Here is a 144,179-nt window from a genome sequence, read left to right as displayed (position 1 = left end):
GGCAGTCGCTTGAAATTCCCAAAGCACTGCTGTTCGAGCGGGAAGCTATGAACTACGGCACTGCTCTGCACCGCACCGCTCCTACACGCCCGTGTCAGGACACTGCCTGACCGCAGTACCCCTACTGAAACGCTCCGTATGAAATATTACGGAAAATATATGGACTCCGTAACATTTCCTTATGCTACATACGGAAAAAGTATGGAGTTTTATGGAAACATACGGAAGTTGTATGGCATTTACGGAACGTTTCTTATGGAGTATAAGGAAGGATAAGGAAATTGTATGGCGTATACGGAAAGCTTTTTATGGAGTATACGGAAAGATAAGGAAAATGTATGGCATATATGGAATGCTTTTTATGGAGTATATGGAAGGATATGGAAAGATAAGGAAACTTATGGAGCATACGGAGAGTTCATGATGGAAGATATGGAAGGATAAGGAAAGTGTATGGAGTGTACAGAAGCTTTCATAAGGAAAATGCAGAATGTAAGGTCTTACGGAAATATACAGATTTTGTAAGGTGCATACGAAAATGTGCAATAGCGTATGAAAGGCATGTGGATTTTTGCAAAAATGTGGAAACTCTACAGTTGTTTTCACAATTTAAGCAGGAAATCCGACCTCTATAAAGTTATAAATGATTGCACAGTGACATATATAGTACAAAAGAATAACACAGGCTAGTCTGTGTTGTCAGTCACCACTGTTCGCCCTTTTCCAGAATGAATACAACTTCTGCAGATGACCAGGTGCTAAAGTCTGTCACACGGAAAATGTGTCATTCACAAGGAATGACAATAACTGTCATTTTACTTGCATGCTGTCACACGAAAACAAATCAAGCAAAAAAAGCATAACTTGAAGGGCTCGTTTTTTGGTAGAAACAATAATAATAAGAACTAAATTCAATGTGAATCAACATGTCAATATTAATAAAACTGTTCTCATTAACATTGCCAAAGAGAAATGTCATTTTAAAATATCGACCATGAGCTTAGCTCTCCTGAGCACCGACAAAAGAAATGAAAATCTATGAAAACTAATTGCATGTAGCCTAAAAATAATTTTTTATTGATAGTATGTGCTCCTACAATATAAATACAGCTATACACAACTTGCCACATTTTCACGACAGAAACGAGGTAGGGGAAGAGGGAGTGGTCAGAAAAATACTTAAGTATGAGAGCACAACTGATATGTACAAACACATAATGGTGCTTATCACTGATGCACGGATGGTCGTGTATAGAGCTGGGTCGTTTTGAGATTTTCAAAAGCATTGTTTCAGACCACCATGCAGATTACGCTTCAATTGTAGTGCTACATAAGACACAACTTATGGGCCAGCTTTAATAAATAAGAAGATTATAGGTTAAACAAATGCTTTAAAATATATCATATCATGGCTGCATGGACGCATACAAGCTATGTAAAGCGCAATAAAGTGAGGACGCATGAGCTTCTCTTGATGCTTCAGTTCTGCATAGATGCTTCAACTGTGCTGCAAATAAATTTAACCAATGTCTGTGTCTGCAACATTGTCCATTTTAAACTAACTATATGTATATATAAAATTCCTACTGCGAGTTAAGCTACGTAGCACTCCATAACTCTTCCTTTTATTTAGGGCAATTTTTCAAACAATCAACATTATTCATTTTCTGTCTGATGACTTCGTGCCCGCAATTCTTGGTTTGGCTCGATCACAATTGTGCAGCCCTTATTTTGGAGGAATCAAAAACACCAACCAAAATATATTTTGGAACTGCTTCTTGGTGATATTGCCTTCCCTCAACTGCCACAGCTTGAGATGAGTCATATAGCAAGTCTCGCGCATACCTAGGGCCTACCCTTGAAGAAACTGGTCCGGCTGTGAAATGCTCAGTTTTTTCTCAAATAAATTTTTTGGTTTGAGTTTTCTCACTTCTCGAGTCCCTTCACAATCAAGCAGACCCATTGTTTCCCTTAGTCCTTAATTTTGTTATATTATGAAATAAATAAAAAAATTAATATTGAAAATAAAAATACTAATAACTGTTGCGCAAAAAACACAGTCCCACATACGTACTTGAACGCAATATTGCTTTTATTTTGTTTTAGAACCTAAGGCATTAGAAAAGATAGCAGTACAATAAAAACGTTAAAAAAACAAAAAAAAATAAACTTGGCGGGACTCCAACCTGCGCCACTTAGTTGTGCACGCGTACGTGAACTGAGTGCGTTAGCTTGCTAAGCTATTAGCGCTGAAGGTAGCACGTGAGCTTAAGTTATATATATAAATTCGCTTTTTACACGCTATGTGTTGGCATATTTATGTACGATATGCGATCATATCTATTGTTGTGTGCATATGTTTTGGGATTGTATATACGTCACATGCTTTTCGCGTGTCTTCCAACTATAGATTGCTGCCCCGCCGCGGATGAAAACAAGTATTTTTACACCCACACACAAGCTTGAGCAGTTGAAGGTTGTTTCCCGGGGCTCTCTTGCGATTGAGTCGGCCACCACTGGGAATTAGAGTGATAGGCCATTAATCCCTGCATCTAGCTGTATTCCACTTAGTAGCTCTATCGCTTGATGACAAATCGAGCGCGGGGCGCGACGCTATTGCGCACGACCATGCCTCGCGTAGCGGCGACATCAGCTGATTGCGCCGGCTGGCTTGCTTCGATTTGCTTCAGAGCAAAGAAATGTCATACCTTGAAAGATTGCGTACTGCACTATGTCAAAATGTTACTGCTTTGTAGCCATACTATGATTCATTGAGAATTGATAACTCTGATATCACTACTGTAGAGCTTTGCGTCGGCGACACGCACCGAACGTGAAACCGCACTACGTCTGTCGTAGAAGCAGTAGGAGGCTGTCGTCTGCTAGAACAAAAACAAAACAAAGACCTGCGAAAATATTCATAAGTTGTAACTTGTTTTTTGAATAACCGTTTATCACTTTGAAAGTTATTTTGCCAGATAACATACATTTTTTTATAGCAGCGACAGATGTTTTTTTTTATTTTTCTCACACAGATATCCAAGTCAAATCCATCCACAGTTAAAGCCACATGTTGTTTGTCTTCTTTGTTTCTGTGGGCATGCCGTTTCGGTGCGTGTCTCATGTGTTCGCGCTGCTACTTACGAGAGCACGAAATGTTAAATTTACGCAAGGAAGCGCCGTTCCTCGTTCGTGTGATGTGCTAAGATTGCACCCTATTCCCGCGGTTGTCCGAGTGCGGATGAAGTGCGAGTCGTCCAAGGAATAGGCGGGTTGGGCGGGCGCTCGAAGGACTCCGAGGTGACGGCTGACGCCTGTGGTCGCTTCCCTCAGGACAATGTGAAAGAAACTAAAGGTAAGGGGGACACTTTTTTATGTACACCAAGTATGCCACTCAGTGCAAGTGTGTGTTGCTGCACTCGAACGAGGCGTCGTGAAACGGCAACCTTACGCGACAACGCTAAGGCCAGCAGAGCCATGGCGCATCGGCGCGGCCTTACTGGAGCTAATTCCAGACAACTGCGGCAACATGCATGTGTATGGTGATCGATTTTTTCATATGTGCAATGTAGTGAGGAAGACGCACACGGCGCTTGCTACGTTGTTGATTAAACGAAGCCTGCAGTGCCATTTGATGCAAAACAGCATTTTGTTTACGTTCGCGGGCGATACAATTTGTAACTTGGCTCGATTCACCTAGCCAACCGCCTAAGTGGGTTGATTAGCATACGTTCACGGTAGAGCGTTATTATGCCCCTAAACAGTGGCTTGAGCTTGTTGAAAGATATAATGTGTGTGCCTAGTGTAGAGAGAGAGAGAGAGAGGTGTTCGTGCAAAATGCATGTGTACCTGCAAGACGCCTTTGCTTGTAACTAATAATGTACCGGCCAGCACTTACATTGTACGCCTGACTTTGAAGAAAACTTGCATGCACAATGTGAGATTTTGTAATGTGCCAGAGTTGCTTTTTATAAAATAATACACTGCCAGCATGTTCTAAATATGTTTCGCTGCTGTGTAGCAGGGGTGCGGTTATCACGCTGTTGAGTAGTTGCTAATGCAAGCACCTATAGTTTTGATGCGTTAATATTTCTCATCTAACTCATCAGGTGTTTGGCTGTTTCAGCACAAACAAGGCAAAGAGAGAAGGAAGACGGGTAATGACAGAACCAGTGCCGACTTTTGTTTGCAGGAGAATACCCATGTTGGTGTATTTATTGTGACAGCCTTTCCGTGTTGCTTTTTGGCCCAATTTATGCAACAACACAGTTGTCAGCAATATGAGAGAGAACACTGCAATTAGCTTTTAAAGATCTTGGTGACTAAATGCCTAGTAACTCACAGCACATATAACAACAAACGACATCAGTAAGATCATTGTGGATGAGTACAGTCTTGCATCTAAAAATATATTGTGCAAAATGTTGCCTAAGAAAGAAACCTCTCTATGATTGCAAATAGTGTGACGTCACTTCGAGCACCGTGCCAGCCATTCCCTCCCTCTGTGCAAGGGCTGGTTGGCAAGGAAGTTGTTTGTGACGTTCCTGATAGACCATTGAGATGTATGCGATTCTAAACCTGTAGCCTAATATATACGTAATCTTTTGTGCAGTTACATCGCTGCATCTGACACCTACAACTTATTTGCATATTTACATTGCTCCCTTAGGACCTAACACACAAACTTGTTGTTTGCATTGTCACTTCATGAATATCGAGCGGTAAAGGTACTGAGTATATGTGAAACAAGAATCTCTGCTTATTACATGAAGAAATATGAGGCCTTCGATAAAACGAGTTATACCTTTATTGAGCTTGCGTACTCGTCGGGGCGATTCATACATGCAGCTTCAGCAAATGGTATCTTCCAGCCCGGTGACATTGCAATTTCTTTCTGCACACAGCGCAAACACCGAGATGTACCCACTCACAGAGGGTCATGTCAAGTGCATATTTACCTTGACTAAAATGTCGAATCAAGTTTTTTCATCGACTGGTCCCTGCCATGAGTGCTAGTCTTCGCAAACAAGACACAATGTTATTAACACTGCACACACCACACTCAGTATTCTCAGTTGAACCGATATTCTCCATACCTTTCAATGCACACTACATGCCGCAATCAACAGTGCACATTTTTGAAGACTATGCCGCTGTTGCTCGCACAGGCCATCACGTGTGTTCACTTCTTCAAGATAAACAGACAGCGTGGCAAATATTTTACCACACAGTTTACCACACAGCTGGATGTGTGCTGACACATACTACAGCTAATGTCGACATTGTAACGTGAAGTGTAAGCTTTGAAAAATTAAAACTTGCCCCAAACACCGCACGACTGTACCGGGCTGAGCCACCAGCGGAGTTTTTTTCCAGCCACACCTTTTACATGTGCCAGTGACATCATGCTGTGACGTACCTCGGTGGGGGCCTATCGCTGCATACTTTATGTGAATGAGGGTCCTGTTAGTGAAAGCAGGCATTTTTGATTTCGTAACTTGTTCATGCCCAACTGGACCTTCATTTGCACAAGTTGTCTGACTGATATTCAGGCGAACTTTTGTGTAATAAATTATACAGTTGGCAGTCTGTGCTTGCCCCATACTGTTGTTACTGGTGTTTCTTGTTGTTACTTTGCACTGCTCATTACTACTCACCTACACAAACTAGCCTATCTTGCCGCTGTTTTGGACAAGATGCGGCAGGCAAGTGCGATAGTGTTCATAACTAAATTCTCGAGCAAAATTTATCGTTTCATAATCAGTTAGTTGCATTCATATCAATACAGTATAAGAAATCATTGATTAAACATGAATCCGTGTTCCTTTTGCATAATGCTCACAACTTTTATATCAAATTTAATGGTGTTTATAAAAAACATGGGTTTTAGCTAAACTTCATGCTCTTTTCTCGAAGAGCTGAGAAAACGCTATTGCATGCTTACTTGCCATGAATTGGACTGTGTTCTAAATACATTGCAATTCTTCACCGGACTGCCAGTACACTTCACATTGGGGGAACATTTATTAACCATGGATTGATTAATTAAGAACGGAAAGAAAGAAGCGGCAGGCCGGGATACTTGATATTGGCATCCGTTTTGCTACCCAGCGCATTATCATGCAAACTTCCTATAGAGTGGTTATGTGTCTTGCATGTGTGTCTGTAAACCAAGAACTTTGGGTAGAACTATATTTATCTTACAAATGGTTGCAGGACTGTGGAGGCTGTAAGGCTGCTTAGGAATGGTGGAATCCCTGGACATGTGTTCAACCTTGCTGCATCATCTCCTTGGTGTTTTCACGGCATCTTTACAGATGTGTTGGGTGAGTAAAGCAAGCAGGTTTCAACACTAGGAAAATTATAATATGGCAGCACCTCTTGTGCGTGCCTTACATCCCAAGTATATCAAATATTTATCTTGCCTTGTGGCCTGTAATTATTAAAGAGACACTTCTTTTTGCTTTATATTTGAGTCATGATGCTTCGACAGCAATGTATTTGTGTTTGACAGCAAGTGTTCTTGAACAAATAACTGATCTCAATAATGACAAAACACCCTTCATACTTGGTCCTTAGCATAAGCTAGCACTTATCTGTAGCAGATTCAATTATTCATTTTTTGCTGGCATGATAATGGGCAAGTAGCAAAGGCAAGTTCAGATTAGAGTGGTCGGTGACGTCTGTTTAGGCTCTGCCATATTGCTTTGCAACCAGAGTTACTTGTGGCCACATATACATTGAAGCCACATGACGTGCATTCTAAATGAGATTATCATATCACATTTCACTGCATCTTAGTATGTGCCAATCAAATGCAGGTATCATTAGCTTGCCACTATAAAGGGATCCTAAACCAACACAAGGTTGAAATTTAGTCGTGGTGTTGCAGCTGTGTATGACACTACAATGGATACATAGCCGTGATAATTTGTCTATATGTTGTCGCAATAGTAATGTTACATACATTGTACGATACAAAAGAGGTCCTCGCTTATTTCGCTTTTTTTCGCTATGCTTCTGTCTTGTCTCTTCTTGCCATGTGCTCCTCCTCATTGTACAAGGAGCAAGAGCAGTGGGCATACAAACACGTATTTAAAAGAAATGTTGTAAGGTGAGCACTGAGAAGCTGAGTACTTCCAAAAGGCTCAAAGAGGTAAAGGTATTGTTTCTAGCTACTTTTTGGGCACCGATAGCTAGTGGTGCTGCTGCATTTAAAAAATAAGTTAAATGTTAAAAATTAATTGGAGATGGTTTGGCACCCATAATTGCAGTTACATACAGAACTAGGTTTCAATGCGTAAGCAAAATCTGTTTACTCTAAATCAATCCTAATGATATCTGAAATTCAAGAAATATTCACAGAAAAGCTCAGGAAAAGGCTAAGTGGTTGCCCCTTAAATGTGAAGGAGATACCCTTCTTCTAAAAGGTCAATAGACAGTCTAGTAGACTCGATATTACATGCACTATAAAATATTCTGGTGTGTTGCTTTTAATGCATGTTATATTGAGAGGGCTTTTTAATAGAACTGTTGTCACTTTGCCCTGCATTGCTGAAATTGTTCACATAGTTATAATACATGAATCACTTTATGCCTTTTGATTTTATGCAAATGGTTTGCTTACCCAGTCGGTTTAACTTGATTTGTATAAAATCATAAATGCCCTAAATTTTTTTTACTATACAGCAGGTTTATTTTTAAAATACGCGACCATTGATGTGAACGCAGTTGGTGGCGTGCTTGATTAATCCTTCACTATCATTACTCTAACTACGCCTGCTACAGTGCATAGTGTGACAAAAGTAATGGTACTTAACATTACTGGCAGCATACACTTTATTTCTCAAAATAGGTTAAAAAGCCTGGTAAAAATGTGTGTGCGTTTTTTTTCGCTCCAACTAATTATTCTGGTCTATTCAAAGTAGCTTCCACTCTTTTTAGTTCCTCAAACTTTTAGGTGTTCAAAAGAAGTATCAATGCCATATACTTTCTTTGTCAGCCTACTCACCACTCTAATAATGATAATTGCCCGACAACATTACCCAGTAAAATAAAGGAATGTTATAAAAAGTAATGTCAATTCAATTGTCAAAAAACGTTGCCAAGTTACGTTTTTGTTCACTTTTGTTTTCACAATTTTGTTAAAGTTACTTTTGATAACATCCCCTATAGTTTGTTTGGCATCATTTTCTGCTAGTTCTCATTATAATGTGTTCAACAAAGACAACAAACCCTTAAATTTATAGTTCTTTCCTTTACTCATGAGTCTTAAGCAGTGAATCTCGGTAATCTTAGCCGTGTGTGACTTGTTTTTTTTTTATCAGTGGTGCATGTGTTCAAGTACATGCATTTAGGTGGGAGGGCGAACTATTCCCTCCTCCTGTGACTGGCAGATTTTCTGAGAAAGGACAGATGCATAATGCTGCCAAAAAAGTATAGGGATATTGGAAGTAATCGTAACATAATTGCAATCGTAATGTAATTGCCAGTAGGCAAAAAAAAAGGTGTCCCACACTCGCCATAATGGTAACAGGCAGCGCTGACTGACTCTTCCATGTAGAAATGCACATATATACCGTACAAAATGGAAGAGGGATAGCCGCCATGGTAGCTCAGTTGATAGAGCATCGGACATGTTATTCAAAGTTCGCAGGCTCGGTCCCTGTACAGGGCAGGTTATCTTTTTTTTCCTGCCCCGCCACGGTGGTCTAGTGGCTAGGGTACTCGGCTGCTGACCCGCAGGTCGTGGGTTCAAATCCCGGTTGTGGCGGCTGCATTTCCGATGGAGGCGAAAATGTTGTAGGCCTGTGTACTCAGATTTGGGTGCACGTTAAAGAACCCCAGTAGTCAAAATTTCCGGAGCCCTCCACTACGGCGTCTCTCATAATCATATGGTGGTTTTGCGACGTTAAACCCCACAAATCAATCAATATCTTTTTTTCCTTCTACTTTTCTTTCTTCACAATTACAACACTTCTATTCTTTTTGAAGATTTTCTGGTGTAAAAAAAGGTACCTTATAATCTGAAGAGGCAAACAGAATGTGCCAGTGTACGAGTTAGCTCTTGTAGTGGTTACAAGTAAGATATGTTTTGAAGAATAAATAATTCTGCCACTTGCCTAAAGAATAGCTACAGGACATAGTACTGGATGCACTTTGTTATTTTTGAATCAAGCTATCTTGTATTCTATTTTTATAAATTACATGGGATACACATGACGGTATCACACACTTTAACGCCACAAAGATTATGCAGCAAACAATGTTATAAATGCGAAATTGCATAAGGATAAGGTGAAAACTGCACCCTCAACGAGAACGTACAGAAAGCACAGGGTTCAGGCGTCATTCCTTCTGCCCGTGCTTTTCAAGTGCGAGCTGTTTTCACCTCGTTCTGACCAACTAACTAGATTGAGATGTGTTGTTATAGTGCAAGAGGATGCTCCACGGGAAAATAGGTTTGTCTCAAAGTCTGTGTGTGTCTTTCAACTTTTATGGTGCCCGGTTCAAGAGTTCATGCAGACCAGATCGTGTAAAACAGGACCGTGTAAAATGGACCGTGTAAATAAAATAAAATGGACCATGTAAATAAACAGGATCGTGTAAAATGTCGTTTTCATGTGCAACTGTAGTTGTGGTTGTGCTGAACGACCTTTCTTTATATACACTACATAACAAACTTGCTTCTTTAGAGTCGAGTGCATCTTCGGATCGATTGTAAATGTTTGCATATGCGAGGCCTTAAGTTTTATAAGAAATTCCTCAGTGTGTCACGAGGAAATGTGTGTTCAGCGAAAATTTGTATATCATTATATACAACTCGTAAAGCCTCGTCTACAACTTTATGCAGGTTGACCTTGAGCAGAAAACGAGGAGCGGCAGCAGCCCCCGAAAAGAGCAAGCACCCTCCAAGCTCCCGAAGCTCTCTTCGACAGGAACAGCAAGGTCACTGTGTGGCATTGAAAACCATTGCAAGGAGTGCCTTATCAGCACACTGTGCTGCTCTTTCATCGCAGAAGACGAAGTTGACCACTCCAGAGGAACTTCATGCTGTGTATTGTGAGTGCTTCAGTGGTTTTGTTTTTGTCCAGCCAGCAGGTAAGAAATTATGTGTCAGACTCAGCCAGGACGGCTAGAGGGAGTTGGGCAGGCACGTTTGGACATTTGTCTAGCCAAGTAGTGCCAATTTTCGCACTGGTCCTGTTGGAGTTACTGCCAAAATCACAGAAGCTACGTCACCTCTCTAAATGTACAGATGTGTCGGGGAAGATTAGCTGCATTAGGTTTTCTTTAAGTGATAGCTGCCAACATTCTTCATTATACAGGAGTTTTGTTCCTCACTTATGGGTCTAAAGCCCTCTACAGAAAATTGCAACACGTCTACTTCCAGAAGACTCCAAGGCCCTACTTGTAGGTTTTTTCGGCTTGTATCATAAGCACCTCGTTTGGGGTACATGAACATTTTATAAACATGTACAGCGAAAATTTTGGGTGGCTGGTCGTTTTGTCGTTATCTTGTTCCTCGCAGTATACTTAAGCATGTTGTGCATTACATTGTCAATCTGGTTCATATGCATAGAAGACATTACGAAGTTTCAGGCTACAGTATAAAAAGCCTGGAAGCAAGCTATCGATAATTTTTTAACAGAGTTTCTTAATCTGATACTTGATACATCACTAAACTTTCGTGCGTATTCATCATTGTAAGCTCGTCTTAGTGTTATCCAAAATGAAGATGTGAGTCGACAGATGGAAACATCTAGTGGGGTAATCAGGGTGGACAGTAGAAGTGCTTCAGACAGACTGGCCGATGTTGCGATAGGAGGACCTATTTTTTAGAAGTCACCTTGTCATCCTTGGCGTGTTAGTTTAAATGGGGTCAGTAATGACATCATCTTTTGGTATAGGCGTGTGTGCTTGTTGGAAATCTTTGTCTGAAAAAAAAAAAACCTAAAACTCAGAAGAGTACAGCCCTTGCTTCTTTTCAAGTTAGGTTGCGCTGATACAAAGTGTTCTCCTGTCGGAGGTTGGGGGTTAGGGAAGCAAAAAAAAAACAAGATAAATGATAGAAAAGAAGAAAAAAGAAGAAAGAAAAGGGGAATGCAAAGTAAAAGTAGTGCTACACTGCTCCTACTTTGCATACCCCCTTTTTTTCCCTTGTTTTTTTTTCACCTTTTTTGTTACATTTGCATTGTCCCATCTAGTGCATGAATCAATGACAAATGGCTTTGCTATAGCAAAGATGCCTATGTAGTGTTGGATTGAACAGTGCATTGTACTTCATTTAGTTAATTACAGACTGATAAGTCTTGCAATAAGTGCTTCCTGTCTATCACCACACATGTTGAATTGAAAAGTTTGTGCTTGGCTCTTAGTATGCTGGTATATAGCTTGTGTCTTGGACTACTCAAAATGAATGTTATTTTGCTGCTGTTTATGGTAATGAATTTATCCAACATGAAAATATCTTGCCTTGTGAACTTTGTCGGACCTGCCTTTCTTTTTCTTTCCTATGCATGCATTGTATGTGAGGGAGGCAGTAACAGAGAGGTGATAGCTTGAGCTTCGGAAGAATAAATGCTGGCAGTGAGGCAATTACGCATCAAACATCCCAGCCATTTTGCCAACCCTCCTAAATGTGCTTTGAAAAAAATTATTGTGCTCGTTTACTGTATTTTTCTGAAAACAGCAAAATGCTAAAGTATATCGCAGAGAACAAAATATTAGGCCACGTTGGTGCCTTCTGGACTTCCCAGGATGTCGTCTGGGTGTTGTTTGTAAAAAGTAAAGTGTTTCAAAAATACTGCCTCTTCTACACCAAATTCGGTCTTGGTATCAAGTAAAGGTGATTGTGTGTAGTGCATGAAGCTCAGTAATATTAGTGCAATTTTTTCGCCACATCAAAAGCAAGGAAGCAGTTGTCTTTATATGGCAAGTTAAATGATTACACTTTGTCTTAAAGTAGAAATGAATTTTTGAAGTTTTCTTATGATGGCTGTTTTCTGCATTTGATGTACGACAGCTTCCGTTCCGAAGTTCCCCATGGCCCTCAATAGGAGACTTCAAAAATCATTTTCCTCATTTAAACAAAAATTGTAATGATAACACTTGCCATGTAACAAGAACTGTTTATTTGCTTTCAACTTACATATAAAAGTAATTTTCATTTAGACAAACACACAGCTCAAATTGCATTTCAATGTGGACAAAAACGATTATATAGTGATATTTGTAATCTGGACCTAACATTATTTTTTTTCGTAAAATATAACTTCTGTGCAGTGAGTATTTGTGGCTCAAATATTCATACAAAATGCAGTATTGCCATACAAGAAATGCAAACGAAAAAGAGTTCGGCTGAATTTTTCAAAGCCTATGTAGCAGAAAAATTGCACTAATGTTACTTGACTTCAAATACTTTAAGAAGCATCTTAACTTAATGTGTAGATCAAATTTGATATGGCAAGAAAAAGCGGTACTTTAAAATTTTTCTCACAAATAACACCCGCACGACATACTGCGAAATTCTGAAGGTACCCACGTGACCACTACTCTTTTCTCTTTAAAACATTTCTGCAAATATCTATTTTCAGAAGAGTAAATTACCATCATTTTTTAAACTATGCATCTGTGATGGTCGCCAGGCAGTATGGTTTGTATGTTTGGTGTAGAATAGCCCAGTGCAAAAAACAACAAATGGCTGAGCATCCTTTGCCGCTCGGGCAATTTCGAAAGCATTTGTTTGTTAGCAGCAATTCAGTTAAGCCCTTGTCTTTATGCTCAGGCCCAGAAACAAAACACAAGTAACTAAAGTAGTCCTAAAAGTCAAGTAGTCACTATTCCAAGGCTTGTGGAGCCTAATTTAGTGCAAGCTTCACCATTTTTTAAAAATGCAGATTCAACCAACAGGTTTTGGAGGCACAGTGCATTTTCAGCTAACTTGTTTCACACCAGTTACTTAGATAAAAAGCGGAAAGTAGAGGTAAAAATACCATTTTAAAGACATTGTGGGTAATAACGAAAAGGACTGCTTTCTTTTTTTGTGTGGTGCTTTGCCTGAACGCTGTGCTTTTTGTGGTATAGTTCAATGTCTAGTGTACATAGGCCTTAAAAACTAACATTAGCCATGTTAAGGTCGATTTCTTGGTTATAGTCATAGTAGCCATATAAATAATTATGACTTCAAACTTGATTGTTCTTTTGAAGATTTTTTCCTTGCATAGTGATATTTGAGAGTCTTAGTCGATTTTGTTATAAGAAAACGTAATGTCATAATAGGGTCACTTTTTGTAGAGTCGTTCAGTTCTACCTTACGTTTTACATTCCTAATAGAGCAGTTATTTTCAATATCGGTATTTAAAATGGAATGAGCATGCTGTATGTAGTAAGGTGTAAGCACTTACAGATAGCCCAAGCACCCAACTTTTCTGTTGGCAGTTTATTTCTGTTATTCTTGATTTATATGTGGTGTTTCACGTCCGAAAACCACTATAGGATTATGAGAGACGCCGTAGTGGAGGGCACTGGAAACTTCGACCAATTGGGGTTCTTTAACGTACACCCGAATCTGAGCACACGTGCCTACAGCATTTCTGCCTCCATCGGAAATGGAGCCGGGGATTGATACCGCGACATGCGGGTCAGCAGCCGAATTTCTGTTACTCTTGCTCCCCTATATGTGTGCAGTTCGGTTATAGTTATCTGGCTTGCACAGATTTTTAATGGTACCTGCCTGGTCCTGCTTGCTTTCATGGTCATTTTAACCTTCATAAGTTGCATAGGTTTAACTCTCAAAATTGTTCAAGATGCCAATTTTGTGCACAAACTGTATAGTATAAAGGCAGCAGATGTACATGCACACACTATTAAATGAACATTGAGAGCTTTCACTTGCAGTTCCTAAAGTTTTACTGTGCAAGAAGCGTTTAAATCATAATTTCATAAGGACATACTAATCGATTATTTCTACCATTGAAATCGTGACAACCTAGTTATTTTCACTGTGATAAGCATGCTGTTTTTTTGATGTGGCAGAACTAATTTATACACTCATTCCTTCTATTATTCACATATGCATAACATGAAGGATTGTGGGCCATAAATTTTCAGTTTCATTCTGTGTGTTATATTTCTTGTGCATGTAAACTATTGTGCTAACATGTGTCTCTGACATTATTTGTGCCAATTATTTTCATTTCCAGGTGCCTATGAAGGACACATAAGTTCTATCGCAGTGACCTTCGAAATTTACAGTGGTGCCGGAGCCTCAAGCAGCATTTCGCCGATCTCCACAAGGCATTCATGAGATAAACACAGCGCCACACTTTCATAGTGCTATGATTATTATTTATGTTTAAACATTTCATTCTAAAATTGCTGTTACATTGTGCCACCATCCTGTGGCTTAGGTGGAGCTCGTGAAATTGCGGTGCAGTCACCTCATTTGTGTACGATCAAAACTGCAATGTCACTATTCACATTTGGACCATACAGACAAATAAAAAAACATATTGATTGTAGCAGGGCTGATGTGTATATTATTGCTTCTCTATTGATAATAATAACTTTATAAGTTCTTTAAGTCTTGCATAGAACACTGCATTATAGTGTTGCAATGTAACCACCATTTATAATCGCTAGCATGTTAATTTAGTAGTTTTGTAATGTATTTTATTTAAAAGGTAATTTTGCTTCCGCATAACGACAATTAGTAAGATGCCGATGATTCAATCCCTCATCATGCACATTTAAGAAATATTGTGATTTGTACACAGTATTGCATTTACTCAAGATGTGGACGTCTATTCAATTTACATATTATATTGCTTTGCACTAGATTCAGACGTAACATGCACACATTTCAGTAATTTCCGCATGATACGTCTTTCCATAAGATGCGGAGTCCGCATCATACGTCTTATGCGGAGTCTGCATCATACGTCTTATGCGGAGTCCGCATCATACGTCTTCCATATTACAATAATTCCGTATGTGAGGTCTCCGCATCTTACGGAACGTTTCAGTAGGGACTACCACCAGACACCACCGCAGCTACTACTGACTGCTGACGTGTACCCTCTTTCACGTGTAGACGACGCACTGGACCACCTCTACAACGCGTGTGCCTAGTGTAGAGAGAGAGAGGTGTTCGTGCAAAATGCATGTGTACCTGCAAGACGCCTTTGCTTGTAACTAATAATGTACCGGCCAGCACTTACATTGTACGCCTGACTTTGAAGAAAACTTGCATGCACAATGTGAGATTTTGTAATGTGCCAGAGTTGCTTTTTATAAAATAATACACTGCCAGCATGTTCTAAATATGTTTCGCTGCTGTGTAGCAGGGGTGCGGTTATCACGCTGTTGAGTAGTTGCTAATGCAAGCACCTATAGTTTTGATGCGTTAATATTTCTCATCTAACTCATCAGGTGTTTGGCTGTTTCAGCACAAACAAGGCAAAGAGAGAAGGAAGACGGGTAATGACAGAACCAGTGCCGACTTTTGTTTGCAGGAGAATACCCATGTTGGTGTATTTATTGTGACAGCCTTTCCGTGTTGCTTTTTGGCCCAATTTATGCAACAACACAGTTGTCAGCAATATGAGAGAGAACACTGCAATTAGCTTTTAAAGATCTTGGTGACTAAATGCCTAGTAACTCACAGCACATATAACAACAAACGACATCAGAAAGATCATTGTGGATGAGTACAGTCTTGCATCTAAAAATATATTGTGCAAAATGTTGCCTAAGAAAGAAACCTCTCTATGTTTGCAAATAGTGTGACGTCACTTCGAGCACCGTGCCAGCCATTCCCTCCCTCTGTGCAAGGGCTGGTTGGCAAGGAAGTTGTTTGTGACGTTCCTGATAGACCACTGAGATGTATGCGATTCTAAACCTGTAGCCTAATATATACGTAATCATTTGTGCAGTTACATCGCTGCATCTGACACCTACAACTTATTTGCATATTTACATTGCTCCCTTAGGACCTAACACACAAACTTGTTGTTTGCATTGTCACTTCATGAATATCGAGCGGTAAAGGTACTGAGTATATGTGAAACAAGAATCTCTGCTTATTACATGAAGAAATATGAGGCCTTCGATAAAACGAGTTATACCTTTATTGAGCTTGCGTACTCGTCGGGGCGATTCATACATGCAGCTTCAGCAAATGGTATCTTCCAGCCCGGTGACCTTGCAATTTCTTTCTGCACACAGCGCAAACACCGAGATGTACCCACTCGCAGAGGGTCACGTCAAGTGCATATTTACCTTGACTAAAATGTCGAATCAAGTTTTTTCATCGACTGGTCCCTGCCATGAGTGCTAGTCTTCGCAAACAAGACACAATGTTATTGACACTGCACACACCACACTCAGTATTCTCAGTTGAACCGATATTCTCCATACCTTTCAATGCACACTACATGCCGCAATCAACAGTGCACATTTTTGAAGACTATGCCGCTGTTGCTCGCACAGGCCATCACGTGTGTTCACTTCTTCAAGATAAACAGACAGCGTGGCAAATATTTTACCACACAGTGTACCACACAGCTGGATGTTTGCTGACACATACTACAGCAAATGTCGACATTGCAACGTGAAGTGTAAGCTTTGAAAAATTAAAACTTGCCCCAAACACCGCACGACTGTACCGGGCTGAGCCACCAGCGGAGTTTTTTTCCAGCCACACCTTTTACATGTGCCAGTGACATCATGCTGTGACGTACCTCGGTGGGGGCCTATCGCTGCATACTTTATGTGAATGAGGGTCCTGTTAGTGAAAGCAGGCATTTTTGATTTCGTAACTTGTTCATGCCCAACTGGACCTTCATTTGCACAAGTTGTCTGACTGATATTCAGGCAAACTTTTGTGTAATAAATTATACAGTTGGCAGTCTGTGCTTGCCCCATACTGTTGTTACTGGTGTTTCTTGTTGTTACTTTGCACTGCTCATTACTACTCACCTACACAAACTAGCCTATCTTGCCGCTGTTTTGGACAAGATGCGGCAGGCAAGTGCGATAGTGTTCATTACTAAATTCTCGAGCAAAATTTATCGTTTCATATTCAGTTAGTTGCATTCATATCAGTACAGTATAAGAAATCATTGATTAAACATGAATCCGTGTTCCTTTTGCATAATGCTCACAACTTTTATATCAAATTTAATGGTGTTTATAAAAAACATGGGTTTTAGCTAAACTTCATGCTCTTTTCTTGAAGAGCTGACAAAACGCTATTGCATGCTTACTTGCCATGAATTGGACTGTGTTCTAAATACATTGCAATTCTTCACCGGACTGCCAGTACACTTCACATTGGGGGAACATTTATTAACCATGGATTGATTAATTAAGAACGGAAAGAAAGAAGCGGCAGGCCGGGATACTTGATATTGGCATCCGTTTTGCTACCCAGCGCATTATCATGCAAACTTCCTATAGAGTGGTTTTGTGTCTTGCATGTGTGTCTGTAAACCAAGAACTTTGGGTAGAACTATATTTATCTTACAAATGGTTGCAGGACTGTGGAGGCTGTAGGGCTGCTTAGGAATGGTGGAATCCCTGGACATGTGTTCAACCTTGCTGCATCAGCTCCTTGGTGTTTTCACGGCATCTTTACAGATGTGTTGGGTGAGTAAAGCAAGCAGGTTTCAACACTAGGAAAAGTATAATATGGCAGCACCTCTTGTGCGTGCCTTACATCCCAAGTATATCAAATATTTATCTTGCCTTGTGTCCTGTAATTATTAAAGAGACACTTCTTTTTGCTTTATATTTGAGTCATGATGCTTCGACAGCAATGTATTTGTGTTTGACAGCAAGTGTTCTTGAACAAATAACTGATCTCAATAATGACAAAACACCCTTCGTACTTGGTCCTTAGCATAAGCTAGCACTTATCTGTAGCAGATTCAATTATTCATTTTTTCCTGGCATGATAATGGGCAAGTAGCAAAGCCAAGTTCAGATTAGAGTGGTCAGTGACGTCTGTTTAGGCTCTGCCATATTGCTTTGCAACCAGAGTTACTTGTGGCCACATATACATTGAAGCCACATGACGTCATTCTAAATGAGATTATCATATCACATTTCACTGCATCTTAGTATGTGCCAATCAAATGCAGGTATCATTAGCTTGCCACTATAAAGGGATCCTAAACCAACACAAGGTTGAAATTTAGTCGTGGTGTTGCAGCTGTGTATGACACTACAATGGATACATAGCCGTGATAATTTGTCTATATGTTGTCGCAATAGTAATGTTACATACATTGTACGATACAAAAGAGGTCCTCGCTTATTTCGCTTTTTTCGCTATGCTTCTTTCTTGTCTCTTCTTGCCATGTGCTCCTCCTCACTGTACAAGGAGCAAGAGCAGTGGGCATACAAACACGTATTTAAAAGAAATGTTGTAAGGTGAGCACTGAGAAGCTGAGCACTTCCAAAAGGCTCAAAGAGGTAAAGGTATTGTTTCTAGCTACTTTTTGGGCACCCATAGCTAGTTGTGCTGCTGCATTTAAAAAATAAGTTAAATGTTAAAAATTAATTGGAGATGGTTTGGCACCCATAATTGCAGTTACATACAGAACTAGGTTTCAATGCGTAAGCAAAAGCTGTTTACTCTAAATCAATCCTAATGATATCTGAAATTCAGGAAATATTCACAGAAAAGCTCAGGAAAAGGCTAAGTGGTTGCCCCTTAAATGTGAAGGAGATACCCTTCTTCTAAAAGGTGATTGTGTGTAGTGCATGAAGCTCAGTAATATTAGTGCAATTTTTTCGCCACATCAAAAGCAAGGAAGCAGTTGTCTTTATATGGCAAGTTAAATGATTACACTTTGTCTTAAAGTAGAAATGAATTTTTGAAGTTTTCTTATGATGGCTGTTTTCTGCATTTGATGTACGACAGCTTCCGTTCTGAAGTTCCCCATGGCCCTCAATAGGAGACTTCAAAAGTCATTTTCCTCATTTAAACAAAAATTGTAATGATAACACTTGCCATGTAACAAGAACTGTTTATTTGCTTTCAACTTACATATAAAAGTAATTTTCATTTAGACAAACACACAGCTCAAATTGCATCTCAATGTGGACAAAAACGATTATATAGAAATATTTGTAATCTGGACCTAACATTATTTTTTTTTCGTAAAATGTAACTTCTGTGCAGTGAGTATTTGTGGCTCAAATATTCATACAAAATGCAGTATTGTCATACAAGAAATGCAAACGAAAAAGAGTTCGGCTGAATTCTTCAAAGCCTATGTAGCAGAAAAATTGCACTAATGTTACTTGACTTCAAATACTTTAAGAAGCATCTTAACTTAATATGTAGATCAAATTTGATATGGCAAGAAAAAGCGGTACTTTAAAATTTTTCTCACAAATAACACCCGCACGACATACTGCGAAATTCTGAAGGTACCCACGTGACCACTACTCTTTTCTCTTTAAAACATTTCTGCAAATATCTATTTTTAGAAGAGTAAATTACCATCATTTTTTAAACTATGCATCTGTGATGGTCGCCAGGCAGTATGGTTTGTATGTTTGGTGTAGAATAGCCCAGTGCAAAAAACAACAAATGGCTGAGCATCCTTTGCCGCTCGGGCAATTTCGAAAGCATTTGTTTGTTAGCAGCAATTCAGTTAAGCCCTTGTCTTTATGCTCAGGCCCAGAAACAAAACACAAGTAACTAAAGTAGTCCTAAAAGTCAAGTAGTCACTATTCCAAGGCTTGTGGAGCCTAATTTAGTGCAAGCTTCACCATTTTTTAAAAATGCAGATTCAACCAACAGGTTTTGGAGGCACAGTGCATTTTCAGCTAACTTGTTTCACACCAGTTACTTAGATAAAAAGCGGAAAGTAGAGGTAAAAATACCATTTTAAAGACATTGTAGGTAATAACGAAAAGGACTGCTTTCTTTTTTTGTGTGGTGCTTTGCCTGAACGCTGTGCTTTTTGTGGTATAGTTCATTGTCTAGTGAACATAGGCCTTAAAAACTAACATAAGCCATGTTAAGGTCGATTTCTTGGTTATAGTCATAGTAGCCATATAAATAAGTATGACTTCAAACTTGATTGTTCTTTTGAAGATTTTTTCCTTGCATAGTGATATTTGAGAGTCTTAGTCGATTTTGTTATAAGAAAACGTAATGTCATATTAGGGTCACTTTTTGTAGAGTCGTTCAGTTCTACCTTACGTTTTACATTCCTAATAGAGCAGTTATTTTCAATATCGGTATTTAAAATGGAATGAGCAGGCTGTATGTAGTAAGGTGTAAGCACTTACAGATAGCCCAAGCACCCAACTTTTCTGTTGGCAGTTTATTTCTGTTATTCTTGATTTATATGTGGGGTTTCACGTCCGAAAACCACTATAGGATTATGAGAGACGCCGTAGTGGAGGGCACTGGAAACTTCGACCAATTGGGGTTCTTTAACGTACACCCAAATCTGAGCACACGTGCCTACAGCATTTCTGCCTCCATCGGAAATGGAGCCGGGGATTGATACCGCGACATGCGGGTCAGCAGCCGAATTTCTGTTACTCTTGCTCCCCTATATGTGTGCAGTTCGGTTATAGTTATCTGGCTTGCACAGATTTTTAATGGTACCTGCCTGGTCCTGCTTGCTTTCATGGTCATTTTAACCTTCATAAGTTGCATAGGTTTAACTCTCAAAATTGTTCAAAATGTCAATTTTGTGCACAAACTGTATAGTATAAAGGCAGCAGATGTACATGCACACACTATTAAATGAACATTGAGAGCTTTCACTTGCAGTTTCTAAAGTTTTACTGTGCAAGAAGCGTTTAAATCATAATTTCATAAGGACATACTTATCGATAATTTCTACCATTGAAAATCGTGACAACCTAGTTATTTTCACTGTGATAAGCATGCTGTTTTTTTTGATGTGGCAGAACTAATTTATACACTCATTCCTTCTATTATTCACATATGCATAACATGAAGGATTGTGGGCCATAAGTTTTCAGTTTCATTCTGTGTGTTATATTTCTTGTGCATGTAAACTATTGTGCTAACATGTGTCTCTGACATTATTTGTGCCAATTATTTTCATTTCCAGGTGCCTATGAAGGACACATAAGTTCTATCGCAGTGACCTTCGAAATTTACAGTGGTGCCGGAGCCTCAAGCAGCATTTCGCCGATCTCCACAAGGCATTCAAGAGATAAACACAGCGCCACACTTTCATAGTGCTATGATTATTATTTATGTTTAAACATTTCATTCTAAAATTGCTGTTACATTGTGCCACCATCCTGTGGCTTAGGTGGAGCTCGTGAAATTGCGGTGCAGTCACCTCATTTGTGTACGATCAAAACTGCAATGTCACTATTCACAGTTGGAGCATACAGACAAATAAAAAAACATATTGATTGTAGCAGGGCTGATGTGTATATTAATGCTTCTCTATTGATAATAATAACTTTATAAGTTCTTTAAGTCTTGCATAGAACACTGCATTAATGTGTTGCAATGTAACCACCATTTATAATCGCTAGCATGTTAATTTAGTAGTTTTGTAATGTATTTTATTTAAAAGGTAATTTTGCTTCCGCATAACGACAATTAGTAAGATGCCGATGATTCAATCCCTCATCATGCACATTTAAGAAATATTGTGATTTGTACACAGTATTGCATTTACTCAAGATGTGGACGTCTATTCAATTTACATATTATATTGCTTTGTACTAGATTCAGACGTAACATGCACACATTTCAGTAATTTCCGCATGATACGTCTTTCCATTGGATGCGGAGTCCGCATCATACGTCTTATGCGGAGTCTGCATCATACGTCTTATGCGGAGTCCGCATCATACGTCTTCCATATTACAATAATTCCGTATGTGAGGTCTCCGCATCTTACGGAACGTTTCAGTGGGGACTACCACCAGACACCACCGCAGCTACTACTGACTGCTGACGTGTACCCTCTTTCACGTGTAGACGACGCACGGACCACCTCTACAACGCGAAGTCCTTTTTTTCGATGGACCTCAATACGGGCTATTGGCGAATTGAGGTTGACGAGAGATTCGAGAGAAGGCAGTCTTTATCACACCAGAAGGCCTCTTCGAGATCAAGGTCATGTCATTCGAACTTTGCTCGGCGCCTACGATGTTCATTCCCATTATAGACACCATGCTGGCTGAATATAACTGGCAGACTTGTCTCGTGTACTTGGATGGCGTCGTCGTGTTTTCCTCCAGCTTTGACAAGCATCACCGGTGCCTTGAAGCAGTACTTCAAGCTATCAACACCTCTGGAAGAACCCTGAAGTCAGCAAGGTGCCACTTCGCGTAGAAGGAGATGTTTTCTTTCTGGGACACGTGATTAGCAAATATGAAGTGCTTCCCGACCCACGGGAAACATCTGCCATCGCTGATTTTCCGTGGTTCACCTGCAAGAAAGCTGTACACCAGTTGATCGAATTGTGCGCCTATTGCAGGCATTTTGTCAAACGTTTTTCGCAGACCGTCCAACTGCAAACTCCTCATGAAAAGGAACGTCAAATTGAGGTGGGAAGCAGCACATGATGACCCATTTCAGGCACTTCAACGACACCTCCAAACACCACCGATACTTTCACATTTTGACGAATACGCCGAAACAGAAGTACACACCGACGCAAGCAGCCTAGGATTCGGCGCCATCCTTGTGCAAAGGGCCTGCGGCGTAGGAAAGGTCCGCAGTTGTGCTATCCGGTCGCCATCCATGGCGGAGCCCAACTATTTCACAACAGAAAAAGACTGCCTTGCCATCATCTGGGCAGTACCAAAGTTTTGCCCCTACCTCTACGGCAGGCCTTACAAAGCTCGGAGCGACCACCATGCCTTGTGTTAGCTAGCAAGCTTGAAAGATCCTTCGGGTTGCCTCGCAATATGGAGCCTCAGACTTCAAGAATTTGACGTAACCGTCGTTTACAAGTCCGCAAAAACACACTCTGACGCCGACTGCTTGTCTCCAGCCCCCGCCAAATCACCGCTTCTCGACGGCCTAGATAAGGACAGCTTCTTAGAAAAAATATGTGCCGATGACTTCATCGAGCAACAGCCAGCTCACTTGGAACACAGAAGCTTTGTTGAATACCTTCACGGTAGCAGCACGATTCTTCCAAATGTTTTCAAGAGAGCACTGGAGCCATTCTTTTTGCGAAACAAAGTTACCTTGAATAATAACAACTCGCACCTTCAAGCTGACTACCTTCTCATGGTTGCTTCACCAGTGAGACCAGTAGAACTTGAGGCCCTACACGACGACCGACGGCTGGACACCTCGGTGTTTCCCGTATGCTCGCAAGAATACAAGTACTACTGGCCACGGCTACCACCCGATGTCACTCACGACGTTAGGACCTGCCACGACTGTGAACGATGAAAGACACTGCCGACTAGGCCAGCCGGACTTCTCCAGCCCACCGAGCTACCTCGCTTGCCGTTCCTGGAAATTGGCATGGACACACTGGGGCCGATCTCGGCGTCCCATTCCAGGAACAAATGTATCGTATATATAATAGCGACTGACTAACTCACATGCTATGCCGAAACAAAGGGCCTCCCCAAGGGCAGTGCCTACGAGGTAGCAAAGTTCTTCGTCGACAACATTTTTCTGTGTCACGGAGCTCCACAGGTCCTTATTACTGATAGAGGTACAGCCTTTACGGTGTACCTAGCTCAGGTGATTTTCAGGTACAGCCAGACAAGTCACCGCCACACCAACCCCGACCATCCACAGACCAACGGCCTCTCCGAACGTCTCAATCGGACCGTCGCTAATATGCTGGCTATGTACGTCGACGTCAAGCACAACACGAGGGATGAAATACTTCTGTTCGTGACCTTCGCGTACAATACAGCCGTCCTAGAAATGACACACACGACACTGTACAATTTGGTCTATGGTTTTCAGGGCACTGAAGAAGCTCGTCAGTTCGACCGCCTGCGCGTTAAGAATCAGCAGGCGACCGACAGCCGCCGTTACAATTTTCTACGAAGATTTTTTTGAGTACCAGCCTGGGGACCGTGTCTGGGTGAGGACGCCGCTACCCCGACGTAGGCTCAGTGAAATACTTCTGCGACAGCATTTTGGGCCGTACAGAATAGTTCAACGTCTCGGCCCACTCGACTACGTTATTGTTCACGCCGGCATTACGAACTCACAACAGCACCGTGCTCGACCCGATGTCGTCTATGTGGTGCGCGTCAGGCCATTTCATGCGCGAATCATGTGGACAGCATTTTGTTGTTTTTCTATACTTGTTATTTATTGCCTTTATATTGAAGCTTTGCCTTGTGTAAAGCATTGGGACGATGCTTTTTTCAGAAAGAAGGGGGGAGAGACGACGCTCGGTGGCCAAACGAAGCAAACGTGCTTCGCATGAGTGCTCGCCTCGACGCCTCACCTCACCCAGAAAACCTCATCGCCGCCATCTATCAAGTACTTGACCATCTTCTACTGCATTTGGCGGATAACCAGTTTTTAACCTTAAGTCTATATTTTCTGAAAGTGTGCTTGTTTGAAAATTCATGGCGAAGAACGCTGCTCTGAGCCTAAGCGTCGCTGGGCTGTTGGCCCGACGAAACGCTGCTCGCGTTTTCGCGCAATGCACGAGAATGGCTGACGACGACGCGGCTGCGTCACCCGGAGCCACGACATTGATCGAAGAGAAAACTCAAGGCGAAGAAAATGCAACCAGCGTCTAGCAAAAAAGAAGCCTTTTGACAACAGGGGATGGTTCGCTGCAACGTACCACCACTCATTGCTGATCACCGTTCCGGAGACCGGGGCCGAAGCGGTAGACAAATCATCGTCGAGCCAACCTAAACAGAAAGGGAATCCTCTTCGGAAAGAGAAACTGCAACTACTGACAAAAACCGACTTCAAGGTCATTATGAGACGGAGGGATCGGCTCAACATCAGTCAACTAAGCACGCATCAGATGGCACGCGCTATAACTAAGCCATGTGGTAAGCCAGACATCGGCAACGAAGGCAACCTGCTATACGTCTGCGCAGTGGATCTAATATCGCCATAATCAGCACACCAAGTATGGAGACCACCAACATTGTGCAGAACCTTCGATGTCCACGTTTTAGTGGCTTACGTGATGGCTTACATAGCCGCGCCGGAGAACTCTAGCAAGGGTGTTATTCACGGACTGGAGGCCGCGACTACGCCAACCAAAATACTAGCCCATATTCGGTTGCGTATCCAAGAAGTGTAAATACCTTATGTGAGAATGCTTGGAAAACCCTAAGTTTCGTCATTACCTTCGAGGGCAAGATCGTCCCGCGCTATGTTTACTACTATGGTGGTGAGACACGTTGCTACCTCTATCGATCATCGCGGCAAGTTTGCTATATATGCTTCAAGCCTGGGCATAGCGCAGACGTATACCCGACACCAGACGCCGTTGTCTACTCAAATGGCATGAAACCAGTCATAAAGGACGGGCACACCTGTCAGCCCCGGTGTGCGCCATGCAAGGAAGCACACCCTACGCGGGAAAAGGAGTGCAAGGAACATTTCAGGAGACCGAGAAGCCCAAGACCAAGAACAAAAGAGCAGAAGGCCGCCGGAGCACTAGGCGCCGATGGACGTGGGCGGGTCTGAAAACGCTGGTTCAGCAGGAATGACAGCTCATCATCCAGATCCAGATCAGCATCAAAACCACGGTCATGGTGGAGATTGGCGTCCAGGACCCGCCAGGCTGCAGAAACCAAGAAAAACAGACAGAAGAAGCCCGTCATCAGGAAGGAAGATGACGGTACGGTGAGCAGGAAAGCGCCTTTTTTCTCTGCCTCTCCCACTGCTTCAAAGAACACGAATACGCAGACACTATTGGTTGGTAAGAATGGCAGTGCGCCAACTAACGACGAAGTAAATGAATTATTTATTTATTTATTTTCAGATTTACTGCCAGCCTTTGAAAAAGGCCTTCGGCAGGAGCGGGCAGAACAAATAAAAGAATGCGAGAACATACGCAAATACGTCCACAAAGCAACCGCAACAATGAGCGGGAACAAAATAAAAATAAAAATATACAATTACGCAATCAACAAAGTGACAGCAGGTACTATCAACAACTTGTTTAGTACCAAGCCAGACCTACGCTGATAGAAACAATTAATAATATACAAGACATCGCTGGAAAGAGCAGGAGAAATCTGGATTGTACAAGAGGACACTGTAATTAGTAACACCACCGAGGTGCACCGCTAAAACAAAGCAGAGTTACAATGCGACACACTCAAAAAAAAACATCAGAACGACATTATTGTTTCACAATCACATATCAGTTGCAGATGTCGCAATACTAGGAAAGCGGAGTGACGACAAAGATACCGAAAAAATTACAGATAATCTGACAATGCTTTAGCAAAAGAATTTAGTGTATTGCAATCAATTACATTGGATGGAAGTCGAGTCCATTCACGCGTTGTTCTCGGAAAAAAAGAGTTTTTGAATGTGTCTGTTTTACAGCTAAAATCCTTTATCTTTTTCGTGTGGTGTGATCACGTCGAGCGCTTACCAACCCGGTCGATAAAATTACACTTGTCCATTGCCAGCTTATCATAGTAAAGGGAGTACAAAAACTTGAGCCGTTCACGCTGACGTCTCTTTTGCAATGTATCCAGCTCTGATTCTGCCAAGATTGAAGTTACAGATACTTGCCAGCGATAGCAATTATGAACAAACCTGATGCCCTTCCTTTGAACGAGTTCTAGTTTATCAATGTTGTTTTTTGTGTACGGATTCCATATAACTGATGCATAATCGAGGGAGGGCCTAATGAAAGTTTTGTAAGCCAGTAACTTCATTTTTTTGATTGATTTTCGCAATGACCTTCGAATGTATCCAAGTTTACGCATGGCTTTATTTGTAATATACGAAATGTGTTCATTCCATCTAAGGTCCAAGGTAATAATTACGCCTAAATATTTGTACCTTTCTACAACGGAAAGAGTGTGATTATCTATGGAATAAGGAAAGCTTAGGGGATGCTGTTTACGCGTTATTGACATGGCTACCGTTTTAGTCTTGTTAACACTCATTTGCCACGTTGAACACCAAGTTTGTATTTTCGCTAAAGAAGAATTCAAAAGAACTTGGTCACAGCGGCTTTGAACTTCACGATAGAGAATGCAGTCATCTGCGAATAGTCTAATTTTAACTGGTATATTCTGTACTACGTCATTAATGAACACAAGAAAAAAAAGTGGCCCAAGCACCGAACCTTGAGGTATACCGGATATAACTGTCTCTGCTGGAGAGCACGTATCATCAATTGTTACACATTGTCGTCTTAAATTTAAGTAATATTTTATCCATGACAGAAGTGTATCGTTTTTCAGTATGGGTTGAAGTTTTAAGAGCAGCTTTTGGTGCGACACGCGATCGTACGCTTTCTCAAAATCTAGGAAAATAATATCAGTTTGACCTTGCCTGTCGAAGGTTTTGGCGAGTTCATGTACTTTTTCTAATAGTTGTGTTACGGTAGATAGACCTTTTCGGAAGCCATGTTGCCTGGGGTCAATAAGTTTTTTTTTCATCTAGAAATGTTGATAAGTGCTTAAACATAATATGTTCCAATATTTTTGCGCATGTACACAAGAGGGTGATAGGTCTATATGAAGTAACCAAATGTGGAGTGTTCGATTTAGGTATAGGCGTTATTTTACCGTATTTCCAGTCCTCTGTGATTTTAGATTGGGATAAGGATTTGTTAAATATAAGATGCAGATAATGTGAGCTCCATTCAGCGTACCTCACCAAGAAGTGGTTATCAATACAGTCTATTCCGGGTGTTTTCTTATGATTAATTTGAAGCAAAAGAGAAGACACCTTCCTGGGATATAGAAATGTTGCTTATTGGGGGAATGTTCTCGAACTGATTGACTGAAGGTGCAATAGTGTCATCTTTCGTGAATACTGAACAGAAGAAGTCGTTAAAAGACGTTTCAATGGTGAGTCGGTCAGTGACGGTTTCCCCGTTAACTACAATGTTAGAAATTGACTTCTTATTTGAGAAAAAATAGCGCCAAAATTTTTCAGGAGACGAGAGAAGAAAATTTTTCATAGTTACTTTGTGGTAAAATTCTTTAGCCTTTTAAATGCTTTCTTGAAGGCGTTTGCGCCTTGACACAAGTTTTTCACTGTTAGCTGGTGATGGAGACTCGCGATGCTGTTTTCTTAATTTTTTGTCTTTCGTCCCATGCGCACTATTTCCCTTTTAATCCATGAATTAACCCTATGGCTGAAAATTTCTCTGAAGGGCACAAATCGTTCAATGCACGACAAAACAAGTGATTTAAAAAAGTGCCACAAGTCTTCGACAAAGCAATCATTTGACTCGGAAAGAGAACAGAATGTTGGAAACGACATGTCTAGAGCGTCAATAATGTCCACATCTTGAGCACGTGAAAAAACTGGAACCCACCGTCGGTATTTCCCTGTTTTAGTGATACAATTTTCAGGGATCGACAAGAAAACCATTTTATGATCTGAAATTCCTTCCATTACTTGTACATCAACGTTTCGACTTGCAATACTCTGGCTAACAATAAAGAGATCCAAGAGTGAGCTCTTGTCTTTCTGAATGCGCGTGGGTTGTTTGACTAATTGCGTTAAATTATGAAAGAGCGTAAGGTCTACAATGGGTTCCGCCGCACAGACGAGTGGGTGCGGAAAATCACCGGACCATTCGATGGAAGGAACATTAAAGTCTCCAGCTAACAACACATTGCTTGTGTCACATCTGCTAAAACACAGGAACTCATTCAGTTTTTCGAAGAATGAGTGATCACAATTTGGGGGGCGATAGAATGCGCCTACAGACAAATTTAGGTCGTGTAAATAGAGTTTGATAATAACACATTCAACGCCCGGTATATCGGTTCGCCTTATAACTTGCAATGATTGTTTTACCATAATAGCAACGCCACCACCACGCGTGTCTCTATCTTTTCGATAAATCTTGTAGCCGAGTGGTGTAACTTCTTCATCGCTTATATCATAATTTAACCACGTTTCGGTGATTATCAGGATGTGGGGGCGATGTGTCATTACAATACTCTGCAAGTGTTCAAGTTTATTCATGACGCTACGAGCATTTTGGTTCAGGCATACAAGGGGTTTGCCATCTTCAATTTTATTTCATTTTTTGCGTACTTGGCTACCCCCACCCTTTTTTAGGGGAATTCTTTTGTTTTCTTGGCTACCCTGGCCCTTCTTTACGGGAATTTTTTTGTTTTCAGTGTTATTCCATTCGAACAGCTCGTCATCAATTTTAATTTTGTCGTATTTCATTGTAACCTTTCCGCCTGCCTTTCTAATTTCAGAAGTGCTTTCCCACACCTTTTTTCGTTTTTCTCTTGTGACCAGGGAAAAATCTTCGGAAACTGATATATCAGTACCTTTAAGCTTAAAGCAGTTAGCCAGCACTTCTTCTTTTTCGCGGTAATCAAACAATTTTAATATGAGCGGTCGGTTTTTGTTTGTTTGCTTGCGCCCAAGTCTGTGCATTCGTTCTATTGATCTCAGCTGTACGCCAAGCACACCCTTAAACACACCTTTAACAACAGCATTAGCAAGGGCACCCGCGGTTTCCTTTTCATCCTCAGGTATACCGAACGCAATAATATTATTGCGCCTACTTCGGTCTTCTAAGTTGATCACTTTATGTTCCAAATATTGGACAGTTTTTTCTAGGCTTGACAATTTCACATTTACTTCTTTAATGTCCGAGGCCACAGCTTCTACCTGCTTTAATTTTGCTTCTATCGCCTCAAGTCTTGTTTGAATGTTCTTCTGGCCGGTGAGGAGCTCATCAAGAAGTTCCTCAACCGTAGGGCCTTGGTTCGACTCGATGTCCCCACATAGCATCAGTTAGGGCACTACAAACTTCCGAATGACCAAACAAGCCGTCAGCTGGGCACGTCAGCTGAATCAAACAACGATTACTGGTTTTGACAGAATAATGCTTGTTACTGACCTGTACAAAAAAGGGAAACGGATTTGGCATGTTCCTCACAGGCCAGTCGACATGCCCACTGAAGCGGTAGGATGGGGACGGTCTTCTTATATGCTGCTCCGTTAATGTCAATTGCCCAGGAGGCGGTGTCCACCAGTGGTTGTCGGCGAAAGTCGGTCCATGTGCGCATGCGTCTTCAGTCTTCACTGCCGCGATGACTAAACGTAGTGCATCTTGCTGTGCGCCGGCCTCTGATGATATGCCGAGCAGCAGGAACTGTACAAAAAAGAGAAACGGATTTGGCATGTTGCTCACAGGCCAGGCGACCTGCTTACTGAAGCGGTAGGATGGAGACGGTCTTCTTATATGCTGCTCCGTTGATGTCGATCGCCCAGGAGGCGGTGTCCACCAGCGGTTATCGGCGAAAGTCGGTCCATGTGCGCATGCGTCTTCAGTCTTCGCTGCCGCGATGACTAAACGTAGTGCATCTTGCTGTGCGCCGGCCTCCGATGATATGCCGAGCAGCAGGAACTGTACAAAAAAGAGAAACGGATTTGGTATGTTGCTCACAGGCCAGCCGACGTGCCCACACAGGCAGATTATTCAGACACTCAGGTCAGAAAACGCCGATCTCCTGCAGAAACTAAATAATCTCATAGATGACCTGAAGGCCCTGAGAATAGGACAGACCAAAGCTAACTTCCAAAACAGACTTAACTCTGACAGCGACCGTACGGCACCAAGAATTTACAACTACGAGGGCTGCCATGGAAAGGGCCTAGGAAATATCAGCAACCTTATCTCTAATATGCAAAGTGAAGCGCGCAAGGATAGAAAACATCTGGTGCAACTCACGGCCATGAAATTCAGAGGCAAACACTATGCTCGGCCATCACCTGAGTATGGCGAGCAGCCATAAATGCTCGGTCAAGTCAGAAACCTTTAAATTATGGCAGTGGAACTGTTCGTGGAATCCGTCGAAAGCAGGGTCTTCTGAATCAACACATCAATAAATTCGCAACTCCATCAGACATCATCTTCCTCCAGGAAACTGAATGCTCACCAAAAGTCACTGGCTTTTCGATTTATAAGGGTCTTGGTCAAAGTAAGGTCGCTACTCTGCTTGCCAAAGTGGTCACTGCAATCAGACATGGAATCAATACAACAGACATTGACCACGTTCTCTTTGAAGTAATAACGAAAAAAAGAACCGACGAAAGCTTATTTCTCTTCAATATCTACAACTCTCCCAGCCAGTGGAAAACCAACTTCAGCTCCCTTCTGCGCAAGGCAGAACAAGCAGCAGGCAAAACAGTTCATGTCATGCTTGAAGACTTTGATGCGTGGCACAAGAGCTGGGGATACGTCAAGAAAACTCAGAAAGGCAGTGATTTGGCCACAAAAGCTGATCGCAGAAGGCTATACCTCATTACAGACAACACTGAACTAACGCGAGTGGTGAGTAGTATCAACCGAGATACATGCCCGGACTTGGCGTTCGTTAAAGTGGTCAGGGAGGCCCGATGAGAAAACGGTGGGGAAACGTTTGGCAGTGACCACTGCATTTCGCGCATACAGATGGAAACCTTCTCGTATAAGAAATGACATGATCTGGCTTGACTTACAGACTGGGAAGTTTTTAGAAAAACTAGGGAAGAATTTCAGGACAAAGAAATCGCTGACATTGAGAGTTGGGTCCCAGGAATCAAGGCAGACTAAAAACGATTAACCCGAGAAGTTACCCTATCTACAAACACGCTCGAGGTGGACAAGATCTCCTACTCCTCTGGGACGCCCGCCGGGGCCTATTAAGAAGATAGAAGTGGCAGAAACACTACCGAAAACTGAGACTTAGGATCGCCGCAGTCACCAGGAAATCCGAAGAGTATGCAACGAAGCTGTCAAAACACAACTGGGACCAAAAATGCAACGAGCTACAAAGTACACTAGGTTTAAAAAGGACATGGGCCTTGCTGAGGGCCCTCATAGACCCAACCACGACCAAGACTGAAACTTCTAAGACGACCCAAAAGATTGCACACCGATTCGAAGGAACAGACAGAGAACTGCAGCGCTATATAGCAGCGCTATATTGGCAATACAACGAATACTGACTGCAGCCTGGCATAAACTGGTGAAGGTAATCCCACTCTAGACGACACCAATACCACAGAAGTTCGACATGCTAAGCTGTCGGCCACAAAGAGCACTACGCCGGAAAAGATGGCATCAGCAACGCTATGATACGGAACCTCGATGACAAATCTCTCACAATGTTTACAGAATTCATCAACAAACATTGGGAACAGGTTACCGTCCCAAACGACGATCAACCCGAGAAGTTACCCTATCTACAAACACGCCCGAGGTGGACAAGCATCTCCTACTCCTCTGGGACGTTCGCCGGGGCCTAATAAGAAGTTGTAAGCGGCAGAAACACAACCGCAAACTGAGATATAGGATCGCCAAAGTTTAAAACGCAATTTTTACCCATTTCGTTGACCTCCTGTCTGGGAAAAGCATACAAGAGAATCGTGCTTCAGAGGCTGTAGACCTGCCTGCAAGACAACGAACTCATGCCGCACACCATGCTTGGCATCCGAAAATGCCTCTCAACCCAGAACATCCTCCTATAAATCAAGGAGGAGGTGCTCACCGATGTCCCAATATATGATAAAAATGTATAACTTGCACTGGATCTTAAAGCTGCTTTCGACAATGTGAGTCATAGGGTTGTTCTAGGGGGGCTTAGCAAATTAGGTTGTGGAAAGAGAATACACAACTACCTCAAAGCTTATCTCAGTAATAGAACCGTCACAATTGATATGTGAGGCATCCGCACTGTTGCATTTAATACGCCCAGAAAAGGAACACTCAAAGGTTCTGTGATATCACCGATGCTGTACAACATCGTTATGATCGGCTTAGCTCGGAACCTCGAGGACATAGAAGGACTCAGACATGCCATCTACGCAGACGATGTTACAATCTGGGTGACAAGAGGATCTCTAGGATAAAAACAAGATCTTCTGCAGTGTGCAGCCGATACAGTTCTTGACTACGTACGTCAATGTGGCCTTGTCTGCTCTCCGGAAAAATCAGAAGTCCTGAGAGTCTACAGACGAGGATGCGATCTGCAAAACTCCATAGACGTCTATATAGGGGAAAAGAACATTCCAGAAGTGTCCCAAATTAAGATTCTCGGCATGTGGATACGAATCAACTGTCGTGAAAACCACACCATCAGACAGCTGTTAAACACTTCAGCGCAGATCACGAGGATGATCACCAGAATCTCTAACCTAAGACGGGGTAATAAGTAGAAGGACACTTGTAGGCTTGTCCCGGCCCTCGTGGTCATTAAAAATGTATACAGTGTCCATTGCCAAACACCATTCCCTCAGAAAAAAAGAAGAATTAGAGGCAATCCTTACAGAAGCCTATGAATGCGCCCTTGGTCTACCGTCAGCACCTTGACAGTGGAATTTCTTAAAATTGGGATAAACAACACAGTGCAAAAAAACATTGAGTCGCAACTTCTCGCGCAGAAAATGGGACTACTGCTGACTGCTATGGGCCGGTACACACTGCATTTATTGGGCATGAGGGATGCTTGCATTGAAATCAATAACACGGTGAGCATACCAAAGGACATTCGTCAGATCATTGAAGTCAGTCCAATACCTCGAAACATGAATCCAAAAATCTACAAGGCTCGAAGAAAATCTATATCAGAAGCACAAGAAACAAATTTCAAGGCGAGAACTGACGTATTTTACGTTGACGTGACCACATACAGAGAGCGATCCGGGACAATTGTAAGCGTTGTTGGTCAATAACTTAGGAAAATCAACAGCGCTTCGATCAGAAGCAACAACATCCTCGAGGCTGAGGAAGTAGCGATCGCACTCGCCAACACACACCAGAGCGAAGAGTCTACTACAAAAATAGTAACTGACTTGCAAGAAGCGTGTCGACGGTACAACAGTGGACGCATATCCAGTTCTGCCATCCGCATACTCAAGGGAAGAAAAATCAACTTCTCGAGCTGCTCCATTACGTGGACACCAGGCCATGAAACTGTGACACGGAACCAACGTGCCGACGCCATTGCCCGGGAATACGCCGACTGGGGGGCACAAAAGGACGAGGAATCAGCCACAGATACTAGACGATATGGAGCAATTTGAGAACACCAAAGAGCCCTGCGGAGGATATACCCCCCTCCCCACAAATACCTCAGCCGAGAGCAGTCGGTTGCCTGGAGACATCTGCAGACTAATACGTACACCAATCTCAGTTTTCTGAGTAAATACTATGCGGGAGTTTACGCCAACAAGTTCCCGCTATGCAGAGAATACCCCGCACTTCAGCACGTGACATGGGCCTGCCAACACACACAGGTAGTGCCAAGAAACTGTACACCAACACCGGAGCAGTGGGAGGCTGCACTGTCCTGCTCTGAGCCTGAAAAACAGCTGAAGCTGATCGACAGAGCTTGCAAGATGGCAACGGCCACAAGAGCCCTGGACTGAGGGCTTCACCTTCACCGGAAAAAATATTTGTAATAAAGTTTTGCATTCATTCATTCATTCAGAGGGGGCAATGTCACGTCACTTTCCTTAAGTTTTGTTATCACCCCGTTACACTGCATTCAGCGCTAACCACACCTATGATGCTCGAGAAGCTTCATGACTTTAGTATATAGTTTTTTTCAGGTTACGGCCCCTTTTAGAACGTCACAGATTATACGGGAGCCAACGTCACCGCTAGCAATAACACTATAATATTCGATGTCAAGGGTATAAATGCCGATACGCTTCGCCACTTGTCAGTTGATTGACGGCCTATGCTCCATTCGCCACTATCAGTGCGTGACTGCTACTGTTAACCTACTTCCTGTTCACTGGGCACAGGTTCGCCCAAATAAGCAGATTATTATTCGACTCGCAGTGTGTTCCATTCGTCCACGTCACACCCCTGTGACAACATCGGTAATTTGAGGCGTCACATCACGCATATCAATGCAGCAGCTCATTAACAAGTAGCAGCAGCTCATTAACAAGAATTGCATATTAAGCACTTAGACGCTCTTTGTATTTCAACCTTGGCGAAAATGGCTGTCTTGGCAGAGAAGCAGTGCGTAGAAACATAGCAGTCTGGCCAACATTTCGTATGACTTTTTTTTTCTTGGCTGAGTGTACTGACGACACAAAATTCAAATTACTTGTGCGCTTGAGAACAGCTTGAGTGACATAAAGTGTGTGGTGATTTATACATGTTCACGCCATGCACACCCTGTACAACATTGATTTTCATCCACACCAAAACCACCAACAAGCTTTGAGAGCCACAGTAAATGCAATGCGCCCACATCTATTAGCAGGATCTGCTAGTAACAGATCTCAAATATGTTCCAAAACCCCCAATACTCTGTTAAGACCAAGGTAGTTCGGGAGTGTGTACAATTACTTTTTCTGTAAGTCTTCCTAAACGCAGATAATATTTATATATGTTGTTCAATTACAGTGTCGTTCGTTTCCTTTTTATGCAGTGTCTAATAGAATGAAATGGTGTAATTGTTCCCGTGAATTTTATTTTTACGTTTATTGCGAGGAATGAAACATTACAGACTTTCAGCATTTTGTGCAAGGTGGGATGACGCACGAACCATTCTTGGTATCATCCCGATACTAGTTCGAACGCACAGAGCATCAATCACCTGACAGTTTTACAATAATATCAATTAGCTAAAGAACAAATAGCAGGTCTACCAGGAACGTGTAGGCGTCTTTTATAGTATAACTGTTAAAAAATGTGGCATTTAGTGTGTTCGGGCATCTAAGTGAACTTGCTTGCGTCGATGTCATCATTTGACAATAACTTTGCCGATCTTACTCCGTCTATATAAAGAGCGAGTAGCAAGTAATTTGTTAACTCTCCAAAGAAAGTACCTCGCAAAAGCCAGAGGGCAATACTGCGGATCAGCAAGCAGATAATATTTATTTATTTTATTTTTATTTATTTATTTATTTAGTACCCACAGCGCCAGAGGCATTACAGTGGGGGAGGGGTTTACAGTCAGTCTGGACAGTTCAATATTTTGTCATATATAAAGCGTGGAAAACGGTAATAGCAACAACAACAGCTACAGCAGATCGACAACATGAGTTATTCACAGCAGTATGCAGTATATGTGAGAAACAAGAATACTACAAGGTTGGGTCACTTCAACAGGAAAAATAAGTGATTTGATATCGGAGTATAGCCACAATTCCCTTCTGCATACAGTGTGAGGACAAAAGAAAGAAGAACAAAAGATAAGAACAGTAATACATACAGTACGTCCTAAAAAGATCAAAGAAACAATCATTTCAGCAGGGCAAAAAACATCTCATTCGAAACTACGTTGACGATGTCAGCAGGTAACCTATTCCAGTCGTGGATTGTTTTTGGAAAGAAAGATTTCTTAAAAAGTTCCGTGCGGCATAGAACCTCTCTTACTTTTCGCTCATGGTCCATGCGTTGGGACCTATAGTTAGGCGGTATTATATATATGTCTCTCTGTATGTTAATCGTACCATAGTAAATGGAATGAAAAAGCTTCAGGCGCAGCTTTCTGCGTCGTTCTACCAGGGTATCCCATTTGAGTTCTTCCTTAGTTCTTGTTGCACTGAAATTAATTGTGTATTGACGGGACACGTACCTCGCACCGAGATTCTGAACTCTTTCAAGTTTAATAACGTCGCGCGCCGTCGTAGGGTCCCACACTACACAAGCGTACTCGAGGACGGACCTCACGTACGTCTTGTAGAGTAGCTCACGTGTGGACTGACTGAATGCACCAGAGTTCCTGCGAATGAAGCCCAGCATTTTTCCTGCCTTTCCGGTTACGTAGTTAACCTGCTTCTGCCACGATAATTCTGGGGTATACCAAACACCTAAGTATTTAAATTCGGTTACTTTACCAATTACAATGTTATTCAGGGTGTAGCAGTAATTTAGAGGGTTCTTCTTTCGAGTGAATGTCATATTGACAGTTTTCGTGAGGTTTAGCTGCATGCGCCACCTAGTGCACCATGTGCTGATTCGATCGAGGTCTTGTTGAATCAGGTTGAGGTCTTCCGTACCGTTAGTGATCCTATAAACCACACAGTCATCTGCAAACAGCCTCAACTGCGATGTCAAACCGTCGCCAATATCATTGATGTACAATAAGAACAGCAAAGGTCCCAGGACGGAGCCCTGGGGTACACCAGATGAAACGCTTTGTGCCCGTGACCGAACCCCATTTACAACCACGAATTGCCGGCGTAACGTTAGATATTCTTTAATCCATGAGACAACCGCCGGATTTATTTTATATGTGAGCATCTTTTCAATGAGTAATGAATGGGGTACTGTGTCGAAAGCTTTCCTGAAATCGAGGAAAATACATTCAACCGCAAGCCGTTTATCTAATGCAGAAGCAATATCATTTGTGAATTCCAATAATTGGGTAACACAGGAAAAACCTTTACGAAATCCATGTTGGGCTGACGTAATCGCAGAATGAGTATTCAAGTGAGCTACAATACTCGTGAATAGAATGTGCTCCATTATTTTACATGCAACGGATGTCAGCGATATCGGGCGGTAGTTTGAAACGTCGCTTCTAGGGCCGGACTTATGAATAGGGACCACAATACCTGCTTTCCAATCATCAGGAAGAGAAGCTTCGAGTAATGACTTATCAAATATAACTTTCAAGTACTTTGCTATCGATTCAGCGCATGATTTAAGCAGGAAATTGGGTAAGTCGTCAGGACCACACGCTTTAGAAGAGTCGAGCCTTCGAAGCAACGATTCAATGCCGTGTGTACATATGACAACATCATGCATGTCGCTTATCGTTTCAAGTACCGGTGGGACGTCTTCAGAAGGCATTACTACAGGAGTGAAGACGGAGCAGAAGTAGGCGTTAAAGCATTCTGCCTTGTCAGCGTCTTCGCGAACAATGACGTCACCAGACACGAGTGGAGGGATAGTTACAACATCCTTGCCATTCTGCTTCACGTGCTTCCAGAACACTTTCGGTTTATGTTTTAGTCTTGTTTGAATAGTTCCCGAATAACTGTCTTTGGCAATGCGTGTTGCTTCTTTAACTTCACGAGTTATTTCATTCAGTTTTTTCTCTGTCTCTTTTGAAGGTTTTCTGCAATAAGCGCGATAAGTTCGTTGTCTTTTTTGTGTGAGCTGGCGCAAGGTTTTCGTAAACCAAGGCTTGCTTCTACCCTGTCTCGCCGTCAACACCCAAGTTGGGACGAACAGCTCACGTAATTCGAGTATTTTCTGCTTAAATAACCGCCACAGCCCGTCCACACTCCTACACTCGGCTTCCGTTTCGAACACCACTAAATAAGCCTGGAATGCTTGATTTATACAATCGAAATTAGCTTTTTTATAATTGTACAGTTTTCTGTTAGCATGGTTTTTTGTTTTAACATAGGCCAGCGACATCGTCGACACGACAGCGTGATGGTCGCTTATGCCAGGAATCACAAGCGTTGACTGAACAAGTTCTGGTCGATTGGTAAGCAGAAGGTCTAAAATGTTGTTTCCCCGCGTTGGGGTGAGGACTAGCTGATGCAGAGCATGCAGGTTGACCATGTTCATCATTTCTGTATTGCATATTCCAGTAACTGTGGCGGTGTTCGATGCATCCCATTTCAAGTCCGGTAAATTGAAGTCTCCCCCAATGACCACGGTATCTGAGTGAACTTCATCAATCGCACTTTGAAGTCGAGTGAGAACATCCGGCGATGCATTAGGGGACGATAAAAGCTACATACTGTCAAGGCGATGCGGTTCGGAAGTTCTAGTTTGCTCAACACTACTTCACTCACGCCAGCATCAACGTCAATCTGGGAGGACCTAATGCTACTATCAATGAGAATGAACACACCCCCTCCATGACCGTTCCTGTCTTTTCTGTAGCAGGTGTAACCAGTTGGAAATACCTCGTGGTCACCAATGTCAGGATCTAACCAGGATTCCGTACCGAGAATCACGGAAGGCTTAACAGTTTCTACTAAGGCGGAAAATTCATCTCTCTTATTCTTTATGCTCCTGCAATTCAGCAGAAGAATACTAATGTTCACAGAACTAGACTGGCACGGTCATTTCTGTGGGGTCACATGCATTGTTGCATCATCGCAGACAAACTTCTGCCCGTTCAAAAGAAGGTAATCGTACCTAAGCATAACTTTCGCGCCATCCTGTTTTTGTTCTTTTGCATATTCCCACAAAATTTTTCTTTTCTTTCGTACTGCTTCGGAGAAATCTTCGGAAATGCTAGTCGTAGTGCCTTTTAACTTTCTTGCGTTGCTTAGGACATGCTGTTTTTCTTTGAAAGATGAAAATTTTGCGATGATGGGTCTGCTCCTCCCAGCTCGAAAACGTCCCAACCGGTGTGCCCTTTCTATTCCTATAGTGGGAATTCCTAACTTCGAAGAACAGATATCCAAGATCTGTTTCTCACACTCCGCATTTGTTTCGTTTGCTCCTTCGTCGGGTATACCGTGAAAGATGAGGTTGCACCTTCTGCTGCGGTTTTCAAGGTCGTCAACCTTTGACGTTAGAGACTTCAACACTCGTGCTTGAGTCTCACATTGTACAACGCACTCTGCTAAAGACGATTTCATTTCATCAAGGTTTGTGAACTTAGTTTCAAGGGATTTGATACGATCACCTAGATCATTTATAGCGAGCTTGTTTGCAGCTTGAACGGTTTCAATAGCATTTAGTTTATCCTTAATTATGCTTTGACCTGCTAAGAGCTGCTGCAGTGTCGCCTCGGTGGACGGTCCCGGATTCACCTCTACGTCGCCACATATTAGCAGAAGTAAAAAATAAAAAGAGAAGCGACGCAGCAAGCGAAACTGTTTCCGCGAACGGTATTGCGTGCATGAATGTGACAGAATGCAGTCAAACAACTTTTGGGGTGAAACCGGCAAGAAAAAGGGGAGCAAGAAAGGGGGTTCCGTATGACTAACCTGCATAAGCAGTAGGAACAGCGTGAAGCGTACCGCTGCAGCCATGCCGGTTTCACGCCCCACTGACGCACTGAAGAGTCCCGCTTTATGAAGCTGAGCGTTATCGTCGAGCCGGTAATCACTCAGATTTTCACTGGCAGGAATCGCACATGCGCCGGATACCGGAACGTCTGGTGGCGTCACCCCGCTGTCGTCATCAGGTGCTACGTTGGTTTTAAGGGTTGTTCCTCGTAGTCCTTGCGTTGTGGCTCCTTCCGGTGGAAGAAACGCTGCGGCTTTCCTGGGACACTGTCTTGCAGAAGCGCCGTTAACCTGCATAAGCAGTAGGAACAGCGTGAAGCGTACCGCTGCAGCCATGCCGGTTTCACGCCCCACTGACGCACTGAAGAGTCCCGCTTTATGAAGCTGAGCGTTATCGTCGAGCCGGTAATCACTCAGATTTTCACTGGCAGGAATCGCACATGCGCCGGATACCGGAACGTCTGGTGGCGTCACCCCGCTGTCGTCATCAGGTGCTACGTTGGTTTTAAGGGTTGTTCCTCGTAGTCCTTGCGTTGTGGCTCCTTCCGGTGGAAGAAACGCTGCGGCTTTCCTGGGACACTGTCTTGCAGAAGCGCCGTTACCCTGCATAAGCAGTAGGAACAGCGTGAAGCGTACCGCTGCAGCCATGCCGGTTTCACGCCCCCACTATCTCTTCATAACAATGCTGTGCATTTTTCTTCTCATTGGTGAGTTGTGACATGCTTAAAACAAATAAGGCTGCAACTTTAAGTAAAACTGAAACATGCATTTTAAACACATACCATCATCATCAATTGCCTAAGTTCACTGTTGGACAAAGACCTTTTCTATGTTCCGCCAGTCAACTCGGTCCTGTGCTTGCTGCTGCCAAATGATATCCGAGAAATTCTTAATCTAATCTGCCCACCTACTCTTCTGTCTCCCTCTAACTTGCTTGCCTTCTCTAGGAATCCAGTTAGTTACCCTAATGGCCAGTGGTTATCCTGTCTGAGCAATGCATGCCCGGCCCTTGTCCATTTCCTGTACTTGATTTCAGCTACGGTATCTTTAACCACGATTTGTTCCCTAATCCACTCTGCTCTCTTCTTGCTTCTTAAGATTACACCTATCATTTTCTTTTCCGTTGCTCTCTGCGTCATCCTCAATTTAGGCAGAACCATAGTATTTAAAAACTTTCAATTTCAAAGAGACGTCATTTGTGATGATTTTCAGGATAAATATCTCAATTCTGCTTATGCTGAATTAGTGCAGACGAGTATGTAGCGTGCATTTCTCTGGGATTTCACAGGAATCTGTTCAACGAATAAATCACAAGGAGGAAACAACAAAAAGGGAGAAGGCAGGGAGGTTAACCAGAAAAAATTCACAATATCTAAAAAGACATTAGGCGATTCTTGAAGCAAAACTTTGAACACGAAATTTGTGATTCTCTGTGGTCCAGGGGCAGTCGCTGCTAAACAAACTACAGTTTCTGTCAATTCAAATATAGAAATTTTTATAAACTAATGTTGAGTTGCCTGCTAGTTGCAAGTATTCGAGAGAATCTGTACAAAAGTGGCGTTCTAAACCTTTAGCTATCTCTTCAATCGAGGCGTTCATTTCTTGCGGAGTCAAAATACACAATCTAAGGTTAGTGATTGGATGTTCTTTTCTTGACCACAGATACGCGAACAAAGCATGCTTATCGTTTGATTTGGAAAACTAATCGAAACCTCGACTCTTATATTCTTCGTTCGCGCGTTGAACAGTGCACCTAAATACCCCGGCAAAAAACTAATAGTCTTTTCTATTCGTAGTGCAGTTATTATGCAGAAGCTTCTTTCAAGCGGCTCTCTATCTTCTGTAATCACGCGTACATTCATCGGTCTACCAACTATTAGATGGCTGTTTACTCAATGGAATAACAAATTTTCCATTTTTTCGACAATCCTCTAGTATGGAGCCAATCTTAGGTGCCATTCCCTGGCCATTGTCATTCATAACATTTGCAGTGGCCGAACGCAGAGAGATTTGAAGTTTCTTATGGTTAAGATATACTCGAGGTTGCTGCTCAAAAGTTGTTATGGGACATATAACGCCAAAAACTACCGCAAGATGGTTGCTGTTAGTTACAGAGTCAACCACGGACCATGACGAAACAATAATAGCATCGGTACAAAAGGTCGAATCTAACACTGCTTGAGCCTGACCTCGAACGAATGTTACGTGTCCTTTATTTATACACGAGAAACTTTTGTCAATAGTCCAATTCGACAAACGTCTACCACAGAGGTGTGTCTTATAGACCTAAAGGTTAAATAGCAAGAACTTTGGTGCAGTGGAACACACCAAACACAGGGTCCGCAGTTTGCGTTCACTGTTCTGCCATAATGTTTTTGAATGAACTAAGACGTCTAGGAAGCCTTGCGCATAAAGGATATCAGTTTTCTTTCGTCATCTACGTAGTACAGGACTTCAACACTTTAACTATTTTCCCACTAATGCTCGCCGTATATCTCTCATACAATGGAATACGCAGGGTTTCTCCAACGCGCATATGTATTCGATCGACCCGAACTCTCAGCTTCGTTTGCCATCCGGGCTCCCACGATGCGCTGAAACTTTACTGTGTCGCATGAGGTTGAGCGTGGCATTTACGAATTCGTACTCTCTTCTTGCAATGGCAAGCACTTCGACATGCAACATCTGCGCCTGCGAGGAAACGCTTTAGCACATTCTATATCATTGCCCAGCATACCAGACCAAACGACGTATTATGGAGGCAAGCTCTGTCAGCTAGATTCACGACCGCTTACAGAAGAGAAGATCCTGGGACCTTGGCCGACGGCTTCCCAAACGCGCAAAGCCACTAAAGCCCTCTTGTACTTTTTAAGGACCACCAGACTTCACGACTGCTTGTGAAAGAACTGTGCGAGACCGTGCTGTGTAGTCGCGAGCTGACTATTCACACTTCTCTTTCTTACTCCTCTTCTTTTCTATCTCTTTCTATTCTATTATTCTCCTTTTTCCCCACCCCAAGTGTAGGGTAGCCAATTGAGCCAAGCTTGGTTATCCTCCCTGTCTTTCCTCTTTATTTATCTCTCTCTCTCTCTTCCTACTAACCATATTGGTTCACCAATAGATTTGGGTTATACACATGGCAAGACTGTTGCGTACACAGCTCAGCTATGTATATTTGCTTGTGATGGGCTAGCTTGAGAATCAAAACTTGAGAAAGTTCGTACGTATTCATCTTGATTTTAGCTTAAAAAGAAGAGTGTCCACAACACGGGCGCTGATTCGCTACACAACTTCATTCAGAAAAAAGAACAAAAATATAAAGGTGAAAAAATACTCAACAGAAAACTGATAATCTTAGTATTCAACATATGCAGGTGGCGCTTATGTATCGGAATTCCACATCGGTTAGCCTGATAGAAGGTACACTGATAAATTTGTCTTCTTTCCTTCAGATGCAGAAAGTTTTGATGGCCTCTCCTGAAAGGCCGTCACCGTATCTTAGTGTCAGCGAAGAATGGATTGACCCAACATTGTTGACACTGTGTGGCGAGGCAAGATAGTGTGGTGTCTAAATGTGATCGCTCGAGCTCCCTAAGACAGATATTGACGCATGCTCCGCTTTGTTCGACGTATGTTTTACCCCATGGTAATAGGACTTGAGAGACGATGGCCTTTTTGCGATCAGAAAAATGAAAAGTGTGTTTGATGCCGCTATTTTCGCGAACACTTTCTTTTTCAGATTTGTGTGTGTCATGAGCTAGCGTTGAGCGATCCTTGCAGGCTGATATGTCACGGTCTAGTTTTGTTTTTCATCATACTTAGAGTAAAGCACCAATAAGTCTTTCTAACAAATAAACAACTGGTTGGGCTTTCTTTTTACTTCAACTGCAACGTCCTGCTTATTCAAAAAAATAGAGACTTCCACTACCAAACAGCCTTGTTCTTCAGCAATGTTTTTTGCACACAATGAATTCACACTGAAAACATTGCAATTTAGAAAAAGGAATGACCAAACCCAATATGCAAGAGCTGTATCAACTGCAATTAGATGGAAACGAACAACAGCGGGCCGTATTTGTTGAAGAAAGAGGTATGTATCGAAAGTTCAAAGCAGTCCAATTGCGTTTAGAGCATTGTTCAAAATCATAATTCAGTTAGCTGCGTAACTTCTATGTGGCTCACTCATTATTGTCGCTCCTAATAAAGTAAGGGGGATGACGGCAAAAAATATACAGATAAACGTGGTTTTTAGCAAGTTTCTATGTGGGTTGGTATACTTGCAATATCTTTATTGTATACTGATAATATGGTTATGCAATGTTAATTCTATGCACGTTTGCGGGTCGCTTCTTCAGTGAACATAGTGCGAACAGTGTTGCACACCCACTGTTAGAACAGTTTGATTATTTTCAACTTTTTATATATCAGGGCACCTACATGCATACCACAGCGCATAGTAGGCTATTATTGGCCACGGCTTACTAACAGTCTACGTAAACCAAAAGTAGTAAAAAAGGCTTTGATAGCTGCATTTATCACGGATTACGTCACATCACTTAGCGTGTTTTACAGCGCGGAGGAACCAATCTTCGTTCTGCGGTGTTGTGACAAATCATCGCTGGGCTTCAACTTGCGATGCGTCCAGCATCTGCGTTATGGAACCTTCGTTAACCTGATGTGCGCTTATCGGTTCCTGAAATTGTTAAAAAAGCACGCATGTGACCGCTAGCCCTCAAGCAAATGACTTTGCGTTTGCTGGACGAAACATACTTTGACCGCTCACATGTTTACACCGATGGCTCCACTAATTTATAATGCTTTACAGGAGCACTGGTTGTTCCATCTGGTAATGTGTGTTTTCAATACAAGTTTTCTCACACAATGACGTTGACAGCAGCAAAACTCGCAGTGCTTTAACGTGCAGTTAAGTACATTCCTCGGCAGTGACCTAATCAATAGGTCATCTTTTTCGCGACTCGAGGTCAGCCTTACAGACACTACGGTTTTTTATGCAGTACGGGTTACACGAACAATCAGTATATCAGATAAGGCATGCCTACCACGAAGCGCTCAAGGAAGGTCACAGTATTGTATTTAAATGGTTACCGAGTCATTGCGGAATTATCGGCATTGACCGCACAGATGAAGCTGCTCGATCGACTCATGACCAAGACCGGCGTACGCCCATACAACCCTTCAGAACGGACGCTGGAAGGCGACTACAATCACTTGCTCGCCGTATAACTCTCCTACAATAGAATGCGCCGTGTTTCTGCAACGACCGCCTGTATCCGATCGACCCAAATTTCCCACTTCGTTTGCCATCCTGCTTCCACGATGTGCCGAAACATTGCTGTGTCGCATTAGGTTGGGCGTGGCATTTACGGATGCGTACTCTCGTCTCCATGGAACGGCGAGTACTTCGGCATGCAACACCTGCGCCTGCGAGGATACGCTTCAGCACATTCTACGCCATTGCCCAGCATACCAGTCCGAACGACGTAGCCAAGCTCCGTCAGCTGGATTCACGGCCGCTCACAAAAAGAAGATCCTGGGACCTGGGCCGACGGTTTCACATACCCGCAAAGCCACGAAAGTCCTCTTGTACTTCTTAACGACCACCAGGGTTCACGAGTGCTTATCAATGAACAGCGTCAGACCATGCTGGGTACTCTTGAACTGACCATTCATCCACATCTTTCTTACTCTTCTTCTTTTCTATCTCTTTCCTTTCCATTGTTTTCGCTTTCCCCCACTCCAAGTGGAGGGTAGCCATTCGAGACAAGCTTGGTTAAGCTCCCTGCCTTTCCTCATTCTCTCTCTCTCTCTCCAGAGCCCTCCACTACGTCGTCTCTCATAATTTTATCATGGTTTTGAGACGTTCAACCCCGCAGATCAATCAATCAGTTAGTGTTTATGTTCCATAGGTGGTTTAGACAACCGAAATTACGTAATGATTGTGTCTTAGTTCATAAGGCACAATGCGAGTAGATTGCACTTGAATATATTCAGAATGATTAAGCTTAACTTCATTAAAAACATGAGGGAGCAAATGCAACTCGCATCTTCAGAACAGAGTGTTACCTTCAGAACAGAGTGTTATAACTACGCAGGGGCGTCTGCGTTTGGTGTATGGCAAGACCACGGACGCAAGCAAATGGGGGGTTCGACTCCTTTCAACGTGCTGCCGTGCGTTGATTAGCCGTGTCCGGAAATAAGGGGGTACTGAAGATTCAGCCAACGCCGGCTGATAGGACAATCAAGGCCCCCTTGCAGAGGCAACACATCCTTATGGCTCTGGCTTCATGTAGACGGCACTCATGGACTGACCAACCCAGCGGAAATCGGCAGTCACCTTTTCATATTTCCCTTTCCCCTCATCTTCGTCTTTCTTTATTAATTTCGATCTGTCGTCTCCTGACTTCGTTTACTTCAACGTTACTCGGCAGCAAGAAATAACCTGCTGTGTATATCCAAACTTGGGTAGATATATTAGAATATAGCGGTCATGTAGAGCTGCCGCCCGCTTTTTTACTGTGTCTCAAGCGTCCCCTCGTAAAGTTCTATTGCGTGTGGCTGGCATGGCTGCCAAATGAGCAGCGTAATTCATGAGATCCTCTGACTTTTTCAAAACCGATCCCTCTTCGAAGAGGTGGTGGACTGAAGAAATCTTTGAACTGCTCCAAAAAAGAACGGCAACTTTCGGAAATACCATACTATTCAATGCCAATTTACGAAAAAGAAAGCGAGCAGTATATAACCTATATACATTTACATATATCTATGTACATATAGCATATACATTATGTATTTGTACAAATTAAAGCCGACGTTCCTGCATCAAATGTTAAAGAATGTATTGCGCATGTCCCAAATTTTGATAAAGCTGATGACACGAGCATCATTGACTACTTATCGTTTCATCTAGACAGCCTGAGCCCTGATGATGACGTCAATTCTTTGTGGAAAGATTCAAAACCATTATATAACTGTGTAAATTCATTCGTACCATTAAGGAAAAAGAGAGAGAATAGGCGTAATCCCTGGATAACGCGAGAGATAGTTCGTCTGAAGTGAAAAATAGGACGGCAAAGGAAAGTCAAAAATCGTGAAAAGATATCAAACTTATCTTCACAGTTGCGTATAACGCTGAGGCAAGAAAAACAGAAATATTACGAGGAAACAGTTCTAAACTTCATGGTGTCTTCCCCGCAAAAGTTTTGGCGTCATTTGTCACAAACCCCTCAAAGCCAATACAGCATTGTTGTTGACGACGAAATCATAACCGACTGTTCGAAAATTGCGTCTTACCATAATAAGTTCTTCCAGTCTGTCTTTTCAAAAGTTTCCGAATGTAGTGCTTCAACTACAGCAACATCATTCTCCCATATGTCTGACATGCCAGAAGTACGCATTAGCTATGAAGGGTTACTATCGCTCCTGCTGAACATTAAAGAACATAAATCTGTTGGTCCGGATGGAGTTCCAAATGCTTTCTTGCGTAAATACGCTGAATGGGTTGCCCGATACTTGGAAATAATTTTTTATGCCTCCTTGCAACAAAAACGGGTCCCAGACGATTGGCTTGTAGCAAAAGTGGTCCCGGTACACAAAACCGGAGACAAACAGAATATCGAAAATTACCAGCCAATCTCCTTAACCTGCGTCTGCTGCAAACTCCTCGAACATGTTATATCCAAAGCTATATATCTGTACCTAGAAAATACAAAACTACTACATCCTAACCAACACGGCTTCCGACAAAAGCTATCAACCGTAACGCAGCTTCTTGAGACCATCCAAGACTTTTCAAAAGCAATAGATAACGAAAGACAGGTTGATGCAATATGCCTTGATTTCGCAAAAGCCTTCGATAGGGTTCCTCATAACGAATTAATTAAGGAATTGAAGCAGATTGGCATAAATAACAATGTAGTAGAACGGGTCAGGTCATATCTGACATGTAGGACGCAGTATGTGGACATAAACGGCTACAAGTCTGCTCGTTTACACGTAACATCTGGAGTCCCTCAAGGGTCCGTACTCGGACCGGTGTTATTTCTCGTTTATATTAACAATATTTGTTCCGATATTAATCAAAATATTACTGTTAGACTGTTCGCAGATGATTGTTTACTTTATCGAGAAATATGCAACCATAATTATCAAAAAATACTCAGCGATGCCTTGGCATCTATCGAGAAATGGTGCGAAACATGGAAAATGCAAATAAATAAAGAAAAAACGGTTGTTTTGCGAGTTACAAACAAAGTAAAGCACGTCAAAAATTTCGAGTATCAACTAAGTTTCACTGCGTTAGCTACCGTTAACAGGTGTAAATACTTAGGAGTAACAATATCTGAAGACCTGAACTGGACCCAACATATCAGTAATATTTGCTCTACTGCTGAAAAGAAGTTATGGTTCTTACGCCGCAAATTAAAACTGGCTCCAGCCCCCGTAAAGTTAACAGCGTACTTAACAATATTAAGGCCTACACGGGAATACGCAAGCATCATATGGGACCCTTATCAAAAAGATATAATTAAAAACATCGAGTGGGTACAAAGAAGGGCGGCTAGATTTATTCTTTCAAAATATTCTCGTAAACATTCTGTAACACAGATGCTGCAAGAATTAAATTTACAGCCCCTCGTGGACCGCCGTCGCATAGCCAGACTTGAATTATTGTTCCTGCTTTCCAAAAATACATTTAACTTTGATGCAGAGCAGTACCTCATTCCCCGTCAAGTGCAGAGCCTACGAAGTGACCACCTCAGAAAATATCTAGTTCCTCAATGTCGTGTGAACACATATGCATACTCTTTTTTCCCCAGAACAATAAAAGAATGGAATGTATTACCCGATGCTATACGTGATTCTCAAACTGCAGAACATTTTGAAAATAATGTTACGAAATATTTTCTAGGTGTATCTTCGTAAACGGTGATTGCTGTTTTTGGTGTGTGTGCCTATCATCTTTTGACTATGAATCTATTTGCTGTAACCTGTCTCATGTACTTTGTAGGATGTAATATTGGGAAGTGTATTTTGTGATGTATGTGATGTAGCATGTAAGTCGTAGAACGTAGTATAGTGATGTATTCCTTTTGTATCGGCTATGCATTTCTTTTTTACGCATGACATGACGGTTGTTATGTCAGTTTTCTACCCCACCCCTGTAACGGCCAAATCGGCCAACAGTACCTGGAAATAATAAATAATTATACAAACTTTTGGTTCCTACTAAAACAACAACAAGTTACTTCTAACAATAAGTGATACCTTGCATTCCATACTCTTGGCTCTGCTTCAAGTGCCAGCGCTTTGGTCATGGCAGTCGGCGGTGCCAAGGGACGCTTACATGCGTCAAATGCGGCCGCAGAGGACTGACGACAGCTGTCGATTTGAACTTCACTATGCCACTTGTGATGGGGACGAATTGGCATATTCCAGGTCCTACGTGGTCTGGAAGAAAAAAAAAATTATATTATCGCTAACATATTCAAGCTAAACATCCGCTTTTAAGAAGCGAGACAGCGTGTTTTTCCGCATTAGGCGGGGAACACGTCATACACTGAAGCAGTGCGAGGAGGGATCGCCACCACAATAGTTATCGGGGACGCTTCGGATCACGCCAGGCGTGCCGAAGCAAACGCCGCAAGCCCCCATCGCGGGGGCAGCCTAGGTGGCCCAACCCACCCTGCGCGATGAGGCTGTGTTCGGCTGTCGAAACCTACGTATGTTTCTCGAACGTGTTGGTGCTGTGAGCAATTTTGCCTACTTGATTCGCGAAGTGCAAGCGTGCCAGTCACAGCAACCTATTTTCAGCTGTTTGAACACAACGCACTTTCTCATGCAAGAGTAGGACTTTCCTCATCATAAACGTTGTTTCTTGATATGCTTTCGACAAAAGATGGAAGCTTAATGAGAATATTTTGATGAATACTGCAGTGCACTATTTGTTATTAGGCTGGTAATTTTTCACCTTGCTTCTTATTCTGTGAAAGAAGCAAAGTATAGTTTGGTGGTCGCTTAAACAAAATGTGAACACTCCAGTTAAAACACAAGGCAACTTATGATTTGCGGCACAGAGATATAGTAACGTATCAATCACAATAGTTATTCTTGTTGGTGACTGGATTACTATAAATCAGTCAAGTCTATCGATGATGTCAAGAAATAAACGTCGTGGGAATCTGTTTTTCGGAAGATCGATTACAAGATCTCCAGCTAAAACAACAGGCGTATTGAGGGTACGTGCATAATCAAGATCACGCACAAACTGAACACTTTTGGCAGTTTCACTTTATGTGGGGCGATAACCACAAGCAACCAAGGTACCAAGACATTTAAAATTGATTGATTCATAATGTTTACAAACAGAAGACAACCCTGAAAAAACCTCGTACTGAAGATTTTCTTTAAAGAGCAATGCAACGACACCGCCTTTACGCCTTTCTCTAAATACCCCCTCAAATTGGTGTCCAGGAAATGACAAATCAGTGTCACTTGTGAGCCACATTTCCATGTAAGCGAGTATATCAAGTCTGCAATTCAAAGAATGCAAAGCTGCCTGTATTTCGAACCCATTATTTGTCATGCTTCTACCATTAACGTGAAAAGTTCATATCTTGTCAGTTTAGCGAACCAAAAAACTCCGCACAGCTTATTAAAAGATGAAGCATCGTAGTAAGACTGCGTGTTTTGAGACTCCTTGACCTTGAAAAAAAAGGAAGATGAAACTTATAAGCAAGACGAAAGAACAACAATGCCCTTTTGAATTATTATATGTCGGCATCACATCATATATGTATTGCCGACTAACGGCTGCACTTGCGCACAAACAGCTTACCATCGCTGTACCATGCGAAGTCATACTTCTTTTCTGCGGCCATTTTTCTCATCAACCTCATTACTTTTTTATCTGCCATGTTAAAAACCAAGATCGTACACTGTTGGCATAGACCGGCGCATATTCTGCCTCTTTTCTTCCCCTGATTATTCATCAGGGGAAGAAAATGAACCAGTACTGCTGGGGCTTAGCCACTTTTAGTTGACAGTCTATGAATGAGAGCTCCATGTCCTATGCGATTGCGTTGTTCTTTTGAAATATATTCTCGTTTTCAACCTGCACAAGACCATGTACTTCCACGTTATTCCTTTGCATATACTGTTCGACGCTGTCTATTTGTTTACGTAATTTCACAAATTCCTGGTCTGCGATAGTCGTCTCAATCTTTTCAAATCTTTTCTTTCAAGCAAGAATTTTTGTTGACATTAGCTTCATATTTCCTAGTATTTTTTTCACACTGATCTGAAATATACTGCAGAGACTTCTCCATACTTTCAACGCTATGTTTGAGCTGCAAAAGGACATCAAGCTTCTCTTTGATTTCGGGCAGTTCCGTAGGATTTTTGTTAATTTCCATGAGCATCTTTTGAGCGAGTGACTGTTCGTTTTGTGCTTGCGTCCTCACTCTTCGAGGGCTTCGAACAGCTAAAAATACGCATGTTTGACATTTCCAGCTTTTATAGCAGTGTCTGCCATTGCTTTGTAGTTTGCCTTACTCGTAGAAGAACAGGCGCACAAATTATATTTACAACTGCATTCTCAACAGATAAGGCAAGAGCCATTTGTTGGAAGTGACTGATCACACAGCAGGCATGTATTGAAAGTATAATTAGCGTTTCTCTCCCAAAGGGGTTCGAAAGCAACAGTAAGGACTTAAGGGCAGGCACGAACACCTGTGCCTGCGCACATAAGATTCACTCGTAATGGTATAACTAGAATCACTCAGCAGCATTGGCTTGCAACGTATATTTGTATCATCATCATCATCATCATCATCATCATCATCATCAGCCTGACTACGTCCACTGCAGGACAAAGTCCTCTCCCATGTTCCGCCAGTTATTTCGGTTCTCTGCTGCCAATTTATACCCGCAGACGACACCCCAACAGTAATAATAGAAGAAGTCAGAAAACCTTTAGAGAGCATACAAAGAGGCAAAGCTGCTTGTGACGTTCAGGTAACATCAGATCTGCTGAAAGAGGGAGGACAGATTGTGTTAGAAAAACTAGCCACCCTGCTTACAAGGTGTCTCTTGACGGGAAGAGTACCAGAGTCTTGGAAGAATACTAGCATCATCTTAATCCATAAGGAAGGACATGACAAGGACTTGAAGAAATACAGGCCGATCAGCTTGTTCTCCATAGTATACAAGTAATTTACAAAGGTAATTGGTAACTGAGTTAAGCAAATATTAGAATTCAATCAACCAAAGCAACAAGCACGATTTCAAACAGGCTACTCAACAATTCACCACATTCATACCATCAATCAGGCAATAGAGAAAAGCTCAGAATACAGCCAATCGCTATACATAGCCTTCATTGATTACAAGAAGGCATTTGATTCAGTAGAATTATCAGCAGTCATGCAAACACTGCGGAATCAGGGCGTCGATGAAGCATACATAAACATCCTGGAAGAATTCTACAGGGGATCAGCTGCTACCATAGCGCTTCATAAAGTAAGCAACAGAATACCAATCAAGAAGGGCGTAAGACAGGGGAATACAGTGTCCCCAATACTATTTACCGCATGCTTACGGTGGGTTTTCAGAGGCCTAGAATGGGAACAGTTATGTATAAGAGCTAATGGAGTGTACCTTAGTAACCTGCACTTCGCTGATGACATTGCATTGCTATGTAACTCAGGGGACAAATTGCAACTCATGATTACGGAGTTAGACAAGGAGAGCAGAAAGGTGGTTTTTGAAACTAAAATTAAAATTAAAATAAACAAAGTTAACGGAAGTAGTGTATATTGTATATATGTACTAAAAGCAAACGTAAAAACGTAAAGAAGACCTACCTGTGTAGTGAAAGATTTCTTAGTCACTTGAACAGGATCTCAGTGGTGCCACTACCGCTTAGTGTGTGTGGATCCTTCGTTGGTACAGCGTGCTTTTATGTCTTGTCTGTGACGTAAAGACCATGTCAGCTTCAGGGCCATTGGCTGTCCACCTATGCGTTGGGGAATAATTGTGGCAGTTTCCATTGCGAGGTCAATTTGCAAACAGAATAAGAACCTGAAAAGTAAGACATTTAGCTATGGCACTGAAGCGTTGTTCAATATTAAGCCGCGCTACAGATTTGAGGTGTTCAGCAGAGAGGAATGTTCGTTTCGCTGCGCATACTCATTGAAGCCGTTACAATTTTTGTCTATGCGTTTAACGTATTTAACACCATCTGCGTGTTGATAATATGCAGCATGCGTTTACGTGGCTAGACGAGCAGGCTTGACAGTTGTGTTATGTTTTGTTGCACTACAAGATGAGAGATGCAGTAACATCGCTTCTTTCTTCGGCAGCCGGGGAAAGATACGGCTGCCAACGTGGAGAGGGAAAGTGCAAGGACAAGGAGAAAGGATGCAGTGGAAGGGAGCCTTCAGAGAACTCGTGCCCTAAGAACAGAGTTTGCTGCAAATTTTATAAAGCACTAACCACCCCACAATGCCCAGAGCACTCTGAAGTGAATGATCTATTTTTGTTTAGAATAAACTTAACTCGATTTGTCACCTATTCGTGTTAAATGTAGATATTGAAGTTGCAATGCACGTTGAACCACTGGAAATAATTTCCAGGAACAGTTGATTGGTGCGGCAGTATTTAAACATTAGTGATTTCTTTTTCAATGAAATATTCCTATAATATGACAAAATTGCTAACGTATATGGCAGTAAAATAGGCGTGCAAAAATTTGTCCATACACTTAACAAGCGTTTGCATATTAGGAGGAGAGCCGCATTGCATTCTCTCTCCTACCAGTAATCACAAGTAATGTAGTCAAACAGCATTCATTGAAACATCGTAAGGTAACGCCAATGATTTCATCAAAAAAGGCATAGATTTTGTCTATGGCCTTGAAAAACAATTATAGAGTGAAGCTTTCGTACGAGATAAATAAGATCTAAATGAATGCTCAGAAGAAAATCACGCAGATAAAACAAATAAGTGAAGACCATGGCCAGGCACGCTTTCTTCACGCACACGAGCCTGCACTTGTCCTTTTCCACTCAAATGTTTCACAACCATTAAGAACAAGCATATAGTTGACGTAATGATGAGAATATCTGTGCGCTATCAATTCACCGATGGCGGCACTGATAACTAAGAAAACATGTTGAGGTTTATAGAAGTATTTGTAAATGTGAATATGTGGTTTTCAATCACGCGCTTTAACCCAGGAGAACAGAATTGTCTCTAAGCCTGCACTAATCCACGCAAAGTTCAATGCAAAGCGAAGTAGACCGGCCTCATACTTTTTTATTACTGGATTATGCTGAACTTCGTTGAAGCAATGCTGAACTTGGCTTGAAATTCGCTGTTAAGAAATTGAGCTTGGAATGAACTTGGATGTGGTCAGGTTGAACTTACCATGATCGTAGCTGTAGCGTTTGGTACAGCTCAGGTGTTGGGCCGAAGTTATGACCAGATGTTACCTCGATATATGAGGCCTTGTATATAATTTACACAACAATACAGGTAGGTGGGTAAGTGTGCCTTCAACCTTACTAATAAAATTCCTTCATGAAAGGTGCGTGCGTTAGGCGTCGCTTGGCGTGGGTAGCTGGAATGAACGGTAGAATATGAACGGTACTATCAATTTAGATTTTTTTATTCTTAACTTTGTATGTAACGCGTCCAGAGCAAAATTTGAGGTTCACGTGTAGCAGCCGTACTGTGTGCACCTTTCTCTTGTTCTGGTCCGTTATAATATTTATTTCCCTCAAACTCAACTGGCCTAAATTTCAGATTCAGCTGTAAATCTTTATAATTGAATCGGCCCTGCTCTTTTTTTTTCTTTTGGCTCCGTTCCCTTTGTAACCTACGTCAAACTTGTCGCTAATGCCAGCTATCAGATGCGAGTGCTTTTTTGCCCTAAACAATGAGTTTGTACTTCCTAAGGTGCAAGTATTTTTCATCCCATGTACTGCATCAACGCGCCACGCAAGAAAAGTTGCCAGCTTCCTCGGGTCAGGACCTCAGTGTAAAGTTTTGTTAAGGGGAGAACGAAGAAGCTAAGAGCAAGACAGGCGACTTGATGGCGAGGGAGGGTGGTGTAGTCGTGGAGGCGTCGATGGTGTAGCAGCATTATTATTGTGGGTGGAAAGTGGGAAACTAACAGGAGAACGCCGATTGTTGGAATAGTTGCACCAGGGTTGCGAGTTCCAGGGACTACGGCAGTGTCAGGAAATGTGGCTGACTCGTCCACAACAGAATCAAATGGGCCTGTCGTCATTAGTTGGCCATTCCGCCGGGTGCCGGTACCAAGGATGGCCGTACGTGTTTTGGAGCAGATCAGGAAGACAGGGTGTACTGTAGTCTGGTTTATTCATGGGGCATAGCGTCGAGAGTCCGACGTTAGCGAGCTCCTGGCGTACGACGGTCTGAATGAAAGAAATCGTGTCCCGAATCATCCAGGCCATGACTTCGAATGGCCACTGGAGCTGGGGCTTCCAACTTGCGGCGGACAAGTTGTACAATGTTCTCGTCTGCAGCTGGAGCAGCTGCAGCAGGATAGCTATATTCGCAATTCGACGTCATCACTATGCGGGAAGGCATGAAAACTCAGGGTAAAGTGACGACTTTTCACTTCTTCATAGCGCCAACATTCGCTAACAACCTCGTCGACTGTCGACGAGTTGTGAACACGAGGAAAGTGAAAGTGCCCTCTGCAATTTCTTTAAGGATGACATCAGATTCCGGCATCTTTTCGTCAATCGTGTGGCAGAGGGTGAGCACATCCTGAATATATGTCTGATATGACCCGGTGCAGGACTGCAGTAGGCACGCGAGTTCCCTCTGTTCCGCACGACCATGCCCAATGGGCATGCCGAAGAGGTCGACGAATTTTCGTTTGCAAATGTTCCAACTGGTGATCTTTTTCTCGTGGTTCGAAAACCAATCTTTGGCTGCGCCGTCAAGGTAAACTAGAAAATTGGCCCACATGAGTGTCGTTCTGCCTGATCGCACAACTTCATAGTTGCGTTGTGTGCTCGGAAAAAGGGTAAAGCGACCAAAAGTGTGAAATCAGTGTAGGTCACGTCATTGAGCAGTTTTACTGAATTGTGAATATGGCGGCTCTTCCCTTCCAAGTATTTTGGACGGTTTTGAACGTGGCACTACAAATTGCAGCAAATTACCAACTAGCCTGCAGTGACACCATTGTTCATTAACTACTTGACTTAGTTATCATATTGAGCTGTAGCCCTAAGCGCTGCGTGGAGCCTACTGAAAATCTAGTATGTCTATTTTCTTTATCTAGGAAAGTAGATCAGCAAACACGGTGTGCAGAAAAAACAGATGTACTCTGGAAGGTCTTGATTGCCTGGTGTCTAGCAAAGCTGTTAGCAAGAGGAAGCCACTGAGCGTCAAGAACGCTATTAACTTCCCGTGGGATTGATGACAAGTCTTGTTGACATCTGATAATGTGCAAAGATTGGTGGTAAGGCCTGTTTGGCATTTGAAGTGACAGAGATGGTGAAGCGAGTGAGAGCTAACGCGCAGCGAACGGGTGGCAGGCGAGGGATAAAGACGTCACCGCGCACTGCTAGGAAAGCGTGAGCTTCTTGGCACTGCTCTAACCGCTACGGCCAGGGGAACGTTGCGAACGGACGGACAACATTACACAGGTTAGTCAGAGACCTGCTTCGCATCCAAGTGAAGCTAGATTCTTAAAACGTTGCATGCGTGACGAGTACCTTGGCATGTATAACTTGCATTGACGGCCGCAATATGACGTTTATGTCAGTATAGTTCTTTTACGTTTTATATGTCACGTGTTCAGAGTAAAATTTTCAGCGGAAATCTCGTGGTGATGTCGTGTTTATTTTAAACTCTTGTTGCTTTGCTCCGTGATATTTTGTACTTGAGTCAAACCTAACTTGCCCACATTTCAGCTTCAATTCACTGTAGAAGGATTGGCTGTAGTGAGGTTGTAGCAAGTATGGTCGCCATCTTTGCCCTATTCTTTAGGTTATCTACCCGCGGTGACTGTCCTTGACAAGTACTGCGAATTTCTTATGATAGCTCAAAGGTCTCAAAGCCATTCGGTTTTCGTATGCAGAAGCTGCTGTCGGCGATTCTCTGCAAAGTTATTGTACCTTCTGGTATCAAGCTCTACTTTGTTGTGTTCAGTGAACTAGCACTGAGTAGCTGGATGCACTCAAATTTTAAGTTGATCATCGTTTCGTGATGCAAGATTCATCGTTTCTTTGGCAAACTACGAGACAAGTGAAATGAACTAGATACATGCGCCTTATTACGAAATTTGTAATTACAAGAAATACCAAAACGTTATTTATATGTCTAAAACAAACTATCCCCAGTGGAAAAACTTTTATGCTGAACCGTTTAAGGCAGACATCAACAAGCCAAATTTATATCCAAGGTGAAGTGGCGTGATCTGCCAACAAGAAAGTGGCATATTTTTTCTCATGCTTCATTCCCAAATAAATTACTCATGACATCCCTGTTGACCAACGCGAAAGAGCCTTTTTACGAATAGTTGAGGTAGGTGGGTGGTGGGAGCGAGCAACATCCATGGGCACTGGCTCGCAGTTCTTCTGTTACTTTCGATGTAGCCAAACGTACAGATCCGGTATCGTCTTCGTCTTCCACACCTCGCTCTGGTGTCACAAGTCGGGCAGAACCAGGGACCTTCAGTTTATGCTGTACGTTTTCTCCAACTAGATCCCCAACCACTCCAAATGCTGCCTTCATTCTAAGCTGTCACCTCGAAAGCTTCAAGACTGCTCGTCTGCACTCCTAAATTCTGCCCGCTGTAGCCGATACCCGCTGTAGTCTACCGCACTCGAATAAAATGCGACAAAGAACATTCGAAGGACGCCTCCGGAACAACTGCTACATTTGGTGACAGTCTGGAACTATCTCGAAGCCAATGCGTGGGGCCGCCATCATTACAGGTGAATCGCGACACGTTTTGTATCCCGAACAGAAATAAAAAGGCTGATTGATGATTAATTTATATGTTAGGTTTAACGTCCCAAAACCACCGTATGATAATAATACGAGCCGTAGTGAAGGGCATCGAAAATTTCGGCCTCTTGGGTCACTTTAACGTGCGCACTTATCTGAGCACACAGGCATACAGCATTTTCGCCTCCATTGAAAATACCAGAACATTGACTAAGTCCCGAAAATGAATAGGTTGTGAGCGTCGCGCTATCCTATTAAAACTCTGCAGTCGATACCTGTCCACTGCTGAATACAAGGCAATGTTCGCGCTGATGACGCTGCCAAAGCTGGACAAGCCACTTCAGCAGAAATTGTCAAGATACTTTTCTCGAGGCAAGGTGCCGTAATGCTAGTGTCGGCACACGCCTGGCGCCTCCAGCGATCCCTCTCGACAGACCCTACTCAACAGTATGGGCCTCTGTACAAGATAGATGCATCGCGTGACTTTAGGATGCCGCGAAATCTCAACGGGCAAGATGAAACGTGTATACGCACCATTCAAATAAACGTTGCACATACGAACTACTTCAGGAAGAAAATTCGACTGCATGACTCAGCATTTTGTGCCCAATTTGACGTCATTGAAGACATAAATCAAGTCCTCTGTCAGTGTACGAAATATTCATAGGAGAGGCTCTTTCTGAAGATGGGCTTTTAAATGCAACAAGACACAAATTTGGAGTTAAAGTGTTCTAGGCCCATGACAGAATACCTCCAGTGCGATAGACTCTACAAAAGCGCTACTGACGTTCTTACGGGCCAAAGGCTTGAACGAAACGTTCTGAATAGTGCAGTGAGTGTAAGTGACTTTATGTGTTATGTGACTGTTATGCGTGTATGTAACTGTATATGTTGTGTGTTCATCATTGTATATATCACTGTCATCATCCGGCAACTGGAGTGGCCTTTCAGGTGAAAAACCAGGCAAACCTCTCCAGCATCTCAATAAAATAACTCTCTATCTCTCTATGGGGAGCATTACGATTACAATAGACTATGGTAGTAATGAAACCGTGCATTTTGCAGTGGTGATCATTTATCTTGTCTGGACAATCTTTACCAAAACCAATTTTACGACTTGTCTAACTGTTTTATGCTTCTCATTCGGTAGCTTGAGACGTTAGTTGCTTAACCAGTTAACGCATTTCCGCGGAAGATCGATTACCCTAATGAGATGTTTTTAATAAAAATTTCCTACAACTTGTGCATCAGCTACACGTTTTTCAACGTGTAGCTGATGGCTAGGACGTCGCCAGGTCTCGATACTTTGAATAAACATTGGAATTACTTATTTCTTTTCGACACATATCTCGAAAACGTAGAGTAATACGTTGCGATCATTTACCTACGGCAATATGTGATAAATAGCACGTTATTGTGTTTATTGCAAGCAGCTACCATGATCTAAAACTAGCACTTGGTATTTTAACAACTTTTAAAATGGTCGTAGGTTAGAGAACATTATCTAGGCTCATTTTATTCGACTGTAAATAACGATAAAAGTGTTATCTGAGATCACAAGAAGAAATCGCAGAGCCAGAAATATTGCACTGTAGTCGCCATCTTGTGCTTATTCACTTTGCTAAGTGCCACTTTTTTTCCTGATACCGTGCTGAAACATATAACCTCTCGATTAACTGTAACTTTGGGATACAATGGCGGGAAACAGTTCTCTGTTTTTCTTGCTATATTCATCAAACTTACGGGCATCATTTGCAAGAACAATCTAAAATAATTGTACGCACTGTAAGCGAGTGTGAATTTGCAGGCTATGCAGACAAGGAAAGCTCGGGCATTGTTATAGAATTTCTAGTTATAGAAATCCTGGTGGCACATGCATTTGTACTACAATCATGATCAGTCTTCCTCCTAATTGGAACACCCTCTTGCCACACGGTGCTTCAAAATCACAATCTATAATGCTCAATGAACTTATTAATTCCATGTTCACATCGCCAAGTTTTCAACTAAGCTAACGTAAGAATATATCTAAGAGTTTCTGCGATATGTCGGTGATTTTAAGAATGAAAAAGAATTGAAATGGCTGCCTTGATTAGGTTCACTTATGAAAGAGGCAAAAACACGAACATGGCTGGCACCGCTCGTTGTTGAGAAATTTTGCCAGCACTACGTACACTGGCATGATACTCGACAGTGTGCGCGCATGAGCCATGCATGAGCCGTGCATGAGCAGTATTGTACCTATGCTTTGAAAAGAGCGCGAATATTCCGCGTGCTCTGGCCGCCAGCTGTACACGCCGCCATCTCGCGAGGAATACTTCACCGAATCAGGACACACTTGTCCTGTTGGAGGAGAGATGGCCCTAGTAATCAAGCGCCCAAACACCCGCAGTATTGTTGGTAGAACACTGGAAGAGTGTTGAAAAATTGCGAAATTTTTATTGCCTTCAAGAGTTCAACATGACTGCATGAAGAACATATTTAACTAGTCATAACATTAAAATCATGACATGTGTGTCATGAATGTCATGATTTACAGTTCATGGCCTTGCTGCTCTTGGGTAGGTTTCGTTCACATGGCATGTTGCAAAACCGGTATGGTATGACATATGATTGCATAGCGAACACAAGCGACAGACCCTAACATCAAAATCATGATATGCGACTCATGTAAACACATGACTACACGCCATGCCCATGATGCGCTCGCGGCCGTTTCGCTAGCGTCACATATACCAAATAGGGTATTACAGTACGTGTATGGATTGTGAAGGTATAAGACTGGTTCAAACATGATAATCATGAGATGCGTGTCATGTAACAACATGACTGTATGCCACGCTCCTAATGCGCTGGTGGCCGTTTCGCTAGCTTCACTTATACCAAGTTTGGTATTGCGGGACGTGAATGGATGACGAAGGCATGATACTGGTGCAAACATGATAAAGATGAGATGCGTGTCATGTAACAACATGACTACAATCTACGCCATGATGTGCTCGCAGCCGTGTCGCTAGCTCCCAAGCGTCACATGTACGAAACTTGGTATTACGCCACGGCAACGAGTAACATAGGTAAATGACACATTTATTCATGAAAATCACGACATGCGTCTAATGTAACAACATGCCTACATGCCACATTCATAATGCGCTCGCGACCATTTCGCTATCTTCACATATGCCAAATTTAGTATTACGTGACGTCAATGGATGAAGAAGGTATATGAGTGGTGCAAATATGATAATCATGAGATGCGTTGCATGTGAGAACATGACTACATGCCACAGTCAAGGCACCAATACATTTAGACGTGACACGGTGCGCGTGCTCACTGGCGCTCATTGTGTTGCGTCTCGCCGTCGTTGTCACCCCAGGCGCCAGTTCTGCCATCTACTCACAGACACGAGCCGCGCTGCGTTGCTTTGACGTATGCGCGTTCCAGCGCATCCGGCGTCCCTCCGTGACGAAAAGAGGCAGACGCAGTGCTGTCTGGGTTACGCATCGCCGCGAAGTGCAGCATGGTGCATTCCGCGCCGGTTGCCGTCGGGCCGCGCCGACGGACGCTGGTCGCGCCTGGCATCAGACATTAGAGTGCTCGCGTTTTGCTAACGTAGCGTCGCTGCGCCCAGCGTGTGCGCGCGTCAACGCTACATTCGAGTATATTGGGCCCTTCATGATGCGCTAGTGGCCATTTTGTTTGCTCCACGTTTTCTAAATTTGGTGGAACGTGACTTCTTTGGATGACAAAATATATGACAGGTGCAAACATTATGCTCCTAACGCGCCTGTCATGTAAGAACATGGCAACATACCACGCTCATAGCATGCTCGCATGCGTCTCGCTAGCTTCACATTTGCTCAATTTGGTATCACGTGACGTGAATGTTTGACGAAGGTAAACGACACATCGAAACGTGATAATCATGACAAAGAAGTCATGCGCCGCATCATTTATCTCCACCTCGTAACGTTGTGCTGATTTTAAAATGACACATCAACCTTTCCTATTCGTGCTTCGCTTATCTTCGATTCCCACTGTTCTTGGGAGCTGCCATTTTTTTGCATAACTCTAGTTGACGCTGCCGACGGTCAATTATGCTTTTCATTAAAGTATGCAAGGAAACTTATAAAGGGACATGGTGCATTCAAGCGTTCGTGCGCAACAGTATGGGGAACAAGTATGTTTTTGGAAGCTACTAAATTCGAAGGCCATGTAACCTCCGTGCAGACACACCTTTAGAGTACCTACCCAAGGTCAAGGTTTAGTTGTTTCGTTGCAGTTGTTCACGAGAGTGTGCAACAAACAAGCCGCAGAGAGAAATGTTCTGACTTGTCGCGGTGGTCTTTACTGGTTATGGTGCTCGAAGGCTGCCCTACAGGTCGTGGGATTGAATCCCGACTACTCTGTCTGCACTTTCGTGAAGCGGAAATCGTAGATGCCCATGTACTCATGGCGCTCTTGGTTGGCCGTTCAGGTCCTCTGGCTCGGTTTCGTCATGCGGATTCTCAGGCAGCCTAAACTTGCGCCGCATCGAGAAATAGTGCTAATGAGTTCCGTGGACATCTCCGACTGGACGCAGTGACAGTCTTTCTGGCTCAGCTCATAAAACAGCTAAGCACATAAATCTGACAATCGTCATTCGCCAAGGCGCTGAATATATCTTCAATGCAAGTCACCTGGCTTCTGCGAGCTGCAGTAACGACAGCATTGGCGTTTCCTCCACCTTCGCTAGCCGCCGTCTCCTTATGGTGTATTTATGGCTTCGTAGATGTGAACTTGCCACACGCATGCTCAGAAATGCCACTATCAACGCACGTGCAGAAAATTGCGCACCCGGCAATTCCGCTTCCCGAAGAACACCCGGATGCACCTTACAAGACAGCTCGAGAAAAATTGGCACATCCCACTTACATTCGGAAATCGACGATATGCGAAGCACAATTGAGGAATATTGATATGTCGCTTTAAAGATCCTGTAAATCACCAACAGGCACTTGCTTGCTGCTCTCCGTGCAACGCCGCGTACAATAAAAATTACGCTGCAAACCAGAGACGTTGTCATCAGGCAATGGAAAGCCTGTTTTCTGCTAGCACATGCAAGCGCTCGTAGAATTTTAGCTGGGACGCTGAGGAAGGGCACCAAATGAGGTGTTCAAACAAGCCGACGAATGCAGCCTAGCGAAGGAAAGAGCTTAACGAGGAGATGCATGAAATTCCACCAGCAATCACTGGACACCAAAACACCAAGGCAGTACCATGCCAGATCAGACTTTTGTATGGGGTATCACCAATACCACAAAACATGAATCCGACATGACACGAAGGGCGAAGAAAAGCTCGAGCGGTGTGCATCGACAAAACAGCAAGGTTCTCGAATATTTCGAGATTCACGGATGCCTTGCCATACTAGACCAAAGCAAAATATGTGGTAGCGGTTGTGGTAAACAGAAGCAGTAAGATCCCAGCCTGTGCTTCGCTTTCGCAAGCAACTATTATAAAAGCAGAAAAGATTGCCACTGCCTTAGGTATAAGGGAAGGCATGTAGCGCAACACTGCACCTATTATTATTACGGGGGCCGAATTCACAAAGCTTCCTCTTGGCTACGCATTTCCTTATCCGAGAATTTTCTTGTCAGGAGTAATTACTATAGCGCGGGTACAAATTAACTTACTCAGCACTTACTCAGCAATTAACTTACTCAGCAAGGGCGAGGAGGACACATGATAGCCGATGAAATGACAAGAAAAGAAAGAAGTGTGTGCCGATAATATGAAGGTAGCACGCAAAGCGTCTAGCATGGAGAGTATACGATGATAGCCAATGATTTGTAGCATCTAAGTTTAAGTTCCGCGAGCGTCTGCTACAGTGCTTACGGGATACCGCGTACGTTGTAATAGACGTCTTGGTGTGCTGTGCAAAGCCAAGCACTCAATTTTCATCAGTGACGGTAGCTAAAAAAGAAATTGCTCGATGGCTTTAAGGCATCCATGCACTAACTCGCCAAGTACAAGTAAACAACACTCCAGGTGCACCACATCAATCAAACGACGCATAAATCGATGCATGCATTGTTTGAAAATGTACTTCAAATGTCTTCCGCTGTTTAAAGCAACCAGTTACCTTACATTTTAATAAAGCTGCGCTGCTACTACATATTCGGTGTAATGGAGCACGGTATCATGGTGAACGTAAGGGTATTTTGTACCTAGACGTAAAAGGTTGCTTTTCTTACAATATTCTTATAACAAGACACAAGAGCGACTTTTGTGCCTGCGGACAAACTGTGCACAAATAGAGAACAGCAGTAACCAAACGAAATTGCGAGCGAAATTTCGCTGGTTACATGCACCGCAGCATTTTTATAAAGCCGGAATGCGAGAACGTGCATACGCTTACGCTTAGACATGTGTCTACGTAAAACGAGGGAGACTGATCGGGAGGTGTTTCCGTGCTAATGCTTTTCACAAAACACGGTGCAAATATTTCGTCGAGCGTTGTTTGAGTGAGCGAACAAAGCAAAAGTCGTGTATACGAGCTTTGAAGCCGAGAGACGTTATCACAAGTACAAAGAGGATCAAAGGAGAGGGAGAAAAAGAGACTTTCGTTTCGTCTCCACGAAAGCTTGAAATCGATAGATAATAAAGACAATTTTTTGGCACAGCAGATGTGAGAGAAAGATTCTGCAAAGCAGCGTCGGATGTTTGGACAGCATAAAAAAGTGGAGTACGCGTTTTATGGGAGCGACAGCCACACAGAAAGCGAGATGAAGAGTGACTGTCTTCAGATGTCATAACCAAAGCTAAATAGGAGAGCTGTGAGTTTATGAGCCAAATCTTCTTTATATAAATATAATTGAATTAAACTGAGTATTCATCTAGTGAAAGTGACACTAGTGACAGTGAATTCATAACTGTTGATTCGCGTTGTCACAGTTTGATATATGTCTTTATTTTTTAACTATATTGGGCAAACAATCAGAAGGTAGCTTATGTTAGAGCCGGCTATCCTAGCATCATGAGAGTAATGTACAATATAAAGAGTGCATGGTTATACAGCCACACGTGGCGGTTTGTATCTTCTTGTAACCTTGGGCAAACGCATCCTATTTTTTCTGTTATTCACCAAGTTTCACCGGACAGTTTTGCATTTGGCTTCATTCAAAGCATTGACGATGTATCAGCAGTAGAGTGAATGCAAGCACTGCTGCAGTGGACGAGCAGTTACAACGCTCAGCTACAATCTAGGAGGTACTGGGTTCGATCCGCAGTGTCACCGAGCACTTTTTTAAGAGGTTGCCCAACCTGAGATTATGTGTGGTGGCTGCTACTAATTTTTTGAAAATGTGACTTTCGCGCTTTCTTCTTTCACTCCCTTTTGACCCAAAAGCGCTGTGCCATGCTCCGTCATAAAGAATATTTCTGGGCTCATAATTTTTCCCTTTATCCTCTCTTATCGCAAAAGTGCCTAGTGCTGGAATACAACTATCATACTTGGTATATTACTTTTCACGTGTTTCGATATTCGACCAGCAATGAGTCGTCACGGTGTTTTGACGAAAATCTACACATGCAGCGAGCTAATTGGTGCGGCCAAGTTGACTGCCTTTGTCGGTACACGTTTTCGTGATAATTTGGGGGGCATCATTACATGCAGCTAGGCCAAAGAGCACGGACAGTTAGAGAAAAGAGAAACAGAGTGAATATTTCGTGACTTCTCTCCCGCTATCTGTCATGCTGCATGCTCCACTGTAATGTCGCCGTCAATGGTTGAAATGAACTATAGCAGTTATTGAGTTTTTCTGAGAGGGTCTCCTATTGTCCAGAATGGAACAGAACAATGACAATTTGATTTGTGTCGCAGAGAGATACTCTGCTTTTGGCTACTACAATCAAGTTTTAAACCGAAGTTTATTTTTTAATAACAACAGTTCAAGTACAGATGAAAGGTGCATGGACAAAATATGTGTATTTCAGCTTGACTAGGTTTGTGACCCTAATTGTAACTGCTAACTAGTATTACAATATGCGTAAATATCACACACATATAGAACCACAGGAGATAGCTTGTTTATTCTGAATAAAATTGAAATGATGCAGTCAACATATTTCACCAACGCAACGAGTATAAGATATGCCGTATAGAGTAGCTATGTTCTAAACAAATCTTCGCTGGTTGGTTCCGTTTTACCTCATTTCTTGCTCACGACTGTACGTTGGTAAATGAAACAACTTCTTCGAATGCGCATACTTTGTGTAAGGTTAAATTTATTTTTATTCAGTAAAAAGTAAATCGAAATGTATAATGGCTCAGAATAAAAAGAACTAGAAACAAATTCAGCCAATATATTACCAAACTTACTCATCAATGATAAACAAACTCACATTAAAAATACATACATACATACATACATACATACATACATACATACATACATACATACATACATACATACATACATACATACATACATACATACATACATACATACATACATACCCAGGCAGTACACCGGCGTTGGACCGGTCTTGGACCCGTATTGGCTAACGTCGGCCGCAATATTGGCCCCAGCACGGCATCTCGGCAAAGTGCAACTTTTTCCGATGTAGGACCGAAGTTCAAGGCAACCCGGGGCCGACGTTCTGCCGTTGCATCTGCCAATATCCAGCCGACGTCGGCCCAATCTACACATGCTAATGAAGGCCCGTCCTTCCACAGACGTAGCTGCCAACATACATCCAGCATAGGATTATTCTGGGCCACTTTGTTGCCAAAAAAATACCCGTATTACGCCAGTATTCGCTTTACGACGAATATCGGCTACCATTGGCTTGCCAATATTTCACCGTTATTATTATGGGCTTTTTACTACTGGCATATTTTAGCAGGTAAACTTTACATTACGCCCTAAAACTTCCCTTAGCAGCTTATAGCAGCCCCGTACGACCTTCACGGAGTAGTATACTTCAAGGTGACTGACCACTGGACGACTAGTGTAGAAACACTACAAGATTCCACTAAATTGTCCATTTTTGAATTTTTATTGCATTGCCTATTACCCTCCCCTTATGTAGAAAATAAGACTGCACAATTCTAGCTCTCTCTACTTTTCTCCACACATTCGTCCTCAGTTTTGCAAGAAATTGTAGCATAGGCTGTTCCATCAAGTATTAGCTAAAAAACATTACCTAAATTAACTGCTCGATGCAAATATTCCGCACACAAACAATTTATAAATAAGGACACGAGAACACAATTTTTGTAATTTTATTTCAAAATATAGCAAGTCAAACCATTTATTTTTTAGTTAAACTTTTCAAGTTACTGTTTTTCAACAATGCAGCGCAAACTAGAGAGCGAGTTCAGCAAGGATCTAGGGGCAAAGGGCTGGCCAGGGCAGCAGAGGTGGGGCGATGATTTAGAGGCTGCAGCAGGAGATGAGGCAATGATGGTGGGCTGCCCAGGGTCCTGCAAGCAGCGATTGGGCAGGGAACCAACCATCACAGACTGTCGCAGATCCCTGCTCTGAGGGGCAGCAACGATCGGGCTGCAAATCTATGAACACATGTGTGAAGTGCCTTTCGTAACCTCCGAGGCCAACTAACTTTAACAGCCAGTTCTTGACTAAACACTCAGCTTTTTCAAACCCCTGCATACGTGAATAGAAATAAACACCTCAAAATAAGTTTCAAGCACTGCAGTATAACATATATGCAAGCTAAAACAATGAAAAACAATGAAAAACAATGACAGCAGGCGTTATAACGAACTATCCAGATCAAATGCCATGTGGCCATTATGAAAAGAAATGAACAAATACTTCAACAGTCATTGTGCAAAAAAATCTGTCACAGTCCAAAATATTTAGGAATATGTTTCAAAGAAAGTTGATCAAAACAAGCTTGTTCGACTAATTTACAATTTAACACAAGGTCCTTCATGATTTCTAAACATGACTTACAGGGTTGCGAGCCAGGTGAACTAGTCTGCAGCTATAGCCTATGGCTGTATATATTTATAACAGGACAACAAGACACATCCCCACAAGAACTTTCAAATCTTGATTATTCTTGGGCAGACATCAGCTAATACTGCACAAGAGGATGACTGACCACCAGATAGACAACACAAGGTGAAAGAATCTATGCAAACCCAATTTCAGCACGGACACTTGTGGATTAGTGCAAGGCGCCTGTAATAATTTTAAAATGGTATCTCCAAATGCTATGGAAGATATGCTAATGTGGTTTCCTATGCTGTTCTTTTCGCTTTAAATAAACCTCCAAAATTTTCACGTGTTTTTTGAGACTTGCATTGATCCGAAGTCTTGGTTTCAATGGAGCCCAGGACTGGATAGGTGGCTCACCGAAAAAACAGCACTTGGCAGAGAGTCACGACACAACTCAGCCATTCGCGCCCAGACGACCGGCTTTAGAGAGAGCACGCACTTGTGGCGCTGCCGTGCTTCGCTTTAGAACGAACAGCTCTAAAAGCCATTGCGCCAGTAATACTGCACTGTAGTTTAAAAAAACGTCTGAAGGCCACTCTCACATATATAGCACCTGAAAATGTAGAGAAGCTCTGCAAAGCGGATTGCATCTATGCATAAGGCATTGAAGAGACAGCGTTGTGCAGTGATGGCAACTCCCTCGTGATCATTTCCTGGTTGGGATTTTGTGCTATGGTAGTACCGGCTTATAAGCCCGTGCGGCGACGATACTACACTGCGCACTTCTGTAGTAAAAAAAAACGAATAAGTAGTGGCTGTGGCATCACTTTTTTTTACTGGCGGCTTATGTACATCTTGTCTGCGGTATGTATATGCGTGGACGTTGATCAAGCAAACCACTGTGACAGCATAGCACGGGTGATGTCGCGGTCTTGTGCTTGATAGCGCGGGATGGATCTCCGACCACAATGGCTGCATTTAGATAGGGACGAAATTTAAAAAGAACACCAGTCAACCAAAAGATTTGTGCACATTGGAGAAACCCAAGTGGTCACATTCTTGGTGCGCACCCTACAGCACACCTCAGAATGATAACTTGTCGGTACATTAAAGCCTTGCAATTATCGATATTGAACAGACATGTTCATTTTAGGCTGACACAGGCAAGCGGAAAAAACTGAAACTGTGTGTTAGGTGAACTAAACAACAAGTAAACATCAAAGACATTTGATACTTCTCTAGCAACGCATAAATTTTGATGTTACTTAGCCATGGCTGCAAGTGAGAAAAACGCTTACCGAATCGGCTTGCTCCATAAAGCTAAGCTTTGAGTAGTCCGCTCCTTTGTTCGTAACAAAAACCCTACGTTTGCGCAAATTAACTTAAACAGAGGCACTTCGGCATCGAGCTTTCACCGCGAGAGTATCTTTTATAACAGTTCAGAGGCGTAACAACATGGCCCTGCAAGTGTTGTAGGCAAGTGTTGTTTGCTTTACACACAACTGTTTCCAAAAAAAAAAAGAAGACTACCTGGCTAATGTTTCGTTCACTACACGCACTGGCATCAGATAGAGTTTGGTGGTGATGTTCAAATGAACGGACGCATGAAAACTTCGTTAGTCATGAAGTACACTACTCAATGCTCAACGAGCCAGATAAAAGAAAAAGTTTACAATGCCGTTTGTTGCATATTACGCTCGTTGCATTTCTGACAAAACACTGTTTAAACTAGACTGTTTGGCCGTGGTCTCCACTGGTGGCTGCCTTCACTATCGAATAAATATAGCAGACACGTGTCATTCGGTTTAGAAACGAGCCCGACAGCACTAGAAAGGAGAGTGAGAGCAGAATTTTGCTCGGCTGAGCGCTTGGATGCAACGCTGCCTCCTCTTTCTATGTTCTCCCTTTCCTCTATACGCCCTCCTTTTAACATACTGTTGTGCCTGAATACGCAGCAGTACCGCCTGGGCCCTTTTTTTTTTGAAAGGAATATATTTGCTTAGTGCACAGAGAACGTTTCAGAAGGAAGATATAGAATTGATTTGTATTTGGGGTTTAACGTTCCAAAACCACCATATGATTGTGAGAGACGCCGTAGTGGAGTGCACCAGAAATTTTGACCAGCTGGGGTTCTTTAACGTGCACCCAAATATGAGCACACGGGCCTACACCATTTCCGCCTCTATCAAAAAAGGAAGATATAGCAGAGAGTTAGGACAGAGCGCGCACTTACAGCCAATTTTATTGCACATATGGTGGGAATATATATACGGTCAAGAGGGCGAAGAGATCACGCACAGAAGAAAGGACAAATGATGGCGCATGCGCCAAACCACCTTATTCCAGTCTCAAAATGACAACTCAACTAAAAACATACCTGTATTCATTATCCGACAGATTTACAGGTATCTTTTCAGTTAAGTTGTCATTTTAAGATTGGAATAAGGTGGTCTCGTGCATGTGCCATCATTTGTACTTTCTTCTGTGTGTGATCTCCTCGCCCTCTTTGCTGTATATATTTTCCCGCCATCTGTTCAATGAAATTGGTTGTGAGTATGCGTTTTGTCCTATGTCTCTGCTATATCTTCCCTCTGAAACATTCTCTGCGCACTAAGGAAGTATATTTATTTCAAAAAATGTAATGCCAACCAGCACGAGTAGCCACTCCTTTGGTTTTGTTGCGGCGATGCGCACACTCACCATCTCTACCAGCCGCCACTCTCGTCTGCGGGAGCACCTGAGAAATGCGCACTCTCACCGCCAGGGTAGCTGTGGAAACTCGAGCGCTGGTTCCCTATACTAGCAACGTTTTGGATTCGATAGTGCGGGTTCCGGAGAAAAAACCTTCGATAAGGATAACTTCGACATAGCAAACTTTGAACGACTACTTTACCCGGGATGACTGACAGAAGTCAAACCTGATAGGCACATCATCAGCACTATGGGGAAGACCCTAAAAAACTGGAGAAGGCCGGACTCTGAAGACGCAATTTTGTACTTAATCGAATCCACTAGCTAAACAATGTATCTTTGAGGTAAAACATCTTGATTGAGGAGCTACATGTATGAATAAATTTTCATACAACTGTGAGGTTGCTAGAACAGAGACCAGTTGTAGATAACTTAAATGAACTTTTCATAGTGTAACTTTGTGCTAGCCTTTTTTTCCAATCATATTCAGTCAAAAACAACTTTGTCACAAAACTGCCCCACACGATGTAGAGTCATTTTCCCCATCTCACCTCCCCACCTCAATAGAGCCATTTGTATTAAACATGCCAATCAATAGAACGCTCCGTAGTGCAAGGGAAGGTTTTGTAAACAATCTGGAATTATTCAATCGCCTTTGTATGTAGATTTTCCAACAAGAAAAAAAAACATGAAAGCTTTGTCGCAAATTAACCCCATTTCACAGAAGTACAGGTCTTTGACATCTAAGCTAAATTCACTGTATGTCTTTGGATCATTCAGCCACAGAAATATCACAATAGCCCCTGAATTGGTTACAAGAATGGGATCATAATAACGCTACGCCATGCCCTAAAAAGAACTCATGACTGCTGTTAAGGCGCTTCAACACCAGATCAATGACAAGGCCAAGTTCGACGAAGTCATAGGACTAAAATTTCAGTGAACCACTGATGGTTAACTTGAATAACATCAAATATTGCTTCAAAGCAGTATTTGCATTGACTGGTGTTGCACCAGCAGTTGGCAATATTTTCTTAAAGGTACACTAAAGAGAATCAATGTCTCAATTTAGACTAACATGCTGCACACCAAGACCTCTCATTCCACAAGTTCATTATCAGCAGAGAAAATTAGGGTTTAAGTATTTTTTTTCATTTTGTGATGCTCAAATTTTGAAAATGTATTGTACTTTCTCAACATTGGCTTGACGAATATTTCTTAAACTTCATATCTGAGGTCCATCACACCGACAGAAGACAGTGTACTTAATTTTGATGAATTAATATTTATGTAAGACACACTACACGCGTTTAAATTTCTTGATGTCGCGTGGTTTTGTGCGAGAAGATAAAAGCGGCATCTCCACCCACATTTTCTTTTCGCGTGTTTTCTCACTTACCAAGCGTCGTTTCTTGGTACAAGTGGTATTTCCAGGATTGAGAAGTTGTACTTGACTAATACGCGAAAAATGTTTTTGGTTTTAGTGTCTTTTGAAGGTGTACCAAGACAATTTTGATGCATCGCAAAAGGGACATTTTTAGTTTCCTCTGTACGCAAGTAGTATTACCACTTAGTACACAATAGTCAGCCGGAATGCATAAGATAGTTACTCTGATTTTAAAGTTTTCATTGCAGAGTATTCGCTAGCAATAGAGTGGACATTATGATGACGAGTCAACAAGGTTACCCCGAGTTTTCATGCAGCCTAAACCACAGAAATCACTGTAACGGTCAATAGAGACAATGCACTCATCGTTTATATGTACCACGAGCATATCGCTTATCTGCCATTAGTACACAGCAAATTGCTAAGTTCCTGCAACGTCACACTGCCTTGTCATGTTACGCAGAAGCCGCCCACTTCATATCGAAACTGAAAGTGTCTTTTAAAGGTAGAGGTATTAAAAATATATGCGATGCTTTCCCAAGAAACACACAACTCTCTTCTTGAACCCAATCGTTTTCTATAAAACAATGATTCCTAAATATTGAAAATTCGTCTCAATACTCCTTCAAGTGATGCAAACAAGATGAATCGGGGCAGTAATATTAGTTGGTTTGGCGGTATGTGTTTCGGTACATGCACGATTACCTGATAAATTGTGAAGGGAACAATACTAACGCATGGATGGTAGATCACGGCGGGTCTATAGGCCCTCGCTCACTTCGTGTTTTTATGGCCTAAGTAGCCGCCGCGAGTAAAATATAGTTTTTTTTATACAGTGTCAGCGCACTCCATAAGAGGGCGTCGAGAGCCAACTCGTCAGAACGCCTTTTGCAGTATACGCATTGCATTGTAAATGAGCTGTACCCGGCCACTTTCTCGTACCAATTACTTTTTCATTTTTAGGAAGCAGTGAGAGTAGTAGAGGTGCGTGTGGAAACAGCCTGCATTTTTTGGCACTCACGCATTGGGTAATGAATACGTACACGCAACAGCACAAACATCTCTTTTTTCAGGGCTCGAACAGAGTCTATTCGCTAAATTCGAAAATGCTTGAGGCTTGTGTGATTGTATTTATAATTTAGGTGCACGTAAAGATCTCCACATGGAGAAAATTTTCAAAGCCTTCCACTATGGCGTCCTTCATAAACATATCAGTCAAACAACTTCCTCGAACGAAAATTCCTGCTGTGATGGTTGGTTCCCTGCCCAATCGCTGCTTGCAGGACCCTGGGCAGCCCACCATCATTGCCTCATCTCCTGCTGCAGCCTCTAAGTCATTGCCCCACCTCTGCTGCCTTGGCCAGCCCTTTGCCCCTAGATCCTTGCTGAACTCGCTCTCTAGTTTGCGCTGCATTGTTGAAAAACAGTAACTTGAAAAGTTTAACTAAAATATAAATGGTTTGACTTGCTATATTTTGAAATAAAATTACAAAAATTGTGTTCTCGTATCCTTATTTATAAATTGCTTGTGTGCGGAATATTTGCATCGAGCAGTTAGTTTAGGTAATGTTTTTTAGCTAATACTTGATGGAACAGCCTATGTTACAATTTTTTGCAAAACTGAGGAGGAATATGTGGAGAAAAGTAGAGAGAGCTAGAATTGTGCAGTCTTATTTTCTACGTAAGGGGAGGGTAATAGGCAATGCAAAAAAAAATTCAAAAATGGACAATTTAGTGGAATCTTGTAGTGTTTCTACACTAGTCATCCAGTGGTCAGTCACCTTGAAGTATACTACTCCGTGAAGGTCGTACGGGGCTGCTATAAGCTGCTAAGGGAAGTTTTAGGGCGTAATGTAAAGTTTACCTGCTAAAATATGCCAGTAGTAAAAAGCCCATAATAATAACGGTGAAATATTGGCAAGCCAATGGTAGCCGATATTCGTCGTAAAGCGAATACTGGCGTAATACGGGCATTTCTTTGGCAACAAAGTGGCCCAGAATAATCCTATGCTGGATGTATGTTGGCAGCTACGTCTGTGGAAGGACGGGCCTTCATTAGCATGTGTAGATTGGGCCGACGTCGGCTGGATATTGGCAGATGCAACGGCAGAACGTCGGCCCCGGGTTGCCTTGAACTTCGGTCCTACATCGGAAAAAGTTGCACTTTGCCGAGATGCCGTGCTGGGGCCAATATTGCGGCCGACGTTAGCCAATACGGGTCCAAGACTGGTCCAACGCCGGTGTACTGCCTGGGTATGTATGTATGTATGTATGTATGTATGTATGCATGTATGTATGTATGTATGTATGTATGTATGTATGTATGTATGTATGTATGTATGTATGTATGTATGTATGTATGTATGTATGTATGTATGTATGTATGTATGTATGTATGTATGTGTGTGTAGTGCCATCATCACCATCATCATTTCTTGATGTCTGCGCCGCGCCTGTCGCGCAGCTGATGCTAGCTCCAGCTGCGCGAAGATTAGAACGAGCTAGCGCACTAGGCGTGACGGAGGTGGACAGCCGCCGCGGCTCAACTTCAGGTGTGAAATAAAGTGGCGAGAGAATGACACAACCACGTTGGCTGCCGTCCCGTCTTCCTCTCTCGCTACATATGTATGTATGTATGTATGTATGTATGTATGTATGTATGTATGTATGTATGTATGTATGTATGTATGTATGTATGTATGTATGTATGTATGTATGTATGTATGTATGTATGTATGTATGTATGTATGTATGTATGTATGTATGTATGTATGTATGTATGTATGTATGTATGTATGTATGTATTTTTAAATGTGAGTTTGTTTATCATTGATGAGTAAGTTTGGTAATATAATGGCTGAATTTGTTTCTAGTTCTTTTTATTCTGAGCCATTATACATTTCGATTTACTTTTTACTGAATAAAAATAAATTTAACCTTACACAAAGTATGCGCATTCGAAGAAGTTGTTTCATTTGCCAACGTACAGTCGTGAGCAAGAAATGAGGTAAAACGGAACCAACCAGCGAAGATTTGTTTAGAACATAGCTACTCTATACGGCATATCTTATACTCGTTGCGTTGGTGAAATATGTTGACTGCATCATTTCAATTTTATTCAGAATAAACAAGCTATCTCCTGTGGTTGTATATGTGTGTAATATTTACGCATATTGTAATACTAGTTAGCAGTTACAATTAGGGTCACAAACCTAGTCAAGCTGAAATACACATATTTTGTCCATGCACCTTTCATCTGTACTTGAACTGTTGTTATTAAAAAATAAACTTCGGTTTAAAACTTGATTGTAGTAGCCAAAAGCAGAGTATCTCTCTGCGACACAAATCAAATTGTCATTGTTCTGTTCCATTCTGGACAATAGGAGACCCTCTCAGAAAAACTCAATAATTGCTATAGTTCATTTCAACCATTGACGGCGACATTACAGTGGAGCATGCAGCATGACAGATAGCGGGAGAGAAGTCACGAAATATTCACTCTGTTTCTCTTTTCTCTAACTGTCCGTGCTCTTTGGCCTAGCTGCATGTAATGATGCCCCCCAAATTATCACGAAAACGTGTACCGACAAAGGCAGTCAACTTGGCCGCACCAATTAGCTCGCTGCATGTGTAGATTTTCGTCAAAACACCGTGACGACTCATTGCTGGTCGAATATCGAAACACGTGAAAAGTAATATACCAAGTATGATAGTTGTATTCCAGCACTAGGCACTTTTGCGATAAGAGAGGATAAAGGGAAAAATTATGAGCCCAGAAATATTCTTTATGACGGAGCACGGCACAGCGCTTTTGGGTCAAAAGGGAGTGAAAGAAGAAAGCGCGAAAGTCACATTTTCAAAGAATTAGTAGCAGCCACCACACATAATCTCAGGTTGGGCAACCTCTTAAAAGAGTGCTCGGTGACACTGCGGATCGAACCCAGTACCTCCTAGATTGTAGCTGAGCGTTGTAACTGCTCGTCCACTGCAGCAGTGCTTGCATTCACTCTACTGCTGATACATCGTCAATGCTTTGAATGAAGCCAAATGCAAAACCGTCCGGTGAAACTTGGTGAGTAACAGAAAAAATAGAATGCGTTTGCCCAAGGTTACAAGAAGATACAAACCGCCACGTGTGGCTGTATAACCATGCACTCTTTATATTGTACATTACTGTCATGATGCTAGGATAGCCGGCTCTAACACAAGCTACCTTCTGATTGTTTGCCCAATATAGTTAAAAAATAAAGACATATATCAAACTGTGACAACGCGAATCAACTGTTATGAATTCACTGTCACTAGTGTCACTTTCACTAGATGAATACTCAGTTTAATTCAATTATATTTATATAAAGAAGATTTGGCTCATAAACTCACAGCTCTCCTATTAAGCTTTGGTTATGACATCTGAAGACAGTCACTGTTCATCTCGCTTTCTGTGTGGCTGTCGCTCCCATAAAACGCGTACTCCACTTTTTTTATGCTGTCCAAACATCCGACGCTGCTTTGCAGAATCTTTCTCTCACATCTGCTGTGCCAAAAAATTGTCTTTATTATCTATCGATTTCAAGCTTTCGTGGAGATGAAACGAAAGTCTCTTTTTCTCCCTCTCCTTTGATCCTCTTTGTACTTGTGATAACGTCTCTCGGCTTCAAGACTCGTATACACGTCTTTTGCTTTGTTCGCTCACTCAAACAACGCTCGACGAAATATTTGCACCGTGTTTTGTGAAAAGCATTAGCACGGAAACACCTCCCGATCAGTCTCCCTCGTTTTACGTAGACACATGTCTAAGCGTAAGCGTATGCACGTTCTCGCATTCCGGCTTTATAAAAATGCTGCGGTGCATGTAACCAGCGAAATTTCGCTCGCAATTTTGTTTAGTTACTGCTGTTCTCTATTTGTGCACAGTTTGTCCGCAGGCACAAAATTCGCTCTTGTGTCTTGTTATAAGAATATTGTAAGAAAAGCAACCTTTTACGTCTAGGTACAAAATACCCTTACGTTCACCATGATACCGTGCTCCATTACACTGAATATGTAGTAGCAGCGCAGCTTTATTAAAATGTAAGGTAACTGGTTGCGTTAAACACCGGAAGACATTTAAAGTACATTTTCAAACAATGCATGCATCGATTTATGCGTCGTTTGATTGTTGTGGTGCACCTGGAGTGTTGTTTACTTGTACTTTGCGAGTTAGTGCATGGATGCCTTAAAGCCATCGAGCAATTTCTTTTTTAGCTACCCTCACTGATGAAAATTGAGTGCTTGGCTTTGCACAGCACACCAAGACGTCTATTACAACGTACGCGGTATCCCGTAAGCGCTGTAGCAGACGCTCGCGGAACTTAAAATTAGATGCTACAAATCATTGGCTATCATCGTATACTCTCCATGCTAGACGCTTTGCGTGCTACCTTCATATTATCGGCACACACTTCTTTCTTTTCTTGTCGATTCATCGGCTATCATGTGTCCTCCTCGCCCTTGCTGAGTAAGTTAATTGCTGAGTAAGTGCTGAGTAAGTTAATTTGTACCCGCGCTATAGTAATTACTCCTGATAAGAAAATTCTCGGATAAGGAAATGCGTAGCCAAGAGGAAGCTTTGTGAATTCGGCTCCGTAATATTAATAGGTGCAGTGTTGCGCTACATGCCTTCCCTTATACCTAAGGCAGTGGCAATCTTTTCTGCTTTTATAATAGTTGCTTGCGAAAGCGAAGCACAGGCTGGGATCTTACTGCTTCTGTTTACCACAACCGCTACCACATATTTTGCTTTGGTCTAGTATGGCAAGGCATCCGTGAATCTCGAAATATTTGAGAACCTTGCCGTTTTGTCGATGCACACCGCTCGAGCTTTTCTTCGCCCTTCGTGTCATGTCGGATTCATGTTTTGTGGTATTGGTGATACCCCATACAAAAGTCTGATTTGGCATGGTACCGCCTTGGTGTTTTGGTGTCCAGTGATTGATGGTGGAATTTCATGCATCTCCTCGTTAAGCTCTTTCCTTCGCTAGGCTGCATTCGTCGGCTTGTTTGAACACCTCATTTGGTGCCCTTCCTCAGCGTTCCAGGTAAAAATTCTACGAGCACTTGCATGTGCTAGCGGAAAACAGGCTTTCCATTGCCCGATGACAACGTCTCTGGTTTGCAGCGTAATTTTTATTGTACGTGGCGTCGCACGGAGAGCAGCACGCAAGTGTCTGTTGGTGATTTACAGGATCTTCAAAGCGACATATCAACCTTCCTCAATTGTGCTTCGCATATCGTCGATTTCCGAATGTAAGTGGGATGTGCCAATTTTTCTCGAGCTGTCGTGTAAGTTGCATCCGAGTGTTCTTCGGAAAGCGGCATCGCCGGGTGCGCAAGTTTCTGGACGTGCGTTGATAGTGGCGTTTCTGAGCATGCATGTGGCAAATTCACATCTACGAAGCCATAAATACACCATAAGGAGACGGCGGCTAGCGAAGGTGGAGGAAACGCAATGCTGTCGTTACTGCAGCTCGCAGAAGCCAGGTGACTTGCATTGAAGATATATTCAGCGCCTTGGCGAATGACGATTGTCAGATTTATGTGGTGAGCTCTTTTACGAGCTGAGCCAGAAAGACTGTCACTGCGTGCAGTCGGAGATGTCTACGGAACTCATTAGCACTATTTCTCGATGCAGCGCAGGTTTAGGCTGCCTGAGAATCCGCATGACGAAACCGAGCCAGAGGACCTGAACGGCCAACTGAGTGCACCATGAGTACACGGGCATCTACCATTTCCGCTTCACGAAAGTGCAGACAGAGTAGTCGGGGTTCGATCGCACGACCTGTAAGGCAGCCTTCGAGCACCATAACCACTAAAGACCACCGCGACAAGTCAGAACATTTCTCTCTGCGGCTTGTTTGTTGCACACTCTCGTGAACAACTTGCAACGAAACAACTGAACCTTGACCTTGAGTTGGTACTCAAAAGGTGTGTCTGCATGGAGGTTACATGGCCTTCGAATTTAGTAGCTTCAAAAAACATACTTGTTCCCCATACTCTTGCGCACGAACGCTCAAATGCGCCATGTCCCTGTATAAATTTCCTTGCATACTTTCATTAAAAGCAGAATTGACCGTCGGCAGCGTCAACTAGAGTTATGCAAAAAAATGGCAGCTCCCAAGAACTGTGGGAATCGAAGATAAGCGAAGCACGAATAAGAAATGTTGATGTGTCATATTAAAATCAGCACAACGTTACGAGGTGGAGATAAATGATGCTGCGCATGACTTCCGTGTCATGATTATCATGTTTGGATGTGTTATTTACCTTCGTCAAACATTCACGTCACGCGATACCAAATTGAGCAAATGTGAAGCTAGCGAGACGCACGCGAGCATGCTATGACCGCGGTATCTTGTCATGTTCTTACATGACAGGCGCGTTAGGAGCATCATGTTTGCACCTGTCATATAATTTGTCATCCAAAGAAGTCACGTCACACCAAATTTAGCATACGTGGAGGAAACAAAACGGCCACTAGCGCATCATGAAGGGCCCAATATACTCGAATGTAGCGTTGACGCGCGCACACGCTGGGCGCAGCGACGCTATGTTAGCAAAGCGCGAGCACTCTAATGTCTGATGCCAGGCGCGACCAGCGTCCGTCGGCGCGGCCCGACGGCAACCGGCGCGGAATGCACCATGCTGCAATTCGCGCCGATGCGTAACCCAGACAGCACTGCGTCTGCCTCTTTTCGCCACGGAGGGACGCCGGATGCGCTGAAACGCGCATACGTCAAAGCAACGCAGCGCGGCTCGTGTCTGTGAGTAGATGGCAGAACTGGCGCCTGGCGTGACAACGACGGCGAGACGCATCACAATGAGCACCGGCGAGCACGCGCACCGTGTCACGTCTAAGTGTATTGGTGCCTTGACTGTGGCATGTAGTCATGTTCTCACATGCAACGCATCTCATGATTATCATATTTGCACCAGTCATATACCTTCTTCATCCATTGACGTCACGTAATACTAAATTTGGCATATGTGAAGCTAGCGAAATGGCCGCGAGCGCATTATGAATGTGGCAAGTAGGCATGTTGTTACATTAGACGCATGTCGTGATTTTCATGAATAAATGTGTCATTTACATATGTTACTCTTTGCCGTGGCGTAATACCAAGTTTCGTACATGTGACGCTTGTGACCTAACGACACGTCTGCGAGCACATCATGGCGTAGATCGTAGTCATGTTGTTACATGACACGCATCTCATCTTTATTATGTTTGCACCAGTATCATGCCTTCGTCATCTATTCACGTCCCGCAATACCAAACTTGGTATAAGTGAAGCTAGCGAAACGGCCACCAGCGCATTATGAGCATGGCATACAGTCATGTTGTTACATGACACGCATCTCATGATTATCATGTTTGAACCAGTCATATACCTTCACATACCATACACGCACTGTAATACCAAATTTGGTACATGTGACGCTAGCAAAACGGCCGCGAGCGCATCATGGGCATGGCGTGTAGTCATGTGTTTACATGAGTCGCATATCATGATTTTGATGTTAGGGTCTGTCGCTTGTGTTCGCTATGCAATCATATGTCATACCATACCGGTTTTGCAACATGCCATGTGAACGAAACCTACCCAAGAGCAGCAAAGTCATGAACTGTAAATCATGACATTCATGACACACATGTCATGACTTTCATGTTATGGCTACCTAAATATGTTCTTCATACAGTCATGTTGAACTCTTGAAGGCATTAAAAATTCCGCAATTTTTGAACACTCTTCCAGTGTTCTACCAACAATATTGCGGTAGTTTGGGCGCTTGATAACTAGGGCCATCTCTCCGCCAACAAGACAAGTGTGTGCTGATTCGGTGAAGTATTCCTCGCGAGATGGCGGCGTGTACAGCTGGCGGCCAGAGCACGCGGAATATTCGCGCTCTTTTCGAAGCATAGGTACAATACTGCTCATGCACGGCTCATGCACGGCTCATGCATGGCTCAGACGCGCACATTGTCGAGTATCATGCCAGTATACGTAGTGCTGGCAAAATTTCTCAACAACGAGCGGTGCCAACCATGTTCGTGTTTTTGCCCCTTTCATAAGTGAACCTAATCAAGGCAGCCATTTCAATTCTTTTTCAATCTTAAAATCACCGACATATCGCAGAAACTCTTAGATATATTCTTACGTTAGCTTAGTTGAAAACTCGGCGTTGTGAACATGGAATAAATAAGCTCATTGAGCAATCTATATTGTGGTTTTTAAGCACAGTGTGGCAAGAGGGTGTTCAAATTAGGAGGAAGACTGATCATGATTGTAGTACACATACATGTGGCACCAGGATTTCTATAACTGGAAATTCTATAACGATGACCGAGCTTTCCTTGTCTGCATAGCCTGCAAATTCACAGTGTCTTACAGTGCGTACAATTAGTTTAGATTGTTCTTGCAAATGATGCACGTAAGTTTGATGAATATAGCAAGAAAAACAGAGAACTGTTTCCCGCCATTGTATCCCAAAGTTACAGTTAATCGAAAGGCTATATGTTTCAGCACGGTATCAGGAAAACAAGTGGCACTTAGCAAATTGAATAAGCACAAGATGGCGACTACAGTGCAATATTTCTGGCTCTGCGATTTCTTCTTGTGATCTCAGATAACACTTTTATCGTTACTTACAGTCGAATAAAATGAGCCTAGATTATGTTCTCTAACCTACGATCATTTTCAAAGTTGTTAAAATACCAAGTGCTAGTTTTAGATCATGGTAGCTGCTTGCAATAAACACAATAACGTGCTCTTTATGACATATTGCCGTAGGTAACTGATCGCAACGTATTATTTATTCTACGTTTTCGAGATATGTGTCGACCAGAAATAAGTAATTCCAATGTTTATTCAAAGCATCTAGACCTGATAACGTCCTAGCCCCCTTGTTGAAAAACGTGTAGCTGATGCACAAGTTGTAGGAAACTTTTATTAAAAACATCTCATTAGGGTAATCGATCTTCCGTGGAAATGCGTTAACTGGTTAAGCAACTAACGTCTCAAGCTACCGAATGAGAAGCATAAAACAAATAGACAAGTCGTAAAATTGGTTTTGGTAAAGATTGTCCAGACAAGATAAATGATCACCACTGCAAAATGCACGGTTTCATTACTACCATAGTCTATTGTAATCGTAATGCTCCCCATAGAGAGACAGAGAGTTATTTTATTGGGAAGCTGGAGAGGTTTGCCTGGTTTTTCACCTGAAAGGCCACTCCAGTTGCCGGATGATGACAGTGATATGTACAATGATGAACACACAACATATACAGTTACATACACGCATAACAGTCACATAACAAATAAAGTCAATTACACTCACTGCACTACTCAGAACGTTTCGTTCAAGCCTGTGGCCCGTAAGAACGTCAGTAGCGCTTGTGTAGAGTCTATCGCACTGGAGGTATTCTGTCATGGACTAGAAGATTTTAACTCCGAATTTGTGTATTGTTGCATGTTCAAGCCCATCTTCAGAAAGAGCCTCTCTTATAAATATTTCGTACACTGACAGAGGACTTGATTGATGTCTTCAACGATGTCAAATTGGGCACAAAATGCTGAGTCAGACAGTCGAATTTTTTTCCTGAAGTAGTTCGTATTTGCAACGTTTATTTGAATGGTGTGTATACACGTTTCATCTTGCCCGTTGAGATTTCGCGGCATCCTAAAGTCACGCGATGCATCTATCTTGTACAGAGGCCCATACTGTTGGCTAGGGTCTGTCGAGAGGGATCACTGGAGGCGCCAGGCGTGTGCCGACACTAGCGTTACTGCGCCTTGCCTCGAGAAAGGTATCTGGAGAATTTCTGCTGAAGTGGCATGTTCAGCTTTGGCAGCGTCATCAGCCCGAACATTGCCTTGTATTCGGCAGTGGACAGGTATCGACTGCAGAGTTTTAATAGGATAGCGCGATGCTCATAACCTATCCATTTTCGGGACTTAGTCAATGTTCTGGTATTTTCAATGGAGGCGAAAATGCTGTATGCCTGTGTGCTCAGATTAGGGCGCACGTTAAAGTGCCCCAAGGGGCCGAAATTTTCGATGTCCTTCACTACGGCGCGTCTTATTATCATACGGTGGTTTTGGGACGTTAAACCCAACGTATAAATCAATCATCAATCAGCCCTATTATTTGTGTTCGTGATACAAAACGTGTCGTGATTAGCCTGGAATGATGGCGGCCCCACGCATCGGCTTCGAGATATTTCCAATCACCGAATGTAGCAGTTGTTCCGGTGGCGTCCTTCGAAAGTTCTTTGTCGCATTTGATTCGAGTGCGGCAGACTGCAGCGGGTATCGGCTACAGCGGGCAGAATTTAGTGGCACAGCCGAGCAGTCTTGAAGCTTTTGAGGTGACAGGTTAGAATGAAGGCAGCATTTGAAGTGGTTGGTGAACTAGTTGGAGAAAACCTACAGTATAAACTGCAGGTCCCTGGTTCTGCCCAAATTGTGACACCATAGCGAAGTGTGGAAGACGAAGAGGATACCGGATCCGTACGTCTGGCTACATCGAAGGAAACGGAAGAACTGTGAGCCAGTGCCCGTGGCTGTTGCTCGCTCGCACCACTCCGTATGCCTCAATTATTCGGAAAAAGGCTCTTTCGCGTCGGTCAACAGGGATGTCATGAGTAATTTATTTGAGAATGAAACATCAAGAAAGATATGCCGCATTCTCGTTGCCATATCACGCCACTTTGATTGGACATAAATTTGGCTCTTTAATGTCTGCCTTGAACGGTTCAGCAAAAAAGCTTTTCCACTAGCGATAGTTTCTTTTACAGATATAAATAACGTTTTGGCATTTCTTGTTATTACAACTTGCGTAATAACGTGCATGTATCTTGCTCATTTCACTCGTCTAACAGTTTGTCGGGGAAGTAGTATCACGAAACGATGATCATCTTAAAATTTGAGTGCATCCCGATATTCAGCACTGGTTCATTGCACACGACAAAGTAGAGCTTGATACCAAAAGTTACCATAATATTGACACGTTCCATTTCCCAAGTTTTCGTCATCGTCCCAAAACACCATACGATTCTCAGCACAAACCGCGTCTGCAGTTTTCGAGAAGGTTCCAGGCTGTAGTAGTTCATTTAAATAAGATCGCGCCCACTGTGCGAACGGTACAGATTGTTCTGGAACATACGCCACCGCCAGCGATAACGCTAGAACATTCGATGACAAGAGTATAAATGCCGACGCGCTTCGCCGCTTGTCAGTTGTTGATCGTAGGCCGACGCTCCGTTCGCCGCTATCAGTCCGAGACTGCTATCTGTGCGAGACTGCTGCTGTAATTGGACTTTCCGTTTACCGGGCACAGGTTTGCCCGAATAAACAGTTAAATCCCAACACGAAGTCTCCTGTCTTCGGCCACGTCACGACCCCGTGACATCTGGTGGAGGTGCTGTTTCGTTCATGTACCTGACGCCCCCGTCAAGCCGTGAACCCAGCCCAAGTTGCGGAGAAGACACCGATGCCAACCAGGAGCAGCGAAGAAGCTGCCGACAGCAAGGGCTACCACCGGAGTACGGGTGGTAGCCCTTGCTCAACAAGACAAGGTGCGGAAGACCAAGGCCATGACCGCGACTGCAGCGACAATGACAACTGCAGCGTCCCAGCCCACGATGGTCATGCATCAACCCAGGAAACCAGCAATTATTCCATGGGTCATCGTTCGAAAACCCGGAGTCCTGGCTAGAAACATACGACCGTGTGGCTGCCCTCAACCACTGGGACCATGACGAAAAGCTGCGTCGTGTGTTCTTCTATTTGGAAGACACCGCAAGGACCTGGCTCGAAAATCGGGAGTCCACGCTCCGAACGTGGGATGTTTTCTGCGGCGCATTCCTGCAAATGTTCGTGAGGGTCGCTCGCAAAGAGAGGGCCGCTGCTTTGTTAGAGACCAGGGTTCAGCTCCCAAATGAAAATGTCGCCATTTTCACAGAAGAAATGACCCGACTATTCCGTCACGCTGACCCAGACATGACTGAGGAGAAAAAAGTTCGTTTCCTCATGCGAGGGGTCAAACAGGAGCTCTTCGCGGGGCTGATGAGAAACCCACCAAAAACCGTTCAAGAATTTGTAGCCGAAGCGGCCACTATCGAAAAGACCCTGGACATGCGCACCAGACAGTATAATCGTCGCCTGACTGCAGACTGCGCTGCTGCTCAAGCCAGTAACTCCGGAGACCTGCGTGAAACGATCCGAGCGATCGTGTGGGAAGAGCTGCGCAAGCTGTTGCCTTCAGCGCAGCCTCAAGTAGATTCAATCGCCGACATTGTTCGAGAAGAAGTTCGGCAATCGCTTCAAATTCCCCACGCACCGCTGCCAGAGCCGGAAGCCATGAGCTACGCCGCTGCACTGCGCCACAACGCTCCTCCCCATCCACGCCAAAACGCCGCCCCATCGCACTTCCGTCGACAGACGCCACCGCCGCCACCACCCCCACCGACGTCATACCGTTCGCCAGTGGTCCAGTGCAGTGCACCGAGGAAGACTGACGTCTGGCGCACCCCTGACCACCACCCACTGTACTACCACTGCGGCGAGGCCGGGCACACTTACCGCCGTTGCCAGTACCGACAGATGGGACTGCGTGGCTTCGCCGTCGATGCACCACGTCCGCAGCCAGGGGAACGGCCACGTGACATTGCCGACTACCTGACAGGAACTCAATGGTCACCACGAAGTCCTTCCCGTACGTCGTCGCCCAGCTGCCGCATGTCACCGCACCCCCGGCAGTACTCCGGCCCAACGCGAAGCCGGTCTCCTAGCCCGTACCTGGGAAACTGAGGGCAGCAACCGGTCGAGGTGCGGTTGCTGTGCGACGAACTACCGAACATCCTCTGACGACGACGACGCCGCGACGGAGCTTTCCGAACACAACGCCAACCAGGCAAAGCCCTGACGGCGAAAGCTCACTTACCGAAGGTGGCCTGACGACGCAACATGGAAGCAGCGGAACAAGCCGACGCAGCCGTGACCTGACGCCACGCCCTAACTGTAATGCGAGACGGCGAACTAGCGACCTCGACGTTCTTATCGACGGCCACAGTGTGACCGCTTTCGTCGATACTGGAGCTGACTATTCTGTCATCAGTGGGTCGTTCGCCGCGAAGTTAAAGAAAGTTATTACAGCTTGGCAAGGCCCTGTAATACGCACAGCTGGAGGTCATCTCGTAACGCCTGCAGGAATCTGCACAGCGAGAGTCACCATTAACGGCCGTATTTATCCTACAGACTTCGTAGTCCTACAGCGTTGCTCGAGAGATGTCATCCTTGGCATGGACTTCTTATGCCTCCATGGTGCTGTCATCAACCTAAAAACAAAGTCGATAACGTTATCCACAGAAGAAGCACTACCGCCGCGCACGCCTCCAGGACACCATGCCTTGAATGTGCTGGAAGAACAAGTCACCATTCCGCCTCGCTCAAGCGTCATTATTTCAGTCGGCGCTCCTAAATCACCTGACTTGGAAGGCGTCGTTGAAGGCAGTCAGCATCTGTTGGTCACCCGAAATATTTGCGTCGCAAGAGGAATTGCAGAGCTGCGGGGAGGCAAAGCAACGGTTATGCTCACGAATTTCAGCAATGAGTACAAACATGTGAATAAAGGAACAACGGTCGCATACATCAAAGAAATTGTCGAAGCCACCAGTGCTTTCGCCCTCGCCGATTCTGCGAAACCTGCTCAGACGAACCAAGCCCTTCCCATAGCTTTCGACGTCAATCCCAGACTTCCGAATGATAAGCAAGAACAGCTGAAGGCCCTGCTCCTGCAAAACGAAGATTGCTTTTCGTCGTGATCAAAAGTTCGGTAGACCCCCATCACGAAACATCGCATCATAACCGAAGAAAAGGCCAGACCACTCCGTCAAAGTCCGTACAGGGTTTCAACTCGAGAACGTGCGGCCATGAAGAGACAAGTAGATGAAATGCCGCGGGATGACATTATGCAGCCGTCCAAGAGCCCATGGGCATCCCCGTGGTGTTAGTGAAGAAAAAGAATGGGACCCTACGTTTCTGCGTCGATTATCGCCGCCTGAACAAAATCGCAAGAAAGGACATGTATCCTCTCCCACGAATAGACGACGCACTTGATCGGCTCCATAACGCCAAGTACTTTTCGTCAATGGACCTCAAGACTGGCTATTGGCAAATCGAAGTCGACGAAAGAGACCGAGAGAAGACGGCGTTTATAACACCGGACGGCCTCTTCGAGTTTAGGGTGATGCCATTCGGCCTTTGCTCAGCGCCTGCAACTTTTCAACGCGTTATGGATACAGTACTGGCAGGATTGAAGTGGCAGACTTGCCTTGTGTACTTGGACGACGTCGTCGCGTTTTCCTCGAGTTCCGACGAGCATCTTCGGCGCCTTGAAGCTGTACTTCAAGCCATCAAGACGTCCGGACTCACACTCAAGCCAGAAAAGTGCAGATTTGCGTATGAGGAGCTCTTGTTTCTGGGGCACGTTATCAGCAAGTCTGGAGTCCGTCCCGATCCACGGAAAACAGCCGCCATCGCCGACTTTCCGCTGCCCACTGACAAGAAGGCCGTGCGCCGATTTCTGGGCCTGTGTGCCTATTATAGGCGGTTCGTGAAAAACTTCGCCCGCATCGCCGATCCTCTCACTAACCTTACCAAGGCTGACGTGGAATTCAAGTGGGAAACGCCACAGGAACACGCTTTCCAGAAGCTTAAACATCGCCTCCAGACGCCTCCGTTACTTCCCATTTCGACAAACTCGCCGAGACAGATATACATACTGACGCAAGCAGCGTAGGTCTTGTAGCCGTTCTTGTGCAGAGGGCTGACGGACTTGAAAGGGTTATTAGTTACGCCAGCCGATCACTATCCAAAGCAGAAGCAAATATTTCCACAACAGAAAAGGAGTGCCTCGCCATCATCTGGGCTACGTCGAAATTTCGCCCCTACCTCTACGGCAGGCCCTTCAATGTTGTGAGCGACCACCACGCCTTCTGTTGGCTGGCCACCTTGAAGGACCCTTCAGGTCGCCTCGCACGATGGAGCCTGAGACTTCAAGAATATGACATTGCTGTCATTTACAAGTCCGGCAAGAAGCACTCCGATGCCGACTGTCTCTCTCGTGCGCCTGTCGACCAACCGCTACCCGACGACCCGGATGATGACTACTTCTTGGGAACGATAACTACAGACGACTTCGCTGAACGACAGCGGGCCGACCCGGAACTTAAGGCCCTAATAGAATACCTCGAAGGAAGGACCGCTGAAGTCCCGAAGGTATTCAAGCGCGCACTTGCGTCGTTCTTCCTACGAAACGGTCTTCTACAAAAGAAAAACTTTTCACCGCTTCGAGCTAAGTACCTCCTTGTGGTGCCTTCAGCTCTGCGACCAGAACTCCTGCAGGCCCTGCACGACGATCCGACGGCAGGGCACCTCGGTGTTTCCCGCACGCTCGCGAGAATACAAGAAAGGTACTCCTGGCCACGTCTTACCACCGACGTCACTCGTTATGTGAGGACATGCCGGGACTGTCAGCGACGCCAGACACCGCCGACAAGGCCAGCGGGACTTCTGCAGCCAATTGATCCACCTTACCGACCTTTCCAGCAGATTGGTATGGACCTACTAGGGCCGTTCCCGACGTCGGCTTTCGGAAACAAGTGGATCGTGGTAGCTACCGACTACCTCACCCGCTACGCCGTGACAAAAGCCCTGCCAAAAGGCAGTGCATCTGAGGTAGCTAAGTTCTTCGTCGAAAATATCATTCTACGTCACGGTGCCCCGGAGGGCCTTATCACCGACAGAGGAACGGCATTCACTGCCGACATAACTCAAGCGATCTTGGCATACAGCCAAACGAACCACCACCGGACGACAGCGTACCACCCACAGACCAACGGCCTCACCGAGCGTCTTAACAAGACAATCGCCGACATGCTGTCACAGTACGTCGACGTCGAACACAAAACGTGGGACGCCATTCTTCCGTATGTGGCCTTCGCATACAACACGGCGGTGCAGGAGACGACGCAGATATCTCCATACAAATTGGTCTACGGAAGGAGCCCGGAAACGATGCTCGATGCCATGGTACCCAACGTCGCCGACGAAGAAAGCCTCGATGTGAGCGAATACCTTCAACGTGCCGAAGAAGCCCGCCAACTTGCGCGTCTCCGTATCAAGAATCAACAGACGACAGACAGCCACCGTTACAACCTTCGACGGCGCTTCGTGGAATACCAGCCCGGTGAACGTGTTTGGGTGTGGACGCCGATACGCCGACGTGGACTGAGTGAAAAGCTTCTGCGACGCTACTTCGGACCGTACAGGGTGGTTGGACGTCTCGGCCCACTTGATTACGGGGTTGTCCCCGACGGCACCACGAACTCTCAACGACGCCGATTGTGACCTGAAGTCGTGCATGTCGCGCACCTCAAGCCGTTTCATGCGCGTTAAGAAATTGAAACAGTGTTTTTTTGTACTATTGTTTCATCGTAATTTATTCATTGTACTTTCTTGCATTATTATTGTACCTTCATCTTTAGTTAAAGCATCGGTACGATGCCTTTTGTCATAGGGGGGCATTGCCACGTTCCATTTCCCAAGTTTTCGTTATCGTCCCAAAACACCATACGATTCTCAGCGCAAACCGCGTCTGCAGTTTTCGAGAAGGTTCCAGACTGTAGTAGATCATTTCGATAAGATCACGCCCACTGTGCGAACGGTACAGCTTGTTCTGGAACCTACGCCACCGCCAGCGATAACGCTAGAACATTCGATGGCAAGGGTGTAAATGCCGACGCGCTTCGCCGCTTGTCAGTTGTTGATCGTAGGCCGACGCTCCGTTCGCCGCTATCAGTCCGAGACTGCTATCTGTGCGAGACTGCTGCTGTAATTGGACTTTCCGTTTACCGGGCACAGGTTCGCCCAAATAAACAGTTAAATCCCAACACGAAGTCTCCTGTCTTCAGCCACGTCACGACCCCGTGACAATATTGAAGAGAATCGAGGACAGCAGCTTCTGCATAGGGAAAGCGAATGGCTTCGAGGCCTTTTAGCATTCATCAGAACTTCGCAGTTCTTGTCAAGGACAGTTACCGCGAGTAGATAACCTAAAGTATAGGGCAAAGATGGCGACCATACTTGCTACAACCTCACTACAGCCAATCCTGCTACAGTGAACTGAAGCTGAAATGTGGGCAAGTTAGTTTTGACTCAAGTACAAAATATGACGGAGCAAAGCAAGAACAGTTAACAATAAACACCAGATGACCACGAGATTTCCGCTGAAAATTTTATTCAGAACATTTGACGTACAAAACGTAAAAAAGCTATACTGACAGTAACGTCACAATGCGACCGTCAATGCAAATTACACATGCCAAGGTACGCGTCACTTATGCACGCTTCTAAGAATCGAACTTCACTTGGATGCGAAGCTGGTCTCTAACAAACCTATGTAAAGCTGTCCGTTTGTTCACAACGTTCCCCTGGCCGTAGGTGTTGGAGTGGTGCCAAAAAACTCACGCCTTCCTAGCAGTGCGCGGTGACGTCTTTAAGCCTCGCCTACCATGCGTTCGCTGCGTGTTAGCTCTCACTCGCTTCACCCTCTCTGCTACTTGAAATGCCCGACAGGCCTTACCACAAATCATTGCACATTATCAGATGTCAAGAAGACATGTTATCTATCCCACAGGAAGTTAATAACTTTCTTGACACTCAGCGGCTTCCTTTTGCTAACAGCTTTTCTAGACACCGGGCAATCAAGACCTTCCCAAGTACATCTGTCTTTTCTGCACACCGTGTTTGCTGATCTACTTTCCTAGATAAAGAAACTAGACATACTAGATTTTCAGTAGGCTCCATGCAGCGCTTAGGGCTACAGCTCAATACGATAACTAAGTCAAGTAGGTAATGAACAATGGTGTCACTGCAGGCTAATTGGTATTTTGTTGCGATTTTGGGTGTAGCGCCGCATTCAAAGCCATCCAAAATAATTGGAAGGAAAGAGGCACCATATTCACAATTCAGTAAAACTGCTAAATGACGTGACCTACCCTGATGTACCATTTTGGTCGCCTTACCTTTTTTCCGAGCACACAACGCGACCATGCAGTTCACCTCAACAACCCAGTGATATTCACAAAGTTCCACGGCTAGGCAGAATGACGCTCATGTTGGCCAATGTTCTAGTTTACCTTGAGGGCACGGCCAAAGATTGGTTTTCGAACAACGAGAAAAAGATCACCAGTGTGGACATTTGCAAACAAAATTTGTCGACCTCTTCGGCATGCCCATTGGGCATCGTCGTGCGGCACAGAGAACTCGCGTGCCTACTGCAGTCCTGCACCGGGTCATGTGGACATATATTCAGGATGTGCTCACCCTCTGCCACACGGTTGACGAAAAGATGCCGGAATCTGATGTCATCATTAAAAAAATTGCAGAGGGTACTTTCACTTTCCTCGGCTTCCACGACTCGTCGACAGTCGACGAGGTTGTTAGCGAATGTCGGCGCTATGAAGAAGCGAAAAGTCGTCACTTTGCCCCTAAGTTTTCATGTCTTTCCGCACAGCAACGACGTCTAATTGCGAATATATCTATCCAGCTGCAGCTGCTCCAGCTGCAGACGACAACATTGTACAACTTGTCCGCCGCAAAATGGAAACCCCAGCACCAGTCCCCATTCAAAGTCATGACCAGGATGATTCATAAAAGATTTCTTTAATGCAGACCGTCGTACGCCAGGAGCTCGCTAACGTCGGAATCTAGATGCTCTACCCAATGAATAAACCAGACTACCGTGCACACTGTCTTTCTGATCTGCCCCAAAACACGTACAGCCATCCTCGTTACCGGAACCCGGCGGAATGGCAAACTCCTGACGACAGGCCCATTTCCTTCTGTTGTGGACGCGTCAGCCACATTTGCTGACACTGCCGTAATCCCTGGAACTCGCAACCCTGATGCAACTATTCCATTAATCGGCGTTCTCCTGCTGGTTTCCGACTGCTTACCCACGATAATAATGCTGCTGCACCATCGACGCCTCCACGACTACACCACCCTTCTTCGCCATCAAGTCGCCTGTCTTGCTCTCAGCTTCTTCGTTCTTCCGTTAACAAAATTTTACACTGAGGTCCTCACCCGAGGAAGCCGGCAACCTTTCTTGCGTGGCGCATTGATGCAGTACAGGGGATGAAAATTGCTTGCACCTTAGAAAGTACAAATTCATTGTTTAGGGCAAAAAATCAGTCGCATCCGATAGCTGGCATTACCGACAAGCTTAACGTAGGTTACAAAGGAAATGGAGCCAAAAGGAGAAATAAGAGCAGGGCCCATTCAATTATGAAGTTTTGCAGCTGAACCTGAAATTTAGGCCACTTGATTTTGACTGAAATAAATACTATAACGGACCAGAACAAGAAAGAGAAAGGTGCAAACAGTACGGCTGCTAGACGTCAACCTCAAATTTTGCTCTGGACAAGTAACATACAAATTGAAGAGTAAAAAAATTTAAATTGATAGTATCGTACTTATTCATCCGTTCATACCAGCTACCTACGCCAAGCGGCGCTTCATGCATGCACCTTCCATGAAACGAATTTTTGTTAGTAAGTTTGAAGGCATACTTACACACCTACCTGTCTCCTTGTGTAAATCATATGCAAGGCCTCATATATCTCAGGTAACATGTGGTCATAACTTCGTCCCAACACCTAAGCTGTATCAAACGCTAAAGCTAGGATCATGGTTAGTTCAACCTGACTACATCCAAGTTCATTCCAAGCCCAATTTCTTAACAGCGAATTTCAAGCCAAGTTCAGCCTTGCTACAACGAAGTTCGGCATAATCTTGTAATAAAAAAGTATGAGGCCGGTCAACCTCGCTTTGCATTAAGCTTTGCGTGAATTAGTGCAGGCTTAGAGACATTTCTCTTCTCCTGGGTTAAAGCTCGTGATTGAAAACCACATATTTACATTTACAAATACTTCTATAAACCTCATAATGCTTCCTTAGATATCATTGCCACCATCGGTGAAGTGATAGGGCACAGATGTTTTAATCGTTATGTCAACTATATGCTTGCTCTTAATTGTTGTGAAACACTCGAGCAGAAAAGGACAAGCACGGGCTCGTGTTCGTGAAGAAAACGTGCCCTTCGCCGTGGTCTGCACTTTATTTGTTTTATGTGCGAGATTTTTTTCTGAGCCTGCATCTAGATCTTATTTATGTTGTACAAAAGCTTCATCCTATTTACGGTTTTTCAAGGCCATAGACAAAATCTATGGCTCTTTTTGACGAGACAATTAGCGTCACCTTACGATGTTTCAGTGAATGCCATTTGACTACACTACTTGTGATAACTGGTAGACGAAAGAATGCAATGCAGCTCTCCTCCTAATAGGTAAACGCTATTTAAGTCTATGAACAAATTTCACGCCTTTTTTACTGCCATATACATGAGAGATTTTGTCATATTATGAAAATATTTCATTACAAAATAAATCCCTATTGTGTACATACTGCCGCACAAATAATCCATTCCTGAATATTATTCCCAGTGGTTCAACGTGTATTTCAACTTCAATATCTGCATTTAACACGAATAGGTGACAAATCGACTTAAGTTTATTCTAAACAAAAATAGATTATTCACTTCAGAGTGCTCTGGGCAATGTGAGGTGGTTAGTGCTTTATTAAAACTTGCAGCAAACTCTGTTCTCAGGGCACGAGTTCTTTGAAGGTTCCCTTCCGTAACATCCTTTCTCTTTGTCCTTGCATTTTCCCCCTCCAAGTTGGCAGCCGTATCTTTCTCCGGCTGCCGAAGAAAGAAGCTATGTTTCTGCATCTCTCATTTTGAAGTGCAACAAAACATATAACAACTGTAAGGCCTGCTTTTATAGCCACGTAAATGCATGCTGCATAACATCATCACCAGCAGATAGTGTTAATTACGTTAAACGCAAAAACAAAAATTGTAACAGCTTCAATGAATATGCGCAGCAAAACGAACATTCCTATCTGCTGAACACCTCAAATCTGTTCCGTAGCTTATTATTGAACAACGCTTCAGTGCCATAGCTAAATGTCTTACTTTTCAGGTTCTTGTTCTCTTTGCAAATTGAACTCGCAATTAAAAGTGCCACAATAATGCCCCAGCACAAAGGTGGACAGCCAATGGCCCTGAAGCTGACATGGTCTTTACGTTACAGACAAGACATAAAAGCACGCTGTACCGACGAAGGATCTACACACACTAAGCGGTAGTGGCACCACTGAGATCCTTTTCAAGTGACTAAGAAATCTTTCACTACATAGGTAGGTCTTCTTCACCTTTTTACTTTTGCTTTTGGTGCATATGTATAACACACACTACTTTCGTTTTCTGCAGAATAATTTTAAAGCCCACCTTTCTTCGCTCTTTGTCTAACTGCGTAATCATAAGTTGCAATTTGTCCCCTGAGTTACTTAGCAATGCAATGTCATCAGCGAAGCGCAGGTTACTATAGTACACTCCATTAACTCCTATACCTCACTGTTCCCATTCTAGGCCTCTGAAAACCTCCCGTAAGCATGCGGTAAATAGCACTAGGGGACAGTGTATCCCGCTGCCTTACGCCCATTTTGATTGGTATTCTGTTGCTCACTTTATGAAAAACTGTGGTAGCAGTTGATCCTCTGTAGAATTCTTCCAGGATGTTTATGTATGCTTCATCGACGCCCTGATTCCGCAGTGTTTGCATGACTGCTGATAATTCTACTGAATCAAACACCTTCTTGTAATCAATGAAGGCTATGTATAGCAATTGGCTGTATTCTGAGCTTTTCTCTAATGCCTGATTGATGGTATGAATGTGGTGAATTGTTGAGTAGCCTGTTTGAAATCCAGCTTGTTCCTTTGGTTGATTGAATTCTAATGTTTCCTTAACACTGTTACCAATTACCTTTGTAAATTGCTTGTATACTATGGAGAACAAGCTGATCGGCCTGTAATTCTTCAAGCCCTTGTCATGTCCTTTCTAATGAATTAAGATGATGTTAGTATTCTTCCAAGACTCTGTACTCTTCCCGTCAGGAGGCACCTCGTAAGCAGGGTGGCTAGTTTTTCTAACACAATCTGTCCTCTCTCTTTCAGCAGATCTGACGTTACCTGAACGTCACGAGCAGCTTTGCCTCTTTGTATGCTCTCTAAAGCTTTTCTGGCTCCTTCTTTCATTACTGGTGGGGTGTCATCTGCGGGTATAAATTGGGAGCAGCAAGCACAGGACCGAGGTAACTGGCAGAACATGGGAGAGAACTTTGTCCTGCAGTGCATGTAGTCAGGCTGATGATGATGATGATGATGATGTTGATGATACAAATACACGCTGGAAGTCAATGCTGCTGAGCGATTCTAGCTATACCATTACCAGTGAATCTTATGTGCGCAGGCACAGGTGTTCGTGCCGGCCCTTGAGTCCTTACTCTTGCTTTTGAACCCATTTGGGAGAGAAACGCTAATTATACTTTCAATACATGCCTGGTGTGTGATCAGTCACTTCCAACAAATGGCTCTTGCCTTATCGGTTGAGAATGCAGTTGTAATTATAATTTGTGTGCCTGTTCTTCTACGAGTAAGGCAAACTACAAAGCAATGACAGACACTGCTAAAAAAGCTAGAAATGTCAAACATGCGTATTTTTAGCTGTTCGAAGCCCTCGAACAGTGAGGACGCAAGCACAAAACGAACAGTCACTCGCTCAAAAGATCCTCATGGAACTTAACACAAAGTGTATGGAACTGCCCGAAATTAAACAGAAGCTGGATGTCCTTTTGCAGGTCAAACAAAGCGTAGAAAGTATGAAAAGGTCTCTCCAGTTTATTTCAGATCAGTGTGAAAAATTACTAGGAAATATGAAGTTTAGGTCAACAAAAATTCTTGTTTTAAAGAAAAGATTTGAAAAGATTGAGACGACGAACGCAGACCGGGAATTTGTGAAATTACGACAACAAATAGACAGCGTCGAACAGTATATGCAAAGGAATAACGTGGAAGTGCATGGTCCTGTGTAGGTTGAAAATGAGAATATATTTCTAAAGAACAACGCAATCGTATAGGACTTGAACACTCATTCATAGATTCCCAACTAAACGTGTCTAAACCCCAGCAGTACTGGTTCATTTTTCTCGCGTATGATGAATAATATGTGGAGGAAAAGAGGCAGAATATGCGCCAGCCTATGCCAACAGTGTACTTTCTTGGTTTTTAACATCGCAGATAAAAAAAATAATGTGGATGATGAGAGAAATGGCCACAGAAAAGAAGTATGACTTTGCATGGCACAGCAATGGTAAGCTGTTTGTGCGCATGTGCAGCCGTTAGTCGGCAATTTATATATGATGTGATGCCGACATAGAATAATTCAAAAGGGCTTTGTTGTTCTTCCGTCTTGCTTATCAGCTTCGCCTTCCTTTATTTTTCAAGGAGTCTCAAAACACGCAATCTTACCACGATTCTTCATCTTTTATTAAGCTGTGCGGAGTTTTCTTGTTCGTCACACTGACAAGATATGAGTTTTTCACGTCAATAATAGAAGCATGACAAATAAAAGGTTCGAAATACAGGCAGCTTTGCATTCTTTGAATTGCAGACTTGATATACTCGCTTACACGGAAATGTGGCTCACAAGTGACACTTATGCGTCATTCCCTGGACACAAATATGAAGGGGTAGTTAGAGAAAGGCGTAAAGGCGGTGTCGTTGCATTGATCTTTGAAGAAAATCTTCAGTACGAGATTTTTTTAGAGTTGTATGCTGTTTGTACACTTTATGAATCAATCAATTTTAAATGTTTTGGAACCTTGGTTGCTTGTGGTTATCGCCCCATATAAAGTGAAACTGCCGAAATTATTAAGTTTGTGCGTGACCTTGATTATGCACGTACCCTCAATACGCCTGTTGTTTTAGCTGGAGATTCCCAGGTTCCCACGACGTTTATTTCTTGACATCATTGATGGACTTGACTAATATATAGTAATCCAGTCACCAACAAGAATAACTATCGAGAGTGATACGTTACCACACACTAAACGAAAATGACCTGAAATAACCTCAAAAACTCGGTAAACCATTTGTCCTCTAGCGCACTACCTTTCCTGAGTTTTTTTTACCACCTACTATCGAGGTAAAAATTTACTCTCGTGCTAACTGTGTTTTTGAACATAGGGAGAGTAGTAATTATTTACCCCAGTGAGGTCTTGAGCGAGTATAGAGAGAGTAAATTTTTACTGGCTTCACAAGGTTTTCGAGGTGATTTCTGGGAGTTATTTCCGGTGATAAAAAAATAAAAATTGACGGGTGCATTCGCCCAGAGTCGACAAATTTATTAAATAGCAGAATTGATTGAATTTATTAAACGGCAGAATTGGTGACACATAGATTCACATACAGCCAAACACGCACACCCAACAAATGCAGAATAATACACCACGCGAACAGACTGCACGCGTTTCTTTTTTTTCTTTATTGCCTTCTTGACTACAGGTCAAGCTAACATGACAATCGCTATCACACGTGTTTCATGCGTGACAACGCGTCAAACAAAGATATTACAATTTCATTACAGTCAGTAGTCTTATACACATCTCGCACTTTTATAACAGCTTCCACGAAACACTCATTAACGGATCGTACAGACACTGTGATGTGAGAGTTCTATCCGTTAATGCACGCGTTTCTCAACTATACACTTTGACAATCCGGTATATATAGGCGCGACTTTTCGACCAGCCCTGTAGTACCGGTAGGAGAGCTCTTTTTTTGCATTGATTAACAACAACAGTTGAAGGTGCAAGCGTAAACTTAAGGTGGGCTGCAGGGCACTAAATGTCACACCGACCTTTTATAGTAAGTCTACCCGATCTCACCTTTTTGAGTATCCAATAATTACTTGGCACACCGGGCTCACGGCCCCACGCGTGTTAGCACTGCTGATGCACAAGTCCATAAAATATACCTAAGTACGCACAAACCAGGGTAGCTCAATGATTTTCATTGAGTGACGGTGCACAAACGCAGTAGCACCACGTATTCATCAGAACGGGCGTAGAGGAGCGGTGCACGCCTGCACACAAGCTTCTTACCGACGGCGTTCTAGGCCTCTTCGAGGAGCACGGCTATCCGATGAAGCACAGCTGGCGATCACAGAACACATATTTTGTGCGAATTTTGTCGTCATTTCAGACACAAATGAACAAGTGACCGTTATCTTATGGGGACGAGGCGGTGTATGCATACTTCCAACGAAAGATCACCGTCCGGGTTTTCTTCGTGCTCACCGGCAGCCGCTTGTTGGTTCCGTCTGCCTCGTATCAGCTTCGCGCTACATGTTTGAGAACAGTTGGTGCATGAGATGGGCAATTCGGGCAGCACTTTACTCATGCAGACATCGCCTACTGTGGAACGAGATATATGCGATGCTCCTTTCACCTGCCCCGACGACACACTCCCACTGGTCACTGGCGGCCGCGGCTCAGTGCCTACGACAGAGTGAAGCATTTTGCTTATTGCTTCTCCAGTAGGCAAGCACGGACGATGACACCAGATTCATTTTGTTACCACTGGCAGATCTTCGCGATTCGGCTCGGAAGCGAGATATCCACGACGTGCAGGTTCGGAGGCGCTCGGAAGCGCACAATCGTTCGATGATGTTGGAAACACGTGAGATCCATCAGCCCAACGAGACACACAGATACCGAGCGTCTTGCACCGTCTGTCTACAAGGCCACCGCCAAGCAAAAGCCAACAATTTGCGAAAATATGCCGGACAACTTTCCACAGCAGGTTTTCTTTCTCTTTTTCCTTCTTTTGAGATCCCCCCCCCGTCTTTTTTTTCTTTTTCGCTCACAGAATGCGGTTCTCGTTTGTTGTGCTTATGCTGCCTCACCAGTTCCAGTGAAAGTGCGTTGACTCGAGGTCAGTTCTGAGGCACAGAGATGCCAAAAAAAAAAAGATCTGTGGTCCTCACGTACCTTCATGATTCACTGAGAGTGTCACAATGGGGGGCATGGGGCAAAAGCCACCGAAGCAGCTGCACCTTGCAGTCACGTCGTAATAAACTCTGAAACGCCGGTTAAAAATCACGTGACAAAAAACTCTCTACGTGGTAAAGCTGGATTTTGACATCCTTTTACTACTTGCCTGAGAGGTGGTGGTAAAACTATGTCATGTACCATCTTTTACTCCTACACGAGGTAGTAATTTTAAACCCGAGAGAGTTTTCAGAGGTCATGAGCCGCAAAAACCCCAAACTCGGATGGTTTTTGCTTACAGTGTATATATCCGTGCCACAAATCACGAGTTCCCTTCTGTTTTAACTGGAGTGTTCACATTTTGTTTAAGCGACCACCAAACTATACTTTGCTTCTTTCACAGAATAATAAGCAACGTAAAAAATTACCAGCCTAACAATAGTACACTTCAGTGTTCATCAAAATATTCTCACTAAGCTTCAATCTTTGGTCGAAAGCATATCACGAAACAACTTTTATGATGAGGAAAGTCCTACTCTTGCATGAGAAATCGCGTTATGTTCGAACAGCTGAAAATACGCTGCTGTGTCTGGCATGCTTGCACTTCGCGTATCAAATAGGCGAAATTGCTCACAGCACACGCACGTTCGAGAAACATACGTAGGTTTCGAGAGCTGAACACAGCGTCATCGCGCTGGTATCCACGAATTTTCAGTCAACGATACACAAGTGGTTCACGGAAAAGCACTAAGAGGACGCAAAAAAAACGCTAGTAGTTCTTGTGGAATGGCGCACCCCGAACCAAAGTCGTATCCGAAAGCGCTCACCGTGGTTATCTCGAGGTAATGACGCCCTACAAACTATTCTTTGATCACAAGCATGCACAAAAAAATGCTTATGGCACAGAAAAGTGAAATTCTGCCTACGATTCCCCCAAAAAATCATTTGGTATATATATACACCGCAAAAAAAATCACCTTCATGCGGTAGCAGTGTGGTGCAATCGGTAAGAAGTCAGCTTCATGTGCGTGCGATTGGGAGTTACACTATATGGTTGAGTGTGCTTTGCTGGTTAATCTCGCAGATACATTTGATTGCAATACTAAAGGTTTTCAAATTACCTGTAGTTGTAATATTCACCACTTTATTGGTGAGAAACTGCTCTCCTAAGCGTGAAATAACATTTTTTTCTGTAACCATGTCAGGGCCGGGCCGTCTACGGAAATGTCACGCGTAACCGCAGGCCAGGAGACATTCGACTTAAAATCCCGGCTAATTATTGTCCCGGCCATTATGAAGGCCCCTTCAAATAGGGCCGCTTCCTCTGGGACGCGGCTATAGAGCCACGCAACGAACAGACTATAAGCGACGAAAATGTGACCTAATTTCCTGCCTGTTGACTTGCGTTCTAGCCAAAATTTCACTGAGAGTGTAGTCACTGACCATGCAGCTGAATATCCGGATGCGGATAGACACCTCTCTTACTTGAGAAGAAAACGCAAGTGCTTTTTTGTGGATAAAGCGTGAAGCCGTTCTTGTCAGCCTTTTTTGTTATCTTATTCAAGCCAAGTTGAATTAGCTGCTCGCATATTGCAAAGCTGCATGATTTAAAACCTATCTGTACGTGGTCAACAAGCATGGAAAAATTTAAAAAGTTTGTATTCTTGTATGTTAGGTGTGTTTCTTGTAGTCACAGCACTTTTGGAGAAACTTTGTGTGAATGTTTTTTGGACATCTTGGAGGTTTCGAAGCAGTTTTTTAATGTTCCATCATAGAATTTGTGTCTCCATACTGGGACTAAAAAAGTGCTATGTGTACAAGATGGGAGTAACTGGTGTCTGAAAAGAAAAAAAAGTGACATAATTTACAGAGCCTTTCGAAGGCTCCATAGTAAGTGTTTAGCCTTTTTAATAGTGGTCGACTCAATTGCACTGCTCGTTCGGCGCAGCCTGCGCCAGTGAGCACGTTGTGTCTATTGGTTCTGGATAGGGGACAGATAGTCGTGCACGTATGGTAGGCTTTGTCGAGAAGAACGAAGCTTTCGACTTCACTTCGCCGAAGGTTTATGCAACGTCTTTAGTTGGCGTGCTGCTCTGGCTGTTACCAGGGTTCACAGGAGCCTTGGGTAAGGCCATGTTCAGAACGGGCGGGGCCACCCAAGGTGCCCCCACCATTGGGGCTTGCGGCGTTTGCTTCGGCACGCCTGGCGTGATCCGAGGCATCACCGATAACCATTGTGGTGGTGACCCTCCTCGCTCTGCTTCAGTGTATGAAGTGTTCCCTGCCTAATGCGGAAAAACATGCTGCCTCGCCTCTTAAAAGCTGAGGTTTACCTTGAATTTGATAGCTATAATACAATTTTTTTCTTCCAGACCACGCAGGACATAGAATATGCCAATTGGTCTCCACAAGTGGCATAGTGCAGTTCAAATCGACAGCTGTCGTGAGTCCTCTGCTGCCGCATTTGACGCATGTAAGCGTCCCTTGGCACCGCCGACTGCCATGACCAAAACGCTGGCACTTGAAGCAGAGCCAAGAGCATGAAATGCAAGGTATCACTTGTTGTTTAAGTAGCCTGTTGTAATTTTAGTAGGAATCGTTGTGGAACCAAAAGTTAGTATAATGTATTTGGTTAGAATTTTTCGACTGTCTATTTATATTTTAATGTGCTGCAAAAGGATGACAATTTCATCGTTCCAGCGTTCTAGGAGTTCGTTATCGAATAGTTCCATCAGGTCGCCGTCAAATACAAAACCCTTTACGGTGTTCACTGTACGATGTTGGATAATTGTGATTGGATGGTCACCGAACGCTGTCAAGTTGCGTAGTATTTCGTAATGTAGATGATCTTGCAATTCAAGGAGCAGGTCACCACCGGTGGTCCCATTGGCTTTGTAGCCTGCGCCCAGTGTTTCCATGAGACACTTTGATACAAAGAAAGGATATATACTGCTCGCTTTCTTTTTCGTACTCTGGCATTGAATAACACGGTATTTTCGAAAGTTGCCATTCTTTTTTGGGCAGCAGTTTGAAGATTTCGTCAGTCCTCCACCTTTTCGAGGAGCGATCGGTTTTAAAAAGGTTAGAGGATCGCATGAATTATGCTGCTTATTCGGCAGCCATGCCAGCCACCCCCACAGATCTTTACGAGGGGACGCTTGAGACACAGAGAAAAAGCAGGCGGCAGCTCTACATGACCTCTATATTCTAATATATCTACCCAAGGTCGGATATACACAGCAAGTTATTTCTTGCTGCCGAGAGACGCTGAAGTAAACGATGTCAAGAGATGACAGATCGAAATAACAAAGAAAGACGAAGATGAGGGGAAAGAGAAATAGGAAAAGGTGACTGCCGACTTCCGCTGGGTGGGCCAGTCCATGGCTGCCGTCTACGTGAATCCAGAGCCATAGGGATGTGTTGCCTCTTCAAGGGGGCCTTAACAGTCCTATCAGCTGGCGCTGGCTAAATCCACAGTATCCCCTTATTTCCGGGCACGGCTAATCAACGCACGGCAGCACGTTGGAAAGAGTCGAACCCCCACGTTTGCTTGCGTCCGTGGTATTAGCATACACCAAACGCAAACGCCTCTGCGTAGTTGGGACACTCTGTTATGAAGGTAAATCAATTATATGAGTTGGATTTGCTCCCTCACGTTTTTAATGAAATCAAGCTTAATCATTCTAAATATATTGAAATGCAATGTCCTCGCAATGTGCCTTATGACCTACGCCACAACCATTACGTAATTTAGATTGTCTAAACCACCTATGGTACATAAACATCAACTGATTGATTGATCTGTGGGGTTTAACGTCTCAAAAATATGATATAATTATGAGAGACGCCGTAGTGGAGAGCTATGGAGAGAGAGAGATAGAAAGAGGAAAGGCAGGGAGCTTAACCAAGCTTGTCTCGGATGGCTACCCTGCAGTTTGGGTGGGGAAGATGGAGAACAATAGAAAAGAAAGAGATAGAAAAGAAGAGAAGTAAGAAAGAGGTGGATGAATCGTCAGTTCGAGACTACCTAGCATGGTCTCATGCTGTTCTTTGACAAGCGGTCGTGAAGCCTGGTGGTCGTTAAAAAGTACAAAAGGACTTTCGTGGCTTTGCGCGTATGCGAAACCGTCGGCCGAGGTCCCAGGATCTTTTCTGTCAGCGGCCGTGAGTCCAGCTGACGGAGCTTGGCTTCTATAATACGTCGTTCAGACTGGTATGCTGGGCAGTGCTGTGGAATGTGCTCAAGCGTCTCCTCGCAGGCGCAGATGTTGCATGCCGAACTGCTCACCGTTCCGCGGAGACGAGAGTACGCTTCGTAAATGCCATGCCCAACCTCATGCGGCACAGCATTGTTTCAGCACATCATGGGAGCAGGATGGCAAACGAAGTTGCAAGTTTGGGTCGATCGAATACAGGTGCCTATTGAAGAAACCCAGCGCATTCTATTGTAGGAGAGTTATACGGCGAGCAAGTGTTTGTAGTCGCCTTCCAGCGTTCGTTCTCAAGGTTTGTATGGGCGTAGACAGGTCTTGGTCATGAGCCGATCGAGCAGCTTCATCCGTGCGGTCACTGCCGATAATTCCGCAATGACTCGGTAACCATTGAAATACACTACTTTGACCTTTCTCGAGCGCTTTGGAGGTAGGCATGGCTGATCTCATATACTGATTGTTCAAGTAACCCGTGCTGCGTAACAAACCATAGCGTCTGTAAGGCTGACCACGAGTCGCGAAAAAAAATGGCCCATTGATTAGGTCGCTGCTGAAGAATGTACTTAACTGCGCCTTAGAGCGCTGCGAGTTCTGCTGCTATCGTCGTCGTGGTGTGAGAAAACTTGTATTGAAACAACACATTACTATATGAAACAACCAGTCCTCCTGTAAAGCTGTAAAAATTAGTGCAGCCATCAGTGTAAATATGTATGCGGCCAAAGTATGTTTCGTACAGCAGACGCAAAGTCAATTGCTTCAGGGCTAGCGGTCACATGCGTGCTTTTTTAACAATTTTAGGAACCGATAAGCGCACATCAGGTTGAAGGAGACTCCATAATGCAGATGCTGGACGCATGGCAAGTTCGAAGCCAAGCGATGATTTGTCACAATACCGCAGAACAAAGAATGGGGCCTCCGTGCTGTCAAACACGCTAAGTGATGTGACGTAATCCATGATAAATGTAACTATCAAAACCTTTTTTACTACTTTTGGTTTACGTAGACTGTTAGTCACCCGTGGCCCGTTATAGCCTACTATGCGCTGTGGTATGCATGTGGGTACCCTGATATTTAAAAAGTTTAAAATAATCAACCTGTGGTAACTGTGGGCGTGCAACACTGTTCGCACTATGTTCACTGAAGGAGCGACCCGCAAGCGTGCATAGAATGAACGTAAAATAACCGTATTATCAGTATATATTGACAATATTGCAAGTAGACTAACCCACCTAGAAACTTGCTAAAAACCACGTTTATCTGTATATTTTTCGCCATCGTCCTCCTTACTTTATTAGGAGCGACAATAATGAGTGAGCCGCGTAGCAGTTACGCAGCTCACTGAATTATAATTTTTAACAATACTCTAAACACAGTTGGACTGCTTTGAACTTTCGATACATACCTCTTTCTTCAACAAATACGGCCCGCTGTTGTTCGTTTCCATCATGTTGCAGTTGATACAGCTCTTGCATATTCGGTTTGGTCATTCCTTTCTCTAAAATGCAATGTTTTCCATGTGAATTCATCGTGTGCAAAATAACATTGCTGAGGAACAAGGCTGTTAGGTAGTGGAAACCTCTATTTTTTGAATAAGCAGGACGTTGCAGTTGAAGTAAGAAAAAAAACCCAACCAGTTGTTTTTTTGTTAGAAACATATCGGTGCCTTAATCTAAGTATGATAAAAAATAAAACTATACCATGACATGTCAGCCTGCAAGGCTCGCTCAACGCTAGCTCAACACACACAAATCAGAAAAAGAAATGGTTCGGGAAAATAGCGGCATCAAACACACTTTTCATTTTTCTGATCGCAAAAAGGCCATCGTCTCCAAAATCGTACCATCACGGGGTAAAACATACGTCGAACAAAGGGGAGCATGCGTCAATAACTGTCTTAGGGAGCATGAGCGATCACATTCAGACACCAAAATATTTTGACTCGCCGCACAGTGTAAACAATGTTGTGTCGATCCATTCTTCGCTGACACTAAGATACTGTCATGGCATACAACAGATAGCAAGAAAGGCCATCAAAGCTTTCGGCATCTGAAGCAAAGAAGAAAAATGTATCGGTGTACCTTCTATCAGGCTAAGTGATGCGGATCTCCGATACATAAGCGCCACCTGCATATGTTGATTACAAATATTATCAGTTTTCCATCCAGTCTTTCTTCACCTTTATATTTTATGTTTCTCTTTCTGAAAAAAATTTTGTTGCGAATCAGTGCCCGTGTTGTGGACAATCTTCTTTTTCATTCGTCGTCTCCCAGTGCGCAGCTAAAATGAGGATGAATACGCATCAACTTGCTCAAATTTCAACTCTCAAGCTAGCACATGACAAGTAAATATACATTACTGAGCTGTGTACGCAGCAGTCTTGCCATGCGTATAACGCAAATCAATTGATAAATGAATATGATAAGTAGGAAAATAATTAAAGTGTTGAAGTCCTGTACTTCGTAGATGAAGAAAGAAAACTGATATCCTTTATGCGCAAGGCTTCCTGGGCGTCTTAGTTCATTCAAAAACGTTATGACAGAACAGTGAACGCAAACTGCGTACGATGTGTTTTGTGTGTTTCACTGCACCAAATTTCTTGCTATTTAACCTTTTTGTCTATCAAAGAGACCTGTGTGGTAGACGTTTGTCGAATTGGTTCATTGACAAAAGTTTCTCGTGTATAAATAAAGGACACGTAACCTTCGTTCGAGGTCAGGCTCAAGCAGTGTTAGATTCGACTTTTTCTACCGATGCTAATAATGTTTCGTCATGGTCCGTGGTTCACTCTGTAACCAACAGCAACCATCTTGCGATAGGTTTTGGCATTTTATGTCCAATAACAACTTTTGAGCAGCAACCTCCAGTATATCTCAACCATAGGAAACTTCAAATCTGTCTGCGTTCGGGCACTGCAAAAGTTGAGAATGACAATGGCCAGGATATTGCACCTAAGGTCGGCTCCATACTAGAGAAATGTCGAAAAAATGCTAAGTTTATAATTCCATTGAGTAAACAACCATGCTGTAGTTGGTGTACTGATGAATGTACGCGAGATTACAGAAGATATAAAGCCGCTTGAAAGAAGCTTTTGCATAATCACTGTCCTACAAATAGAAAAGACTATCAGTTTTTGCCGGCGTATTTAGGCGCACTGTTAAACGCGCGAACGAAGAATATGAGAGTCTAGGTTTCGATTATTTTTCCAAATCAAACAGTAAGCATGCTTTGTTAGCGTATCTGTGGTCAAGAAAAGAACTACCAACAACTTTATCTTTAGATTGAATTATTTTGACTCTGCAAGAGATGAACGCCTCGATGGAGAAGATAGCTAGTGATTTAGAACGCCGCTTTTGTACAGATTCTCTCGAATACTTGCAACAAGCAGGTATCTATACACTAGTTTACGAAAATTTCTATATCTGAATTGACAGAAACTGTAGTTTGTTTAGCAGCAACTAGCTGAATTCCTAGAGAAGGCGAGTGAGTTAGGTGGAGACAGAAGGTTAGGTGGGCAGATTAGATTAACAAGTTTCCGGATATAAATTGGCAGCAGCAAACACAGGACCGAGTTGACTGGCGGAACATGGAAGAGGTGTTTGTCCTGCAGTGGACTTAGTCAGGCAGTTGATGATGATAGTATGAGTCTAAAATGCATCTTTCAGTTTTACTTAAAGTTGCAGCCTCATTTGTTTTTAGCAATTCACAACTTACCAATCAGAAGAAAAATGCACAGCACTGTTATGAAGAGATAGTGCGCCATACCATCTGCTTGCTGATCCGCAGTATTGCCCTCTGGCTTTTGCGAGGTACTTTCTTCGGAGAGTTAACAAATTACTTGCTTCTCGTTCTTTATATAGACGGAGTAAGATTGGCAAAGTTATTGTTAAATGCTGACATCGACGCAAGCATGTTCACTTAGGTGCCCGAACACAATAAATGCCACATTTTTAACAGTTATACTTTAAACGACGCCTACACGTTCCTGGTATACCTGCTATTTTTTGTCTGGCTGATTGGTATTTTTGTAAAACTGTCAGGTTATTGGTGCTCTGTGCGTTCGAACAAGTATCGGGATGGTACCAAGAATCGTTCGTGCGTCATCCCACCTTGCACAAAATGCTGAAAGTCTGTAATCTTGTATTCCTCGCAATAAATGTCACAACAAAATTCACACGAACAATTAGACCATTTGATTCTATCAGACAGTTCATAAATAGGGAACGAACGACACTAGAATAGAACAACATATTTAAATATTGTCTGCAATTAGGAAGACTTACAGAAAAAAATAATTGTACACACTACCGAACTACCTTGGTCTTAACAGAGTATTGGGGGTTTTGGAACGTATTTCAGATCCGTTACTAGCGGACCCTGCTAATCGATGTGGGCGCATTGCATTTCCTGTGGCTTTAGAAGCTTGTTGGTCGTTGCGGTGTGGTTGAAAGTCAATGTTGTACAGGGTGTGCATTGCGTGAACATGTGTATATCAGCACACACTTTCTGTCACTCAAGCTGTTCTCACGCGCACAAGTAATTTGAATTTTGTGTCTTCAGTACACTGAGCCGTGAAAACAAAATACTCAGAGAAAATGTTCGCAAGACAGCTATATTTCTACGCACTGCTTCTCTCCAAAGACAGCCACTTTTTGCCAAGGTTGAAATACAAAGAGCGTCTAAGTGCTTATATGCAATTAATGTTAATGAGCTGCTGCGACCGAGATTGATTGATATGCGTGTTGTAACGTCCCAAATTACCCGTATTGTCACAGGGTCGTGACGTGGACGAACGGAACACACTGCGAGTCGAATAATAAACTGCTTATTTGGGCGAACCTGCGCCGGGTGAACAGGAAGTAGGAGTACAGTAGCTGTCCTGCACTGATAGTGACGAATGGAGCATCGGCCGTCAATCAACTGACAAGCGGTGAAGCGTGTCGACATTTATACCCTTGCCATGGAATATTATAGTGCTATCGCTAGCGGTGACCTAGGCTCCCGAATAATCTGTGACGTTCTAAAATTGGCCGTAATCTTAACAAAACGATATACTAAAGCCTAGAAGCTTCCCGAGCATCATAGGTGTGGTTAGCGCTGAATGTAGTGTAACGGGGTGATAACAAAACTTAAGGAAAGTAACGTGACATTGCCCAATCTGAATGAATGAATGAATGCAAAACTTTATTACAAATATTTTTCCGTTGAAGGTGGAGCTCTCAGTCCAGGGCCCCTGTGGCCGTTGCCATCTTGCAAGCTCTGTCGATCAGCTTCAGCAGTTTTTCAGGCTCACAGCAGGACAACGCAGCCTCCGACTGCTCCTGGGTTGGTGTACAGTTTTTGGCACTACCTGTGTGTGTTGGCAGGCCCATGCCACGTGGTAAAGTGTGGGGTATTCTCTGCATAGCGGACATTTGTTGGCGTAAATTCCCGCATAGATTTTACTCAGAAGACTGAGATTGGGGTACGTAATAGTCTGTAGCTGTCTCCAGGAAACCGACTGCTCTCTGCTGAGTCTTTGTGGGGAGGGGAGTATATTCTCCTCAGGGCTCTCTGGTGTTCTAAAATTGCTCCATATCCTCTAGTAACTGTGGCTGATTCCTCGTCGTTGTGCGCCCCCCAGTCAGCGTATTCTCGGGCAATGGCGTCGGCACGCTGGTTCCTTGTCAGTTTCATGGCCTGGTGTCCACGTAATGGAGCAGCTCGAGAAGTTGATTTTTCTTCCCTTGAGTATGCGAATGTCACCACTGGATATGCGTCCACTGCAGTACCGTCGAGACGCTTCTTGCGAGTCAGTAACTATTTCTGTAGTAGACTCTTCGCTCTGGTGTGTGTTGGAGAGTGCGATCGCTACTTCCTCAGCCTCGAGGATGTTGTTGCTACTGATCGAAGCGCTGTTAACTTTCCTAATTTGGTGACCAACAACGCTTACAACTGTCCTGGATCGCTCTCTGTATGTGGTCGCGTCAACGTACAATACGTCGGTTCTAACCTTGAAATTTGTTTCTTGTGCTTCTGATGTGGATTTTATTGGAGCCTTATGGATTTTCAGATTCATGTTTTGAGGTATTGGACTGACTTCAATGATATAGCGAATGTCATTTGGCATGCTCACCGTGTTATTGATTTCAATGCAAGCACCCCTCACGCCCAATGTATGCAGCGTGTACCAGCCCGTAGCAGTCAGCAGTAGTCTCATTTACTGCGCAAAAAGATGCGCCCCGATGTGTTTTTGCACAGTGTTGTTTATCCCGAGTTTAAGGGATTTCTCTGTCGAGGTGCTGACATGTAGAACAAGGGCGCATTTATAGGTTTTTCTAAGGATTGCCTCTAATTCTTCTTTTTCCGGTGGGAATGGTGTTTGGTAGGGGACACTGTACACAGTTTCACTGACCACGAGGGCCTCTACTAACCTACGAGTGTCTTCCTACCTCTTGCCCTGTATTAGGTTAAAGATTCTGGTGATAATCCTCGTGATCAGCGCTGTAGTGTTTAACAGCTGTCTGATGGTGTGGTCTTTACGACAGTTGCTTTGTATTCATATGCCGAGAATCTTCATTTGGGACACTTCTGGAATCTTCTTCCCCCCTATATAGACGTCTATGGAGTTTTGCAGATCGTATCTTCGTCTGTAGACTCTCAGGACTTCTGATTTCTCCGGAGAGCAGACGAGGCCGCATTGATAAACGTAGTCATGAACTGTATCTGCTGCGAGCTGCAGAAGATCTTGTTTCTATCCGAGAGATCCTCTTGTCACCCAGATTGTAACATCGTCTGTGTAGATGGCATGTCTGAGTCCCTCAATGTTTTCGAGGTTACGAGCTAAGCCAATCCTAACGATGTTGAACAACATCGGTGATATCACAAAATCTTTGGATGTTCCTTTTGTGGGCGTATTAAACGTATCAGTGCGAATGCCTCCTATGCCGATTGTGGCGATTCTATTAGTGAGATAAGCTTTGATGTAGTTGTCTATTCTCTTTCCACAACCTAATTTGATAAGCCCCTCTAGGACAGTCTTATGACTGTCATTGTCGATAGCACCCTTAAGGTTCAGTGCAAGTTATACGTTTTCATCAATTTTTGAAAAATCCGTAAGCGCCTCCTGCTTGATTTGTAGGAGCACGTCCTGTGTTGAGACGCAACTTCGGAAGTCAAACATAGTGTGCGGCATGAGTTCGTAGTCTTGCAGGTAGGTCTCCAGCCTCTGAAGCACGATTCTGTCGTATGCTTTTCCCAGACAGGAGGTCAACGAAATATGTCCTAAAATTTTACAAGCATGGAGCCTTTCCACACTTTGGAATGATCATTATTTCCGCATGTTTCCAGTCGTTTGGAACGGTAACCTGTTCCCAATGTTTGTTGATGAATTCTGTAAACACTGTGAGAGATTTGTCACCAAGGTTCCGTATCATAGCGTTGCTAATGCCATCCTTTCCGGCGTAGTGTTCTTTGTTGCCGACAGCTTAGCATGTCGAACTTCTTCTGTGGTAATGGGTTCATCTAGAGTGGGAGTACCTTCACCAATGTATGCCAGGCTGCAGTCAGTATTCGTTGTATCGCCAATATAGCGCTGCTTGATGTGTTCTAGCAGTTCCTGGTCTGTGCCTTCGAATCGGTGTGCAATCTTTTAGGTTGTCTTACAAGTTTCAGTTTTGGTCGTGGTTGGGTCTATGAGAGCCCTTAGCAAGGCCCATGTCCTTTTCAAACCTAGTGTACCTTTTAGCTCGTTGCATTTTCGGTCCAAGTTGCGCCTTGACAGCTCCGTTGCATACTCTTCGACTTTCCTGGTGACTGCGGCGATCCTAAGTCTCAGTTTGCGGTTGTGTTTCTGCCACTTCCATCTTCTTAATAGGCACCGGCGGGCGTCCCAACGGAGCAGGAGAATCTTGTCCACATCGAGCGTGTTTGTAGATAGGGTAACTTCTCGGGTTGATGGTTTCCAGTCTGCCTTGATTCCTGGGACCCAACTCTCAATGTCAGTGATTTCTTTGTCCTCAAATTCTGTCTTAGTTTTTCTAAAAGCTTCCCAGTCTGTAAGTTGAGCCAGGCCAAGTCGTTTCTCATACGGGAGGGTTTCTATCTGTATGCGCAAAATGCAGTTGTCACAGCCAAGCGTTTCCCCACCGTTTTCATATCGGGCCTCCCTGACCCCTTTAACGAACGCCAAGCCCGGGCGCGTATATCGGTTGATACTATTCGCCACTCGCGTTGGTTGAGTGTGGTCTGTAATGAGGCTTAGCCTTCTGTGATCAGCTTCTGTCGCAAAATCACTGCCTTTCTGAGTTTCCTTGACGTATCCCCAGCTCTTGTGCCACGCCTTAAAGTCTCTAAGCTTGACATGAACCGTTTTGCCTGCTGCTTGTTCTGCCTTGCGCAGAAGGGAGCTGAAGTTGGTTTTCCACTGGCTGGGAGGGCTGTAGATATTGGCGAAATATATGCTTTTGTCGGTTCTTTTTCGTTATTATTTCATTGAGAACGTGGTCAATGTCTGTTGTATTTATTTTATGTCTGATTGCAGTGACCACTTTGGCAACCAGAGTAGCAACCTTACTTTGACAAAGACCCTTATAAACTGAAAAGCCGGTGACTTTTGGTGAGCATCTAGTTTCCTGGAGAACGATGATGTCTGGTGGAGTTGTGCATTTATTGTTGTGTTGATTCAGAAGACCCTGCTTTCGACGGATTCCACGAACAGTTCCACTGCCATAATTTAAAGGTTTCTAACTTGACCGAGCATTTATGGCTGCTCGCCATACTCAGATAATGGCCGAGCGTAGTGTTTGCCTCTGGATTTCATGGCCGTGAGTTGTACCACATGTTTTCTATGCTTGCATGCCTCATTTTGCATGTTAGAGATGAGGTTGCTGAGATTTTCTACGGCCTTTTCTTGACAGCCATGGTAGTTGTGAATTCTTGGCGCCCTACGGTAGTTGTCAGAGTTAAGCCTGTTTTGGGAGTTAGCATTGGACTGTCTTGTTCTCAGGGCCTTCAGGTCATCTATGAGATCATTTAGTTTCTTCGGAAGATCGGGGTTTTCTGCCCTGAGTGTCTGAATAGTCTGCCTTAATTCCTTTACTTTGTCGTTAGGTGGCGCACTGCCATTCTTACCAACCAATACTGTCTGTGTATTCGTGTTCTTTGGAGCAGTGGGAGAGGCAGAGAAAAAAAGCGCTTTCCTGCTCACCGTACCGTCATCTTCCTTCCTGATCACGGGTTTCTTCTGCCTGTTTTTTTTTGGTTTCTGGAGCGTGGCGGGTCCTAGACGCCGAGCTCTACCATGACCGTGGTTTTGATGCTGATTTGGACCTCTATGATTTGCTGCCATTCCTGCTGAACCAGAGTTTCCGGGCCCGGCCGCGTCCATCGGCGCCTTGTGCTCCGGCGGCCGTCTACTCTTTTGTTCTTAGTCGTAGGCTTTTCGGTCTCCTGAGGTGTTTCTTGCACCGCTTTGCCCGTGTAGGGTGCGCTTCCTTGCATAGCGCACACCGGGGCTCACAGGTCTATGACTGGCTCGAACAATTTGAGCAGACAACGGCGTCTGGTATCAGGCTTGCGTCTACCCTACGCCCAGACTTGAAGCATATATAGCAAATTTGCCGCGATGATCGATAGAGGTAGCAACGCGTCTCACCATCATAGTAGTAAACATAGCGCGGGGCGATCTTGCCCTCGAAGGTAATGACGAAACTTGGGGTTTTCCAAGCATTCTCACATAAGGTATTTACACTCCTTTGATGCGCACCCAAAGGTGGGCTAGTAATTTGGTTGGTGTGGTCCCGGCCTCCAGTCCGTGAATCACACCCTTTCACGAGTTGTCCGGCGCCGCTAAGTAAGTCATCACTGTGTAGTCTTTTGCACCAAAACGTGGACATCGGAGGCTCTGCACAATGTTGGCGGCCTCCATGGTTGGCGTTCTGATTATGACAATATTAGATACATTGTGCAGCCATATAAGCAGGTTGCCTTCGTTGCATATGTCTGGCTTACCACATACCTTAGTTATAGTGCGTGCCATCTGATGCGTGCGTAGTTTACTGATGTTGAGCCCATCTCTCAGTCTAATAATGACCTGAAAGTCGGTTTTTGCCAGTGGATGAAGTTTATCTTTCCGAAGAGGATTCCTTTCTGTTTTGGTTGGCTCGACGTTGATTTGTCTACCACTTCGGCCCCGGTCTCCGGAACGGCAATCAGCATTGAGTGGTGGTACGTTGCAGCGAACCATCCCTCGTTGTCAAAAGGCTTCTTTTTTGCGGTACGCTGGTAGCATTCTCTCCCCCTTGAGTTTTCTCTTCGATCGATGTCGTGGCTCTGGTTGACGTAGCTGTGCCGTCGTCAGCCATTCTCGCGCAGTGCGTGGAAACGCGAGTATCGTTTCCTCAGGCCAACGGCCCGGCGCCGCTTAGGCTCAGAGCAGCGTTCTTCGCCTTGAATTTTCAAACAAGCAGACTTTCAGAAAATATGGACTTAAGGTTAAAAACTGGTTATCCGCCAAATGTACTTGATTACCAGAAGACGGTCCAGTAATTCATAGATGGCTCCGATGAGGTTTTCCGGGTGAGATGAAGCGTCGAGGCGAGCACTCATGCGAAGCACGCTTGCTTCGTCTGGCCACCTAGCGTCGTCTCCCTCCCCCACTTCCGAAAAAAGCATCGTCTTAATGCTTTACACAAGACGAAGATGCAATAATAAAGGCAATAAATAACAAGTATAGAAAAACTACAAAATGCTGTCCTCGTGGTTTGCGCAACATGGACGACATCGTGTCGAGCACGGTGCTGTTGTGAGTTCGTAATGCCGTCGGGAAGAATATCGTTGTCGAGTGGGCCGAGACGTTGAACTATTCTGTACGGTCCGAAATACCGTCGCAGAAGTCTTTCACTGAGCCTACGTCGGGGTAGCGGCGTCCATACCCAGACGCGGTTCCCAAGCTAGTACTCAACGAAACTTCGTAGAAGATTGTAACGGGGGCTGTTGGTTGCCTGCTGACACTTAATGCGCAGGCGGTCGGACTGACGAGCTTCTTCAGTGCGCTGAAGACCATAGACCAAATCGTACAGCGTCGTGTGCGTCATTTCTAGGATAGCTCTATTGTAGGCGAAGGACATGAACAGGAGCATTTTATCCCTCGTCTTGTGTTTGACGTCGACCTACGTAGCCAGCATATGAGCGACGGTCTTATTAAGACGTTCGGAGAGGCCGTTGGTATGTGGTTGGTCGGCGTTGGTGTGGCGGTGACTAGCCTAGCTTTACCTGAAAATCACTTGAGTTAGGTCCACCATAAAGGCTGTACCTCTATCAGTAATGAGGACTTTCGGAGCTCCGTGACGCAGAAAAATGTCAACGAAAAATTTTGCTACCCTTGGGGAGGCCCTTTTTTCGGCATAGCATGTGAGTTAGGCGGTTGCTACTATATATACGAGACATGGATAACTCCCCTGTCCTTCCTCATTTATTCCTCCTCCTTTGTTCCTGGAATGGGACGTCGAGATCGGCCCCAGGAAGTCTATGCCTATTTGCAGGAACGGCCAGCGAGGTGGCTCGGTGGGCTGGAGAAGTCCGGCTGGCCTAATCGGCGGTTTCTTTCATCGTCGACAGTCGTCGCAGGTCCTGACGTAGTGAGTGACATCGGGTGATAGCCGCGGCCAGTAGTACTTGTATCGTTGCAAGCGTACGGGAAACACCGTGGTGTCCAGCTTTCGGGTCGTCGTGTAGGGCCTCGAGTTCTACTGGTCTGACTGCTGAAGGAACCACGAGAAGGTAGTCAGCTTGAAGGTGCGAGAAGTTATGACTTAAGGTAACTTCGTTTCGCAAGAAGAATGTATCCAGTCTTCTCTTGAAATCATTTGGAACAATCGCGCTGCTACCCTGGAGGTATTCCACAAAGCTTCTGTGTTCCAGGTCAGCTCGCTGTTGCTCGGTGAAGTCATTGGCACATATTGTTCCTAAGAAGCTGTCCTCACCTAGACCGTTGGGAAGCGTTGATTTAGCGGGGGCTGGAGACAAGCAGTCGGCGTCAGAGTGTGTTTTTCCGGACTTGTAAACGACGGTCAGGTCAAATTCTTGAAGTCTGAGGCTCGATCGTGCAAGGCATTCCGAAAAGTCTTTCAAGTTTGCTAGCTAACACAAGGCATGGGGGTCGCTCCCAGCTTTGCATGGCCTGCCGAAGAAGTAGGGGCAAAACTTTGGCGCTGCCCAGATGATGGCAAGGCAGTCTTTTTCTGTTGTGAAATAGTTGGGCTCGGCCTTGGATAGCGACCGCATAGCCCAACTGAAGACCTTTTCCTCGCCACCAGCCCTTTACACAAGGATGGCGCCGAATACTACGCTGCTTGCGTCGGTGTGTACTTATGTTTCGGCGTATTCGTCGAAATGCGAAAGTATCGGTGGTGTTTGGAGGCGTCGTTGAAGTGCCTGAAATGCGTCCTCGTGTGCCGCTTCCCACCTGAATTCGACGATGCTTTTCGTGAGGTGAGTTTGCGGCTCGATGATCTGCGAAAAACGTTTGACGAAATGTCTGCAATGGGCGCACAATTCGAGCAATCAGTGTACAGTCTTCTTGTAGGTGAACCACAGAAAATCAGCGATGGCAGATGTTTTCCGTATGTCGGGAGGGACTTCATACGGGAAGCACTTCATACTTGCTTATCACGCGTCCCCCCCCCAAAAAAAAAAGTTCCTCGTACGCGAAGCGGCACATTCCTGACTTCAGCGTTTTTCCAGAGGTGTTGATAGCTTGAAGTACTGCTCAAGGCGCCGGTGATGCTTGTCAAAGCTGGAGGAAAACACGACGACGTCATCCAAGCACACGAGACGAGTGTTTCATTTATATTCAGCCAGCATGGCGTCCATAACGTGCATGAACGTCACAGGCGCCGAGCAAAGTTCAAACGACATGACCTTGACCTCGAAGAGGCCGTCTGGTGTGATAAAGGTCACCTTCTCTTGATTCTCTCATCAACCTCAATTCGCCAATAGCCCGTTTTGAGGTCCCCCGAAGAAAAGAACTTCGCGTTTTGAAGGCGGTCCAGTGCGTCGTCTATACGTGAAAGAGGGTACACGTCAGCAGTCAGTAGTAGCTGTGGTGGTGTGTGGTGGTAGTACTGCGGTAGGGCAGTGTCCTGACGTGGGCGTGTAGAACCGGTGAGGTGCAGAGCAGTGGTGTAGCTCATAGCTTACCGCTCAAGCAGTGCTTTGGGAATTCCAAGCGACTGCCGAAAATCTTCGTGTACAATGCCGACAATCAAATTTGCTTGAGGCTGCATCGACGCTAAGAGCTCGCGCAGCTCCTTCTGCTCGATAACTTGAATACTCTCACGCTGGTCGATGGTGCTGTGAAGGCTATGGCGCAGTTGAATGATGCGTGGTGGTTGTACTGAGTGTTGAGCACTGGAAGTACATTATAGTAACGGCTTCGGTAAAAATTTAATTGACAGCCTTGGGCGGGTTCTGGAGAAGTTCTGCAAACAGCTCTTCATTGACCCCTCGCAACAGGAACTGAACCTTCGTCTCCTCAGCCATGGCGGGGTCAGCGAGAGGAAAGAGCCGAGTCGTCTCTTCGACGAAGAGGACCGAGTTTTTGTTAGAGATTTGCACCTGTGCCTCCGACAGAATGCAGGCCCTTTTTTTGTGGACGACGGTCTCGAAGGTGCCCAAGAACTTTGTCCGAAAAAACTGCCAGGTTCTTCACGTAGATTCCCGGTTCTCGAACCACGTCTTCGCAGACTCTTCTAGGTATAAATAGAAGCAGCGTCGTTTTTTAGAGGTCCCAGCTGTTCAAGGCGGCATCTCAGTCGTATATCTCGATCCAGCTAGCCCTGCCGTGGTGGTCTAGTGGCTAAGGTACTCGGCTGCTGACCCGCAGGTCACGATATGGAATTCTGGTTGTAGCAGCTGAATTTTTCATGTAGGCGGAAATGTTGTAGGTCCGTGTGCTAAGATTTGGGTCCACGCTAAAATACCCCAAGTGGTCGAAATTTCTGGAGCCCTCCACTACTGCGTCTCTCATAGTCATATCGTAATTTTACGACGTTAAACCCCACAAGTTATTCAAATCTCGATCCAGCTATCCTAGCTCCACTGACGATCCACGGAACGTTTGGCGGCTCCTTGGGCTGCGGAAGAACGATTGTGGCAGGCTGCATGGGCGGTCATCGTTGCTGCTGTCGATATCGCAATCCACGGCTGCCTGTTTGTTTCAGAAAAGGGCCGGCACTCTGGTTGCAGTCTGCTCTACGTGCAACTCGTTCGCTCTTTGCCACTTGGGCTGGTTAGTGTCTTAACGGACACGTCCGGAAGATGATCCCACTAGTTGTCACGAGGTCGTGACGTGGACGAAGGGCGCACACTTGATGTTCACATGAAACTGTTTATTTGATCGAACTTGTGGCCAGAAAACCGAAAGTCAGATCACAGAAACGCACGAGAATTGGCAGCAGCGAATGAAGCGTCGGCCCGCAATTAAACTGACAAGAAGTGAAGCGTGGTTACATTTATGCATTATTCGTCGAATATTCCAGACCCATCATAGTCTGTCTGTCCGACGGCAGCGCTACCTCTGGCAAAGGCTCGAGTGTTCGAGTCTAGTGGGCGGTCTTAACAGAATGCTCCTAGCAATGATTCGCAGTTTGCGCTGACGATTCCTGACGCAGGGTTTGTGGGAAAAAAAACAAATTGAACAAAACTGAAAATAAGAAGCGCGCGTGGCAACATTCTGTGTATTGTTTTGGTCGATGCACTTTTTTTCTTATATAAATAGAGCCAGTGGGATTATTCTTGAAAGTGCAATGTTGAGTGTAAACCACGGACAAATGTCTTTCCTGTACTTCTAATTTCATTACCTCCTAAATGTTAGCGTAAAATTGTGAAGTGCTTTGTCATGGGAATCATTGTTTGGCCGAAAAATTGAAATTGCTTCGGTATAAACCAGCCACAAAGGTGCGCCCGCACAAAGGCTACCTTCCCAAGAAAAAAGTGCCAATTCACTGCCAACGTCAATCAATAAATGCTTTAGCTACAAATTGTATTTCATGCTTAGTGAAGGTGGCAGGTATCTGAATCCGATCCCACGTTACTCCACAAAACGTTGGTGTTAGATAACACGCCCGCTCCAGGGACATAATAAATGCGAAGCAATTCCTTGCGAACTTTTACGACTTCGAGCGTATCTATCTATCTATCTATCTATCTATCTATCTATCTATCTATCTATCTATCTATCTATCTATCTATCTATCTATCTATCTGTCTATTTATCTATCTATCTATCTATCTATCTATCTATCTATCTATCTATCTATCTATCTATCTATCTAGCCGCCTACGACTTTTAGCTCTCCTGGCCGTTTCGATAATGTTATCAATATCAAACTTGGCATGATATAACATGACCGTATGAAGAACATATGTGACTAGTCATTACATGAAAATCATGAAATGTATGTCATGAATGTCAAGCGTTACATTTTATGGTCCAGCAGCTCTTGCGGTGGTTTCGATCACATGGCATGTTGCAAAACTGGTATGGTAGACATGATTGCATGGCGAGCACAAGCTACCAACCCTTACCTGAAAATCATGGCATGCGTTTCATGTAACAACATTACTATATGCCAAACTCATGATGCGCTAGCGGTCGTTCCGCTAGCTTCATATATAACTAATTTGGTATTATGGTACGTAAATGGATGACGAGGGTATGTGACTGGTGAAACATGATAATCATGAGATGCGTGTCATGCAAGAATATGACTACATGAAACACTGATAATGCGCTCACGGCTGTTTCGCTAGCTTCACATCTGCCAAATTGGGTATGACGTGACGCCAACAGATGACGAAGCTTTGATACTGGTGGAAACATGATATACATTAGATGCATGTCATCTAACAAGATGACTACCTGCTACGCTGATGATGCGCCTGCGGCCGTTTCGCTAGCTTCACATATACCAAACTCGGTATTACGGTACGCCAATGAATGACGAAGGTATGTGACTGGTGCAAAGATGATAATCATGAGACGCGTGTCATGCGAGAACATGACTACATGCCACAATCAAGGCTGCAAAACATGTTGACGTGACGCGGTTCGCGTGCTCGCCGGCGTTCATTTCTTCGCGTCACGCCGGCATTGCCATGCAAGGAACCGGTTTTGCAATATACACGCAGGCGCGCACCATGCTGCGTTACCTTGATGCATGCGCGTTTCAGTGCGTCCGAGGGAGAGGTGATTTTTAAATGAAAACAAGATAAAAGTGAGCCCCGTAACTGCCTTTCAGGGGCAGGACGACTCAACAGTAGCTCACGAGAGATGGGGGATAAAAAGAATAGGAGTCATAGGTATAAAGATAAAAACAAGAGCAAGGGGAAAGAGAAGCGCAGGGACAGACACTTACGAAAGTAAGGAGAAGATAAAAAAGATGGACGTGGTCAGAGAAGTCCGAGCATGATGCACCACTCACCGAGATCTCTTGTCGGCGTCAGGAGATGGCGTAGGACGAGCCAGTCGGCCAGAGCTACGTTGTCGTCGGAGATCGCGGGAGCACAACTGGTCGGCACGATATCCAGCAAGCAAGTCCCCTGTGCGTCCGGGGTCCCTCCGTCACGAGAAGAGAGACACGCAGTGTTGTCTAGACAACGCATCGGTGCGCAATGAAGCATATGTCGGGGCGCGCCGAGGGACGCTGGTCACGCATAGCGCAACACCATGGGATGCTCGCATTTTGCTACCGAAGCGTCACTGTTTCCAGCGTGCTCGCACGTCAAGGCTACAGTAAGGTATATCTAGCCCTTTATGATGCGCTCGCGGGTGTTTTCTGGCTCCACATAGACCAAATTTGGTGTTATGTGGCGTCAATGTATGACGAAATATTTGACTGATGCAAACATAATAAAACTGACAAGCGTGCCATAAAAGAACATGACAAAATACCACGTTCGTAGCATGCTCGCTGCTGTTTCGCTAGTTTCACAAATACTAAATTTGGAATCACGTGACGTGAATAGATGACGAAGGTGAACGACACATCCAAACATAATTATCCTGACATGGAACTCATGTACGCCATCACTTACCTCCACCTCGTAAAGTTGGGCTTATTTTAAAGTGACAACATTTCTCATTCGTGCTTCGCATATGATCAACGCCCACTGTACGTGGGATCTGCCAATTTTTTTCGCACAGTCTTTTCGCGTTGAGACCAAAGCACAGAGAGGGCCTATACTAGCCGCCTGTTGATATCCGCAATAGCGAAATAGCGAAAAATCGCAGGGCAGCGACACTTGTAAAATGGCAGTTCAGAGAAGCTGTTCCAGCAGCCTCCACGTCTTCTCATGTTTCATTTCTTGCCTGGTCAAAATAGCGGGGAAATACCTTTCTTATTGCAAGTGGTGTCCGAGTTACATGGATAGACTAGCTAGTTTGATCTCTGCTTCAGCCGTGTTCATAAACTCCGCTTGCACGATACTACCCGCAGATTTAGTCTACAATACGATGGTGAACGTTATCAGTAAGATTCACCATCATTGCTGCAATATTGTTACCGGATAATGCGTCGATGGTAACGCAAAATCTGTCAAAGAGTGCCGATTGTATTGCCCAATAATAATAATAATAATAATAATAATAATAATAATAATAATAATAATAATAATAATAATAATAATAATAATAATAATAATAATAACAACAATAATAATAATAATAATAATAATAATAATAATAATAATAATAATAATAATAATAATAATAATAATAATAATAATAATAATAATAATAATAATAATAATAATAATAATAATATAATAATATAATACTTTATATTTTATTATTATTATTATTATTATTAATGTCAATAATTTTCCACCAAGACAGCATTCCGGGGGAAAAGTCTAGATGCCTAAAACAGCAGAAGAGAAAAGACACATCCAGAAAAAGAGTCTTTCTCTGTGTGACTTTCTTCTTGTGGTGTTTTAGGCATCTAAATATTTCCGTTAGTATGACGATCCAACTAACCCAGCAACAAGTGTTTCCCATACAGTGTTCAGTGTTGGTGAATGGAGTGGGAAAAAAAGTGACAGGCCTCCTGAAGCTCAATGCACAGGTAATGCACATGTAATGGAGGTAATTTAAATTGAACCAGTACAGGTTGTGTACGCTTGATAGAAAAAAACATATATAAAGTTGGTTTCGAAATCTTTGTACCTGTGTGGCACAAGAAAACATTAATAGCACGAAACATGGCACTGAAGAGGCACAGAACATGGCAGCACACTGAATAATACGCATAGGGATACCAATTACTTCTTACATGTTCTTTATAGAGATGCGGTCAGATTGGCAAAGTGTTTGTAAAATGCTGACATCAACGTAAATATAATCGCTTAGACACCTGAACACACTAAACGCCACACATTTGTAATTGTTATACTTTACACGGCGCCTACACGTTCCTGGTATACCTGCTATTTCTTGTCTTTCTGTTTGATATTAATGCAATAATGTCAGGTGCTTGATGCTCAGTGCGTTCCCACAAGTATTGGGATGATTCCAAGAATCGGTCGTGCGTCATCCCACCTTCTGGAAAATGCTCAAAGCTTGTAATCTTTTATTCCTCGCAATAAATATAACAGAGAAAATTCACAGAAACAATCAGACCATTTGAATCCATTGGACAGTGAATGAAAAGAGAACGAACGACACTGGAACAGAACAGTTTATACTCTGCGTTTAAGATGACTGACAAAAAAACAGTTGCACACTACCGAACTACCGTGAACTTAACAGAATATCGAGGGTCTTGGAACATATTTGAGATCCGTGCCTCTCATATTTGCTGTGCCTCTCAAACGTTGTTGGTCGTTGCGGTGGGAGTAAAAATTACTGTCGTATAGAGTGTAGATTCCGTGAACATGTATCAGTCATCCAGCCCTTTATGCTCCTCAAGCTGTTCTCACGCGCACGAGTAATTTGAATTTTGCTTCTTCAGTATTCCCAGCCATGAAAAAAATACTCGTCCAGAATGCTGGCCAGACATCTGCATTTCTACGCACTGCTTCTCGGCCAAGACATCCACAATTCGCCAAGGTTGAAATCCAAAGAGCGCCCAAGTGCTTATAAGAAAGTCATCTAAATGAGCTCCTGCTACCGAGTTGTATTGATTGATATGTTCGATATAACGTCCCAAAACCACTATGTTGTCACGAGATCGTGCCCCACCAGGGTCGTCCAGTGGATAAGGTACTCGGCTGCTGACCCGCAGGTCGCGGGATGAAATCTCGGCTGTAGCAGCTGCATTTCTGGTGGAGGCCGAAATGTTGTAGGCCCCTGTACTCAGACTAGAGTGCACGTTAAAGAGCCCCAGGTGCACGAAATTTCTGGAGCCCTCCACTACGGCGTCTCTCATAATCATATGGTGGTTTTGGGACGTTAAACCCCACATATCAAATCACGGGGTCGTGACGTAGAAGAATGCAACACTCTGCTAGTTGAATAATAAACTGTTCATTTGGGCGAACTTGATTGATTGATTTGGTGGGTTTAACGTCCCAAAACCACTATATGCTAAGAGAGACGCCGTAGTGGAGGGCTCCGGAAATTTCGACCACCTGGGGTTCATTAACGTGCACCCAAATCTGAGTACACGGGCCTACAACATTTCCGCCTCCATCGGCAATGCAGCCGCCACAGCCGGGATTTGATCCCGCGGCCAGCGGGTCAGCAGTCGAGTATCTTAGCTACTAGACAACAGGGGCGGAGCCATTTGGGCGAACCTGTGCACATTAAACAGAAAGTCGGATTACAGAAGCAGTCTTGCACTGATAGCTGCGAACGGAGTGTTGGCAGTCGATCAACTGACAAGCGGGGAAGCGAATCGGCATTTATGCCCTCGCCTTAAAAAATTCTAGCGTTATCGGTGGCGTTTACGTAGGTTCACGAATAAGCAGTGTCGTTCGCAAAGTGGGTGTAATCTTAACAAAACGATATACTAACGCCTCCAAGCTTCACGGCCATCGTAGGCGCGTTGTGCGCTGAACGTAATGTAAAGGGGTAATAACAAAACTTGAGGGATGTAACGTGGCATTGCCTCCCTCTGAAAAAAGCATAGTCCCGATGCGTAATTAAAAGACGAAGTTACAATAATAAAGACAATAAACAATAAGTACAGCAACAACAACAAAATGCAATGCTCAGGTTCACGCATGAAATGGTTTGAGGCACACGACATGGATGACTTCTTGTCGAGCATGGCGCTGTTGAGAGTTTGTAATGCCGTCAGGAACAACCTCGTAGCCGAGTGGGCCGAGACATCGAACCACTCTGTACGGTCCGAAGTACCATCGCTGAAGTCTTTCACTGAGCCCACGTCGGTGTATCGGCGTCCATACCCAAACACGGTCCCCGAGTTTGGTACTAAACGAAGCTTCGTCGAAGAATGTAACAGAAGCTGTCGGTCGCCTGCTGATTCTTGATGCGCAGGCGGGTGAGTTGACGAGCTTCTTCCTCGGGCTGAAGGTAAGCGGTGATGTCGATGTTCTCTTCAAATAATGATGATTGATATGGGGGGTTTAACTGTCGATGTGCCCTTCGTCAGTGACGTTTGGAAGCAGATACCCAGGCAGCACACCGGCGTTGGACCAATCTTGGACCCATATCGACTAACGTCGGTCGCACTACTGGCCCAAGGGCAACCACTCCACCAAGTGCAGCTTCTTTCGATGTAGGACTGATGTTCAAGCCGACTTGGGGCCGACATTTTGCCGTTGCATTTGCCAATATACAGCCGACGGGCGCCAACTCTACACATGCCAATGAAGGCTTGTCTTTTCACCGATGTAGTTGCCAACATACATTCAGGATAGGACCATTGTCGGGCCACTTTGTTTCCTATTTATGCCATTATTACGCCAGCATTCACTTTACGACGAATATCAGCTACCATTGGTTTGCCAATATTGCACCGTTATTGATATGAGCTTTTTACTACTGGCATTCTTTAGCAGGTCAACATTGCATTACACCCCCAGAACTTCCCCTAGCAGCTTATAGCAGCCCGTACGAGCTTCACGGTGTAGTATACTTTAAGGCGACTGACAACTGGAATACTAGTGTAGAAACACTACACGATTCTACCAAATCATCTATTTTAGCCTTTTTTCTTGTATTGCCTATTACCCTCCCCACACGTAGAGTATAAGACTGCACAAGCCTAGTTACTGTCTAGTTTTCTTCGCACATTCCTCCTCGGTTTCGTGAGTGATTGTAACATAGGCTGTTCCGTCAAGTATTAGCTAAAAGAGAATAACTAAAATAACTGCTTGGTGCAAATTTTCCGCACACGAACAGCTCTAGAACGAGCAGCTCTAAAAGCCTATGCGTCAGTAATACTGCACTATGGTTTAAAAAAATTGTGGGAAGGCTACTCTCACATAAGTAGCACTTAGAAACGGAAAGAAGCTCTGCAAAGCAGACTGCATCTAAGCATGTGACACTGAAGAGACAGTGTGGTGTAGTGATGTCTACTCCCTCGTGATCATTTTCTCGTTGGGATTTTGTGCTATGGTAGTACCGGCTTATATGCCCGTGCGGCGACGATACTACACTGCGCACTTCTATAGTAAAAAAAAGACGAATAAGTTGTGGCTGTGAGATCACTTTTTTTCTGGCGGCATATGTACACCCTGTCTGCGGTATGTACGTGGACGTTGATCAAGCAAACCATTGTGACAGCATAGCGTAGGTGGTCTCGCGGTCTTATGCTTGATAACGTGGGATGGATCTCCGACCAGAATGGCTGCATTTAAATGTGGACGAAATATAAAAAATCACCTGTGAACCAAAAAGTATGTGCGCATTGGAGAACCCCAAGCGGTCAAAATCTTGGTACGCACCTTACAGCGTACCTCAGAATAATATCTTGTTGGCCTAATAAAGCCTAGCAATTATCGATGTTCAACAGACATGTTCATTTTATGCCGACACAGGCAAGCGGAAAAAACTGAAACTGTGTGTTAAGTGAACTAAACAACAAGTAAACATCGAAGACATTTGATACTTCTCTAGCAACGCATAAATTCCGATGTTACTTAGCCGCGGCAGGAAGTGAGAAAAACGCTTACAGAATTGGCGGGCTTCATAAAGCTGAGCTTCAAGTAGTCCACTCCTTTGTTCGTAACAAGAACCAAGTCTTTTGCACAAAGAAGTTAAACAGAGGCACTTCGGCATAGAGTTTTCACCGCGAAAGTATTTTTTATAACATTTCAGAGGCGTATGAACGTGGCCCTGCACAAGTGTTGTGGGTAACGCAGCTTTTCAAAGGCTATCTGCCTATTGTTTCGTTCACTACACGCAGTGGTATCAGATAGAGTTTGGTGGTGATGGTCTAATGAACGGACGCATGAAAACTTTGTTAGTCATGAAGTTCACTACTCAACGCTCCACGGGCCACATAAAAAAGGTTTACAATGCCGTTTGTTTCATAATATGCTGGTTTCATTTCCGGCAAAACACCATCTAAACTCGACTGTTTGGTCCTGGTTTCCACTGGTGGCTGTCTTCACTATCGAATAAATATAGAAGACACGTGTCATCCAGCTTCGAAACAAGCCCGACACCACTAGAAAGAAGAGCGAAAGCAGAGTTTTGCTCGGCTGACCGCTTGGATGCAACCCTGCCTCATCTTTCTACGTTCTCCCTTTCCTCTATACGTCCTCCTTTTTACATACTGTTGCACTTGAATATGCAGCAGTACCGCCAGTGGCCTTTCTTCTTTTTGTTTTTTAGAGAAATATATTTCCTTAGTGCGCAAGAAACGTTTCAGAAGGAAGATATAGCATCGATTGATATGTGGGGTTGAACGTCCCAAAACCACCATATGAATATGAGAGACGCCGTAGTGGAGGGCTCCGTAAATTTCGACCACCTTGGGTTCTTTAAAATTCCTACCAATCTGAGAACACGGGCCTACACCATTTCCGCTTCCACCAGAAAAGGAATATATAGCAGAGAGATAGGACAGAGCACACACTTACAGGCAATGCATTGCACGAATGGCGGGAATATATATACGGTCAAGAAGGTGAGGAGATCACGCACAGAAAAAATGACAAATGATGGCGCATGCGCCAAACCACCTTGTTCAAGTCTTAAAATGACAACTTAACTTAAAAGATACCTGTATTCATTTCTGGACTGTGTGACAGGTATCTTTTCAGTTGTGTTGTCATTTTAAGATTGGAATAAGGTGGTCTGGCGCATGCGCATGCGCCATCATTTGTACTTTCCTCTGTGCGTTACCTCCTCGCCCACTTGACCGTACATATATTCCCGCCATCTGTGCTGTTAGTGTGCGCTCTGTCTTATCTCTCTGCTATATCTTCCTCTGAAACATTCTCTGCGCGCTTAGGAAGTATTTTTCTCTAAAAAATGCAATACCAATCAACATTAGCAGCCACTTCTTTCATTTTGTTACAGAGATGCGCGCACGCATCATCGCTACTAGCCGCCAAATGAACATTTGATTGTGTAACTTTGTGCTAGCCTTTTTTTCCCAATCATATTCAGCCAAAAACAACTTTGTCACAAAGCTGCCCCACACGATGTAGAGTCATTTGCCCCACCTCACCTGCCCACCTCAATAGAGCCTTTTGTATTAAAAATGTGAATCAGTATAACACTCCTTAGTGTGAGGAAATGTTTTGTAAATGGTCTGCCATTACTCATTTACCTTTACATTCACGATTCTTCAGCAAGGAAAAAGAACATGAAAAATCTGACACAAGGTAACCCCATTTCACGGTAGTACAGGTCTTCGACATCTAATAATTCTGCCGCAGAAATATCACGATAGCCCCTGAATTGGGCACAAGAAAGGGATCATAATTATGTTACGCCAACCCCCAAAAATAACTCATGACTGCTGTTAAGGCGCTACAACATGAGGTCAAGGACAAGGCCAAGTTCAACGAAGTGATAGGACTAAAATGTCAGTGAACCTCTGAGGCTTCACTTGAATAAATTAGAATATTGCTTCAAAGCCGTGTTTGCAGGGACTGGTGTTGCACCAGCAATTGGCAATATTTTCTTAAAGGTACACTTAAGAGAACCAACGCCTCAGTTTAGACTGCCATACTGCACACCGAGACCTCTCATGCCAGAAGTTCATCATCAGCGGAGGAAATTAGGGTTGAAGTTAATTTTTAATTTCGTGGTGCTCAGATTTTTAAAATTTATTGCATTTACGCAACGTTGGCTTGATGAATATTTCTGAAACTTTGTATCTTAGGTCCACCACACCGACAGATGACAGTGTACTTGATTTCGATGAAGTAATATTTACGTAAGACCCAGTACACGCATTCGAATTTTAGGATGTTCCGTGTTTTGGGTGCACGGTAAAGAACCCCAGGTGGTCAAAATTTCCGCAGCCCTTCACTACGGCGTCTCTTAAATTAATAAAGTTGTTTTGGGACGGTAAACCCCACATATCAATCAATCAATTATGTCACGTGGTTTTGTTCGAAAAGACCAAGGCGTCATCTCTCCCCACATTTTCTTTCCGGCGTTATCTCGCTTACCAAGCGTCGTTTCGCGGTACAAGTGGTACTTCCTGGATTGAGACATTGTACTTGACTAATACGCAAAAAATGTTTTTGGTTTTAGCACATTTTAAAGGTGTACCGAGACAATTTTGAGACATCGCTAAAGGGACATTTTTAGTTTCCTCTATACGCAAGTAGTATTGCCACTTAGCACACAATAGTCGACCAGGATGCATAAGATAGTTACTTTGATTTAATGTTTTTGTTCCACAGTATTGGCAAGCAATGGAGTGGACAATATTAGGACAAGTCAACAAGGTTACCCCCAGTTTTCAAACGGAGTTTCCGTGCAGCCTGAATCACAGAAATGACTGTCATGGTCAATAGGAACAATGCGCTCATGGTTTATATGTACCACGAGCAGATCGCTTATCTGCCTTTAGTACTTAGTGAATTGCAAAGCTCCTGCAACGTCACACTGCCTTGTCATGTCAAGGAGAAACCACCAACCTGATATCGAAACTGAGAGTGTCTTTTAAAGGTGAAGGTATTAAAAACATGTGCGATTCTTTCCCACGCAACATAAACTCTCTTCTTGAAAGCAAACATCTTTTATGGAAAAACAATTCCTAAATATTGAAAATTCGTCTCCGTACTTTTTTAAGTGATGCCAACAAGGTGAACTGGGACAGTAGTATTAGATGGTTTGGCAGTATGTATTTCGGTACATGCACGATTACCTGATCAATTGTGAAGGTAACAGTATTAACGAATGGATGGTGGATTACTGCCGGTCTAGAGGCGCTCGCTCGCTCCCTGATTTTATGGCCTAAGCAGCCGCCGCGAGTAAAATATAGTTGTTTTTATACAGTGGCAGCACACTCCGCATGAGGGCGTCGATAGCCATCTCTTCAAAACGCATTTTGCATTCGCATTGCATGGTAAATCAGCTGTCTCCGGCTACTTTCTCGTGCCAATTACTTTTCTATTTGTAGGAAGTAGTGAGAGTAGTAGAGGTTTGTGTGGGCACAGTCTAGATTTTTTGGCACTCGAGCATTGGGTAATAAATACGCACACGCAACGGCACAAATCTTTTTTGAAGGCTCGAACACATTCTATTTGCTGAATTCGAAAATGTTTGAGGCTCGTGTGGTTCGATTTATCATTTAGGTGCACGTTAAAGAACTCCACACGGCGAAAATTCCTAAAGCCTTCCACTATGGCGTCCTTCATAAACATAGTGAAGTAACTTCCTCGAACGAAAATCCTTGACAATCACAGATGATTCTTGAGCCATACATAGAAGATTCACTGCTACTGGACTGTCCGGAAAGTGGGGACAAGAGTCACGCAGAAGCGTCGGCTCTAATTACTTCTGAAAAGTTTCTCCGGATTCTTCTAGTTAATTGCATAAAATTGGTAACGCATCATAACGACATGTCATCTGGCTTTGTTTACAAGCCCACGTAAAAGCATTTCTAGTTAGAAATAATGTCGCTACTTCAACTAAAAGCATCACGACAAAATTTTGCTAACAGTGCTTTTTTTTTCTTCGGGTGCAATGAAAATATGTTTGTACTAATGAGAACATTTTCTGATTCTCTGAAATTGTATTGTTCCCCTGCGACTGTGGTGAGCCTTATTGCATATGAAAATGTTTCACATTTGTCCGTCGGCCCTAAAGATTGCATCTGGGATTGTGTGGGCTTGGGGTTGTTTTTTTTTCTTTACTACAATGACTTTCCAAAACTGCATCACTACATGCTCTTGCATGTTTCTAACTTTTGTGTTTTGATTTTGAACCAATATTATATTTATTGAAATTCTTATTACTATTGCAATTGCTGCTACTATTTCGAGTGCTATTCACACCTACTTGTGAAAAATAGTGACCATCACTATTATGCTTTTACTTTCACCTTTTTGAAGCACTCATTTCAATAAACATGAAATGTGATACCTTGAACAAATATATGCAAAATTTATCATTTTCATGGGCACTGGCTGCCGGTATGTGGATTCGAAGTAAACGTTCCCAAAGCTATTTTTCTCAGAAAAAAAAAGATTACGTTGTCTGTCATTTCGTCTGTCAGTTAGTGACAGTTCATGTGGCCAAGCCTTCTGAACGCGACGCACAATAGTACATGCATGCAGAATGGAATATTTATCAATTTACTCCTGTCTTGAAGTATCAGAAAGTGTTGTCATATATGCTTCCTACCATGTTTCTATTGCATTGGTAGCACCAGGAAGTGCGACAGTACAAATGAACCTGAGCAATATTTGAATACACTAGCTTTTTTTTCCAATGGATGGCGGTGAGTTAGTTTGGAACGAGACTGCGGCGATAGGGAGAAGCACAGGCTCGTTCCTGTACACAGGCCGTAAAGAAAGCAAGAGTGCACCGCAAGACCGGCCGCAGGTAGATATACTCGGGACAAGAAAGAGAACAATGGCTTGACTTAGATTAACAAACTGTGGTCCGAGAACTCTATAGCTACAGGATTCACTGTCATCATTTCATTATTACTAAATAAAAATCAAGGTTAAAGTTTCAATGTTAAGTTTCGTGCTTAAACATTTGCCAGGGGTGCAACAGACGAACTAGAATTTGGAGCGATTTTCGGAGCAGCAAAATGTTACTTTTGGAGCACTAAAGCTCAAACTCGGAGCAGGTTACAAGCGAAAAAACATTCATTATTTTACCACAAAAGACCGAATTTTGAGAAGCTTGACAAAAATAGCAAAGATATATATATATATATATATATATATATATATATATATATATATATATATATATATATACATATATATATATATATATATATATATATATATATATATATATAGTGGGAGTAATAATTCAATGGGCCAGTTAGTCTTCGTGAAGGTATGGGATATGGCACAACGGGAGCGTTGTCAACAAGGATAAATATATTGATTTCCCAACAGTTTCGGGAGGGGTCCTCCCTTGATGAAGGGAGGACCTCTCCCGAAACTGTTGGAAATATATATATATATATATATATATATATATATATATATATATATATATATATATATGCAAGCCATTTACCATTGTATAATTCATGCACAGTGAATATGAGCACTGCTATTTCAACAAAAAACTATTTTCGTTAGTCACCTTACTCAGCAAACAATGATGAGGTCCACATTGAATGTCACCAGGCCTGTCAAATTGTTTGAGAATTCAAATGTGGATTTCCCAAGATGGTGACCATGAGATTCGTAAAACTGAAAAAAAACTGTTTGACTTTTTACAGCTGCAGATATGCCATATTGTACTCCAAATAATTTTGCCAGTATCTTTTTTATACATCAGCGAGCATATTATATCTCACAAATCTGTGGCATATACATACATCAGTCATTGAACAAACTGTGCAGTGTCTAGAGACTGCAACCATGAGCCCCTTCTAAATATTACAACGCTTTTTCGCAGGCCATCGGCGTACTCGGGCGAAGGTGGCTTAAGCGGTGTTTCTGCACAGGTTAGAAGAAGACCACGAAACTTTCGAGCCACAATTCCCTCCCCCCCTTCCATTTCTTTTCGTAAAGGGGTTAGCTTTAGGGCACAACTTTATGGCTTGATTGCAAAGCGCGTTTGACCAGATAAAGTAATAATGGCACGCGCCAGTTGGCCTCGCAATGACACCAGATATCTATCGCATGTGGTGTTGCTATGGCAACTGACGTGGTCACGGCATGAACGAAAGCTGGTAGTGTACAAGATCGATATGCTGAAAGTTTGTACACTTCCAGCTTTAGTTCCTAATGGTTCCTAACATGCCATGGCCACACCTGCTGATCAGAAAGTTTATAATTCCAACGAAGTGTTGCTGGCTACGGCAACACATTTTTTGTGTTGTAGTTGCGTCGTCCTGCCGGTAAATCTCTGCGGCGGTCAGCAGACAGACAGGCACGCGGCGTTGTTACTTCGAGTTTCGCGAGTGTCTTGACATAATGAGCAGCTATTTTACACTGCGGTTTAAGGTTAAGGTCTGCCTGCATAGAATGATTATGCTAACTACAAGTGTCTTAAGTGGTCTCCATTTCACGCTTAAATTAGGGCAAACGAGAAAATTTTGAGGCTGGTCGGGCATTTCGGCGCGGCGTGGCGCAATTTCGGCACAATTCTTGGTTTTCGCACAGCTCGGCGCACAAATGAGGAATTATATCAAATTGGCGCAATCAACACCCATGTTCAACCCCTGCATTTGAGCATCACGTAGTAAATTTAAAATTGTCTTTTTCGTATTCTCACGACAATGGCTCAATGAAATTTTCCAACCATCACCTGTTAGGTCTAGCACCCACTGAGCACCAAGTACTTCATTTCATTGAGTAGAAGCTATGTAGGACTCCCTCAGTAGTCGCCTTCGTTATTTCGTACGTCACTGTGTTTGCACGGCAATCTCAGTGGAATCTCCATCCAAATTTTCTTCTTGCATGTTTTCTCTGTTGCCGAGCATCACGTCGCGGCAAGAGAGGTGTTTTTGGAATAGAGAAATTACAGTTACTAGTAGGCAAATAATTGTTTTGCTCTTTAGTGTCTCTTTAAAGAGAATAAAAGAGTACTTCACTTTACGACAGATTCGCCGCAGGAATTATAACGCACCTGTCCAAGCGATAGCCGATACCCTCCCTTAAAAAAGCTTTGGAATGCAAACCATAGGTCAACAACACGAGAAAAAAGGAATTCCTTGAAATCATGGCAGGACGACAACACTTGCTAGGCTGAAAAAAGAAATTATTAGAAAACTGATGTGTTTTTGAAACACCCGACAGCGTTGTGCAGACCTTGCGTAGAATCTGCTGCCATCTAGCAGACACCGAGCACATTTCTGCAATGTTGAAGGCTGGACGCGCTCCTCTTGTGCAGGCACGGAATGTCCATATTAACGTGTGGTGGCAGATAGGGGCGGCAGTGCCAGCAAATTTTTGTGTGCCATGTTTATCAGACTGAGGAAACTGGGATGCTAAAAATATTTGCAGTAAATTAAGCTCTATGTTATTTGACTTCCTCGTGGCAGACACAAAGGGCCAGATCTGTTGCTCAATTTGCTGCTTACAAATAAATGCCTGCTTATGTGCTCCGCTCTATCGAGATATGGGACAGCATAGGCACTCATCACAGCACGCTCTTTCATGCCATGCCAGAAAAAAACAGTTTTTGCACCGTGTGAATGCAGGAACAGACAAACCAGCCTTGTGCACGAGCTTCAAAGCTGCAGTACGGCTACTCAAGCTTGCCTCTGTTGCTGTTTACAGCATTACTTTGTCGATTGCATTGCGATAACAATTACATATTACCCACGCAGCTTCTGCATGTCATCGATTTTCATCTAATGGACTGGTTGTGCTCGATCATGTTGCTTATTGTTACTTGTTTATTGTGTAGTTTAATAGGTTAACATTTGGTGGTGTGGCTTGCACACGTACTGCTTCACTATGTGTACTTTTAAAGCATTCCATGTTGTTGTTGTTGTTATGGTTGTTTATTCAAAATTAGATACATTTTTATGAATACAATTTTTGCGTGGCGAATAAACAATTGGAGGCCCCAAAGTACAAACTGCCAGGGTAACCTCCCAACAAAAATAAAAAGAGGATTAGATTTTTAGTCAGCAAACAGCGATGAAATCGCAGCAATATTTAAAAAAATGTGCAAAAACGTACGGCCATATGAGCAATAGTGACAATTTGCTTGAAACAAACAAATCCAAAAAAAGCATTCAAGTCATTAGTCATTTGACAATGAGACCTTCAAGATGTGCTCTTTCAGAGGGGGCGGCCAATTTCATCAGGGCAAACTGAATGCTGTGACCCTCCCCCTGGTATTAATATTTTTTATACCCAAGAAAAGCAAATATGTTATTCCAATTGGTGATTTTCCTTCATAAAAATCTTTATCCACCTTTGTGTGCCGTAAAATGTTAATAGATGTCTCAAGTGTGTCAACACTGTTCAAAACTGAAAAAAATGCTCTTCTGACAAATGTGTTACCCTTAACTGTGGGTGTGCCCCCCCTGTTTAGGCACAAAAGTGGTTTCACATATGTTCAGTAGGCGATACATAACTGCCCTGCTGCAAACGGCGTGAAATTGTAAGGTGCGAAAAACCCCAAAAGTGATGACGTGAAGCTAAGTATTTTACACCTACTGTGCTGTTTACGAGCACATGCCCCCTTCTCCAAAAGGGTGTTCAATGAAATACCAGCTAATCAGCACCTACTTCATGGATACGCTTATCATTTTTTTCACGCACAGATGTCTAAAAGTATAAAAAATTTTACTTGTGTATTAATGCTATATATAGCGTACGTTGATGACTACAGTAGTAAAGCACTATTTATTTGAAATAGAAAGAAAGAGTAAAAAGTTTCATTTCAAGTTAGATGTGCGATAAATCGGAGGAGCTACCCTACTGAAACGTTCCGTAAGATGCGGAGACCTCACATACGGAATCATTGGAATATGGAAGACGTATGATGCGGACTCCGCATAAGATGTATGATGCGGACTCCGCATCTTATGGAAAGACGTATCATGCGGAAATTACTGAAATGTGTGCGTGTTACGTCTGAATCTAGTGCAAAGCAATATAATGTGTGAATTGAAAAGACGTCCACATCTTCAGTACATGCAATACCGTGTACAAATCACAATATTTCTTAAATGTGCATGATGAGGGATTGAATCATCGGCATCTTACTACTTGTCGTGATGCGGAAGCAAAATTACCTTCTAAATAAAATACATTACAAAACTACTAAATTAACATGCTAGCGATCATAAATGGTGGTTACATTGCAACACATTAATGCAGTGTTCTATGCAAGACTTAAAGAACTCATGAAGTTATTATTATCAATAGAGAAGCATCAATATACACATCAGCCCTGCTACAATCAATATGTTTTTTTATTTGTCTGTATGCTCCAGCTGTGAATAGTGACATTGCAGTGTTGATCGTACACAAATGAGGTGACTGCACCGCAATTTCACGAGCTCCACCTAAGCCACAGGATGGTGGCACAATGTAACAGCAATTTTAGAACGAAATGTTTAAACATAAATAATAATCATAGCACTGTGAAATTGTGGCGCTGTGTTTATCTCATGAATGCCTTTTGGAGATCAGCGAAATGCTGCTTGAGGCTCCGGCACCACTGTAAATTTCGAAGGTCACTGCGATAGAACTTATGTGTCCTTCATAGGCACCTGGAAATGAAAATAATTGGCACAAATACTGTCAGAGACACATGTTAGCACAATAGTTTACATGCACAAGAAATATAACACACAGAATGAAACTGAAAATTTAAGGCACATAATCCTTCATGTTATGCATATGTGAATAATAGAAGGAATGAGTGTATAAATTAGTTCTGCCACATCAAAAAAACAGCATGCTTATCACAGTGAAAATAACTAGGTTGTCACTATTTTCAATGGTAAAGATAATCGATTAATATGTCCTTATGAAATTATGATTTAAACGCTTCCTGCACAGTAAAACTTTAGGAACTGCAAGTGAAAGCTCTCAATGTTCATTTAATAGTGTGTGCATGTACATCTTCTGCCTTTTTACTTTACAGTTTGTGCACAAAATTGGCATCTTGAATAATTTTGAGAGTTAAACCTATGCAACTTATGAAGGTTAAAATCACCATGAAAGTAAGCAAGACCAGGCAGGTGCCATTAAAAATCTGTGCACGCCAGATAACTATAACCAAATTGCACACATAAAGGGGAGCAAGAGTAACAGAAATTCGGCTGCTGACCCGCATGTCGCGGTATCAAACCCCGGCTCCATTTTCGATGGAGGCAGAAATGCTGTAGGCACGTGTGCTCAGATTTGGGTGTACGTTAAAAAACCCCAAGTGGTCGAAGTTTCCAGTGCCCTCCACTACGGCGTCTCTCATAATCATATAGTGGTTTTCGGACGTGAAACCCCACATATAAATCAAGAATAACAGAAATAAACTGCCAACAGAAAAGTCGGGTGCATGTGCTATCTGTAAGTGCTTACACCTTACTACATACAGCATGCTCATTCCATTTTAAATACCAATATTGAAAATAACTGCTCTATTAGGAGTGTAAAAGGTAAGGTAGAACTGAACGACTCTACAAAAAGTAACCCTAATATGACATCACGTTTTCTTATAACAAAATTGACAAAGACTCTCAAATATCATTATGCAAGGAAAAAATCTTCAAAAGAACAATCAAGTTTGAAGTCATAATTATTTATATGGCTACTATGACTATAACCAAGAAATCGACCTCAACATGGCTAATGTTAGTTTTTAAGGCCTATGTTCACTAGACAATGAACTATACCACAAAAAGCACAGCGTTCAGCCAAAGCACCACACAAAAGAGAAAGCAGTCCTTTTTGTTATTACCTACAATGCCTTTAAAATGGTATTTTAACCTCTACTTTCCGCTTTTTATCTAAGTAACTGGTGTGAAACAAGTCAGCTGAAAATGCACTGTGCCTCCAAAACCTGTTGGTTGAATCTGAATTTTTAAAAAATGGTGAAGCTTGCACTGAATTAGGCTCCACAAGCCTTGGAACAGTGAGACTACATGACTCTTAGGACTACTTTAGTTACTTGTGTTTTGTTTCTGGGCCTAAGCATAAAGAGAAGCGCTTAACTGAATTGCTGCTAACAAACAAATGCTTTCGAAATTGCCCGAGCATCAAAGAATGCTCAGCCATTTGTTGTTTTTTGCACTGGGCTATTCTACACCAAACATACAAACCATACTGCCTGGCGACCATCACAGATGTATAGTTTAAAAAATGATGGTAATTTACTCTTCTGAAAATAGTCATTTGCAGAAATGTTTTGGAGAGAAAAGAGTAGTGGTCACGTGGGTACCTTCAGAATTTCGCAGAATGTCGTGCGGGTGTTATTTGTGAGAAAAATTTCAAAGTACCGCTTTTTCTTACCATATCAAGTTTGATCTACATATTAAGTAAATATGCTTCCTAAAGTATTTGAAGTCAAGTAACATTAGTGCAATTTTTCTGCTACATAGGCTTTGAAGAATTCAGCCAAACTGTTTATCTTTTGCATTTTTTGTATGGCAATACTGCATTTTGTATGAATATTTGAGCCACAAATACTCACTGCACAGAAGTTATATTTTAGGAAAAAAATAATGTTAGGTCCAGATTACAAATATCACTATATAATCGGTTTTGTCCACATTGAGATGCAATTTGAGCTGTGTGTTTGTCTAGTTGAAAATTACTTTTATATGTAAGCTGAAAGCAAATAAACAGTTCTTGTTACATGGCAAGTGTTATCGTTACAATTTTTGTTTAAATGAGGAAAATGATTTTTGAAGTCTCCTATTGAGGGCCATGGGGAACTTCGGAACGGAAGCTGTCGTACATCAAATGCAGAAAACAGCCATCATAAGAAAACTTCAAAAATTCATTTCTACTTTAAGACAAAGTGTAATCATTTAACTTGCCATATAAAGACAACTGCTTCCTTGCTTTTGATGTGGCGAAAAAATTGCACTAATGTTACTGAGCTTCATGCACTACACACAATCACCTTTACTTAATACCAAGACCGAATTTGGTGTAGAAGAGGCAGTATTTTTGAAACACTTTACTTTTTACAAACAAACCCAGACGACATCCTGGGAAGTCCAGAAGGCACCAACGTGGCCTAATATTTTGTTCTCTGCGATATACTTTAGCAATTTGCTGTTTTCAGAAAAATACAGTAAACGAGCACAATATTTTTTTTTTCAAAACACATTTAGGACGGTTGGCAAAATGGCTGGGATGTTTGATGCGTCATTGCCTCACTGCCAGCATTTATTCTTCCGAAGCTCAAGCTATCACCTCTCTGTTACTGCCTCCCTCACATACAATGCCTGCATAGGAAAGAAAAAGAAAGGCAGGTCCGACAAAGTTTACAAGGCAAGATATTTTCATGTTGGATAAATTCATTACCATAAACAGCAGCAAAGTAACATTCATTTTGAGTAGTCCAAGACACAAGCCATATACCAGCATACTAAGAGCCAAGCACAAACTTTTCATTTGAACATGTGTGGTGTTAGACAGGAAGCACTTATTGCAAGACTGATCAGTCTGTAATTAACTAAATGAAGTACAATGCACTGTTCAATCCAACACCACATAGGCATCTTTGCTATAGCAAAGCCATGTGTCATTGATTCATGCACTAGATGGGACAATGCAAATGTAACAAAAAAGGTGAAAAAAGAAAAGAAGGAAAAAAAAAAGAAGAAAAGGGGGGATGCAAAGTAGGAGCAGTGTAGCACTACTTTTACTTTGCAATCTCCTTTTCTTTCTTCTTTTTTCTTCTTTTTCTATCATTTGTCTTTTTTTTGCTTCCCTTACGCCCAACCTCCGACAGGAGAACACTTTGTATCAGCGCAACCTAACTTGAAAAGAAGCAAGGGCTGCACTCTTCTGCGTTATAGGTTTTTTTTTTCAGACAAACATTTCCAACAGGCACACATGCCTATACCAAAAGATGATGTCATTACTGACCCCATTTAAACTAACACGCCAAGGATGACAAGGTGACTTCTAAAAAATAGGTCCTCCTATCGCAACATCGGTCAGCCTGTCTGAAGCACTTCTACTGTTCACCCTGATTACCCCACTAGATGTTTCCATCTGTCGACTCACATCTTCATTTTGGATAACACTAAGACGAGCTTACATTGATGAATACGCACGAAAGTTTAGTGATGTATCATGTATCAGATTAGGCAACTCTGTTAAAATATTTTTGATAGCTTGCTTCCAGGCTTTTTATACTGTAGCCTGAAACTTCGTATTGTCTTCTATGCACATGAACCAGATTGACAACGTAATGCACAACATGCTTAAGAATACTGCGAGGAACAAGATAACGACAAAACGACCAGCCCCCCAAAATTTTCGCTGTACATGTTTATAAAATGTTCATGTACCCCAAACGAGGTGCTTATGATACAAGCCGAAAAAACCTACAAGTAGGGCCTTGGAGTCTTCTGGAAGTAGACGTGTTGCATTTTTTCTGTAGAGGGCTTTAGACCCATAAGTGAGGAACAAATCTCCTGTATAATGAAGAATGTTGGCAGCTATCAGTTATAGAAAAACCTAATGCAGCTAATCTTCCCCGACACATCTGTACATTTAGAAAGGTGACGTAGCTTCTGTGATTGTGGCAGTAACTCCAACAGGACCAGTGCGAAAATTGGCACTACTTGGCTAGACAAATGTCCAAACATGCCTGCCCGACTCCCTCTAGCCATCCTGGCTGAATCTGACACATGATTTCTTAACTGCTGGCTGGACAAAAACAAAACCACTGAAGCACTCACAATACACAGCGTGAAGTTCCTCTGGAGTGGTCAACTTCGTCTTCTGCGATGAAAGAGCAGCACAGTGTACTGATAAGGCACTCCTTGCAATGGTTTTCAATGCCACACTGTGACCTTGCTGTTCCTGTCGAAGAGAGCTTCGGGAGCTTGGAGGGTGCTTGCTCTTTTCTGGGGGCTGCGGCCGCTCCTCGTTTTCTGCTCTAGGTCAACCTGCATAAAGTTGTAGACGAGGCTTTAAGAGTTGTATATAATGATATACAAATTTTCGCTGAACACACATTTCCTCGTGGCACAGTGAGGAATTTCTTATAAAACTTAAGGCCTCGCATATGCAAACATTTACAATCAATCCGAAGATGCACTCGACTCTAAAGAAGCAAGTTTTTTATGTAGTGTATATAATCAAAGGTCATTCAGCACAACCACAACTACAGTTGCACACGAAAACGACATTTTATGCGATCCTGTTTATTTACATGGTCCATTTTATTTTATTTACACGGTCCATTTTACACGGTCCTGTTTTACACGATCTGGTCTGCATGAACTCTTGAACCGGGCACCATATAGGTTGAAAGACACACACAGACTTTGAGACAAACCTAGTTTCCCGTGGAGCATCCTCTTGCACTATAACAACACATCTCAATCTAGTTAGTTGGTCAGAACAAGGTGAAAACAGCTCGCACTTGAAAAGCACGGGCAGAAGGAATGACGCCTGCACCCTGTGCTTTCTGTACATTCTCGTTGTGGGTGCAGTTTTCACCTTATCCGTATGCAATTTCGCATTTATAACATTGTTTGCTGCATAATCTTTGTGGCGTTAAAGTGTGTGATACCGTCATGTGTATCCCATGTAATTTATAAAAATAGAATACAAGATAGCTTGATTCAAAAATAACAAAGTGCATCCGGCGCCATGTCCTGTAGCCATTCTTTAGGCAAGTGGCAGAATGATTTATACTTCAAAACATATCTTACTTGTAACCCCTACAAGAGCTAACTCGTACACTGGCACATTCTTTTTGCCTCTTCAGATTATAAGGTACCTTTTTTACACTGAAAAATCTTCAAGAAGAATAGAAGTGTTGTAATTGTGAAGAAAGAAAAGTAGAAGGAAAAAAGATATTGATTGATTTGTGGGGTTTAACGTCCCAAAACCACCATATGATTATGAGAGACGCCGTAGTGGAGGGCTCCGGAAATTTTGACCACCTGGGGTTCTTTAACGTGCACCCAAATCTGAGTACACGGGCCTACAACATTTCCGCCCCCATCTGAAATGCAGCCGCCACAGCCGGGATTCGAACCCGCAACCTGCGGGTCAGCAGCCGAGTACCTTAGCCACTAGACCACCATGGCGGGGCAGGAAAAAAAGATAACCTGCCCTGTACAGGGACCGAGGCTGCGAACTTCGAATAACATAACCGATACTCTATCAACTGAGCTACCATGGCGGCTATCCCTCTTCCATTTTGTACGGTATATATGTCTATTTATACATGAAAGAGTCAGTCAGCGCTGCCTGTTACCATTATGGCGAGTGTGAGACACCTTTTTTTGCCTTCTGGCAATTACTTTACGATTACAATTACGTTACGATTACTTCCAATATCCCTATACTTCTTTGGCAGCATTATGCATCTGTCCGTTCTCAAAAAATCTGCTAGTCACAGGAGGAGGCAATAGTTCGCCCCCCCACCTAAATGCATGTACTTGAACACATTCACAACTGATAAAAAAACAAGTTACACACCGCTAAGATTACTGAGATTCACTGTTTCAGATTCATGAGTAAAGGAAAGAGCTATAAATTTAAGGGTTTGTTGTCTTTGTTGAACACATTATAATGAGTACTAGCAGAAAATGATGCCAAACAAACTATAGGGGATGTTATCAAAAGTAACTTTAACAAAATTGTGAAAAGAAAAGTGAACAAAAACGTAACCTGGCAACGTTTTTTGACAATTGAATTGACATTACTTTTTATAACATCCCTTTATTTTACTGGGTAATGTTGTCAGGTAATTCTCATTATTAGAGTGGTGAGTAGGCTGACAAAGAAAGTATATGGCATTGATACTTCTTTTGAACACATAAAAGTTTGAGGAACTTAAAAGACCAGAATATTTAGTTGGAGCGAAAAAAAACGTACACACATTTTACCAGGCTTTTTAACCTATTTTGAGACATAAAAGTGTATGCTGCCAGTCATGTTAAGTACCATTACTTTTGTCACACTATGCACTGTAGCAGGTGTGGTTAGAGTGGTGATAGTGAAGGATTAATCAAGCACGCCACCAACTCCGTTCGCATCAATGGTCGCGTATTTTAAAAATAAACCTGCTCTATAGTAAAAAAACTTTTAGAGCATTTATGATTTTATCCAAATCAAGTTAAACCGACTGGGTAAGCAAACCATTTGCATAAAATCAAAAGGCATAAAGTGATTCATGTATTACAACTATGTGAACAATTTCAGCAATGAAGGGCAAAGTGACAACAGTTCCATTAAAAACCCCTCTCATTATAACATGCATGAAAAGCACCACACCAGAATATTTTATAGTGCATGTAATATCGAGACTACTAGACTGTCTATTGACCTTTTAGAAGAAGGGTATCTCTTTCACATTCAAGGGGCAACCACTAAGCCTTTTCCTGAGCTTTTCTGTGAATATTTCCTGAATTTCAGATATCATTAGGATTGATTTAGAGTAAACAGATTTTGCTTACGCATTGAAACCTAGTTCTGTATGTAACTGCAATTATGGGTGCCAAACCATCTCCAATTAATTTTTAACATTTAGCTTATTTTTTAACTGCAGCAGCACAACTAGCTATGGGTACCCAAAAAGTAGCTAGAAGCAATACCTTTACCTCTTTGAGCCTTTTGGAAGTGTTCAGCTTCTCAGTGCTCATCTTACAACATTTTTTTAAATACGTGTTTGTAGGCCAACTGCTATTGCTCCTTGTACAATGAGGAGGAGCACATGGCAAGAAGAGACAAGAAAGAAGCATAGCGAAAAAAAGCGAAATAAGCGAGGACCTCTTTTGTATCTTACAATGTGTGTAACATTACTATTGCGACAACATATAGACAAATTATCACGGCTATGTATCCATTGTAGAGTCATACACAGCTGCAACACCACGACTAAATTTCAAACTTGTGTTGGTTTAGGATCCCTTTATAGTGGCAAGCTAATGATATCTGCATTTGTTTGGCACATACTAAGATGCAGTGAAATGTGATATGGTAATCTCATTTAGAATGCACGTCATGTGGCTTCATTGTATACGTGGCCACAAGTAACTCTGGTTGCAAAGCAATATGGCAGAGCCTAAACAGACGTCACCGACCACTCCAATCTGAACTTGCCTTTGCTACTTGCCCATTATCATCTCAGCAAAAAATGAATAATTGAATCTGCTACAGATAAGTGCTAGCTTATGCTAAAGACCAAGTATGAAGAGTGTTTTGTCATTATTGAGATCAGTTATTTGTTCAAGAACACTTGCTGTCAAACACAAATACATTGCTGTCGAAGCATCAAGACTCAAATATAAAGCAAAGAGAAGTGTCTCTTTAAAAATTACAGGCCACAAGGCAAGATAAATATTTGATATACTTGGGATGTAAGGCACGCACAAGAGGTGCTGCCATATTATACTTTTCCTTGTGTTGAAACCTGCTTGCCTTACTCACCCAACACATCTGTAAAGATGCCGTGAAAACACCAAGGAGCTGATGCAGCAAGGTTGAACACATGTCCAGGGATTCCACCATTCCTAAGCAGCCCTACAGCCTCCACAGTCCTGCAACCATTTGTAAGATAAATATAGTTCTACCCAAAGTTCTTCGTTTACAGACACACATGCAAGACACATAACCACTCTCTAGGAAGTTTGCATGATAATGCACTGGGTAGCAAAACGGATGCCAATATCAAGTATCCCGGCCTGCCGCTTCTTTCTTTCCGTTCTTAATTAATCAATCCATGGTTATTAAATGTTCCCCCAATGTGAAATGTACTGGCAGTCCGGTGAAGAATTGCAATGTATTTAGAACACAGTCCAATTCATGGCAAGTAAGCATGCAATAGCGTTTTGTCAGCTCTTCGAGAAAAGAGCATGAAATTTAGCTAAAACCCATGTTTTTTATAAACACCATTCAATTTGATATAAAAGTTGTGAGCATTATGTAAAGGAACACGGATTCATGTTTAATCAATGATTTCTTATAATGTACTGATATGAATGCAACTAACTGAATATGAAACGATAAATTTTGCTCGAGATTTTAGAGTTATGAACACTATCGCACTTGCCTGCTGCATCTTGTCCAAAACAGCGGCAAGATAGGCTAGTTTGTGTAGGTGAGTAGTAATGAGCAGTGCAAAGTAACAACAAGAAACACCAGTAACAACAGTATGGGGCAAGCACAGACTGCCAACTGTATAATTTATTACACAAAAGTTCGCCTGAATATCAGTCAGACAACTTGTGCAAATGAAGGTCCAGTTGGGCATGAACAAGTTACGAAATCAACAAGGCCTGCTTTCACTAACAGAACCCTCATTCACATAAAGTATGCAGCGATAGGCCCCTACCGAGGTACGTCACAGCATGATGTCACTGGCACATGTAAAAGGTGTGGCTGGAAAAACACTCCCGCTGGTGGCTCAGCCCGGTACAGTCGTGCAGTGTTTGGGGCAAGTTTTAATTTTTCAAAGCTTACACTTCACGTTACAATGTCGACATTAGCTGTAGTATGTGTCAGCAAACATCCAGCTGTGTGGTAAATTGTGTGGTAAAATATTTGCCACGCTGTCTGTTTATCTTGAAGAAGTGAAC

The 144,179-nt window shown here is 43.2% G+C and overlaps 1 long non-coding RNA gene across 1 annotated transcript; it reads left to right on the top strand.

Annotated features, from left to right (window-relative positions):
* Nucleotides 1-40,314: 40,314 nt before the first annotated feature.
* LOC142786428 (uncharacterized) lies at nt 40,315-43,966 on the top strand. The gene is made up of 2 exons (XR_012889047.1): nt 40,315-40,788; nt 43,534-43,966. It is a non-coding gene; the product is annotated as an uncharacterized LOC142786428 (long non-coding RNA).
* The last annotated feature ends 100,213 nt before the right edge of the window (nt 43,967-144,179 follow it).

Source organism: Rhipicephalus microplus, chromosome 2 (genome assembly GCF_043290135.1).
Source record: "Rhipicephalus microplus isolate Deutch F79 chromosome 2, USDA_Rmic, whole genome shotgun sequence".
In the NCBI taxonomy this organism is placed as follows: Eukaryota; Metazoa; Arthropoda; class Arachnida; order Ixodida; family Ixodidae; genus Rhipicephalus; species Rhipicephalus microplus.
Note: the sequence above shows the minus strand (reverse complement) of the source record. Positions and strands in the feature narration are given on the sequence as shown.